At 35.4% G+C, this 144179-nt stretch overlaps 1 protein-coding gene across 18 annotated transcripts; it reads right to left on the reverse strand.

Moving 5' to 3' along the window:
* Positions 1-2844: 2844 nt before the first annotated feature.
* Positions 2845-8155, reverse strand: LOC107891240 (uncharacterized). 18 transcript variants are annotated; one of them, XM_041081530.1, is made up of 9 exons: positions 7714-8155; positions 6929-7142; positions 6516-6664; positions 6294-6420; positions 6076-6176; positions 4548-5970; positions 3878-3994; positions 3671-3751; positions 2845-3143 (listed from the first exon to the last, which is right to left on the reverse strand). In XM_041081530.1, exons 6-9 carry the CDS (start codon positions 4797-4799, stop codon positions 3087-3089), a joined length of 507 nt encoding a protein of 168 aa, XP_040937464.1. In that variant the 5' UTR covers positions 4800-5970; positions 6076-6176; positions 6294-6420; positions 6516-6664; positions 6929-7142; positions 7714-8155; the 3' UTR covers positions 2845-3086. The 18 variants fall into 18 exon arrangements, with proteins under 18 accessions (XP_040937464.1, XP_040937469.1, XP_040937471.1 ...); XM_041081535.1 differs by having other exon boundaries at positions 6294-6343; positions 6516-6608; positions 6929-7275; XM_041081537.1 differs by having other exon boundaries at positions 6516-6608; positions 6929-7275.
* Between the last annotated feature and the right edge of the window lie 136024 nt (positions 8156-144179).

The following is a 144179-nucleotide window of genomic DNA, read 5'->3' on the forward strand; positions in this document are numbered from 1 at the left end:
TCCTAAAGGGTACTCTTGAATAAGAATTGACGGGTTATTAAATTGTACACCTTGAGTGTACTACTTGAGTATCCATCAGAATTTCAATGATTCAATGGACAAAAATCTTGGCATGATGAGAGAATTATGAGATGAAATGATAATGTCTTGAAAAAAAATATATTACATGATGAGCTCATCTATGTTTACTTGATTGATATGAAGATTTTGTGACTAACATGTTTGATTGAATGCATATGTTTAGGCAATTTTGCCAAATGGATCATGATATTGTATGCTTAGATTTAATAAACGGGATTGGTAAGTTTAGTTTCCGTTATACGAACTTCCTAAGCCTGTAATACTTACTCCGTTATATTTTCCCCTATTTTATAGTGCTCAGAAGCTTGCGAAAGTTGGAGATCACTGGAGCATCATCACATTATCCACTAGCTTATTTTGGGTATATATAGTAAAATAATTTTGGTATAATGGCATGTATAGGCTAACTTGGCCATAGATGGCTTAAATATGTGGTTTGTAATCTAGCCATTGGAATGGCCAGTAATGGTTGTTTTTGACATACTTTTAATACGATACTATGGTAGCTATATATATATGTTAAATGGTTGATCAAATTATGCCTAACATATGGAATATATCAAGGTAAGATTATAAACATGTATGCATGTAATGATATGCCATGTTGAACGATAGAGTTTGCTTAATTTGAATGCTTGAAATGATTGGTATTTGGATGTGAGTTTAAGTGCAGGTCATTGGTGTGATTTTGGGTGAGAAATGAAGCTAGAAATGGATTTATTTTGTCCACACGGGCAGACACACGGGCATGTGTCTAGACCGTGTGTGACACATGGCCTTGTACATGGGCGTGTGTTTAGGTCGTGTGTCTCCTGCACCTTAAATTTGAGAAAATAGAATGCTTAGAATTGAGCACACAGGCAGAGACACGGGTGTGTGTCTCAATTGTGTGTGCTACACGGCCTAGAACACGGGCGTTTGTCTTGGCCATGTGAAACCTGCACCTAATTTTGAAAGAATTTAATTAACCACATGGACTAACACACAGACGTGTGGCATGGCCATGTGCACAAGTCAGAGAGTTACATGGGGTCGAACACGGCCTACAGCACGGGCGTGTCACACAGGCGTGTCCTTTGGACCACACAGGCGTGTGAGCTATGTAACTTAGAAAATTTTTGTAATTTCACAAAAAATCTTAGAGTTTTCGATTAAGTCTCGACTTGATTCTAATGCTCGTAATGGACCTCGAGGGTCCATTTAAGGACGATATGAATAATCTTGGTTAATGAATAGAAATTTATGGGAATTATCTGAAAGATGTTCTGAAAGTTCTGGTAATGCTCCGTAACCCTATTCCAACGACGGATACGGATTAAAGGGTGTTACACAATCGGTCCCTCATCTAGCTTGTTGAAATAAAAAATGAATAAAAATGATAAAGAAAGAGAAATAGATTACATTAGCAAAAACTGCATTTTCTTATTAAATACATAAATGAATTGAGCATTAATTTAAGGTTTTTTGAATTATTATTTAATTCAATATAATTAAATAAATGACTCCTCAATGTCGCGACTTTGGCTTCAGTTTAAGCTTCTCTTCTCACTTTTACATCAACTAAGTACCTAAAACAAAACTCAGAGATTAAATCCCTATTCACATACACTTGCCATTTTATTCAGAAAAGTATGAAAATATAATAAAAATTAAAACTAAAATTCATTTAATGTGAAAAATTAATAAAAGATTTTATGAATTACTTAAGAATAAACTCTTTTAAGTACTGAAAAAGTTTAATTTGTTGTATTGAAATGTGACACTTCAATAATATATCTTGATGCTCCACTTTTGGTATATGTATATTGCCTTAGACACATTGTCAAGCAATTGATCGGTTTCATCGGCATGCCTAAAACATCTTGCTTTGAAACATGTGAGATTTGAGAGCTTCATCAAAAAATCCTTCAAAGTGGTAAAAAAATTTAACAAAGCTCGATTCAACAAATCATCATGGCTTTTGATTTTCATCATGGTCTAAAAAATATAATGCAAAAGAAAAAAAAAGGCATGAAGAGTGCAAGGAGATTTTGAAAGTTGTGGTTATTATTAGTGCATAAACACGTAAAGGAGCAAACCAAAATTGATTAGAATTGCTATCCCACGATCACTTTCAATCTATGATTTGTTGTGGATGAAATATTTAGCTCTAAAAATTTGTTATTTCAAAGCTTTTGAACCTGAAAATCTGTAGCGGCTACAAATGGTGCAATCAACTTTAATCAAAGTTTCAAAACCAATAAAATCTACAACATCTGCAAGTGGAAGGTGAAGGTGAATATCGATCAGTGCTGATGAAAAAGTTAATGCTTGGGCATTGCTTTATGTTTTATGGGCAAAGAAGGATGAGTTCCACATGAATGAAGAATTTTTTTTATACAATTTTGAAAATTACCCATAACCCTTCTCCAACCCTTAAATAGGAGAAACTTGCTTCAAAACTACATCTTGTTGTACTGACAATAAGACCAGGGCTAATCGAGCGAGACTCAATCGGCTAAAAGTCATGGTGCCGTTAAAAACCATGACCTTTAGCGACTTTTTTCACAAACGCCGCTAAAGAATATAAACTTTAAAAAAATTTTAATTAAATAATATTTATTTTCTATGATAAATATTTTATGTTTTATTTTTGAAATTTGAACTTTAAACTATACACAATTTTTAAAAAATCATTTATATGTAACTCAACAGAAATTATGTTCAAAGATTCATTGTCACTAAACAAAGAAAAATGATTTACACAAATAAAAGACGAGAAAATGAAGTATCTAATGAGCAAACTATTTTATAAGCAATCAGAAAGAATAGTATAGGAAATTCTTAGTATCCTACTTGAAGTAAGTATCGAAAAATATAAAGAGGAAGAGAATGAGTACGAGGAAGCATCTTTAAGTTGAACCATTCTTGATGTCAGGTTCCTTGCCTGTCTCAGGGAGAAAACACCTGCACACAACAAGGACATGATGTCCCTTTCTCCATTTGACTTAATCACCCACATTCTCTCATACCCTTTCTGCCAACAACAATTGTTCAAGTTCTTCTCTTCTTCTCTCCAATTCCTGCATATAAATGTCCATGAGAGTATTGTATTTGATGAGAAAATTAGTTCACAGCTGTGATACTTTCACAATATTGGCCTGAAATACCCTACAAATCAATACCATATTGCAAAATCTCCTATATTCTTATCATGTTAAGGTGTTTATTGATAAATTTCTTAAGAGAAATGTTAACCAATACCGTGTAATTAATGCATCACTTTTTTCTTGAATTCAGTTAAAGTAAGCAATGTATTAAATGTTAGAAAATATCCTTAAAATGAACTGTTCAAGACTTCTGAAAGGTTGTGGGTTCAATATCTTAACAACAATCACTTGTAACGCACGACAAGAATGGGTTCTTACAGTTCATTTGTTAACTTAAGAACACTTGATTATAATGTGGTAGGAGAGGTTTGAATATAAAAACGAAGCATTCAGAGTATGACTAGACCTCCAATTTATCAAACAAAAGAATATATAAATAAGATATCATCAAGGCAAGATGTAGACCAAAAGGCCAGCTTTGAGCAACTCTCATAGCTTACCTCCAGATCTTGAATTGCTTGTTCCCTTGTAATTTCCTTTTGCTGGCGAGAACGTTTGAGAAAGCCAATGCATAAGATTCCCTGAGAAATTATTATCAGTACAATCAAGGAGTAAACATAAACTCAACTCAAAATCACAGTTCTGAAGCCTTTGCTCAATTCCACCCCAAACTATATTTTATCAAGACATGAAAGTGAATGACAAACCTCAAACATCTCACTCTTTATTTTTCTTGAAGTAATCATATCCAACATCACATTAGACACATTTTCATATTTTTCCCTGGCAAGTTCAAATTTTCCCTCTTTGAAGAGTCGGTTACCCTGCAGACAAATGGTTAAATATTCAAATTAATAGTCTTACAGCACAACAAAACAAAAGACTAAACAACTAATGTGCATCACCACAACAGCTTGCAAGCATACACATAGAGACTGGTCTAATAACTTTTTTCGGATTGATGTCTTAGTTAATTTTCAATCTAAACCGTTTCAAACAATATTAGCTAAAATAATTTTTTTATTATTGTATTAATGAAAAAATCTTACCATTTTTAAGATAAGTTGGATTTGAAATCATAATTTTTTATTTCTAAAAAATGTACACTCAACAGGATAAATGCAAACCGACAGGCATGGGTCATTCCAAGAAATGAAAATTTACATTTTATTCCTTTTAAAAATTAGGCCCTCCAATTGAAAAAATAATTACTCAATTTTTTAAAATAAAATAAAATCATAAATTAATACATGAAATTCTTTTTTATATCATCTGGAAATGAGAGTCAAATAGATTCCATCACCCATCTAGTTATAAAAACCTTTTAACATTTATAAACTCCACAAAAATGATTCTTTATTTAATTCCCTAAATTACCTGTCCTCGCCTGGGTTGATAACAGTATCGTCGATGAACCTTTGGATTACATTCATGAATTTTTTCACCATTTTCTCTCTGGCTTGTAAGCAATTCAAGAACCCGAAAAGGTAATTGGTTTTCCAACAAGAACTGATCCAAGTACACAAATGTTAGCAAATCATTTTTAATAAACATTTTACCATCATCATCATCATTACCGTAACGCATGTAAACTGCTTGTAAAATTGCGCAGCCGTCAAGTAAGAACATCCAAGCCAGTTCCTTGTTATCGTCGCTATACTTCTCTAATTCCTGTGTACCATCATTATCTAGATATCCATCCTCAAACTCTCCTTTTATTCATTGATTATCACAACACATTACATATACTCAAAAACATTTTCAAACCCCAGTTCATACCCAGATCAAGGAAAACTATAAACAGATCTAAAAACATTCAATCTATAAACACAACCAATCAGATCAAAGAAAAATCTCAATACAGCAACAATTTTTTTTCTCAATCCCATATTATATAAGCTAACAAAGATTACTCTTAACACCATAAATAGATCCAATCAGCAGGTTATTAGTAAATAATAATGAACACTATTAATAGCAAAAATAATGAAGAAAAATACTTTTACTTGTTAACGAAAATAATGTAACGTGAAACCCAAATCTGTTAACTACAAAATTGCAGGAAAAGAGAAAACAACCTAATATTTCGGTTAATTTGGTTGGTTTTCATTAACGAAACAAAATTAACCTTCAACATTTTTTCAATGGATAATTCTACATATCCAACCAAAATATCAGAACAAATCAAAATCTAGAAGCACAATACAATGAAGATATAAATCACCATCAGATGTTAAATTAACACATATAAAAGTTCAAAACAAATAAAATGAAGGTATAAAAACTTAACAGGACTAATCCTAACTAATAACCAAAATAACATTCAAATATCAAATTTTCTTAAAATCTCTTCTGTTAACCAAACTGAATTTTTTTATGGTTAACCAACAAACCGAATTTGGTCAGTTAATTTAGCTAAAAATAAAAGAATATTAGCAACAAATTATAAATTGAATTTCAGGACCATGTCAAATTTTCCTAGAAAACTTCTAGTCAATAAAAATTTTGAGAAAGCAGTCCAAAAACTCCAACATTCAAATAAACTACATATACGAGAACAATATACCACAACTTGATATTTGTAGTGTCACCTTTAATAATAGACTAGTATGAATATAAGAATAAGTTAAAATACACAAGATACTGCAAAATATACGAGATGAGCACACAAAGCTGATTACTACTGACCACATAAATTGCAGATAAACTTCCTTTCCTGATCAATGAACTTCATGAAAGGATTTATGTAACCTTTGCAACGGGAACATCGAACAGGACCAGTTTCCCCAAAATCCACAACCTATAGTAAGAAATATTAAAAATATGATAAGCAGATCAAATTACAAAATGACTTAATTCATGGAATTCACGAATGTTAAAATCAGACATGAGTTTAAAACTTTGCCTTCGGGAGGATGTTTAAAACCGGAATCCACAATAGATCGAAGCAGCTCCGGTTTAAGCAGAAAGTCTTTGAATCCCGAACTGTGAATTCCAACATACCCCCTACACCACATAAAAAAGAAATGAAACAAATTAAAATCAAATTGCTTTACACTAAAACTAGCAGATTATATTAGGACATTGTTTTCTTAAAAATATGTATAAATTAAAATGACTAACTTCATAGCAGAATCAGCAGCCTTAGTGAATAGTCTGACCATATTTGTGTGCTGAACACAACGAAATTGCAAACATCACTATCATAATCCTCATACATGCATTTGACTATCCACATTCTACACTTTCTCTATACAGAATCAAACACTTTAACCCAATCAATATTCGATAAAACAAAATAAAAAATTTGTGATACTGAGATTTACATGCTCATTACATTGGTACCTTTAAATGCTTCATTGGCTTGGTTTTTGATTTCTTCAGCTTGTGAGGGGTTAGAACCTTCATTTTACATACCGACCATAACCTTTTTATCAACTTGTTTAAATCAAGATAAAATGTTAGTGAAAAGCTTATTTTCTTCTCACAAACCTCTGCATCATCCACAACATTAAACAAACAACACATTAGCAAGACGACAATGCTTGATGCAGAAATTTCAAATCTAAAATATCATCAAAATTTTAATTAAAAAAATAACATGCACATACAACTGGAAAAAAAAAAGAAGCTAATACAACTTAAAGAAATTATTCATATCTTCTATACTAGGATATTCAAAATTTCATATTCAAAGACAGAAATTTCAAGCATAAGTGAACAATCAAAAGCAAAATAGAAATAAAAGTTGGGAATACCTTCAGGGATTGTGAGAAGAGGCTGAGAAGAGAAATCACAAAGGCAAGGTGGGCAAGTGTTGGAAGTGTAGCTGAAGGCTACTAACCCTTCCATGAAATGCCAATACAAAGGTGGACCCACTATGTAGCCGAATAAACAGAGGCCCAATAGACACAACCCCACCTTCAACGCCGCTGTCTGGTTCACTGCCATCTCTTCTATCCCAGAGTCTAACTGGAAACCAAATCAAGACTGAAGTAATTTGATGCAGTAGTCGGCAAAATGTCAAATCCTAACCATGCATTTTGATTCAATACAAAATGCTAATGTCAAGCGAGGGAAAGGAGAGCAAAGACGTGAATAGCATCTACAAAAGACGAACTAAACTATTAGTCGCCTTACTGAGACCATAGTGTTAACTAGGGTTGTAAATGAATAACGCGTTTGATTAACGGTTCACTTATGTTCGTTTATAACTTAAATCGCATAATTATCAAAACTTATAACATAAAAGAGATCAAACCTTAACTAAATCAAACAAACTAATCGAAGGAACAAGCAATTAAAACCGCCATTGAAATTAATAAGAACTGCAAATCAATTACTGAAACTAAAGCACCAAAGATAAAAAAAATTAAAAATAAAGAGAAATCCATAATAATTTTATATACTTACACGAAATTGAAGACGAAGATAAACAAGAAATTAAATAATTTATATTAGAATAAAAAGAATTAAAATTTGAATATAGATTTAAAAATTTATTTTTCAAAAGGAAATAAAATGAAGAAAGGGAAGAGCGTACAGATTTGCGGTGTAGAGAATCAGCGAGGGCGAAATCCCGAACAGCCACTCACCAGATCCTCATCATCTTTCTTCTTTTGGTCCTCAGCCGTACAGATCTTGGAAGAATCCGAAGCAGCTGCAGGACGGCTTCAGCATATGAGATCGAAAGACATGATTCCCTCCCCCCCTCCCGATAGAAGCAAAAGGAAGAGGCTAGGGTTTTAATTGAATGTTGAAAAGGAAATTGGAACAGTCAAATTGCACACCGCGTCTCTTCCGTTGGTTGAGATTAAAGGTGGGTAGGCATGAAATCTTCAAGAGAGAAAATTTATGAGAAGGGGATTTTGATCGATGAAACGAAAGGGAATAGAATCAGGGTTTTTAGCAGCACAAAACTGGGGATATAGGGGAGGGGGTGAAAATAAAACGACGCGATTTAGATGGAAAGTGTATCTCAACTTTTTGCGGCGTTTTCATAAAAAATGCCACTATAACTCAATTTTTTGTGGTGTTTTTTTCCAAAAAAGGCCACTATTGTTTAATTTTATTTTCTTCATTTTAATATTTTTTTCTATTTTTTTCTTTTAAAATTTTTATACTGAGATTATCATTTTTTAGAATTTTTATTTTTTTAAATTTTGAATATTGATCTTTTTAACTGAAATATGGACTAAAATATTAAATATTAAAATTTTAAGTTTTTAATTTTTAAATTTTTAATTTTTAAATTTTTAAATTTTTTGAAGATTTTATCATTTTTAAACTAACATATAAAATACAAAATGAAACTTTAATAGAAATAAAATGGAATCGATGAATTAAAAAAAATACAAAATGACAAAGCAATACAAGTATTATTCTTTTAAGTATAAATACATCAATATATTGAATATTGAATATATAAATATAAAATGATGTTATATCAATAATTGTGTTAATAATTTACAAGAACTGGATCAAATTAAAGTTCATGCATGTATACAATTGCACACTGAACCATTGTTCATGTATGCTTTTGGGATTTAACCCATTTTGATATATTTTTAAAAAAAATAATAATTTATATTTATCTTATTTAGATTTATATTATAAAAAAAATCCAAGATACACAAGTAGTTCACCATATTTACCCCTAAACACTAAAAATTAAATCCCAAATCCTAAACCATAAACCCTAAATCCTAGACCATGAACATATATATATACTTAATATCCATATGAAATTTATTTTTTAGATTTTAGGGTTTATGATTTAAGAGTTTATGATTTATGGTTTATAGTTTAGGGTTTGGGATTTATGATCTATAGTTTATGAGTTTATGATTTGAGATTTAGGGTCTAGTGTTTAAAGAGTTATTGATCAGTGTTTTTAGTTTTAGGGGTTTATGATTAGAGATTAGTTTTAAGGCTTGGGGTTTAGTGGTTGGAGTTTTAAGAGTTTATGATTTGAGATTTAGGGTCTAGTGTTTAAAGAGTTATTGATCAGTGTTTTTAGTTTTAGGGGTTTATGATTAGAGATTTAGGGTCTGAGGGCTAAAATGTTGTTGATTTAAGGGGTTAGGGGTTAGGGTTTAGAAAAAGCCATAACATTGATTTTAATAGCTTTGTAACTTAATTAAATGAAAACTTCTAATTAAATAGTTTGGTTATCAAAGTGTAACTTTTCATAATTAAGTAACTAAAATGAAATTAACTTTCCCATAGCTAAGTGAATGGTGTAGTTAATTTATATTGTTTATAAAGTCAGTTTTAGATATGATCAAAATAAAATTGAATTCAAAATAAAAATAAGACCTTATTTAATTTGTTATAATTTGGTCCTATCCAAATAGATAATTACCTATCCAATATAAATTTGTTACTTTTTTTTATTTATATTTCAATAAATAATTTGTTATAATTTTAAAATATGAAAATTAATATTATCTCTTTTATAATTATATAAGAGATTATTTAATATATAAATCAAAAAACACTAATTAATCTAAACCCTAAACCTCAATCTATAACGGCGTTTTTCTAAAAGCACCGCTAAAACCTCGATCTATAGCAGTGTTTTTCCAAAAGCGCCGCTAAAAACTAAGCAATAGCAGCGTTTTTCCAAAAGTACCGCTAAAACCTCGATATATAGCGGTTTCCAAAAGCGCTGCTAAAAACTGAGCAATAGCGGCATTTTTGGAAAAACGCCGCTAAAACCTCGAGCTATAACGGCGTTTTTCAAAAGCGTCGATATTGTTTAGTTTTTTCGCGGCGTTTGGATGAAAAACGCCGCTATTGCTTAGTTTTTAGCGGCGTTTGGACCAAAAATGCCGCTATTGCTCAGTTTTTGCGTGTTTTATTGAAAACGCCGCTAATGTATAATATTTGCGACGTTTTTTGTCCAAACGCCACTAAAAATGCTGCTAAAGCCCTATTTTCCTGTAGTGACTGCTTGTCTTATTCTCTTGTTTCAATTCATGTTCGAACAACAAATAAAACAACAATTTTGGTGAAGTCACAGATTTAGTTTAATATTGTTGAACAACAAATGATAAGGGAATTTCATGCTGAAATATAATACGATCAACATCATCTGTTCGTTTTACTTAGAGGAAAAAGGAGAAAAGTTTGAATTATTGAATAGTCTTATCTTTATCCTTTAAGAGTATTTGAAGCTGCATGAGAGTTTGATTATGAAGGAATTTATGAGATAATTATTGGAAATAATTCAAAAGAGAAATTTTTATTTTAAATGATAGTCTAAAGCTTATCAAAACACTACTAGAGGGACTCTTGAAACAACCTATAAATAGGCTACTAATCAACTTGCTTATATGCATCTTGGAGAGTGTCTTTTGGGTTTGTTGTTGAGTTATTTTTGCTTAGTATATTCAACACTCTTAGTAGGCTTTATTGGATGAATTAATTTGATTGTAAGTGAGGTTCTTAGAGAGAGTTATTGTAACAACTGAGTTCATTATTGGGGCTACAATTATCCATTGTGTAAGGGTAAATTAGGTTTAAGCCAACAAGTGATCCTCAACAATTATCCTTTGCTTATTGTTTTACCTTGTTATAAATTGGTCCATCCCAACAATTGTCCGAAAAATATTATGTTGAAACATCCAAAAAGCGAAAGGCTTTTTAAATTGGTAATAGAGCAGGATCTAAACACATGTGAAGTAGATCCTGGGTTCAGTTTTCATCATGCTATCCATGAAGGAATGCATTTCAATTACCCGAGCTTCATTCCTACTCGATTCAAAAAATCTATGCATATTGGAATGCTCGTATGAGGGCTTTTGTCATGTCTATTAATGAAGTATCTTGGGATGCTATTGAAGATGGGTGGACTTGATTCCCTATTATTTCCACTAATGTTGCCACTTGACCAAATGAGAGAAAAAAATATACTCCTAAGGATGTAGCACTTTTCACCCAGAATGAATTGGTATATCTCGAGCAAGGGATGCCACATTTGGATGCTAAGATTAGTTAACTCAAACATCAATTTCAAAGCATTGTTTTAACATAAACAGATTCATTTGAAGCTATTTAAGTCATTTCCAGGCTTCTTTTAAAGTTTGGTTATAAAGGAGGACCATTTGGGTCAAAACAATGTAAATATCGTGACAATGGAAAATGAGTGTCACGACACTAAGGACAATAGGCTCCGTTTTGCAACATTGAGGGCAGAATGAATCCAATGTCATCCAATTTTGCGACATTGATTTATGAATTCATGACACTGAGGGTAGAATGACTCCAATGTCACGACATTAAGGGCAGATTACCCTAAACATGTCTAAAAACATTTAAAACCAAGTCTAAACTATCATCAACCATTCCGCAACACTTCTAAACATTTTTTGGACTCAAAATATGTCAAATTATCATTTAAAAACTTCATATAACACATGTGTATATCCATCTAAGGAAGATTATCCCAAAGTACAAAATGATATTAAACATGCATGACATAGTTTTGGAACCACTTAGCTACTTTATAACAAATATTCAAATGGTTCTAATACTATGTAGATTCCATTCTATTACCAAATGAGAATGGCCACTTCAACAATAGACTTCTACCGAACTTTACCTACATGTTTTAAAACAACATACTTGTTAAGCTTGTAAAAGCTTAGTAAGTAATTAAGAGTTCAAATCTTACCATTTGATTTAATTAACTAATTTAATGAATAAATAAATAAACATATTTATCACAATTACAATAATTAAACCAAAGATAAAGTACACAACAACAACAAATTTAATTAACTTATTTTCACTTACCATAGTTTCATCATTCACTTATCATTCATGAACCATTCACTTTGTCCATTGTAGATTGATTGAACAAGAAGGAAATACGGAATGCAATCATGAAGTACTTGACCACGAAAGTGCTAGATTATCGCAAACACTAAAATTATTAAAATACGAGCACGCTATGGAATTCCTAATGGCATGCCTTCTATATCCTACAAGTTCAAAACTTGTCTAGAAGGGCTTTAACATTGTTATAAAATCAATATTCATCAAAAACACAATCAAGTTCCACAATTTCATAGTAACACATAACTTTTAAATATTTTACAAATTAGTCATTTTCTCTACACATTTAATCATATCAACAATAACCATAACCATTGGAACAACGGAAATGTGCAAGTGTACACAATTGCAACAAGTAATAAAGTGACAAGTAAATGTCGAGTTATCGTACCCACAGGGACTGTGAAAAGAATTATTTATGAATGCAATTTAAAACACTTTGGTAAAAAATATTTTGTTTTGAAAAGGGTGATTAAAAAAATAAGATTTTAAACTAAATAAAAATAAAAGTTCTAATGCACGATTTCAAAATATGATTTAATCAAGATGACATAATTGTGTTGGATTAATTACATTTCTTTAACTTAGAATTATTAAACTCATGTTTATGTTGTTATGAATAAATTCACGGCAACTCGGTAATTTGCTAACTTATGAACATACTCACCTACACAAATCCATTCATCTCTTAACATATCCGTATGTTAATTTAATCGATTAAACAGATTTTAATAAGCAAACATGTTTTTGTACATAAATACTCATTAAATTGAACTAATCTCTTTCATATTCCTATGTCAATTCAAACGATTAATTAAATCTAATAAGCACATAAAAGACTATGTGAGGTAACAAGGTATCCTTACCTTGAAATAGTTTAATCACAATAATCTTGCAAGTTATGCAAGACAAATGTATTGCCAGATACAATGCTAATTTAACCTTCAGCTACCTTAGAAGAATAAACATGCACTGATTAAGTATTGTGTCAATTAATTACAATTTCAATCCGTTTAAATAATTAATTCATTAGTTCCCTCACAATTATAATGCAAGATTAACTTTGGCATGATTTTACTTAATCAAGCATTTTACCGTGGCCTATAACAGCATAAACACAATTTTAATAATTTAAGAGGACAAAATGCAATCAACCCAACACGAATAATTGCTGAAGAAGAACCTTTCTCAAGGGGAGAAATCGGCAAAAGAGCAAGGAACTTTGAAAGGGAAAAATAAAAGAAAAAGTGAAAGAGGAGAGAAGAATTGTGAAAGAAGAGATGTGAATGAGGGATGTGTTGAATGATCAGCCAAGGGGGGTTTTTATAGATGAATGTGGCAGCAGAAATTCGCTAAAAATAGCAGCCAAAGAGCCACCCATTGGCCGGCCTCTTATGTGGCAAAGTTGATGGCTTCAACTTTGCTAAAAATGGCTTGGGGCAAATCTACAAAGCCACCAATTGTGGAGGGGTTTAATTGCAATTTGAACAAGTTTTCAAGGGCTTCTTTGCAGCTTAAATAATCAGCTAATGAGCTGAATTGGGTCAGCACTTGGACGGTTTTGGGCTGTCCTTTTCTTGGCAGGTTCGGTTTACTCGGTTCAATTCAATCGGACCACTTTTTCATAATTAATTAATCATAATTTATTAATCCAAATTAAATTGGATATAAATTAAAATTAATTATATTATGAATAAATACATATAATTTTGGACCATCTTAGGCTGAACTTTAGTTCGCCTCGATAATTCAAATTGCTTCTAGCAGTGTATGCCGATCCATTTTTCGTCCTTTGTGCAAATCTATCGAAAATAATCAAAATTTATCAAAAATAATTATGAAATTAACTAAAATTTAACATGTTCATATTTTAATTTCACTTTAATTATTTTATAAAAATTAATTATTTTTAGACAAGAATTTAACTGAATTCGCATGAATTTAAGTTAAAAAGGGTATGAAAAAGTGTGTAAATTTTTGTGTTTCCAACCATTTACTACTTTCTTGAATTATTCACACATTTATTAAGTTACAAGTACTTAAATTCATGAAAATGACATGTTCATTAATTTACTATTTTCAAAATTCTAATTAGACAATAAAGAATTCTAAAGTACTTACAATTTGGCTAAATTATACTTCCTTTAAGCTTTGTCTACTTGCTTTCCTTGGTTTAAATTCCTGGTAGCTTCTTCCTTGGCTTTCTCTTCATTTCATATTAATATCATAAAATATAAGATATCATTATTCTTGATTCACAAGACTTTAATGCTCAAATAATCAAAGTAGACACGATGCTATTACTAAATCATGAATATCTTACCTTAAAATCTTAATTTATCATATAATCTAGATTTTCTCTCTTAAAAAATGAACCCACGACTTCTATTCTAAAATCTAAGCTTGCTAGGTTGTAGGAAACTTGATATAACCAAGATTTTCTAGGGAAATTTGATGATTTTGAACTTGAAAAGGTCATTACTAAATATGGAGGACCAAATTGTAAAATGAATAAATTTTCTCTCTCTCCGATTGTTGTAACATGTATAAAGAAGAAGATGGAGAATTCTCTCTACCTTCTTTTATAATTTCTCTAATATTTAATAAAAATAATATAATATAATTCAATTTAATATAATGATAATAAAAAATAGTAATGAAGATAGAAATAAAATATTATTATAACTTAAAAAAATCTATCCACTATTATTATCCATTAGCTCCTGGTAAAAGTTATTCTACATGTCGTCATACACTTCACCTCTAATTCAATTTAATCCTTTTCTACTTTAAATTTCTCACTTGGACCCCAACAATTCGTAAAACCTTACAATTTAGTCTATACCCCAGATTAATATTTCTCAATACATCGATCTTTTAAATTTCCTATGGTCTCCTACTACCTTCTCCACTAACATTTACAAATTTCATTTTATTTATTCTGAAAAATTTGAGTCGTCATTGCTCAAAAAATATATTGTTAGAACTAAAGAGGTTTTTGAAGTGTTACAAAGGAAAAATGTCACACCCTCAATTGGCGAACTGGTATTGTTTAGGAGAATGTACTGGTGAGACCGCCTAAGTCATGAGGCTTAGTCTGGTTAAAGTTGGCAAATTTCCTGGCAAAGTTTTTTGCTAAGCTTCACCAAGGTTGCAGATTCTTATTAACAGTTGGCAAGTTTGTTGTTTTGGCGAGATATTTATTTGGAGGACTCTTCTTGTAACACCTTTAACTCGTCTTCATCGTCGAATTAGGGTTACAGAGCTTTACCGTACAATCAGAAACATTTAAACATTCAATAATTTAAATCATATCATAGATCATTCATACACATGCATATTTTTTGTAAATCGAGCCCTTGAGCCCTTAAAAATAGCTTAGAAGCAAATCGGGACTAATTTGAAACAATTTGGAAAGTTTAGGAAAAAGTTACAAAATTTGCGAAACTGTGGTCACATGGCTGTGTGGCTAGGCTATGTGCCTCACAGGGATGAGACACACGCCAATGTCTCAGGTCGTGTAACATTTGAAATAGGGAAACACGACTGTGTCCCAGCTTGTGTTCTCACCCGTGTAACTCTCTGAGTAGGGTCACACGGCCAAGTCACACGCCCGTGTACTAGGCCGTGTAATACTCAAAATAGCCCCACACGCCCATGTACTAGGTCATGTGCTAGACTATGTAACAGCTTGACTTGCCTGCAATGGAACCTACAGAGGACACACGGTCGTGTTTGACACACTGCTGAGTCACACGCTCATGTCTCAGGTCGTGTTGACATGAATTTGCCCAAAATCAAGCCATTTCCAACACCATACCATGAAATCACCTAAAGGCATTTTGGGCACACAATCAAGACATAAAAACCTTACGAAAACATGCATATAATGACCAATTCAATAGCCTTAAATCAATAAACCAATATGCCATTTTAAAGCACCTCACAAGCAACATTAAAGCTTACCTACACATGCATATTTGTTCACATTTCCATCATCAAACATAATTCAACTTCAACAAAACATGCCACAGTTATGACCATTAACACTTCCATCACAAAACATGCCATTTGAGCCATTCTAAACATGTAACATGATATAGTCACAATGATACAAATTAGAAAGGCATCAAATGTACCAATATAGTTAACTTACATAATATATACAAACCAAATCACCTTCAAACCATTTTCAAACATAATATCCTAGGTCAAATATGAACTAAAACATGTCACAAGTAACCATTTTCTAACTATCATCAACATGCCAAGTAAATCATATCAACAAGCACTTTAAAGTAATCAACATCACATAACTTGGTAAGGTATCAAAGTGTACCAAACCAATATAGCTTTCCAAAGCTTACACATACCAAAACATCATCAACACATGCACTTTAATATCATTACAAATCATCCTATACATGTCATTATAAACCTTAGCCAAAGTACTCATCAACTATTGAATTGTCCATTAGATAGTGTGATAGATCTCTGACGAACTTCCAATCGATCGAGCTTCAGATAAACTGTAAAGTAAAGCAAAATAACTACGGAAGCAATAAATGCTTAGTAAGCTCGTATAAACTTTAAAGATAATATTCCATTTCAATGATGAACTTTAAAGGATAATTATAAACCTATACCAATGCCATAAGATTTATAAACTATATAACCTTCAACTCACAAATGAATAAGTCCATTAACATCACATATATTTTTCGTTCATAACACAATAGGATTTTATAAGACATAATACATAATTATTAACCTTTTCATAAATTTATGAACCATTCCATTTACTTACTTACCATTCCATTCCAAATGCTTAGTAGAAGCCTAAACAACATCATCAACTCACAAGTTAGTATACTTATACATGGTTCAAATGAATTCATCCATAACAAGTAATTTATACATGCTTCTACATCATTTGGATCACCATTCCTTTTCAGAAGTTCATAATACATTCCATTTGAATACTTACCATTTCAATTAAATAACATTAAGTATAAGCATAATGTAATCCAACTTCAAACTTGACACAAGCCTAAGTATCATCATCAATACAAGTTAGTGCATCTATACATAATTCATTTGAATTAAACATATGATGATTCATTTCCATGTGAACATATATCACTTGTATCATTTAACCTTTCCATGAATATATGCATTTTACCTCATGAAAACTTACCTTTTCAATCCTTTTCATTTCCTGTTGAACCATTTAGAATATTATCGGATACTCAAGAAAGCTCACATGAAGTATGCTTAAACATATAACCGCAACCTTTTTTTTACATGAATGCTCACACGAGCTGTGAAATGGGCTTTCTCACACGAGCTGTAGGTCAAAATGTAAGCTACACGATACTGCTCACACGAGTTATGGAGTATCCGTAACAAATGTAAGACCTTAGCCATTGGTAGGACATTCAAGACCAGCACTCAAAACATGAAATCCCTAATGGCATGTCATTTGTATCCTATGAATTCCTAAGGTTCAATTGGGACTCGACATCCGTCAATTCATCATTTCCTCATTACATCGGTATATTAATTGATTTACATTAAAAAAACACCATAAGCACTCAATTTAAACAACATTATACCAAATACAGTTCATACGAACTTACCTGGCTAAATTGCAGCAATGACTAAGTACAATGGCTATTTGGTAATTTTCTCTTCTCCTAGATTTTCTACTAATTCTTGATCTAAATTAATAATTTCATTCAATTCATTAATTAAGACACTAAAACCAATTAATTTTATGCAATTTAGTCCTTTTTGACATTTTTACAAAATTACCCTTAACTTTTTATTTTTATTCAATTTAGTCCCTATGTCCTAATCATGCAAATAAACCATTTTTTATTGAAACCCCATACCACCCGAACGTTAATAGCTTTAATTACAACCCATATTTTTAAAATTTCACATCAAGTCCTTGAATTATTATTACTTTAGCAATTTAATCCTTAAACATTTAAATCATTAAAAATTAATTAACAAAATACTTATAAATAACAACTAATACTTCAAATTCATCACTTAACATCTAGAATCACAAAGATTCATCATTGGAAACATTCAAAATCTTTAACAGTTTCAAAAATGAAGGTACAAGTTAGTTGGACCTAGTTGTGACGATCTCAAAAACATAAAAATTACGAGAAACGGGTTCAAAACGAACTTGCATACATACATTGAAGCTTGGCCGAAGCTTCAAGGTCTTTAACAATGGCTTTCGGCCAATGTAAAAGAAAATAATTAGGAATATAACTTTTGTTTCATATTTTTAACATTTTTCTTTATTTTACTAATAAAATAACATATAAAACATATAAAATTAAAATAAATTAAAGCTCAAACCGTCCCCCCATCTTAATAATGGGCAATTTATCCATTAAGGCCATCCAATTATGTTTCTTTAATAAATTAACACCTTTAAACTAATAGCGATTGACTTTTTCAACTATTACGATTTAGTCCTTTTTGTTTAATTAACCATTTAAACATTAAAATTTCTTAATGAAACTCTAATACAAACTTAATAACACTCCATAAATATTTAATAGAATACATTATGTCTCATTTTATAGAAATGAGGTCCCGATACCTTATTTTCTAAAACTACTTAACTTTAAGGTCTTACCACTTGAACTTAATTGTTCTTCCATTTAACAAAAACATTAGATCAATTTTTTATTATTACACCATATATTATTAAAGTTCTTCTATTAATTTTAAATATTCTATCCTTTCATTTTTATCAGTACTTTTAGTAAATCTAATTTTCCAATGTTCTATTAATTCTTTATAAGATTGAAAATCATATTTTTGTTGAGTAAAACATTTTCTTTTCTGTTTTTCAGATTTTTTATTTCTATTAATAGTAGAAGATGATTCATCTGAAGAAGTTTCTTCTTCATCAGATAAAGTTAAAATTATATTACTATTACCATAATACAGAGGACCTAAATCTATATCTGACTCTATATTATTATTATTATTATTATTATACCTTGTTCTAATTTATTATTTACTTCTAATAATATTTCTTTAGATTTGTTGTTCAAATCTAATTCCTTGATATCTCCTATATGATTTACCTTTTCTTCTATATTACTAACTTTATTATAATATATAGAGGTTATATATATATTAAACTATTAAATCCTTTACTAAGGGCCGAAAGATTATTTTCTTGCTTGGAATCTTTATGCATAATATGATTGCAGATTTTATCTTTATATAAACAATCGGTTTCTTCCATGTTATTTATCTTTGGTACCTAAAACCATCTGTTATATTATTTTGTCTTATCACACAAAGGGCTAACGTTTCTCCCTTAGACTTAAAAAGGCAAAAGTAAGACAAAATAATAGATATATGGGTTTTAAGATAAATAACCACAGAATTAACTGAATTGTAAATTAAAGATAAGAACTTACAATGGATATTATGATATCAATTCTTCCAAGAATCATTACTCCAGGGGCCTCTGATACTAATTTCTTAAGACGTTGGGAAGAATCAGAAGTAGGAAAAGTCCAAAAAGGACAACTAATTAATCAAATAGGTACTCCTAAATATCTTTTAAAAGGATTAACAAATATTCTAAAAACAGAATTTTTTATTATTTTGATAAAAAAGATTATGATAGTATAGCCAGTTATACTTTGTCAAAAATTAAATTATATAATATTAGATATCTAGAAGAATTTTCTAAAAAATTTCTTCATGAAAATCAAAAGTTAAAAAATGAAAATATAGAATTTTGGATAAACATAGTAAAGAAATATACACCCTATTTAGATAAACATAGTAAAGAAGCAGGTATAGCAAAAGAAAATATAGATTCTATAGGAAATATGATCAATTTTGCGAAAGAAAGAATAACTTTACATTGTTTACAGACTAAAGCTGCTAAATAAGTAAAAAATAAATTAAGTTATAGTCACTGTACAAAAATTCTAGAAAATGAATGGGAATTTGGATGTAAAATAATACGTCCTAATACTTATAAAAAACATAGAAAGAAAAATAGAAAATATAAATTTATTAGATGGAAACCATGAAATAAAAGATATACCGGTAATAATAAGAAAAAGAAAAAAATTGTTAGAAGAAAAACTTCTAAAACATCTAAAAAACAAATATGTAAATGTTTTATATGTGATGAAGAAGGTCATATAGCACCAAACTGTCCTAATAAAGGAAAAAGGGCTAAAAAATGATTAAAAGTCTTGAAGAACAAGATTTAGAATCTGTTATGAAGAGGAAATAAATCCTAAAGAAATATTATATGAGTTAATATCATAAACAGATTCTGATTCAGATGAAGAGGAATATATATTTACCTAAAGAAATATTATATGAGTTAATATCAGAAACAGATTCTGATTCAGATGAAGAGGAATATATATTTAAGTTTTCTGTAGGTAGTAGTTCTAAAAATCAATTAGAAGAAATCCCTAAGTCTGAACAACAAGATATAAAATTAGGAAATTTGATTGGAGAAGAAAAAGACTTTTCTGATGAAATGATAGAAAAAATAAATAAAAATTATATTTCTAAAGAAGAAGTATATAATGTCGAAACCCTTTTTAAAATCGAGTTTTGGAAAATGGGAATCGACTTTAAGAAAAACGAAAACGGGAGTCGCCACCAATCTTTTTAGGTGTGATTGGATCACCTTATAAAATGTTTTGTTTTAAAACATTAATTTTGGTCTACGAAAGTCGAGAAAACGGATTCGGGAGTCGGTTACGTACGAGGAAGGGTTAGCACCCTCGTAACGCCCAAAAATTGGTACCTAATTGATTATCAAGTGTCTTTAATGTCAGAAATTTGAAAGTTTTAAGATGCAAACTTCTTTTAATTAAAATGTCTCAATTTTGAAAATTAAGGCTCACTTATTTCAAACGAATCAAAACATCACATCCAGTAAGTTAGGATGCAACATTTTAAAACCTTCAAAACTAAGCTCGTCTTTCGAAAATTTCTATCTCGAAACAACAAAACGCCATATCCAGTAAGTTAGGACACTATGTTTTGAAATCCCAATATAGTTGCTCGTATTTTGAAAACCTTAAAACTTAGAAGGGTGCTTGACTATTCGAACTCAACGAGAAAAGTTGCAACCCAGTAAGTTAGGGCACTACTTTTCTCGAAGCTTCCAAACATCAAAACATTGCCTCACTTTTAAAATTCTTTTTGAATTAAGTGAAATATATCTTTTGGTTTTTAAAAATAATGATGTGTTTTGTATATCACAAGGAATTAAATAAATCTAATTACAGTATACATATTTTATCATTTCATGCAAATATAGTATAGAAAATAATAATAATGGCATAAATTACAAAATATACATTGTAACACCCCGTACTCGAGACCGTTGCCGGAGTCGAACACGAGGTGCTAACGGACTTAATTCATTTACTTACACAGTTCATTTTAAAATTTCCAGACAAGCTGGTTAACTGCATCACTGTCACCTTAAAAATCATATCTCGAGTTCCAAAACTCGAAAACTGATTCTGTAAATTTTCCCTGAAACTAGACTTATATGTCCATCTACAAATTTTTTTCTAGAATTTTTGGTCAAGCAAATTAGTACAGTTTATTAGTTAAAGTCTCTCCTGTTTTAGGGTTTGACTACTCTGACCTTCATGCATTACGACTTAGATATCTCCCTGTACAGAGCTTCAATACTTATGCCGTTTGTTTCTAATGAAACTAGACTCAAAAAGAAATCTATACATATGAAGCATGACTTCTAATTGTCTCTGGTTAATTTATGGTAAATTTTCAAAGTCAGAACAGGGGATCCAGTAATCGTTCTGGCCCTGTTTCATAAAAACTTAAACATCTCATAAAATATGGCTCATATGGTCGTTTCTCTTCTTCCATATGAAAATAGACTCATCAAGGTTCGTTTACATAATTTATTCATTATTTAATTACATTTCTACTATTTTTAGTGATTTTTCAAACTCACATCACTGCTGCTGTCAGCATCTATTTTAAGGCAGATTTCACCTATTTCATAGTTTTCCATGAATCAACTAGCAAATTAACATACATTATTATCAAGGGTAATCCCGATTAGCCATGACGTACGTAGCACCAATAGGACCATGATTGGCCATTCCAATGGCTAGTCATTACCAAACATTTCCACACCACTTAATAACCATATCACAAGACCATAATGTTATACTTCGAAATATACGAGCCATTTTCGCATGGCTATACGAATACACATTACAAAAGGGTACTTAATTAACAACAAGGGTCAGCCCTATACATGCCGTTTTCAAAATTGAACTAAAAGAGTACCAAAAAGTGGCTTAGATAGTGTGGACGACTTCGACTTTGACAATCCCGAGTCCGATAGCTGACGAGCAAAATCTATAAAACAGAGAATTAAAGCAGAGAATAAGCATTTCGATGCTTAGTAAGTTTTAAGCAATGAAATCATTTAAAGGGATGGCATAATAATATCAAGTTTATTTGTTCATCCCTTGGCCGAATAGAAACGTAACCGAGATATCACTTTTATCCTTAATATCACAAAGGTGAAACCAATTTATCCGGCCAACTCCAATCCACAACCGAATGCTCTCATCTCAAATGTCCCTGTCCATTTCATGCATATGCACACACATTCATAACTATGACATTGAACTCTCATATTCGGAACTCATACATTATAATCAGATCATAAACGTTTGGATGATTTAAATAATGTGCTAAGCATTCCATCGAATTTCAAAGTCATAATTGAAGTATATTCACATTCTCAACAAGGGTAAATTACTTACCTGGTTGTCTTACAGTAAGTAGCGCATGTGATTAAAATTATTCCAGCATGTATTATATGATTTCTCGTAAGAACACTTACGGGTTTTCACCCTCAAATATTATGCTGGTGCAACATCCTTCGGAATAAAGTCCGACTCTTAGCACCGGCTCAAAAGCCCTTCGAGACCAAGCTCGGATTAGACTACTGGCTCGAAGGCCCTTCGGAACTAAGTCCGGTTATGACACTGGCTCTAAAAAGCCCTTCGAAACTAAGTTTGGTTATTAGCACTGGCTCAAAAGCCCTTCGAGACCAAGCTCGGATTTAGACCCCGATTAGCATTCACACATATATGCATATATATATCATATCACATCTGGATATCATTCCTAATACTCGAATATAATTACAGCATGTTTACTAACCATACATCGAACGATTCATTAATCCCACACAAATAACATAATCCCTTTTCGTTAATCCACAAGATTCCTATAACCATTCGGCTACAAGTAAATACCTTACTTATTTATTTTACCATGTAATTCAAGTAGAATCGTAAAGTCACGAGTTAATTATTATGCTCATAGACAAATAATTGCCTTATTAAATCGTGAGCTAAATTTCATTACTCAAAGACTTACCTCGGATGTTGTCGAACGATTTCAACGGCTATTCGATCACTTTTTCCTTTCCCTTATCCAACTTTGATCTTCTAAGCTCTTGAGCTTAATCTAAAGAACCACCTTGGCTGAACTTCCCCTCTTCTTCTTCCTTCAATTCACGGCAATGGAGGAGCAACCTAGCTAATTTTTTTGTTTCTCCCCTACTAACCACTATTATTTTATTACCCATGTTCTTTATTTTATTATTTCTAACATAAAACACTAACATAAAATGTTTATAATACATTTTAACCCATAGCATGGCCGGCCACTACTTGTCATAGGTGGAAATTTGACATGCAAACCCTTTATTTTCATAACATGCACTAATAGATCCTTATAGATTAACCCATCACATTTCAAAAGTGTCACACATAAGTCCTATTAACTAAATTCACATGCAATTGACCAAATCTAAGCTCAAAACTTTCACACACTCATATTCACATATTTTAGACAATAAATATTATACTCAAATACTTCGGTGACTCGGTTTAGCGGTCCTGAAACCACTTTTCGACTAGGGTCAATTTAGGGCTGTCACAACTCTCCCCCACTTAAGAAATTTTCGTCCCCAAAAATCTTACCGGTAAATAGGTTTGGGTATCGTTCTTTCATAGAGTTCTCGGTTTCCCAAGTAGCTTCTTCGATTCCGTGTTTGAGCCACAACACATTTACTAATGGAACCCTTTTGTTTCGCAACTCTTTCACTTCACTAGCTAGGATACGAATCGGTTCTTCTTCATAACTCATATCGGATTGAATTTCAACCTCTGATGGATTAATTATGTGCGATGGATCAGGTCTATAACGTCGAAGCATCGAAACATGAAAGACATCGTGAATCTTTTCAAGTTCAGGGGGTAAAATCAATCTATACGCAACTGGACCAACTCGTTCGGATATTTCATATGGCCCAATAAACCTCGGACTCAGTTTGCCCTTACGGCAAAATCTGAGTATCTTTTTCCAAGGTGAAACCTTAAGAAACACTTTGTCTCCCACCTGATACTCAATATCTCTTCGTTTTAAATCCGCGTACGACTTCTGACGATCTGATGCTGCCTTCAGACTCTCACGAATTATTTTTACTTTCTGCTCAGCATCTTTAATCAAATCAACTCCGAAAATTTTACTCTCACCGAGTTCGGTCCAAAACAACGGTGTACGACATTTACGACCGTACAAAGCCTCGTAAGGTGCCATCTTAATGCTTGATTGAAAACTATTGTTGTAAGCGAATTCAATCAAAGGTAAATACCGCTCCCATGAACCACTAAACTCAAGGATGCAACATCTCAACATATCCTCGAGTATCTGAATTATCCGCTCGGATTGACCATCAGTCTGTGGATGAAAAGCGGTGCTAAAATGCAACTTGGTACCCAAGGCTTCTTGCAATTTCTTCCAAAATCGCGAGGTGAACCTCGGATCTCTATCTGACACAATAGAAATAGGTACCCCGTGTAATCTCACAATCTGAGAAACATACAATTCAGCTAGTTTATCCAATGAAAAATCCGTACGTACGGGGATAAAGTGAGCCGACTTAGTCAGTCTATCAGAAACAACCCAAATCGCATCTTTCTTACTTGCCGACACTGGCAACCCAGATACAAAATCCATCGTGACTCGATCCCATTTCCATTCAGGTATCATGATCGGCTGAAGTAAACCTGTAGGCACTTGATGTTCCGCTTTCACTTGTTGACATATTAAACACTTCGAAACAAATTCGGAAATGTCTCGTTTCATACCATGCCACCAAAACTGACGTCTCAGATCGTTGTACATTTTCGTACTCCCCGGGTGAATTGACATTCGGCTACAATGAGCTTCGTTCAGAATCATCGAAATAAGTTCTGAATTTCTTGGAACACACAAACGACTTCTGAACCTCAAACAATCGTCATCATCAATTTGAAACTCTGATTCCATATTCGAAACACATTCAGCCCGTTTTGCAACCAATTCATCATCGACTTTCTGAGCTTCACGAATTTGACGAATCAACAATGGTTTGGCCTTTAATTCAGCTACTAACACATTGTCGGATAGAACAGACAAGTGTACATTCATCGCTCGTAAAGCAAACAGTGATTTACGACTTAAAGCATCTGCAGCCACATTAGCCTTTCCCGGGTGATAGTCAATGACAAGCTCATAATCTTTTAACAACTCAAGCCAACGTCTTTGTCGCAGATTCAAGTCTCTTTGAGTCATAAAATATTTGAGACTTTTGTGATCCAAAAATACATGGAACTTCTCGCCAAATAGGTAATGTCGCCATATTTTCAAAGCGAATACGATGGCAGCTAATTCGAGATCATGGGTTGGATAATTTTTCTCATGTGGCTTCAATTGCCTCGACGCATAGGCCACAACTCAACCTTCTTGCATCAATACACAACCCAACCCAAGTAAGGATGCATCACTGTAAATGACAAACTCCTTGCCTGATTCGGGCTGCACTAGTACTGGAGCTTCAGTCAAATAAGTTTTCAGTTGATCGAAACTTTTCTGACACTTTTCTGTCCATTCGAACTTAACATCTTTCTGAAGTAGTTTCGTTATTGGTGTGGCTATCATCGAGAAACCCTTTACAAACCGTCTGTAGTAACCGGCAAGTCCCAAAAAGCTCCGAGCTTCAGTAATATTTCTTGGAGGCTTCCAGTTAAGTATGGCTGAAATTTTGCTCGGATCAACTCGAATACCCGATGCAGATACCACATGTCCCAAGAAGCTAACCTCTCTTAACCAGAACTCACACTTACTGAACTTAGCATATAACTGCTTATCCCGTAAAATTTGCAACACTAATCCCATGTATTCAGCATGATCGGTTTCATTTCTCGAATAGACCAAAATATCATCGATAAACACAACTACAAACCGATCCAAAAACGGTCTGAAGATCCAATTCATCAAATCCATAAATATCGTGGGGGCATTAGTGAGCCCAAACGGCATCACTAAGAACTCGTAGTGACCGTATCTCGTTCTGAAAGCAGTTTTGGGTATATCCGAATCTCGAATTCGCAACTGATAATAACCCAATCTCAAATCTATCTTTGAAAACACTGAGGCTCCTTTTAGTTGATCAAACAGATCATCAATGTGTGGTAACAGATATTTATTATTTATAGTCACTTTAGTCAGCTGACGATAATCGATGCACAACCTCATGGTTCCGTCCTTCTTTTTCACAAACAATACTGGTGCACCCTAAGGTGAGAAACTTGGTCGAGCGAAACCTCTATCCGTCAACTCTTGCAACTGAGCTTTCAATTCCTTTAATTCCGTTGGTGCCATACGATACGGAGCTATCGAAATCGGTGTAGTCCCAGGTACAAGCTCAATACCAAACTCTACCTCCCGAACAGGTGGTAAACCCGGTAATTCTTCGGGAAAAACATCCAGATATTCACAAACCACCGGCACAGATTCAGGCTTCTTTTCTAACTCTTTGTCATCAAGTCCATACGCAAGGTATGCTTCACACCCCTTTCTTACATATTTCTGAGCCAACATCGATGATATTACAGCTGGCAACCCATTCAAGTCAGTAGACTCAACTCGGATTATCTCGTTATTTACACACCTCAAATCAATGGTTTTTCTTTTGCAATTTACAATTGCATCATGTACGATTAACCAATCCATACCGAGGATAACATCAAATTCATCAAATGGTAAAAGCATCAAATCAGCCGGAAAACAGGAACCTCGGATTACTAGGAGACATTTCTTACACACTTTATCAACAAGCACACAATGACCCAAGGGATTTGACACTCTAATAACAAACTCAGTAGACTCAACAGGTAAAGTCTTACTGGATGCTAAAGTCTCACATATATAAGAATGAGTAGAACCAGGGTCAATCAATGCAATCACATTGGTATCAAAGAGAGTGAATGTACCGGTAATAACATCAGGCGAAGAAGCATCCTCACGTGCACGTATAGCATAAGCTCTGGCAGGAGCACGAGCCTCAGATCTGGTTGTAGCGTCTCTAGATCCTCTCTGACCGCCACTAGGATTTCCCGCATTCTTAGATGGTCTACCTCGAGCAGTAGTAGCACCCGGTTTCCCACTCTGATTTACATTCTGTTCAGACAGTCTCGGGCAATCCTTGATAAAGTGGTCAGCTGATCCGCACTTATAACAGGAGCGGTCATGGAATCTACAACTTCCCGAATGCTATTTACCACAATACTGGCACTCCGTCCTGTCTCGACGATCATTTCCAACACTGGCCACCGAAGTGACTCGTGTACCCACAGGGGGTCGATCACGATCTCGTCTAGAAAAGCCCGAAGTGTCTCTAGATCGGCCTAAACCATCGCTAAATTTCTTCGATAACTGTTGAAAGGGCTTTCCCGAAGATCTCTTACGAAACTCCTTTGCTCCCATATCAGCTTTTCCTTTCTCCTTACTGAGCTCTTCGGCTTTGCAAGCTCGTTCGACAAGTACCACAAATTCTCAGATTTCTAAAATGCCAACATACAGCTTTATATCATTGTTCAGTCCATCCTCGAAACGTTTACACATCACAGCTTCTGAAGAAATGCATTCTCGAGCATACCGGCTAAGCCTTACAAACTTTCGTTCATAATCAGTAACCGACATGGAACCTTGTTTAAGTTCAAGAAATTCCTTCTGTTTTTGATCAATGAATCTCTGACTGATATACTTTTTTTGAAACTCGATTTGGAAAAACTCCCAAGTTACTTGCTCTCTGGGCACAACAGAAATCAACGTATTCCACCAATAGTAGGCAGAATCACGTAGCAAGGAGATAGTACACTTTAGGCATTCATCGGGTGTGCAAGATAATTCATCGAGTACCCGAATAGTGTTGTCCAACCAAAATTCAGCTTGCTCGGCATCATCGCTGTCCGTAGCTTTAAATTCAGTAGCCCCGTGTTTTCAGATTCTGTCAACTGGGGGCTTATTTGACCTTATTTAGTCAGTTACCGGAGGTATTGTAGGTGCGGGGGTTGTATTAGTTGGGAATGGAGGTTGTGGAACAACCGTATTAGTTCGAATGTATTGGTTGAACCAATCATTCATCACGCTATAAAAAGCCTGTCTAGCTTCGTCATTCTGATTACTAGCAATAGGTTGAGAGTCCACCGGAGCTGTCCCTTGCACTCTCAAGATCATCAGCTACCGCTCGGTTGGGATCGGGATCCATTACTATAAATAAACACATTTTTAACTGTCAGAAATCGCCACACTATCAAATAAACACACAATGGCATTTATAGCTAGATCCGAACGTAGTACGGTAGTCCTAGAATCGACTAAACCGTAGCTCTGATGCAAATAATATTGTAACAATCCGTACTCGAGACCGTTTCCGGAGTCGAACACGAGGTGCTAATGGACTTAATTCATTTACTTACACAGTTCATTTTAAAATTTCCAGACAAGCTGGTTAACTGCGTCACTGTCACCTTAAAAATCATATCTCGAGTTCCAAAACTCGAAAACTGATTCCGTAAATTTTTCCTGAAATTAGACTTATATGTCCATCTACAAATTTTTTTCTAGAATTTTTGGTCAAACAAATTAGTACAGTTTATTAGTTAAATTCTCTCCTGTTTCAGGGTTCGACTACTCTGACCTTCATGCATTACAACTTAGATATCTCCCTGCATAGAGCTTCAATACTTATACCGTTTGTTTCTAATGAAACTAGACTCAAAAAGGAATCTATACATATGAAGCATGCCTTCTAATTGTCTCTGGTTAATTTATGGTAAATTTTCAAAGTCAGAACAGGGGATCCAGTAATAGTTCTGGCCCTGTTTCACAAAAACTTAAACATCTCATAAAATACGGCTCATATGGTAATTTCGCTTCTTCCATATGAAAATAGACTCATCAAGGTTCGTTTACATAATTTATTCATTATTTAATTTCATTTCTACTATTTTTAATGATTTTTTAGACTCACATCACTGCTGCTGTCAGCATCTATTTTAAGGCAGATTTCACCTATTTCATAGTTTTCCATGAATCAACTAGCAAATTGACATACATTATTATCAAGGGTAATCCCGATTAGCCATGACGTACGTAGCACCAATAGGACCATGATTGGCCATTCCAATGGCTAGTCATTACCAAACATTTCCACACCACTTAATGACCATATCACAAGACCATAATGTTATACTTCGAAATATACGAGCCATTTTCGCATGGCTATACGAATACACATTATAAAAGGGTACTTAATTAACAAAAAGGGTCAGCCCTATACATGCCATTTTCAAAATTGAACTAAAAGAGTACCAAAAAGTGGCTTAGATAGTGTGGACGACTTCGACTTTGACAATCCCGAGTCCGATAGCTGACGAGCAAAATCTATAAAACAGAGAATTAAAGCAGAGAATAAGCATTTCGATGCTTAGTAAGTTTTAAGCAATGAAATCATTTAAAGGGATGGCATAATAATATCAAGTTTATTTGTTCATCCCTTGGCCGAATAGAAACGTAACCGAGATATCACTTTTATCCTTAATATCACAAAGGTGAAACCAATTTATCCGGCCAACTCCAATCCACAACCGAATGCTCTCATATCAAATGTCCCTGACCATTTCATGCATATGCACACACATTCATAACTATGACATTGAACTCTCATATTCGGAACTCATACATCATAATCAGATCATAAACGTTCGGATGATTTAAATAATGTGCTAAGCATTCCCATCGAATTTCAAAGTCATAATTGAAGTATATTCACATTCTCAACAAGGGTAAATTACTTACCTGGTTGTCTTACAGTCAGTAGCGCATGTGATTAAAATTATCCCAGCATGTGTTATATGATTTCTCTTAAGAACACTTACGAGTTTTCACCCTCAAATATTATGCTGGCGCAACATCATTCGGAATAAAGTCCGACTCTTAGCACCGACTCAAAAGCCCTTCGAGACCAAGCTCGGATTAGACTACTGGCTCGAAGGCCCTTCGGAACTAAGTCCGGTTATGACACTGGCTCTAAAAAGCCCTTCGAAACTAAGTTCGGTTATTAGCACTGGCTCAAAAGCCCTTCGAGACCAAGCTCGGATTTAGACCCCGATTAGCATTCACACGTATATGCATATATATATATCATATCACATCTGGATATCATTCCTGATACTCGAATACAATTACAGCATGTTTACTAACCATACATCGATCGATTCATTAATCCTACACAAATAACATAATCCCTTTTCGTTAATCCACAAGATTCCTATAACCATTCGGCTACAAGTAAATACCTTACTTATTTATTTTACCATGTAATTCAAGTAGAATCGTAAAGTCACGAGTTAATTATTATGCTCATAGACAAATAATTGCCTTATTAAATCGTGAGCTAAATTTCATTACTCAAAGACTTACCTCGGATGTTGTCGAACGATTTCAACGGCTATTTGATCACTTTTTCCTTTCCCTTATCCAACTTTGATCCTCTAAGCTCTTGAGCTTAATCTAAAGAACCACCTTGGCCGAACTTCCCCTCTTCTTCTTCCTTCAATTCACGGCAATGGAGGAGCAACCTAGCTAATTTTTTTGTTTCTCCCCTACTAACCACTATTATTTTATTACCCATGTTCTTTATTTTATTATTTCTAACATAAAACACTAAAATAAAATGTTTATAATACATTTTAACCCATAGCATGGCCGGCCACTACTTGTCATAGGTGGAAATTTGACATGCAAACCCATTATTTTCATAACATGCACTAATAGATCCTTATAGATTAACCCATCACATTTCAAAAGTGTCACACATAAGTCCTATTAACTAAATTCACATGCAATTGACCAAATTGAAGCTCAAAACTTTCACACACTCATATTCACATATTTTAGACAATAAATATTATACTCAAATACTTCGGTGACTCGGTTTAGCGGTCTCGAAACCACTTTCTGACTAGGGTCAATTTAGGGCTGTCACATACATTATTACTTTCTGCATATATCATCATAAACAACATAAATGTTCATGCATTATTATTCCATGCTAAACACCATATAATGCATAATAAATATAACAAATATAAATTGCAATATACATATATGATAATGTCTTATGCAAATCACCATAAATAATTAATTTCATACAAATATACGAAAACAAATGATATGTAAAAATTTAACCTACTATATCAAAATAAGAGAAAACTAAAAATAAATAGATAAATTAAAATGTATAAAATATAAATCCAATAAAAAAAAGATATTTAGAAATATATTGAATAATATAAGAGCGATAAAAGAGAACCCCCTCCTTTTTTTTTAAATGATACATACATATAAGTTATATTATAGGGTATAATAACTATATATATAAAAATGTACTAAGTATTAATATTACATTTATTTATAAATTTTTTTAAAAAATGTATATAATTAATAAATAATAAAATAATGTATACTTTATGATAAAATAAAGGTAATGTAAGGAAATATAGTATAATATATAGTGTATAACATAATTTACAAATAAAAATATATAATAATGTAAATTATAATATAAAAATATAATATAATATAAAAAATATTATGATATATAGTAAAATATAATATGTAATAAATATATACAAATAGAATATAATGAAATATGATATGATAAGGGATGTATAAAATAATAGTAATAACATAATAAGTATTTTACATATAAAAATGTAGTAACATAAATAGTATATAATATAAAACATAAAAAAATAGAATAAATATATATATATGTAATAAAATATATAATAAAAGAAATTTTAAAAAATGCATAATAATAATATAATGAATAATATATACTATTTTATATAACTATTTTTTCTTAAAATAATATAAAATAAAAAGGATTAAAATTGAATTTAATTAAGAAATTTGGGGGTTAATTTGCAAAATAATAAAAATTCTGGGCCTGATTGAAATGCGAGTTAAATTTAGAGGACTCACTGGGCAATTTAGCCCTAATCCCAAAACGACACTGTTTCCCAAATACCGTTTTAAAATCACTGTGAGACTAAATTGAAACAAAATTAAAACGTTAGAGCTAAATTAAAAAATAAATAAAATGAAATTATAAATATTAAAATTGCGAGAGGACCAATTGGGAAATCAACCCATTTTACAAAAACACGTGGATCCTCCCCGGGTAATCGGGTCAACACGCGGATCCTAATGCTTCGAAACGACGTCATTTTTTAGGCTTATTGAATTAAGCTAAGACGGCGTCGTTTTACCAATGTTATAAAAGTAAAAAAAAAAAACTTAAAATTCTCATTTTAAACACTTATAAAAAAGCACAGAGAGAGAACTCTAAAATTCTCTCAGAGCCGGCCAGTGGCCATCCTGGCTCGTCTCGGAGCACCATCGCCTTGGCCACACGCACTTCACGCGCCACCGTCTGAGCCACCGTGCCTGGCGGTTAGGGCTTTCAAAGCCCCATTTTTTTTGCAGCGAATAAAAAAGGTAACCCTTTTTTACTATTTTTATGATGTATTTACTATATGCTGTATCAGAAAGAAAATAAATAATGAAAAGAAAATTGAAAGTATCACCTCTGTTCTTCAGTAAACTTTTAATCTCTTTTTATATATTTTGTGTCAAAAAAAAACCTGTCCCCTCTTACAAGTTACAAAGAAGACTTTTATAGCCACTGTTTCTATTACATTTTGGGAAGAAATCATTTTATTTCTTTCCATATTTGTTTTGTTTGTTTGTTGCTGTTTCTTTCCTTCTTTTGCAGGTAATGCCAAAAAATCCAGCGGTGATGGAGGCTTGACGATGGTGACGACGGACCAGGCACTGACTGCACACTGGCTTGCGGCACTAATGGAGGGTAGCTGGATCGACGCGAGATGAAACGACGTGACTCGGGGCCAGAGTTATGGGGAAAGTGGAGAGGTGTGTCTGCTTGCGGCGCCTAGGGTTTCTGAAACCCTAGGCCTTCCTGCTTTCCATTAACAATTTGGGCCTCTTGGGCTTTGTATGCTTTGGGTCTGGGTGTAACGGGTCTGCTGGGTAGTTTTAAGTATCTGATTTTGGGCCTACGGGTTAGTGGGCCGTGTATTGTAAATGGACTGTAATAAACATTCCTTTGTTTATTTATTTTTTTGTTTCTGGTTTTATTTAATTATGGGCTCAGGCAGAAATGGGTTATTACAGCTTCCCATCTTTGCTCATTGTTGTGTAATGATAATAGGGCAAAGACTATAAAAGGACCCGTTTTGCCCGGTCTGGCCCACTCTTTGAGATATTTTCTTCAAATGGTCTTCGACCTATCTGCAACTTCAGAAGTATTGGACCATAAATACGATAGCTTCAATTTGCTTCACTTGTAACTTCAGGAAGGCAATATCTACTATCTTCAACCTGCTCCCTGCAACCTCAGGAATGCCATGTTGATATCTTTGATTTGCTCCCTGACAATACAAGGATGTCAAATCAGCTATCTTTGATCTTCTCTCTGATAATACAAAGATGCCAAAATTTACTTCTTCGATTTGTTCCCTGACAATACAGAGATGCCAAATCATCTTAGATTTGCTTCAGCGTAAACATGTGAAAGCCAAATCTGCTATGTCTTTGATTTGTTCCTTGTAAACACAAGGATACCAAATCATCTTGGATCTACTTCAGTATAAACATCTGAAGGTTAGATCTGCTATGTGTCTGCTCTCCGTCGAATATGGAGACGCCAGATTTGTTATCTTGGATCTGCTTTGATGTGAAAACATCTAAAAGTCAGATCTGCTATGTCTTTGATTTACTTCTTGTAAACACAAGAACGCCAAATCATCTTGGATATGCTTCAGTAAAAATATATGAAGGTTAGATCTGCTATGTATCTGCTCTCCATTTGAATATGGAGATGCCAGATCTGTTATCTTGGATCTACTTTGATGTGAGAACATCCGAAAGTCAGATCTGCTATGTTTTCGATTTGCTCCTTGTAGACACAAGAATGCCAAATCATCTTGGATCTGCTTCAGTAAAAACATCTGAAGGTTAGATCTGCTATGTGTCTGCTCTCCGTCGAATATGGAGACGCCAGATCTGTTATCTTGGATCTGTTTTGATGTGAAAACATCTGAAAGTCAGATCTGCTATGTCTTCGATTTGCTCTCCGTCGAAGATAGAGAAGCCAAATCTTGTTATCTTGGATCTGCTTCAGTGTAAACATGTGAAGGCCAGATCTGCTATGCTTTGGTCTGTTACCCTACTGCTTAGGGGGTTAAGGTGCATCATCTTTGATCTACATAACCTGTAAAATGCATATGTGCTCATGCCTGATGATTAGGATGCTATAATCGAAGTGAGTTAAATGCTCCTAATTAGACATGTTGCGACGCAAAATGTTATGAATATGACTTCTATTCCAGACGTCACCACTCATTCCTTCATTTATCTTTACTTCTCTCAAAGTATTATTCCTGCTCAGCCTGTATCATTCTTCACATGCTACGACCCACTGGGAATATCTGTAAGATGATCTTTTCTTAGAATCGAATCGTTTGATTTGTCCAATCATCATTTCGGACTGGAAGAAAGAAATTCCTCAAGTTCTTTCAACCCTCACTTACGTGAATTTCTCGAACAATTGTCCTGTTTTAGTTTCTTGTATCATCTAGAAATTTCTAGAGTAATGCGCAAAACTTCATTTGTGAAACTATCACTATTTCAATGCAACACACTTTAAGAATAATGGAAGATGAATTAATCTTGAGAATAATTAGATTTGAATGAATTTGTCAAAACACAAGGGAAATTAATCTGAAAGCCTATCCTTGAGAAGAAATAGAATCTAAAGATAGCAAATAGGATAAAAGTTAGATGCCCTAGATATCGCCGCTTGAACGTCTATACACCAGCTCTATGAAGTCTTTCTTGAATTCAACATGTGTCTAAAAGATCCAAAGTACTTTGTTGATGCCTCGATATGCAACGCGCTTCACTCTTCGTTGAATTAGATATAGCAAGATTACCGTGTGCTCTTTAAAATTTGAGCTGCCCTTTCGGGTTTTCAACTCAAAACCCCTTTGGTCACAAGGTGCCTTTTGCGGGTTTTCACCTTAGCTTCTCTATTTTTTTTTGAAAAATCAAGGTTCTCTTTGCGAGTTTTCACCCTGAATTCTTCTCTCCTTTAGAAAAAGTACTTTTTGACTGAGTCTGAATTCACTGGATTGGACAAACTCTTCCCATCCATTTCCGCTAAGATCAATACACCCCCAGAGAAAGCCTTTTTCATGACATACGGCCCTTCCCAATTCGGCATCCATTTTCCTCTAACGTCCTTCTGAATGGGAAGGATCTTTTTCAACACAAGATCCCCCTTACGGAATTCTTTTGGTCGCACTTTCTTATTGTAAGCCCGCATCATTCGCTTTTGATACATCTGACCATGACGAATGGCCTTTAACCTCTTTTCTTCAATCAAGTTCAACTGATCATATCACAGATTGTATCCATTCAGCCTCATCCAACTTTATTTCTGACAAGACTCGGAGAGATGGTATCTCTACTTCAATGGGTAACACTGTTTCCATCCTATAAACCAATGAGAAAGGAGTTGCCTTTGTAGAAGTTCTGACGGATGTTCGATAAGCTAAGAGTGCAAATGGTAGTTTCTCATGCCAATCTCTATAAGTCTCAGTCATCTTCCCCACTATCCTCTTGATGTTCTTGTTGGCTGCTTCTACTGCCTCATTCATTTTTGGGCGATACGGAGAAGAGTTATGATGCTTAATTTTGAACTGACTACAAACTTCTGCTATCCTTTTGTTGTTCAAGTTCAATGCATTGTCTGATATGATTCTCTCAGGCATCCCATATCGACAAATGATCTCTTTCTTCAAGAATCGACTTATAGCTGACTTAGTAACATTTGCATAAGAAGCAGCCTCTACCCACTTTGTAAAGCAATCAATGACCACGAAAATAAAGTGATGTCCATTTAAAGCTTTTGGTGATATTGGCCCAATAACATCCATGCCCCACATAGAAAAAGGTCATGGAGAAGTCATAACATGTAGAGGTGAAGGTGGTACGTGAATCCTGTCTCCATAGATTTGGCATTTATGGTATTTTTTGGCATAGTTGATACAATCCCCTTCCATGGTAGACCAATAATATCCAAACCTCATGATTTGTCTAGCCATCGTAAAACCATTAGCGTGTGTCCCACAAACACCCTCGTGAACTTCTTCCAAGATTAACTTAGCTTCCATGGCGTCAACACATATCAACAGTACTTGGCCCTTTCTTCTTTTGTACAAGATGTCTCCATCCAAAACATAATCACATGCTAATCTCCTTAAAGTTCGTTTATTATTCTCAGTTGACTGTTCTGGGTATTTACGATCTCTCACATATCGCAATATATCCTGATACCAAGGGTTATCATCCTTTTCTTCTTCCTCAATGTTACAACAGCTAGCTGGAGCCTCAAAGATACTCATCTGAATGGGTCTCATCTCTTCCTCTTTATTCACTCTAGTCATTGAAGCCAAGGTTGCTAGAGCATCTGCCATTTGGTTTTCGTCTCGCAGGATATAATTGAAAGTGATGTCATCAAACTCCTCAAATAACCCCAAGACTACCTTTCGTTAATTGATCAATTTAGGATCCCTTGTCTCCCATTCACCTCTAAGCTAGTAAATTACCAATGCAGAGTCTCCATATACTTCCATGGTTCTTATTCCTCGCTCTATAGCCGCTCGGAGTCCCATGATGCATGCTTCATACTCGGCCATATTGTTTGTGCAATCAAAATCCAACTTGCATGTGAATGGATAATAATCGCCATTTGGGGATACCAGGACTGCCCCAATTCCATTTCCTACCGCATTGGACGCCCCATCAAAGCTCAACTTCCAAGGACAATCCTCTGTAGTTACTACATACATCAACTCCTCATTTGGGAAATCGAAATTCAGCGGCTCATAGTCCTCTAGAGCTCTACTAGCTAGAAATTCCACTATCGCGCTTCTTTTTATAGCCTTCTGGCTCACATAGACTATGTCAAACTCTGAAAGCAAAATTTGTCACCTTGCCATTCTCCCATTCAAAGCTGTTGACTCCATCATATACTTCAAAGGGTCAAGTTTTGAAATAAGCCAAGTAGTATGAGATAGCATGTATTGTCTTAACCTTCGAGTCTTCCAGATTAAAGCACAACACAATTTCTCAATTGGAGAATATCTCATCTCACACTCTGTAAATTTCTTACTGAGGTAGTGTATCGCCTTCTCCTTTCTTCCTGACTCGTCATGTTGACCAAGTACACATCCTATGGAATTATTAAACACTGAAAAGTACAGAATTAACGGTTTAATTAGGCTAGGTGGAGATAGTACTGGAGCGTTTAACAAATATTGCTTGACTTTATCAAAGGCGTTCTGGCATTCCTCATCCCAAGTACCTTGGTTGTGTTTTCTAAGGAGGCAAAATATAGGGTCACATTTCTTAGTTAATTGTGAAATAAACCGAGCAATATAATTCAACCTTCCAAGAAAACCTCGAACTTCTTTCTGAGTACGTGGCGGAGGCAAATCTCGTATGGCTCTAACTTTGTCTGAGTCAATTTCTATTCCTTTTTCACTAACCACAAAGCCTAGTAATTTCCCCAACCTAGCTCCAAATGTGCATTTTGCCGGATTAAGTTTTAATTGAAACTTCATTAATCTTAAGAACAGTTTCTTTAAAACTTAAATATGTCCCTCCTCCGTTCGAGACTTGGTAATCATGTCATTGACATATACTTCCATTTCCTTGTGCATCATATCGTGAAATAAGGTCACTATAACCCTCTGATATGTTGTCCCTGCATTCTTCAACCCAAAAGGCATTACCTTGTAACAAAAGGTACCCCACAATGTTATGAAGGTGGTTTTGTCCATGTCCTCGGGATGCATCTTTATCTGATTGTACCCTGAGAAACCATCCATGAAGGAGAACAACGAATATCCCGCTGTATTGTCTACCAAAGTGTCTATGTGTGGTAGAGGGAAATTATCTTTTGGGCTAGCTTTGTTCAGATCTCTGTAATCAACACACATTCGTACCTTCCCATCCTGCTTAGGAACTGGTGCAATATTAGCCACCCATTCAGAGTACTTCACCTCTTGTAAGAAACCTGCATCGAACTGTTTCTTGACTTCATCCTTTATTTTCAATACTATATCTGGCCTCATTCTTCGCAACTTTTGTTGGACTGGCTTACAATCCTGTATTATTGGGAGACGATGCACCACAATATCGGTATTTAACCCTGGCATGTCTTGATAGGACCATGCAAAGATATCTTTGAACTCACGTAGCAACTCAATCAGCCCTTGCCTTGTGTCTTTGGCAATATGTGTGCCAATTTTCACCTCCTTCCCTTCCTTTAGGGCTACATTCTCTTCTGCCTCTTTCTCATGGGGCATGATTTGTTTCTCTTCCTGTTTACCATCCTCAAAAGATCTAAAGACACATTACAGTCCTAGACATCTTCAAAATCTTGAGATTCCTCTAAACACATGTCTTGCTCACGAGAGAAAACAGGATTTGTAATATCAGTGCTCATGTCATTGATATCTAGAGATTTGTGAAGTATAAAGAATATACAAAGAATGAATGAATTTAAGAATGATTATTTATGTGCTATGAATGAAAAAATAAGAATTGTCAAAATTTTAACGGAATATTGGTTGATAAAAATGAAACAATACTCGTTGAATTGATAAAAGTTATGTTTTATTAAAAAGATAATAGATGATCATAAGCCTATTTCACAAATGTAATTCTATTACTCCTAGGCTCTAGAGTAATAAGAATGTTTCGAGAATTACTCTAAAGAATTCCTAAAGACTACAGGAAGTTCCTCCGCAGTCCAATTGTTCAGAGAGCTTCCCGATTCGTAAGGGTGAATGCTTTCAAGGTTTCTTTGCTTCGATCCTTCGTCTTGTATGGCATTAACCTGATGAATTCCTTCTACGAGTAACCCTCTCGATATGAAGGTTTGGGATATTGGAAGGAATGTCATCGGCTCCCACTCCACTTCTCTTCTATTAAGGCGTGCACTTCTTCCCTCTTGACGCTTCTCAATTTCCTTCCTCCTTTGCTTATAATCTGGTTTAAAACCTAGACCAAAGCGATCTCTCTTCTCTTTAAGTTCTGGGATTTGAGTCCCTCCTTGTAGGTATTTCCCTAATCCTTTTCCTGGTAAGGCTCCCTTTCCCGCCATCATTTGTAGAGCCATCCTCGTAGCTCTTGCTATTCTTGGCACCGGTAGCTCGCTCCCCCCGAAATGAAAGTCACATTCACAAATTCTAAAGAGCGGAAGAAGCACTCAATAGACTCTTCGTTCCTCTCGACATAAGGGGCCTTGCTAGTGACTGCGGCTATAATGTCCTTCTCCACATTGATGGTTATTAACCGTCCATCGGTCACTAATTTCAATTTCTGGTGCAACGACGAGGGCACTGCCCCCGCTGAGTGTATCCATGGCCTGCCTAATAAGCAATTGTAGGAAGGCTTGATATCCATTACCAAGAAGTCTACTTCATACATGTTTGGCCCAATTTCCAAGGGAATGTCAATTCTTCCCATCACCTTCCTTTCTGTACTGTCGAAGGCTCTTACCACATTTTGACATGTCTTCATGTGAGAATCGTTAATGGGTAATCTATTTAATGTAGACAACGGTAGAACATTCAAAGCCGATCCATTATCAACGAGCACTCTTGAGAGTGTGTACCCCTTGCATCGAGTGGTAATGTGCAAGGCCTTAGTTGACCCTATGCCCCCCGGTGGGATTTCATCATCATTAAAGTAGATGAAATTATCCGCGCTAATGTTGTTCACCAATCGGTCCAGCTTATTAATGGATATGTCATGGGTGACATATGTTCCATTAAGCACCTTCATCAATGCCTCCCTATGTGCCTCAGAACTCAAAAGTAGAGCCAGTACTGATATGCGAGCCGACTGCTTACGCAACTGCTCAACCACGCTATACTCACTATGCTTAAGGAACTTTAGAAATTCCTTAGCCTCCTCCTCCTTTACTGGCTCATTGATGGGTACTTCAGTCTCTTTCTCCTTCTCAACCTCTACACCTTTCATTTTTGTGGGCTCCACTCTGACCCCCCATATCATAACGCTTCCCACTCCGCATGTGGGAACCTTCAACCTGCACGTCTTTAGATGCACTGGCTATATTTTCTTTCTCCAGCACTGTCATACTACAGTCATAACTCTATGGTACTCTCTTGCTATCCTTGTAAGGGAAAGGAGTAGGCTTATGAATAATGACCTTGGGCACTACTGGTGTCTCCACTTCGTTATTCCCTGGTAGGGAGATAATAATCCTTGGCCGGCTGGTTCCTTTTTTTTCATCTTTCAGCACACTTATTTCTCTTTTATAAGAGCTACCTTCAAAAATTAGTAGCTCTTTATTATCTATAAAGCCTTGCACCTAGGCTCTAAATTCTTCACAATTTTAGGCCTCATGGAACTCACAGTAGTTCCCCATTTGTTCTCTTTCTCTCCTAGAGGTTGTCATCCCTCTCTTCATCATCTTCTCCCAAATCACCTTCATAGGCATCCTCACCTCAGCAACATTTTCCTTTATCCTTCTCTCACTAGCTTCGCCAATGGCGTTCACTCCTTGATCATCATGATTTGGCAAAGGGTTTTCAGTATTTGGGGTACTATCAAATTTCACAACCCCTATCTTGATCAACCTCTCCACGGCCTTCTTGAATCTGGTACAATTTTCAATTGAGTGCCACAATATTCCAGCGTGGTACTCGCATCTGGCGTTTGCATCATACCATTTAGGATATGGAGGCTGTAATGGTTTCAAGTGGAAAGGAGCAATAGCATGTGCATCATATAAGCTTTGATAAAGCTCACGATACGTCACAAGGATAGGTGTGAATTGCATCCTCTCGTGCCTCGTGCCCGATTCCTGCCTTTGAGAACCCTGTTGCCCAACTGTAGCTACTTTGGGTTGACCAATTGTGACTACCTTCGAGTTGAAGCTACTTGTGCTGTTTACCTCATTGTCTTTTCTCCTTAGGTCTGATCTTTTGGCCGCTTCCCCCTCAATTTTCCCACCCCTTATGGCGTTCTCAATCATCTCTCTCGCCATGACTATGTCCGCAAAACTTTTGGTAGTGCTTCCAATCATGTGAGTAATGAATGGAGCCTTCAGAGTGTTGTTGAACAACATGGTGATCTCATTCTCCAACAATGGTAGCTGAACTTGCATGGCAACCTCTCTCCATCTTTGAGCATATTGCCTAAAATTCTCATTAGGCTTTTTCTCTATGTTTTGTAGCGTGATCCTATTCGGCGTCATGTTAGTCACATGACTGTACTGTTGCATGAAGGCTTGTGCAAGATCCCTCCATGAATTTATTCTGGCCTGGCTCAACTGATTATACCACCTGGCTGCTGCTTCCACTAAGCTATCTTGGAAACAATGAATCAACAGTTGATCATTGTTCACATATCCGGTTATCCTCTTACAGAACATCGTAATGTGGGCCTCTGGGCAAGTAGTCCCATTGTACTTTTCAAACTCCGGCATTTTGAATTTATGGGGAAGCACCAAGTCTGGGACCAAACGCAAGTCTTTGGCATCAACTCCATGATGCCCATCAGCACTCTCTAGAGCCTTATATTTCTTGTCCAACCATCTACAACGTTCCTCCAACTATTTTGCAGCTTCGGCTCTCAAATCTTCCTTTTCAGCTACGTCTAAGTCAGGAACGAGAGGATTGGCAGAGTTGTTACCCAAATTGAATCCCGAACCAATTGGGTTATTCATGTGGATCCCAGTATCAACCGATCCATGTGGAGGCCTTATAGTGACAGACGGCCTCCTAGGAAGTGCCTCGATTTGTGTAGGCCCGTGGGGTGGAGTAAAGCCTGGAGGATGATCCTCTTCCTCCTCACCAGTAATTGCCATAGGGGTTTTCCTTTATTAGCTGCCCTTAGTAACTGAGCCATCCCAGTCATCATATTCCTCTGAGCCTCTAGCATTTGCTCCATCATGTCATTTTACATCTTGGCCAATTGCTCTTGCAATTGGTCCTGCATGTCCTTTTGTAGCTGTTCAAACCTTTGATCCATATTCCTAGATTTTGCACGACTTCTGTACTGATGTGTGGTTTCTAGATTTTCTTTTCTACTTCTGTGGTAATTTTAACTAATTAGGGTCTTTCTATAACTTTGAATGCAAATGATGCGATGAAATGCTATGAGATGTAAATGCATGAATGCCAAAAGGACATCGATTCTGATTCAATCTCATTTAGAAAACTTTATTTAGAAAAAGAATATCTTTACATATAAGAGGATTACAAATACACTTTGGCCCTAATGACCAAAGTTTTAACCCTATCTAATAAAAGGGCTAACTCTCGTCCTATATCCTACAATGACTCATACATCAAACTTAATACATCAGCTCGTATTGCCAAGTCTTGCACGTGTTCAGCGACCTCTCGAATCTGGGCTACAGCTTCTCCAATGACGTGATCCCTTTCTCTGAACTGTCCTCTAGACTGATGAAGCTCTCCCTTCAAATAATCTTCTCGTACCCCAAGCTGCTCGATTAGGAGCTTACTATCTTGCAATGCTGATTCCAACTCCTCAACTTTGCCTTTTAATTTCCTTACCTCAACCGTAGAATCACGACTTCGATGCAAATGAAGGGATCGCCTGAGCTCAGTTACTTGAGTCTTTAAACCTTGATTTTCTTTTTCTAAGGTCAAATTCCGCGATTGCATCTCTTGGAACTTCTTCTCCCAATATTCAGCTTTAGCTTTTTCCTCTTGGACCTCTTTCTGCCCCTGATCTGAAAACCTTCCTAGTCCTACTCTCTTCAAAGCTACTTGTACCCTTTTGTAGTGTTCCTTTAAATCGTCTCGCTCCTCCAAGATCTTCCTTTTTTCTTTCCTCTCTTTCTCGATCTCCATCTTTTGAACTTCGACGTCTAGGTTCAAGTACATCTTCTCTTCTTCGAGCTTTGCTATCCTTTTCTCGAACTCCAAGCTCTTTCTCTCAAACTCTTGCTTCATAATTTCTAACTCCGAGGGCGTCACTTGCAAATATTCCTCTATCGGTCGAGCTCCTTCCATGCTTGACTTAGGGATGTTATCATTAATCCTTCTACCTCTCTACTCGACGTACTCCGGAGTCGTAGCAGGGCTAATAACTACTCCTTTTAATCGACAAGTCTTGTTCCAAGCACTAGAGATCTCACTGACCTTCCTCTTGTAGTCAGCTCCTCTATACATGAACTCACTCTGAACCAAACCGTAAGTTGCCGGTATGAACTATCTCAATCCATGCTGCCTCAGCACAAGCAAAGGGGCATAACCAATGGCACCCCAAATTCCCAACAGAGGGACCCAATCAAAACTGCCGCATCGGTAAAGAATCTCACCAGGAATCATCCATGGAGCCCTCCACTCTACGTCCTTTGACTGCAGATTCTGAAGTAACGCTATCTAATTTTTTTTACGAGCATCAACTTTCCTAGTTGAAGTTGCTATGTCCTTCAACGGGGAGTAATCCTCGAAGAAGACCTGACAAACCACCCTATCTATCAATCAGAAGTAACTATAGAACCAAGCTAAAAGTAACTGAGCACAACCAACAAATCTGCCCGCACTGGCCCCCTACATGCATTCAATGTAATATCCCGAATTAGGGCCTAATCGGAATAGTTGTTTTGTGACCACAAATCTGAGATAGAAATAATTATTTTATAATTATTTTGATGTTTATGATATGATTGCATGATTGTGTGAAAATTTCGTGATGAAATCCTATGCCTAAAGTGCTTAAATTGAAATTAGGGACTAAATCGAATAATTTGCAAAACTTGCATTCTAGGAGTTTTTAGTATGAAATTGTTTTGGAATATTAATGAGGAGGTCTTAAATAGCAATTTTACCAATTTCTAGGTCTATGGACAAAAACTGGACATGGATGGAATTTTTGGAAAGTTTAGTAGTAAGGGCATTTTGGTCATTTAGTTATTAAAATGAATTAAAAACAAAATTAAAAGCCAATTTTTGTCCATCTTCTTCACTAGGCCAAAATTTCAAGGGTTCTCCATGGTTAGGGTTTGTTTCAACCTTTCAAGCTCCATAGTAAGTGATTCTAAGCCCCGTTTTTAATGTTCTTTACGTTTTTAGAATCCAGTAGCTCGATTAAGCTTATGCTAGCAATAATTCAACCTAGGGTTCATATTTGGAAAAATACCCATTGGTGAAATTTGTGTATTTTGGTGTTTTATGATAGAATATGAGGTTTTAAATTATGTTAGACAACTTGTACTACTCGGTTTTAAGCGAAAACGAGTAAAAGGGCTTAATTAGTAAAAATACCTAATAGTCATAAGTACATGTTAGAGTGTGAATTTGATGTTGCCATAGAAGGGAAAAATGATCAGCATGTCATAAAACATAAGAATAAGGGATGAAGTTTAATTCCCGAGCCTAGGGTCAAAAGTGTAATTATGCAAAAGTTTAAGGGCAAAAATGTAATTTTGCCAAATTTCGTATTAAATGCTGTTTTGATGAATGTGTGTATTAAATAAGATTAATTTGACATTATAGATCAAGAGAAACGAGATTCAAGTCGCGATCGAGGGAAAAATAAAGTTTACGAAGAATAGGCTCGATTGCTAATAATTTTGTACCGAGGTAAGTTCATGTCTAAATGTAGTAACATAATTGTCATTTTAAGCAATTTAATGTTGTTTGTATGATATGATGCTGATTATTATCATGAAATATTATGCTTTGTGGTTATTGTTGAATAATATGTAATTATGTGAATTACTTGATGAGTATGAACTATCACCGAAGTATCGATTTTGATATTCCGTGGAAGACGTCAAAGATGTGTGATCGAGGAAAACGGCCGTTTGAACCTTGGGAATAGATTAGAATACAAGTGACATGTCACTAGGATGGTTGAGTTTTGAACTCGTTGAGTTGAGTCCGAGTTCGTGAGATGTAACTAGGCATCCGAGCTCGTTGAGTTGAGTCCGAGTTCACTTATGGATGCGAACGCCCGAGCTCGTTGAGTTGAGTCCGAGTTCACTTATGGGCGGGTTACATGGTAGCTTGGCTACGTAAGTTTCGCAGGCTATTGAGTTTGTCTAGCTGCGAGTATGACACTTACGTTCATGAAATCCGTGTATTCGAATTATATTCCGATGTGTTCAACGGGTGAATCTTACGTGAATAAGAAGAAGGCCTAAAACAAAGGTGACATGTTGGTAAGTGTGGTAAATGAGAAAATTTGACAGGTATGTGCTTAAACCCTCGGGTTGAAAACTTGGTATGGTGAAATCGTAGAAAGATATTAAATGTAAATGAAACATGAATGTCTTGGTGTTGTTTATGCAAATGATGTTTTATGTGAGATTGTGTGATTATGTTGCTATTTGCATGTGAACTTACTAAGCATTTGTGCTTACTCCTTCCTTTTATTTCATTGTAGTTTTGATAAGCCGGCTTGAGAATCGGGATAGGTCGAAGACTCGTTCACACTATCTGAAGGCTTAAATTGGTAAAATGGCTTGTGTATTTTGAATGTGGCATGTAATGCAAAACACTCACTTTGTGTAATTGATCTTATGATATGGATATGGTTTGGTAAGGAAAGGGTTTGTAAATGATTAGCCATTAGAATGGCCAATCTAAGTCATATTTGATGTTATGTATGTTTAAAATGCTATTTAGTCCATAAAAATCCTTAGTAAAGTGAAATTTGCCATAAAACAGAATGTGAGAGCAGTAGTGATGTAAATTTGAAAAATCACTAAAAATAGTAGAAATGGAATTATATGATGATTAAGTTATTAAATTTAATCTTAATGAGTCTATTTTCATATGTATTGAACAAAACAGGTATATAAATTATATTTTATGAGATATTTTAATTTTTGTGAAACAGGTCCAGAGTGATTTCTAGATCCCCTGTTCTGAGTTTAAAAATTCATCATAACTTGTATAAAAATAATTATAAGTCATGCTTTATATGTAAAGATTCCTTATTGAGTCTAGTTTTAAGAGAAACAAACTTCATAGTCATTGAAATTCTGTAAAGAGAGATATCTGATTCGTAATATACAGAGGTTAGAGCAGTCGAACCCTGAAACAGAGGAGACTTTAACTAATAAACTGTACTAATTGGCTTGACAAAAAATTATAGAAAAAAATAAGTAAATAGATATATGAGTCTTGTTTCAGGGAAAATTTACAGAATTGGATTTTGAGTTTCGAAACTCGATATATGAATTTTTAAGCGACTGTGATGAAGATTGCTAGCTTGACTGGAAATTTTAAAAATAAATTGTTTGAGCTGTTTAAGTAATGAATTAAGTCTGTTAACACCTCGTGTTCGAAGCCGGCGACAGTCTCGGGTACGGGGCGTTACATTTGGTGGTATCAGAGCAAGTTTAGTCGGTTCTCGGACTAATGTGTTGTATGTACGGGTTTTGCTGTGCATGCCATATATATATTGTGATAGTGTGACGACTTCTGACCTTTTAAATGATTTTTTTATATAGTAAATGGATCCCGATCCAGTTGCGGCTGATGATGTAGGGAGTAATGCACCAGCTCCGGCTGAAGGGGCGGTGCCAACTGAAAATCCACCTTCTACTGTTGGTCAAGGAGGAGGAGAAGGGGCTCGGGAAGCCTTTCTCCAGATAATGAGTGCTTGGTATACTGATTTCGTTCGTACGAACCTGAATGCACAACCTCCCCACCTCCCCCGATTCCTCAACCTATACCTCCGATGCCACAAGATGTAGATCTAATGAAATTTCACAGAACTCCAGTTGACAGAATCCGTAAACAAGGGGCCGAAGAATTCAGGGCAAATATTGATGATGATGCCGAGAAAGCATAGTTTTGGCTCGAGAATTCTATTCGAGTATTTGATGAATTGTCTTGTACACCTGAGGAATGCTTGAAATGTGCTATATCATTATTGAGGGATTCAACTTATCATTGGTGGAGGACATTAACTTCAGTAGTACCGAAAGAGAAAGTAACTTGGGAATTCTTTCAAGAAGAATTTCGGAAGAAATATATCAGTGAAAGATTTATTCATCAAAAGATAAAGAGTTTCTTGAATTAAAGTAGGGGAACATGACAGTTACTGAATACGAAAGGGAGTTTGTCAGGTTGAGTAAGTATGCTAGAGAATATATTCCTACAGAAGCTAAAATGTGCAGATGATTTGAAGACGGACTCAATGAAGACATCAAAGTATTTGTTGGGATTCTTGAATTAAAAGAAATGGTAGTACTGGTTGATCAAGCTTGCAAGGCTGAAGAACTACTTAAAGAGAAGAAAAAGGTAGAGGCTGAGACTAGAAATTGGAAGAAAAGACCGACGAGCAGTTCATTCTCACAGCAATCCAGAAAATCTAGAAATATGAATCCTCGTTCACAGATTTCGGCTGGACAATCATATGGAAATTCTAAGAAGCAAAATGTGGGTCCTAAATCTCAGACTACTTCTGCGGCTAGTGTGGGAAATACAAGATTTGTTAAGCCTGAGTGCCAGCGGTGTCGCAGAAATCATTTTGGCCCATGTAGAGCGAATGAATGCTTTCGGTGTGGTTCTCCGGATCATTTTATTAGAGACTGCCCAGAGAGAGCTGAGAAAGAAAAATTTCAGAATGTAAAAGCTAGTGGTGCAGACTCGAGGGGAATATATTCGAGAAAAGTTGGAAATGAAGCAAGCAGCAAAAATGTAGCCAGAGATTCAGCAGCTAAATCTGAAGCAAGGGCTCCAGCTAGAACTTATGCTATAAAGGCACGTGAAGATGCTTCATCACCCGATGTGATTACTGGTATATTTTCTCTTTATGATGTTAATGTTATTGTTTTGATTGATCCCAGTTCTACTCATTCATATGTATGCATGAAACTGGTGTCTAGTATGAATATACCTGTTGAGAACACATAATTTATGATTAGAGTGTCAAATCCGTTAGGCAAATATGTGATAGTTGATAAAGTATGCAAGAAATGCCCTTTAATGATTCAGGGTCATTACTTTCCGGCCGACTTGATGTTGTTGTTGTTTGATGAATTTGATGTTATTTTGGTAATGGATTGGTTGACATTGCATGATGCTATAATAAATTGCAAAGAAAAGGTTATAGAATTAAAGTGTGAAAGTGGTGAAATTCTGCGGGTTGAACCAGACAAATCAGAGGCATTATCTAGTATGATTTCTTTGATGTCAGCTCAGAGATATTTGAGAAAGGGTTATGAAGCTTATTTGGCTTATGTAATTAATATAAAAGAAGTTGAAAAGAAAGTTGAATCAGTGTCGGTTGTGTGTGAATTTGTGGATGTATTTCCAGAAGAATTGCCGGGTTTGCCTCTAGTCAGGGAAGTAGAATTTGGTATTGATTTGATACCGGGAACAGCTCCAATCTCGATTGCTCCATATAGAATGGCACCAGCAGAGTTGAAAGAATTAAAGTCACAGTTGCAAGAGTTGACTGATAAAGGCTTTGTGACACCGAGTTTTTCACCTTGGGGTGCTCCCATGTTATTTGTGAAAAAGAAGGATGGTTCTATGAGATTGTGTGTTGACTATCAGCAGTTAAACAAGGTGACAATCAAAAACAAGTATCCGTTGCCAAGGATTGATGATTTGTTTGATCAGCTAAAAGGAGCGACATGGTTTTCAAAGATTAACTTGAGATCTGGGTATTACCAGTTGCGAGTAAAAGAGTCGGATGTGCCTCAAACTGCTTTTAGAACAAGGTACGGTCATTATGAATTTTTAGTTATGCTATTCGGGTTGACAAATGCTCCTATTGTGTTTATGGATTTAATGAATCGCATATTTCCGCCATACTTGGACAAATTTGTTGTGGTGTTTATAGATGATATTTTAATTTATTCAAAAGATGAGACAGAGCACGCTGAGCATTTGAGGATAGTTTTGCAAACTTTGAAAGATAAGTAGCTGTATGCTAGGTTTAGTAAAAGTGAATTTTGGCTCAGGAAGTTGGATTTTTGGGTCATATTGTTTCAGGTGATGGTATACGGGTTGATCCTAGTAAGATTTCAGCCATTGTTGATTGGAAACCACCGAAAAATGTAACCGAGGTTAGAAGTTTCTTGGGGCTAGCTGGGTATTATCGGCGTTTTGTAAATGGATTTTCTATAATTGCTGCTCCTATGACTAGGCTACTCCGAAAGAATGTTAAATTTGAATGGACGGAAGACTGCCAACAGAGTTTTGAAGAATTGAAAAAGTTATTAACTGAAGCACCAGTGTTGGTACAACCCGAATCAGGTAAAGAATTTGTGGTGTATAGTGATGCTTCTCGAAATGGCTTAGGATGTATACTTATGCAAGAAGGAAAAGTGGTGGCTTATGCTTCGAGGCAGTTAAAATCTCACGAAAGAAATTATCCGACTTGTGATTTGGAATTGGCTGCTATAGTGTTTGCTTTGAAGATTTGGCGACATTATTTGTATGGTGAAAAGTTTCAAGTATATACCGACCACAAAAGTCTTAAGTACTTGATGTCGCAAAAAGACTTGAATTTGAGACAGCGAAGATGGTTGGAGTTATTGAAAGATTACGAGCTTGTTATTGATTACCATCCGGGAAAAGCGAATGTGGTTGCCGATGCTTTAAATAGAAAATTGCTATTTGCTTTGAGAACTATGAACACTCGGTTAAAGATATCAAATGATGGTTTGATTCCAGTAGAGTTAAGAGCAATACTGATGTTTTTACAAGAGATTTCTGAAGCTCAGAAAAATGATCAAGATTTGCAAGCCAAGAGAAAGCAATGTGAAGCTGATACGGGATCAGATTTCAAAATCGGTTCTGATGGTTGCTTGATGTTTAAAAATCAGATTTGTGTACTGAAAAATGATGAGTTGATTCAAAAGATTTTGCATGAAGCGCATAATGGTAGTTTGGCGGTTCACCCGGGCAGTACGAAAATGTATAATGACTTGAAGAAAATGTACTGGTGGAGTGGAATGAAAAGAGATATTTCAGAGTTTGTATCAAAGTGCTTAGTTTGTCAACAAGTGAAAGCTGAACACCAAGTACCTTCGGGATTACTCTAGCCTATCATGGTTCCTGAATGGAAATGGGATCGGATTACTATGGATTTTATATCAGGGTTGCCGTTAACTCCGGGGAAGAAAATGCCATCTGGGTAATAGTTGACAGACTGACTAAATCGGCTCATTTTATTCCGGTACGTACGAATTATTCTCTTAATAAGTTGGATGAATTGTATATCCGTGAGATTGTTAGACTTCACAGAATACCTTTGTCAATCATTTCAGATAGAGATTAGAGATTTACTTCACGGATTTGGCAAAAGTTGCAAGAGGCATTAGGTACAAAGTTAAATTTCAGCACTGCCTTTCATCCAGAAACTGATGGACAATCAGAGAAAGTAATTCAGATTCTTGAAGACATGCTCAGATGTTGCGTATTGGAATTTCAAGGTACTTGGGAAAGGTACTTACCGTTGGTAGAATTTGCTTATAATAATAATTATCAGACGAGTTTGAAGATGGCACCTTATGAAGCATTGTATGGTCGTAAATGTCAGACGCCATTGTATTGGACTGAACTCAAGGAAAATCAGATTTATGGAGTTGATCTAATAAAAGAAACCGAAGAAAAGGTGAAAGTGATTCGAGATTGTTTGAAAGCTGCTTCAGATAGACAGAAATCTTATGCGGATTTGAAACGAAGGGAAATCGAATTTCAAGTTGGTGATAAGGTATTTTTGAAAGTGTCTCCATGGAAGAAAGTCCTTAGATTTGGACGGAAGGGCAAGTTAAGTCCGCATTTTATTGGACCATATGAAATAATTGAAAAAGTTGGACCGGTAGCATATCGGCTAGCATTACCACCTGAATTAGAGAAGATTCATGATGTGTTCCACGTATTTATGTTACGTCGGTATCGTTCGGATCCTTCACATATAATTTCACCGACAGAAATTGAACTACGACCGGATATGACTTATGAAGAAGAATCGATTAAGATTTTAGCTCGAGAAGTCAAACAATTAAGAAATAAAAGTGTCGCTCTAGTGAAAGTATTGTGGCAAAAGCAAAGGGTAGAAGAGACTACATGGGAACCTGAAGAAACTATGAGAAACCAATACCTACACCTGTTTATCGGTAAGATTTTCGAGGACGAAAATTCTTAAAGGGGGGGAGAGTTGTAATATCCCGAATTAGGGCCTAATCGGAATAATGGTTTCGTGACCACAAATATGAGATAGAAATAATTATTTTATAATTATTTTGATGTTTATGATATGATTTCATGATTGTGTGAAAATTTCGTGATGAAATCCTATACCTAAAGTGCTTAAATTGAAATTAGGGACTAAATCGAATAATTTGCAAAACTTGCATTCTAGGAGTTTTTAGTATGAAATTGTTTTGGAATATTAATGAGGAGGTCTTAAATAGCAATTTGACCAATTTCTAGGTCTATGGACAAAAATTGGACATGGATGGAATTTTTGGAAAGTTTAGTAGTAAGGGCATTTTGGTCATTTAGTTATTAAAATGAATTAAAAACAAAATTAAAAGCCAATTTTTGTCCATCTTCTTCATTAGGCCAAAATTTCAAGGGTTCTCCATGGTTAGGGTTTGTTTCAACCTTTCAAGCTCCATAGTAAGTGATTCTAAGCCCCGTTTTTAATGTTCTTTACGTTTTTGGAATCTAGTAGCTCGATTAAGCTTATGCTAGCAATAATTCAACCTAGGGTTCATATTTGGAAAAATACCCATTGGTGAAATTTGTGTATTTTGGTGTTTTATGATAGAATATGAGGTTTTAAATTATGTTAGACAACTTGTACTACTCGGTTTTAAGCGAAAACGAGTAAAAAGGGCTTAATTAGTAAAAATACCTAATAGTCATAAGTACATGTTAGAGTGTGAATTTGATGTTGCCATAGAAGGGAAAAATGATCAGCATGTCATAAAACATAAGAATAAGGGATGAAGTTTAATTCCCGAGCCTAGGGGCAAAAGTGTAATTATGCAAAAGTTTAGGGGCAAAAATGTAATTTTGCCAAATTTCGTATTAAATGCTATTTTGATGAATGTGTGTATTAAATAAGATTAATTTGGCATTATAGATCAAGAGAAACGAGATTCAAGTCGCGATCGAGGGAAAAATAAAGTTAACGAAGAATAGGCTCGATTGCTAATAATTTTGTACCGAGGTAAGTTCATGTCTAAATGTAGTAACATAATTGTCATTTTAAGCAATTTAATGTTGTTTGTATGATATGATGCTGATTATTATCATGAAATATTATGCTTTGTGGTTATTGTTGAATAATATGTAATTATGTGAATTACTTGATGAGTATGAACTATCACCGAAGTATCGATTTCGATATTCCGTGGAAGACGGCAAAGATGTGTGATCGAGGAAAACGGCCGTTTGAACCTTGGGAATAGATTAGAATACAAGTGACATGTCACTAGGATGGTTGAGTTTTGAACTCGTTGAGTTGAGTCCGAGTTCGTGAGATGTAACTAGGCATCCGAGCTCATTGAGTTGAGTCCGAGTTCACTTATGGATGCGAACGCCTGAGCTCGTTGAGTTGAGTCCGAGTTCACTTATGGGCGGGTTACATGGTAGCTTGGCTACATAAGTTTCGCAGGCTATTGAGTTTGTCTAGCTGCGGGTATGACACTTACGTTCATGAAATCCGTGTATTCGAATTATATTCCGATGTGTTCAACGAGTGAATCTTACGTGAATAAGAAGAAGGCCTAAAACGAAGGTGACATGTTGGTAAGTGTGGTAAATGAGAAAATTTGACAGGTATGTGCTTAAACCCTCGGGTTGAAAACTTGGTATGGTGAAATCGTAGAAAGATATTAAATGTAAATGAAACATGAATGTCTTGGTGTTGTTTATGCAAATGATGTTTTATGTGAGATTGTGTGATTATGTTACTTGCTATTTGCATGTGAACTTACTAAGCATTTGTGCTTACTCCCTCATTTTCTTTCATTGTAGTTTTGACAAGCCAGCTTGAGAATCGGGATAGGTCGAAGACTCGTTCACACTATCCGAAGGCTTAAATTGGTAAAATGGCTTGTGTATTTTGAATGTGGCATGTAATGCAAAACACTCACTTTGTGTAATTGATCTTATGATATGGATATGGTTTGGTAAGGAAAGGGTTTGTAAATGATTAGCCATTGGAATGGCCAATCTAAGTCATATTTGATGTTATGTATGTTTAAAATGCTATTTAGTCCATGAAAATCCTTAGTAAAGTGAAATTTGCCATAAAATAGAATCTGACAGCAGCAGTGATGTAAATTTGAAAAATCACTAAAAATAGTAAAAATGGAATTAAATGATGAGTAAGTTATTAAATTGAATCTTAATGAGTCCATTTTCATATGTATTGAACAAAACAGGTATATAAATTATATTTTATGAGATATTTTAATTTTTGTGAAACAGGTCCAGAGTGATTTCTAAATCCCCTATTATGACTTTAAAAATTCATCATAAATTATAAAAAAATAATTAGAAGTCATTATTTATATGTAAAGATTCCTTATTGAGTCTAGTTTTAAGAGAAACAAACTTCATAGTCATTGAAATTCTGTAAAGAGAGATATCTGATTCGTAATATACAGAGGTCAGAGCAGTGAAACCCTGAAACAGGGGAGACTTTAACTAATAAACTATACTAATTGGCTTGACCAAAAATTCTAGAAAAAAATAAGTAAATAGATATATGAGTCTTGTTTTAGGGAAAATTTACATAATTGGATTTCGAGTTTCGAAACTCGAGATATGAATTTTTAAGCCACTATGACGAAGATTGCTAGCTTGACTGGAAATTTTAAAAATAAATTGTTTGAGCTGTTTAAGTAATGAATTAAGTCTGTTAATACCTCGTGTTCGACTCCGGCGACAGTCTCGGGTACGGGGCATTACATTCAAGGACCTGAATGTCTCCGCCAAAATCGCAGGAATAGGAGTGACCCGTTTACTAAGTCGATGGAAGAGATCCGTGGTCGCCTCGTCCACATATCCCAAGGCCCTGGGGAAAATCATCAATCCGTATAAGCTTAAGGCAAAAATGTCTACCCTCTTCGCCTCGTTTGGATGTGTCTGGATCAGATCTTTCAAAACTCCCCACAGAATGCACTTACTCTCACCCTTTTCCTTAATTCTATCCATGATCCACTGCTCGCCCATCCCCGTAATGGTCATCAGCTTCTTACCAAAGGTTGGGACACAAGCAGCTCGAGAATAAATCCTATCACACTGAAATCTAGGACACCGAAGTAAGGCTGTGTACTCCTCCACAGTAGGCACTAAATCTACCTCCCCAAAGGTAAAACAACTGTATGCTGGGTTCCAAAACTGAGCGAGAGCTCGAAACAAATGCTCATCAACCAGAATATCAAACAAATAGGGAAAATCTCCATAATTACCGTAGAATGATTGCTTGGTCTCATTGCCCACTGATCCCAAACCGCCTTAAGCTCCTGCAGATTATTCTGTGTGACACTGATACAAGTGTAGTCTAACAACTCCGACATATATCCCACAGTTACGCTATCCCCTTTTCCTAGCTGAGTTTGCTCCGACCATCTATAGACGTTAGCGTTGCCCTCCACTCTATCAAGAAGTCCGTTTTCCATAATAAAATTTCCTAACTTAGAAACCGACCGTGAATCAATACCTTTTAGATGTAATATGACATGCAACAAAACAAAAAAAAACAAATTGTCAGTATCATAAATAACTTATAAGGGTAATAATCTAGAGTACCACTATCCAAATTGAGCTCTTACGGTTTTTCTATATGAGGTTTTAGTTCTAAAGTTTAAGGTACCCGAACCAGCAGATTCCTCGATCCTCACCCATTATAGGCTCATTTGAATCGAGTTCAATTCACGGGAATACATTTCCTTATGGCTACACAGAGATGAAAATCTCACGAAACCATAGGTACGGATGTATCCCGAAAGTGATCCACTATCCTGCACGGAGGCGAAAACCTCACGAAGGCGTAGTTTTTCACTCCCACTTAAGGGTGTGACCACAACGGTCATGCAAATGCAATGCGTATCAGAATATAGCAACATATGTAATAATACAAACACATGTAATGCAAAGAGCATTGAATTTAAAATTTTTCAAATTTTCAACATTAAGACAAAAGGTAATCAATTATACGGCTTGACTCTCTTATTATTCCCCAGTGGAGTCGCCAAGCTGTCGAAACCCTTTTTAAAATCGGGTTTTGGAAAATGGGAATCGACTTTAAGAAAAATGAAAACGGGAGTCGCCACCAATCTTTTTAGGTGTGATTGGATCACCTTATAAAATGTTTTGTTTTAAAACATTAATTTTGGTCTACGAAAGTCGAGAAAATAGATTCGGGAGTCGGTTACGTTATGAGGAAGGGTTAGCACCCTCGTAACGCCCAAAAATTGGTACCTAATTGATTATCAAGTGTCTTTAATGTCAGAAATTTGAAAGTTTTAAGATGCAAACCTCTTTTAATTAAAATGTCTCAATTTTGAAAATTAAGGCTCACTTATTTCAAACAAATCAAAATATCACATCTAGTAAGTTAGGACGCAACATTTTAAAACCTTCGAAACTAAGCTCGTCTTTCGAAAATTTTTATCTCAAAACAACAAAACGCCATATCCAGTAAGTTAGGACACTATGTTTTCAAATCCCAAGATAGTTTCTCGTATTTCGAAAACCTTAAAACTTAGAAGGGTGCTTGACTATTCGAACTCAACGAAAAAAGTTACAACCCAGTAAGTTAGGGCACTACTTTTCTCGAAGCTTCCAAACATCAAAACATTGCCTCACTTTTAAAATTCTTTTTGAATTAAGTGAAATATATCTTTTGGATTTTAAAAATAATGATGTGTTTTGTATATCAGAAGGAATTAAATAAATCTAATTACAATATACATGTTTTATCATTTCATGCAAATATAGTATAGAAAATAATAATAATGGCATAAATTACACAGTATACATTATTACTTTATGCATATGTCATCATAAACAACATAAATGTTCATGCATTATTATTCCATGCTAAACACCATATAATGCATAATAAATATAACAAATATAAATTGCAATATACATATATGATAATGTCTTATGCAAATCACCATAAATAATTAATTTCATGCAAATATACGAAAACAAATGATATGTAAAAATCTAACCTACTATATCAAAATAAGAGAAAACTAAAAATAAATAAATAAACTAAAATGTATAAAATATAAATCCAATAAAAAACAAGATATTTAGAAATATATTGAATAATATAAGAGCGATAAAAGAGAACCCCCTCCTTTTTTTTTAAAATGATACATACATATAAGTTATATTATAGGGTATAATAACTATATATATAAAAATGTACTAAGTATTAATATTACATTTATTTATAAATTTTTTTTAAAAATGTATATAATTAATAAATAATAAAATAATGTATACTTTATAATAAAATAAAGGCAATGTAAGGAAAAAGAGTATAATATATAGTATATAACATAATTTACAAATAAAAATATATAATAATGTAAATTATAATATAAAAATATAATATAATGTATATAATATAATATAAAAAATATTATGATATATAGTAAAATATAATATGCAATAAATATATACAAATAGAATATAATGAAATATGATATGATAAGGGATATATAAAATAATAGTAATAACATAATAAATATTTTACATATAAAAATGTAGTAACATAAATAGTATATAATATAAAACATAAAAAAAACAGAATAAATATATATATAATAAAATATATAATAAAAGAAATTTTAGAAAAATGTATAATAATAATCTAATGAATAATATATACTATTTTATATAACTAATATTTTTTTAAAATAATATAAAATAAAGAGGATTAAAATTGAATTTAATTAAGAAATTTAGGGGTTAATTTGCAAAATAATGAAAATTCTGGGCCTGATTGAAATTCGCGTTAAATTCAGAGGACTCACTGGGCAATTTAGCCCTAATCCCAAAACGACACCGTTTCCCAAATACCGTTTTAAAATCACTGTGAGGACTAAATTGAAACAAAATTAAAACGTTACAGCTAAATTAAAAAATAAATAAAATGAAATTATACATATTAAAATTGCGAGAGGACCAATTGGAAAATTAACCCATTTTACAAAAACACGCGGATCCTCCCCAGGTAATCGGGTCAACACGCGGATCCTAATGCTTCGAAACGACGTCGTTTTTTAGGCTTATTGAATTAAGCTAAAACGGCGTCGTTTTACCAATGTTATAAAAGTAAAAAAAAAAACTTAAAATTCTCATTTTAAACACTCATCAAAAAACACAAAGAGAGAACTTTAAAATTCTCTCAGAGCTCCGGCCAATGGCCATCCTGGCTGTAACACCCCGAATTTGGGCCTAGAAGTATTGGGCCATGAGTGCGGGTCTGTAAGGAGGTTGTATATAGGTATTTAATTGTGCAATGAAATAACACAATTAAATGTCTGCTTTGGTGGTTAATGGCCCTGAGAAGTGTTAGAGAAATCTTGGGTTCAAACTTGGGCTTTAGCAAAAATTTTGGTATTAAGTGAAAAAAAAACCTGGATGCTTGGATGAGGGTTTTTAAATTATTGTGTTAAATAAATGACACAAGGAAGTTTGTAGTCTAGTGGTTGTGGCGTCATTAAGGTTGTATGGAAGCCTGGGTTCAAACCTTGGCTCTTGCAATTTATTTTGTTTTTTTTAAGGGAACCTGGACTTTGGCTTTTAGACCTTATAATTAATTGGGGATAAAATATGACACAAAAAGCCTTGTGGCTTAGTGGCAATTAGTGTGTGGAGCATCTGAGGGGAGGCATGGGTTCGAATCCCATGGCAAGCAAGGAGCATTTATTTTGCTAACAGGGGGCGGCAAGAGTTGGTGTTGAATTTAAACTCTAATGTTGGAAGGATCCCACATCGGGAAGCTAACATAAGAGTGGATACGAAGCTGGCTTTAAATAGAGAGAACCATGAGGAGAGTAAATGTACCTTTCTTGGCTGATCCCTTTCGCTGTATGGCGTGCTCGTTTGGGTTGGGCGTCGGCTAAGAGTGCTCAGAGTGTAGATTAACTCCAGTCTCCTATCAGGTGTGTATTTCTCACTACTCTAGTTGTAGGATGGCTACTTCGGGCTGCGATGGGCCGAAAGAGGCCATGTGGGCCCAATGGGCCTACGAGCCCAATTGGATAAGTTGTTTGATTGTGTAGTAAATATTGGACTAGGCTAGGTGAATCTCATATTTGTGGCTAAATTTGGGCTAAAAGGGCCACAAGAGCGTGTGGGCACATTTGGGCTGAGAATGGGCTTTAGGGCTATTCGTATTGTTATCCCTATTTAGAATACTTTAGTTTACCAATTACAGAAATGCCCTCGACTTGTAAAATTACCAAAGTACCCTAGATTTATAGAATCACTGTTTTACCCTTGATTTACAGAATTACTGTTTTACCCTCAATTTACAAAATTACTGTTTTACCCTCGATTGTGAAATTACTGAAATACCCCTATAGGGTAGAATTACCAAAATACCCCTACTTTGTAAAATTACCAAAATACCATTGGTTTGTGAAATTATCGAAATACCCTCAATTTGTAAAATTACCAAAATACCCCTAATTTACAAAATTATAGAAATACCCTTGACTTTCTAAAAATTATAGAAATACCATTGGTTTACAAAATTACTGAAATACCCTTGGTTTGTAGATTTACCAAAACACCCTTGTAGGATGAAATGACTAAAATACCCCTAATAGGTAAAAAGACCGTAAAGCCCCTGTAGGGTAAAGTGACCGTAATACCCCTGTATGGTAAAATGATGAATATGCCCTTATGTTCCGTATGACTGATGTGCTTAGGATTTACATATATTGATATTGGATTAGTTAAGTTTGAGTGATAGGTGGTGGTTATCGTAGGTGATTGATTTTGGAAACGTTTCAACTTCAACCCATAACAGCTGTGTAATAACCCTCGCAGTAGCTTAGATTAATATTCACCGAAAAGCCGAAATGCTAAAATTTTGGCATTTCGGGAACTTGTGATTTTGCCTTTGCTTAAAGATACGATAGATACAATATGATCGGTGTTTGTGTCGATGGAGCAGGTAAGAGCGCAATTTTGTGCACGATGGTAAGTTGGGCCTCAATGGGCTAGAATCGGGCCCAATGGGCTTTCGGGCCCATTTGCGTAAAACTGATAGAAAATGGAATCTGGAAAAGTTGCATGTTAACACGGTTAGTACTATTGTAAAATTTGGGTTAAGCAGGCTTAGTGGGCTAAATCAACATTCGTAAGGCCCATTAGGGGTTTTGGGCCCAAAAGCCCGAATTTTATAAGTGGGTTAAAGATCATTGTTTAAACACTCAAAAATATTGACAATTGTAATGAACATGGAAAACCCTGATTTTTGGTAAAATTACGAAAATACCCTTATAATATGAAAAATGACTGTTTTGCCCTTGTGGGCAAGTGACTGACTTGGACTGTGTGGTTGACGGATTTGATTGTGAATATATGTTGGTGATATGAATAACTTGACTGTGATTGTTTGATTCAAATATGGGCATGACATTCTGCATACATGACATATTGCATGGGATATGGGTTATATTGATGGAGGAAGTGCTAAAAGGGCTCTGCCCTAGTTTATCAAAAAGGGCTTTGCCCCAGTTTATCAAAAAGGGCTTTGCCCCAGTTATTAAAAGAGGCTAGGCCTCCAGTTATATGATAAAGCAGCTATGCTGCCAGTGGAGAGTTTGGTTGGGTGGGTTGAGTTATTCCTCACATGGAGAACTTGGTTGGTACGGGTGGAGAGTAGCGGATGGTGGGTTGAGTAGTCTCCCCAAATGGGCTTGCATACATTCATTGACATTACATGTGATATTGAAATGGGCTTGCATACATTCATTGAAATTACATGTGATATTGAAATGGGCTTGCATACTTCCATTGACATTACATGTGATATTGAAATGGGCCTAAGGGCCATACCGTTTACAGTAAAGGCTTTGGCCCAGTGATATGATTTATGAAAAGGCTTCGGCCCAGTGATATGATTTATGAAAAGGCTTCGACCCAGTGATATGATTTATGGAAAGGCTTCGGCCCAGTATATGTCAAGACTAAATAGGGCTTTGGCCCAGATTGTACTAATACCGTGTTATTTACTGTTTGTTTGTTATTGGGGTTACACACTGAGTTTTCGTAAACTCACCCTGTTTCTAACTATGCAGGTAATCCCTAAGCTTAGATGGTTTGGAGCTACGAGAGACTCGGAGATGGCCACACTACTGTTTTTGTTTCTTTTAATTGCAATAAGTAACCGGTTTATTTTTTTATAAGTTTTATCTTAATTAATATTATTATTTGGTTTTGGGATGTAATAAGGCCATTTTAATTATTTTTCTGGGATTATTTTATCTTATACCCTATATTTTTCTAATAACAATATGAGTTAGATCTAGGGAGCGTTTCCAAAATGATAATTGTTTTCAAAATAATGCAACGATACAATTAATTGGTTTATCAAAAATATCTACTTAAATAAATTCCAATAGGTTTTTCTCAAAACCTAACCTAGCACCAAAGTGTGGCAATGGTTGTGGGCATGTCTAGGATTGGATCCAATCAAGAGCTTGGTACTTAAGCAGCCTTCTAGGCTCACCTTCTCTGCTTCAGATACCTACCTGGTGCACAGCTTCCATTCACTTTATTAACTTAGCAAAGACTATCTTTTAAAACACTAAGAAGGACGTTGAAAGAGGCATGGGTTTTCTTAAAAACTTCAATGTGACACGTCGGATTCGGCCACAACGTCTGGGCCGGGTTTGGGGTGTTACACTGGCTCATCCCGAAGCACCACCGCCTTCGGCTACACGCACTTCACCTCCACCGTCTGAGCCACCGTGCCCGGCATTAGGGCTTTCAAAGCCCCATTTTTTACAGCGAATCAAAAAGGTAACCCTTTATTACTATTTTTATGATGTATTTTACTATATGCTGTATCAGAAAGAAAATAAATAATAAAAAGAAAATTGAAAGTATCACCTCTGTTCTTCAGTAAACTTTTAATCTCATTTTTATATATTTAAAAAAACCCGTCCCCTCTTACAGGTTACAAAGGAGGCTTTTATAGCCACTGTTTCTATTACATTTTGGGAAGAAATCCTTTTATTTCTTTCCATATTTGTTTTGGTTGTTTGCTGCTATTTCTTTCCTTCTTTTACAGGTAACGCCGAAAAATTCAGCGGTGATGGAGGCTTGACGATGGTGACGACGGACCAGGCACTGACTGCGCACTGGCTTGCGGAGCTGATGGAGGGTAGCTGGATCGACGCGAGATGAAACGACGTGACTCGGGGCCAGAGTTACGGGGAAAGTGGAGAGGCGTGTCTGCTTGCGGCGCCTAGGGTTTCTAAAACCCTAGGCCTTCCTGCTTTCCATTAACAATTTGGGCCTCTTGGGCTTTGTATGCTTTGGGTCTGGGTGTAACGGGTCTGTTGGGTAGTTTTAGTTATCTGAATTTGGGCCTACGGGTTAGTGGGTCGTGTATTGTAAATGGACTATAATAAACATTCCTTTGTTTATTTTTTTTGCTTCTGGTTCTATTTAATTATGGGCCCGAGCAGAAACGGGTTATTACATATAAAATATCTAAGTTTAAAATATGGAGTCAAAGACACATAGAGAAAATTAGTGGCAACACAGTCGCTAAGGATACTAGAGGTGAATTAACAGAAATTCCATTATTTACTAAAGAAAAAATTAAGAGAATTAAAAAGAAATACCCTCAAGTTAGATATATACATTTAGGTATAATTATGATAACAATTAGAGCTTTATTTAGAAAAGGACATGATATACCTATAATAGCAGTTTTATTAGACAAGATTTGAAAACCCGATAAAAGCACTTATTGGTGGTATTCAGTCTAATTTACACACTGGTGTAATAGGATTTAAAGTTAAACCAAACTATTTTATATCCATTACAGATCCTCTAATAGAAGTGTTTATGTTTAAGAATTCAGACAAAAAACTCTGAAATTAGTGATTTAGTAGAAGATCTGCCAATAAGTTGGACTTCTATTAATGAATATACCAACACGACAGAAGTAGAAATTAAAGAAATTAATAATAAAATAATTGAGTTATTTGAACCTAATAAATTTACTACAGAAATACAACCAAAATTACTACATCTAAAAGATCTGTCAATACCAAAAGATTGGATGATTGATAGAATAAGTGGTGCTAGTACTTCAAAACCAGTAAGTACTATAGAATATATGTCATCTGAAGATAGACTATATTTTAAAAATATTGCTATAACAAATACAAATGATAATTTAGTTTTACCCTCTAATTCTCAGATAGAGGAAGAAGAAGATAATATTAGTACAAATTCGACAACACCAACAGGTATGAAAACAATTCAAATACCTATTTTCCCCACTGAACCTAGTAGAAATTCTAGAAATACTAAAATGGAAGAAATACAATCTGCTACTATTATTCAACAAATGAAAATGGGGAAAAAATGATATTATTACATTTTCAAATTTCCAACCTAGAAAATATTATACATATATAGAAATTACATTTCAAATTAGAGAATATAAAACATATTCTTTGCATGCCTTATTAGATACTGGAGCTACCACAAGTTGCTGTAGAGAAAATGCCATTCTTGTAGAAAAATGGGAATTAATGAAAAATCCAATTAGAGCTATAGGAATAGATGGTAAATAAACCATAATCCAATTTAAGGCTAGAAATATACCAATTTACATAAATAATGTAAGATTTGTAATTCCTAAAATATTGTGTTTTCCTGAAATGCATGGAGACATATTATTAGGAAATAATTTTATATATCATCATTTACCGTTTTCTACAGATAAAAATTTAGTAATATTGTCAACAGAAAAAACTTCTGTAGAAATACCTTTAATAGAAAATCATAAATTTGTATGTCATAAATGATTTAGACCAATAGAAAGGAACAAATTAAACAATTAGAAACAAATCATTGGTTGTTTAAAATTCTAGAAGATAATTTTAGTGCATAACCATTAAAATTATGGCAAAACAGTCCAAGATATTGTGAAATAAAATTAAAAAATCCTAATAAAATTATTAGAATTAAACCTATGATCTATACTAAACAAGATATAGATGAATTTGATATACAAATTAAGGAATTATTAGAAAAAGGATTAATAGAAAAAACTAATAGTCCACATTCAAGTCCAGCCTTTATGGTAAGAAACCATGCTGAAATAAAAAGAGGAAAAGCTAGGATGGTAATTAATTATAAAAGACTAAACCAAAATACTATTTTTGATGGATACTTTATACCAAGAAAAGATGTTTTGATTAATCAAGCTAAACAAGCAAAATATTTTAGTAAATTTGATTGTAAATCACGATTTTGGCAAATAATGCTAACTGATGAATCTAAACCATTAACAGCTTTTAGTGCACCTAATGGTCATTATCAATGGAGAGTAATGTCATTCGGATTATGTAATGCACCTCAAATCTTCCAAAGATGGATAGATTATGTATTTAATAAATATAAAAATTTTTGTGTAGTTTATATAGATGATATTTTAATATTTTCAGAAACACTAGAAAAACATAGAAAACATTTAAATATTATCTCTCAAGAATTCATAAAACATGGAATTATTCTAAGTCCTAAGAAAAGAGAATTAGAAAAAACAGAAATAGAATTCTTAGGATTAAATTTATCAGCTGATGGTCTTAAACTACAAGATTATATTATAGTAAAAATAAAAGAATTTCTTGAAGAAATTAAAGATCAGAAACAACTTCAACAATTGCTAGGAATAGTCAATTATGGAAGAAACTTCTTTCCTAAGTTATCTAAAAAAATAGGTGACTTATATGAAAAATTAAAAAAGTATAAACTTTTAATTGGTCTAAAAGAGACTCGGAAATGATTAAAAATATAAAATCAGAAATAAATTATATCCCGAAAGTTTATATACCAAAACAAGGTGATATATTAATTTTAGAAACAGATGCATCACAAAATTATTGGGGATGTATTTTAAAGGCTAAAACAGCAAAAAATGAAGAACTAATATGTGGATATAGTTCTGGAAAATTTAAACCAAATGAAATTAATTATGCTATATATGAAAAAGAATTATTAGCTATTAAAAAAGCGATAAAAACTTTCTCATATATCTAGCATCTGAAAATTTTATTATAAAAACTGACAATCAGGCAGTTAAACAATTTCTTACTAATAATAGTTTAGAAACCTTACCTAGAAGAATTAGATGGTACAATGAATTATGTAGTTTTAATTTTGAAGTTTTATATGTAAAAGGCACTGATAATATTATTGCTGATTATCTTAGCAGGCCTTATGGATAGAGGTAAAAAACCTCTAGAATAGGTTGGAGAATGGACCACAGTCCATAAAAAGCCCAACAAAGGAAAATAAATAACTCCTAATCAAGGATTTATTAAGCCATCTCTACAACCATCATTTTATTCTAACCAAGGATATTATATTCCCTATCCAATGGTAAGACCACCAGTTGGATCTTAACTATTTTCCACGCCAAGTACGGTAAGTCAATACCCTTTGTCCCAAGATCCAAATTCAGCATTTCAAGCCAGTTAAGCTGAAATGATTGAAGGAGCAGAAAATTTGTTGAAACAACAACAAATTCCGGAGATAAAAGATTTTTATAATCCAGGTTTACCAAGTGAAATTTATAAATTTATCAATGAAATATGGAAAACTCATATTTTAGAACAAAGAGCAAATTTTAGACGAGCTCTTACAAAGCTTTCGCAATTCTTAGTTGAAAAAACAACTAAAGAAGATGAAGCTCATGAATTATTATTAAAATCACTTTTATATAGAGATTGGGAAGAGCTTGAAATAGAATATATGAATATTGAGGAGATAAATAATCTTCTTGATATATTTTAATATTTTATTCATAAAGGAACAAATAGTCCTTTTATAAATAAAGTATTTAAAATATGTTTATTTAATAAAGCTAGAAAAATCTTACCAGCAGATTTTTTTTTCAAAAATAAATAAAGTTATTTGCAATCAGCAAACTCAATTTCAAAAAACTTTTTCTGAATACTTTTTACAAGCATATGTTTTTATAAATGAGTTAGGAGAAGAGACTCCTACTATAAAATTTAGACTTGATCACGAACCATTTGATATAACAAGTATTGAATGGGGTTTTGTAAAAGAAATAGTTGTTCAAAACTTTTCTTTTTATCTACTAAAAGATTTTCCTGCAATTATTAAGACTATATTATCAGAAATAGAAAAACAAGATGATTTTTACTATTATTTTTATATACAAATAAGTAGTCTTATTGGTATTGCTGGAAAAGAAAGATTTTATTAGCCATACCAAATATGGATTATTCAAAGAATGATTGGAAGCACCAAGTTATCTTCTATCAAAGAAAACAAAGAATACTTGACAAAAAATATTGACAAGTTTTATAATAATTTTAATTATTATCAGATCCAAACAGGGATTGATTTGGTAACAATAGCTCATCATATACTTCAACATCAGACATACAAACTCTGGACTGATGGAAGAAGGATAGTGGCTGATGACACTGGAAATATCCAGAAAAATAGAGATGAAGAATCTTTAAAGCTATTAAAAAAGATAGTTGATATGGAGATTGATGGTTATCCATCTCACATAATCAATGAAATCAGAAACACGTGGGAGACTTGGAATTCACGAAGACTGTCACCAGAATCTCTACACTTGGATGAGATAGAAACTTGGAACCTTGACAATATCAATGAAGGATAAAGACAAAATAACGACCATGTGGAGATTCAAGAAGATTTTCAAGAAGATTTTCAAGATTGGCAGTTGTCCCATCATATCTTTGTTTGTACATGGATGCCTTGATTTTCAATTTACTGCCAATCTTGAAAATCTTCTTGAATCTCCACGTGGCCGTTATTTTGTCTTTATTCTTCTTGGATATTGTCAAGGTTCCAAGTTTCTATCTCATCCAAGTGTAGAGATTCTGGTGACAGTCTTGGTGAATTCCAAGTCTCCCACATGTTTCTGATTTCATTGATTATGTGAGATGGATAATCATCAATCTCCATATCAGCTATATTTTTTAACAGCTTTAAAGATTCTTCATCTCTATTTTTCTGGATATTTCCAGTGTCATCAGCCACTATCCTTCTTCCATCAGTCCAGAGTTTGTAAGTCTGATGTTGAAGTATATGATGAGCTGTTGTCACCAAATCAATCCCTGTTTGGATCTGATAATAATTAAAATTATTATAACACTTGTCAATATTTTTTGTCAATTAATCTTTCTTTTCTTTGACAGATGATAACTTGGGATTTCCAATCATTCTTTGAATAATCCATATTTGGTATGGCTGATAAAATCTTTCTTTTTCAGCAATACCAATAAGACTACTTATTTGCATATAAAAATAATAGTAAAAAATCATCTTGTTTTACTATTTCTGATAATATAGTCTTAACAATTGCAAGAAAATCTTTTAGTAGATTAAAAGAAAAGTTTTGAACAACTATTTCTTTTACAAAACCCCATTCAATATTTGTTATATCAAATGGTTCATGATCAAGTCTAAATTTTATAGTAGGAGTCTCTTCTCCTAACTCATTTGTAAAAACATATGCTTGTAAAAAATATTCAGTAAAAGTTTTTTGAAATTGAGTTTGCTAATTGCAAATAAATCTATTTATTTTTGAAAAAATATCTGCTGGTAAGATTTTTCTAGCTTTATTAAAAAACATATTCTAAATACTTTATTTATTGAAATATATCAAGAAGTTTATTTATCTCATCAATATTCATATATTCTATTTCAAGCTCTTCCCAATCTCTATATAAAAGTGATTTTAATAATAATTCATGAGCTTCATCTTCTTTAATTGTTTTTTCAACTAAGAATTGTGAAAGCTTTGTAAGAGCTCGTCTAAAATTTGCTCTTTGTTCTAAAATATGGGTTTTCCATATTTCATTGATAAATTTATAAATTTCACTTGGTAAACCTGGATTATAAAAATCTTTTATCTCCGGAATTTGTTGTTGTTTCAACAAATTTTCTACTCCTTTAATCATTTCAGCATAACTGGCTTGAAATGCTGAATTTGGATCTTGGGACCAAGGGTATTGACTTACCGTACTTGGTGTGGAAAATAGTTGGGATCCAACTGGTGCTTTTACCATTGGATAGGGAATATAATATCCTTGGTTAGAATAAAATGATGGTTGTAGAGATGGCTTAATAAATCCTTGATTAGGAGTTATTGATTTTCCTTTGTTGGGCTTTTTATGGACTGTGGTCCATTCTCCAACCTGTTCTAGAGGTTTTTTACCTCTATCCATAAGGCCTGTTAAGATAATCAGTAATAATATTATCAGTGCCTTTTACATATAAAACTTCAAAAATTCAAACTACATAATTCATTGTACCATCTAATTCTTCTAGGTACAGTTTCTAAACTATTATTAATAAGAAATTGTTGAACTGTCTGATTGTCAGTTTTTATAATAAAATTTTCAGATGCTAGATATATGAGAAAGGTTTTTATCGCTTTTTAATAGCTAATAATTCTTTTTCATATATAGCATAATTAATTTTATTTGGTTTAAATTTTCCAGAACTATATCCACATATTAGTTCTTCATTTTTTGTTGTTTTAGCCTTTAAAATACATCCCCAATAATTTTGTGATGCATCTGTTTCTAAAATTAATAATCACCTTGTTTTGGTAAATAGACTTTTGGGGTATAATTTATTTCTGATTTTATATTTTTAATAATTTCCGAGACTCTTTTAGACCAATTAAAAGTTTTATCCTTTTTTAATTTTTCATATAAGTCACCTATTTTTTTAGATAACTTTGGAAAGAAGTTTCTTCCATAATTGACTATTCCTAAAAATTGTTGAAGTTGTTTTTGATCTTTAATTTCTTCAGGAAATTCTTTTATTTTACTATAATATGATCTTGTAGTTTAAGACCATCAGCTGATAAATTTAATCCTAAGAATTCTAGTTCTGTTTTTTCTAATTCTATTTTCTTAGGACTCAGCTTGAGAGATAATATTTAAATATTTTCTATATTTTTCTAGTGTTTCTGAAAATATTAAAATATCATCTATATAAACTACATAAAAAATTTTATATTTATTAAATACAAAATCTATCCATCTTTGGAAGATTTGAGGTGCATTACATAACCCGAATGGCATTACTCTCCATTGATAATGACCATTAGGTGCACTAAAAGCTGTTAATGATTTAGATTCATTAGTTAGCATTATTTGCCAAAATCCTGATTTACAATCAAATTTACTAAAATATTTTGCTTGTTTTGCTTGATTAATCAAAACATCTTTTCTTGGTATAAAGTATCCATCAAAAATAGTATTTTTGTTTAGTCTTTTATAATTAATTACCATTCTAGCTTTTCCTCTTTTTGTTTCAGTATGGTTTCTTACCATAGAGGCTGGACTTGAATGTGGACTATTAGTTTTTTCTATTAATCATTTTTCTAATAATTCCTTGATTTGTATATCAAATTCATCTACATCTTGTGTAGTATAGATCATAGGTTTAATTCTAATAATTTTATTAGGATTTTTTAATTTTATTTCACAATATCTTGGACTATTTTTCTATAATTTTAATGGTTCTTCACTAAAATTATCTTCTAGAATTTTAAACAACCAATGATTTGTTTCTAGTTGTTTAATTTGCTCCTTTCTTATTGGTCTAAATCCTTTATCACATACAAATTTATGATTTTCTATTAAAGGTATTTCTAAAGAAGTTTTTTCTGTTGACAATATTACTGAATTTTTATCTATAGAAAACGGTAAATAATGATATATAAAATTATTTCCTAATAATATGTCTCCATGCATTTCAGGAAAACACAATATTTTAGGAATTACAAATCTTACATTATTTATGTAAATTGGTATATTTCTAGCCTTAAATTGGATTATGGTTTCTTTACCATCTATTCCTATAGCTCTAATTGGAATTTTCATTAATTCCCATTTTTCTACAAGAATGACATTTTCTCTACAGCTACTTGTGGTAGCTCCAGTATCTAATAAGGCATGCAAAGAATATGTTTTATATTCTCTAATTTGAAATGTAATTTCTATATATGTATAATATTTTCTAGGTTGGAAATTTGAAAATGTAATAATATAATTTTTTTCCCATTTTCATTTGTTGAATAATAGTAGCAGATTGTATTTCTTCCATTCCAGTATTTCTAGAATTTCTACTAGGTTCAGTGGGAAAATAGGTATTTGAACTGTTTTCATACCTATTGGTGTTGTCGAATTTGTACTAATATTATCTTCTTCTTCCTCTATCAGAGAATTAGAGGGTAAAACTAAATTATCATTTGTATTTGTTATAGCATTATTTTTAAAATATAGTCTATCTCCAGATGACATATATTCTATAGTACTTACTGGTTTTGAAGTACTAGCACCACTTATTCTATCAATCATCCAATCTTTTGGTATTGACAGATCTTTTAGATGTAGTAATTTTGGTTGTATTTCTGTAGTAAATTTATTGGGTTCAAATAACTCAATTATTTTATTATTAATTTCTTTAATTTCTACTTCTGTCGTGTTAGTATATTCATTAATAGAAACTTGGAACCTGGACAATATCCAAGAAGGATAAAGACAAAATAACAACCACGTGGAGATTCAAGAAGATTTTCAAGAAGATTTTCAAGATTGGCAGTAAATTGAAAATCAAGGCATCCATGTACAAACAAAGATATGATGGGACAACTGACAAGATACGTGGAAGCAACAATAAATTCATCATTATCAAAAACATTGTTCGGTATTGAAGGAAAAATTAATTAGAGTTTAGAAATTCTACTATAAATAGAAATGTAAGAAGCCTAAACAGGGCATCGAAAAATAGTTTAGAAATCTTTTCTTTTACTTTGAGTATTCTCTCTTTGTAAACACTCTCTCCTTGTAAAAACCTTCCTTTTAATAATGCTATAACAAATACAAATGGGCTGTTACACTTATGCTAATAAGTTTGCCACCTGTGTTTTTGTTATTCTAATGAGATTTTGTATTGGAAATTGTAGCGAGTGGGAAACCTTTAAGTCATCTGGCATCCTAATTGAGGTAACATGTTAATAACCAGGACACTTGGAAAGCCTCGTAGGATGTGATTAATTAGTGGAAGTTTGTCTGCATAATTAATCATTAGAGATTAACCCTAAGTGGGATTTTGGCTAGAGTTACCTATAAATAAGATAACTGGGTAGTGGAGAGAAGATTTGCATTTCATCTTCTCTGCTTGCCTTTGTTATCATCAAAGAAGAACCTAGAGGTGTTCTTCGTCGTTAACGAAAGAGCTACTTGTTAAACTTGTAGAAGCTTCTTTCATTAAGTTGTTTGCTATTAAATTTATAAATATTTATTTAAGTTTTACCATATAGGAAGAACTAGTCGTAAGAGCTGTTTAATAGGGTTTCCATATGAATACCGGATAGGAAGAAGAGTTCCATATGAGAATTATTTGCATGTTTACTGATTCATGTTATTTTATTGAGTTTCAGCTGTTCTCATATTTGAAAAAGTTATTTGTAACATATAGGCATTTTGTTCAACTCATTAACAATCATGATTCTCAAAACATATATTCAATTCGTCATATATACAAATACGTACTTTTCTCAATACACACATTTAAATCCTTATAAACATTCATCAATTTAATTCAATTCGTTTCATCCCAATTTTAATAAAACTACTCACCTCATGTCTTACCATGCATAATAATTCGAAGTACAACAATTTACAAGAGTTCAGATTATAGAAACACAAATCGTGAATTTCGAGCTATTTGACATCGATTTTATCTTTCCCCTTTTTACTCGAGGATTCCGATACGATGTTAGCTACGGAATAAAACAATTAAAATACATTAATATTACACAATTCAATTTCACATTAACTTTTCAATTTTACACTGTATTTTGCTTAATACTCAATTTAGTCCCTAAACCGAGACTAAATTTAATATTCATATTTAATCTCAAATTTTATACTAATTTCACTCTAAGCTAAATTTTAGCTCCCTATTTTAAATTCTACCCCTTAATTTCAATTTTTTTAACAATTTAGTCCCTATTTCTCAAAATTAACTATTTATTATACAATTTAGTCCTTTTTCACTTCTAACTTAAAAATCTATCAATTTAACCCCTAGTACTTCAACTATTCAACAATGGAAACATCTAAAATATTAAACACTACTAAAAATTATGACATGGGTCGGGTAGCTCTAAGTACCGGGATTCGCAAAACATAAAATTTATAGGAAAAAGGACTAAATTGACACCAAATTGACTAACCATTTGAAGTTTGAATGCCTAAAACCCTATGGCCGTGCATTTCTTTCTTCTTTTCTTTCTTTCTTTTCTTCATTTCTTTTCTAGTTTTTGCATGCAATCCTCTCTTTCCACTTTCATTTCTTTTTCTTTTATTATGCTTTCATTTTTAATTATTATTATTATTAGTTAACTTAATATATAACACATATATGATATACACATTCATATTATTTAACCCATGACCGACCACCTACACACAACCATTTATTAAATGGTATAATTGCTACTTTAGCCTATTTAGTTTATTTCAATCTATAATTCAACTTTTAACTTTAACATGATTTAGTCCTTGTACCATAATAGCTCCTAATTCATGCAAATTACCTATCCAAAATTTAATTTGTCTCTAATATGACACTGTAAATATTTAACAAAATTATTTACTGGTCTGGTTTGAAGAAATAGAGTCTCATAATACACTTTCCGACACCCCTGACTATCTGGTCGTTACATTTTACATGATCGTGTCGTAGGCCATGTTACATTTAAAATACTCTCACACGGTCGTGTGTTAGACGGTGTTTGATTCAATGATGGGTCACACGGTCATGTCCCTGACCATGTGACACACTGACTTAGATCACACAACCGTGTAAAGAGGTTCTGTGCAGCAAACGGCCGTGTGGTAGCTCGTGTCCCAGGCCATGTGCACCAAAAATTACCTTTAATGTAAGTTAATTCAAACCCAATGGCTTGGGCACCAAACAAAACCAATTCAAGTTACTTTCATAAGGTTAAAACACATTCAAAGACATCAGAACATACCAAAAAATCAGTCAACCAAGGTGCCTAAACAATGTGCCCTCATTGAGACCAAAATTTATATGCTAAAATGAACCAAAACCAAACACCAAACACCAATCAAACATCAAACCAAATGGTATTTAGATCCATCATGAGCAAAATAATCACATAACCAATTTTACAATCAACCAAAATTAGAATTCCAACTCTCACCCTAATTGCACCTATTTAGAACTACTCAAACATTCCATTCACATCCAACAACTTATATATATACATCATCTAGAACATTAAGCACAAAACCTAAAATACTTACAAGTAATTCACTTGATCAAGCTACTAGACATATATATACATAACCACAAAATGTCATCAAGCTAAGTATCAAACAAAAACATGGACAAACCAACCAAAAGTCCTAATACATGCCCTTCATAACCAAGTTCCAAAACAACTTAAAATATCTACCAAATAAGAGATGAAGAGTGTGCATGCTCCGACTTGAACTTTCGATCTACTAGGCTTCACAAAATCTACAAGTAAAACACAAGATGTGAAACACCCCAAAACCAAGCCTAGAAGTTTTGACTAGATCTCGAAGGTCACATTGATCATCAAAGGTGATCTAAAAGTAGTTTACAAAACAATTTATCAAAATATCATTTCAAACGCAGTTTGCTTGGTTCGTACTAAATCATGTAACCATTTAGAATTTAAAATAGAAAATTTAAGTTACGTTAAAAACATTAAAAAACAAAGTTTTATCGTTCCTAAAACTCGGTCCAAAAGTAATTTACAGAAACAAAAAATAAAATTGTACCACAGTCTCTATAGATATTTATAGTCCAAAATAGTTCACAAATTTTTAAAAATATTTGAAGAAACATTTTATTAGCCTAACTTAAAACGTGTCACTTTGAGACCTCTGACATGCCGAGTCCAGCTTCAGAATGCAAGAGTACCTGAAAGATGAAAAACTAATAGGTTGAGCCACGCGAGCTCAGTGTGAGTCTAAGCCAAAACTAAAAAGGCAAGTGACGAAAAATCAAACCAATATACGGTTAAACTACAAAAATCTCGATCAAATCGTCAATCATAGAAAACGTTCAGTTGGTCAAACAAATAGCGTTTACCAAAATCCCAAATACTAATGGTACTAATCATGCAAGATTAAACTTATTAGTGGACACAATTCATTTCAGAACAGCCGACATCCAGACAAACAAACATGCAATCTAATGCAGAATGTATGCAACAAGTAAAGGATAATCCCACACAACTAGCCAAACACTTCCCGACTACCCTGCATACCACATATGAGCTAATCAAGCCCAACCAACCATGCACATCACATAAGACCTCGAAAGGCCCATCCACCCTACAAACCACATACGTGGAACTAAGCCACCCAAATGACTATATGCCGCTGAGCTGACATATGTATAGTATAGTGTAGTAAACTGCTATACAGATGTATTGTAGTTGAAACTGCCAAAATTAGATCAGACTTCTTTCTCTTCACACAAACCCAGAAATATTATGCAAATGCATGTATGAAAACAGATCACTAACAAACTTACGGAAACAGTGATTCATACCCAATCGATACAATTCAAGTTAATACAGAGTCCAAACACAACTACTAAACTTGAACCGAAGGTTGGTTTACCCAAAAATATTAATCGAGTCAAAATGTGACACAGAGCAAAAATTTGCAAAACTTGTAGAAGCCTACACGCCTATGTGTAAGGAGGCACACGGCTATGTGACTATGACATACGCTCGTGTGACCAAGTTACATGGCCGTGTGAACAGTCTGTGTAACTCTCTGCCAACAATTGATAAAATAAGGTGCAGAGCCGACACGGCCGTGTGGGAAACTCACACGCTCATATGTCCACGACCCACGTCCATGTAAAAATTGACACAAATCTCCAAATTCAGCCACACAACCATGTGGCTAGGCCGTTTGGCACTAACAATCACCCAAAAACCTAATTCTATACAAGGCCATGTGGACCACTCATGTGTAGAACATGCCCGTGTTGCCACCCGTGTGGTCATGAAACCACCCCAAAACAGGCCAAAAACGAGAATTTCCTTCAACAATACTCCCTAACCTCTTAATGATTTAGAAAACACACCTTAAAACAAAGCCCCAACCACCACAAACTGATCGATTCACCTCCCCAAAATCGATCAGAAACCTCAATTGCATACATAAACTATACTATAAGAATTTGATTAATTAGCACAAAAAAATTGAAGCAATTCCTCCATTAAAAATAAAGACACTTCTTACTCGATTTCAAAACCCAATCGAATGGAACACACGAAGACAATCAACCAACTCAGACAATGCTAAAATCGAGATTTAATTTGAAGAACACAAGTTCAGTCATTCCAAAAATCACCAAAATGAAAATGAGAAGAGGAAAGAATCAAAAGAGAAGGGAGAACGTAGAGGGAGAGGAAACAAAAAGAAAAGACTAAAAAAAATAATTGGAAAAAGAGCGTGCAGAGAAAGTGGTTAAAAAACGTGAAACTGTTGAGTTTTGAGATAAAAATAAAATAAAAACTAAAAATAAATAATTATTTTGAAAACTTAAAACAAATTTAAGACTTAAAGATAAGGGAGAACGTGGAGGGAGAGGAAACAAAATGAAAAGACTAAAAAAAATAATTGGAAAAAGAACGTGCAGGGAAAATGGGGGAAAAAAGGTGAAACTGTTGAGTTTTGAGATAAAAATAAAATAAAAACTAAAAATAAATAATTATTTTTAAAACTTAAAACAAATTTAAAACTTAAAAATAATTCCCCAAAACACACACATGAGGATTTGAACACACAACCCAGAGATAAACTATCGCACATTCAACCACCAAACCAATAAGCTTATCCTAATATTAATACGTGAAATCAATCATAATTGCTTAACTACTCGCTAACCCCTAAACACATACCTCAAACTTCTAACTTCAAAATCCAGAATGTTACAACATGTAACCACGATGTGCTTAGTAAGATTTAATTCATGGAAACATAATTTATTTAGTACATTGCTTTACATAAACATCCATGATCTCAAACCTCAACTATGCCTTCATAATTTCTTATTCGCATAACCTACCTAAGAACATTGATATAATAACCATTTCATTGATATCCTTTTCGACCTTTTCAATGGTATCCTATTCGACCTTTTCATTGTTTTAGGGATGCCATGGTATCTTTCAACCAAGGTCTTACTCAATTCTGAAACAGTGCCATAGTATCATTTAACTATGATATTTTCTTTTTTGATTATAATGGCATGATATCTTTCAATCGCGGTGTTTGTTTTTCTGTAATTCAAAAAATTCAAATACCATTTATAGACATATATAAATATCAATTCACTTCTAGAAATCAAATGAAATATTTTAATTTAAATACGAACTTACCTTGACTAACATAATTGTAAAAGTAGAGTCGATGACTAATCCGAAACCTTAGCTTTACCATGATTCAAGTCTTGTTGATTCGTATCTTGATCTAGACAATAACTTCATTCAATTATATAATTCAAATAGCTTAAAATAATTAATTCAAACTTATAGTCCATTTTAATGTAAATTTACAAAATCAACCCTAGCATTTTAACTTTTAGACAATTTAGTCCCTAAACCCGAAATTCAAAATTTAATAAAAATTAATGAAATACCAAGCTAGCTGATTTTTCATAGGGTCTAATACAGCCCATATTTTCCATTATTTCACAACATTTTCCTTAAATTTTACCATATTCTTAAATAAATCCCTAAATTTTAAAATCATAAAAAATAACTTAACAAAATATGTCTACTTTAACTACCAAACATAATAATTTATCAACTCAATTCACAAACACCTCAAAAAAATTCATGGAAAGTCCCTAGAATTTTAAAAATTTTACAAATTGACCCCCGGACTAGTTAAATAAGCTAATACGACAATAAAAACATAAAAATTATCAAAAATAGGCCTCAAAAACTCATACATGCATGGAAGAACCATAGTCGAACCTTCAAACATCTCCTCTCATGGTGAATTCAGTTTTTAGGAAGAAATAACAAAGAAGACGATGTTTCTTTCATATTTAGTTATTTAATTTTATGTTTATTTATTAATTCACCATTTTACCCTATTATTAATTAAAAATTTCAACTAAACCTTGTCCATAACTATCCATTAATATACTTTATGGTATATTTCCTTTTGAGTCCACTTATTCACCTTTTCATAGCTATTTGACATATTTAACTAATAGAAATTGACTTTTTCACCTTTTACGATTTAGTCCTTTTTACTAAATTAACCATCTAAAAATTAATATTTCTTAAGAAAATTTTAATATAAATCTAATAAATACTCGTAAATATTAAATAAATATTAAAATAAAAACTCACTCGTGGAATCATGGTCCCGAAACCACCGTTTCTGACACCATTGAAAACAGACTATCACAACAACTTTAAGATTTTGTTATTCTGTCGAAAAATAGAGACAATTTATTCTAATCTATTACATATATCTTTCCGGAATAACAACTCTATAGATTTCTATTAAGAAGAGAGAATTTTTTTTCACCCCCAAAAGGAGAGAAATTTTTTTCTAGTTCTGTCTTTCGATTCAATTGGGTCGAGCCCACACTTGAAGCAGTTTGTGGTACGAGAATAGCGGAGAATATCATTTGGTTGAAATTTAGGAACAACGAATGTTCTCTAAGTCGAAAACACAGGTACAAATTCAGTTAAGGTTTATTGTTATAAACATCACAAACCGGGACGATTTTCAAAATTTTAATTTTCCATTGTGCAAGAAAACCATTTTTAAACCGCGATTTTTCCATAAATTGGCATCAGAGAACCATGTTGTGCGATGTTTATGGTGTAAACCGAGACTAAAACTCTCTTTGCATCTTGCTTGATTAATATTTGATAAGATGTGATATTTTTATAATTATTCGCATGTTTAGGGGAATGTATGTGAATGAATGCAATATTATATATATTTGTTATATAATTATTTTTTTGCTAAGGTTGTGGTTCTTAGAGAATAGACCATGGACTATCATCTCCATGTAGGATTATTTTTTATTTATAAAATTCTTGTGAGCCAGAGACAGATATAGGACATAAATGTAATTTTTCTAAAAAGGTGCCCATGACGAGGAAAAGATAGAGTGATAGCAGTTGAAGACACATGGAATGCCTTGTGGTGAAAAACTATGTAAATTTTGGTTTTTCATTTATTTTCGAGAAATACAACCACGAAAACCTTAGTTGACAAATTTATTTTACTACCCCTCTCTTTATATATCTATTTAATAATTACTTATGATATTTTTGTGATATATATGTATTAGATGACCCACAATTGTTCTATTAAAGATAAGAAGTATTGTAATGAGAAAATACATGTGTTATATTGTTCTATTTACTTTTTTAGGTTATTCGATTACAGTGAGAAGTATGGTAATGAGAAGGTACATGTCTAGGATTGGGTCTGGCAAAGAAAGACTTGGTTTTTAAGTAGTCAAAAATGACTCACCTTTCTTTCTTGGGAACCTACTTGGCACACAGTTCACATTCACTTCTTCGATTTTTCCCTTAAAAGAAAAATAGTAGAGAATCAAAATTGTTTGATTGACTATTGTGAATAATTGAATGTGAATTTTAGAAAATTGTCATAGCATGTCATGCATATATGAGATTAGCATGCCATATAGTTTAGAAAAGAATGTCACATGTACTTGTGATGCATATAATGATCATACGTGATTGAAACCAAAAATTATAAAAACCTTGCATGTTTTTTAAAATATTGAGTGGGAGAAGGTCCCTAAACAAGACTTACGAACTCCATCAATGGTTTCTTGTGATGGCATGGAAAATGCACTACCCCACGGTAGGATTGCTACTTGGATTTCACAAAGGAGATTTCCTGAAAGTAAGAAGAATTCTCTTGTGGTCAAATGATAATCAAATTGGCCATTTAGTCTGTTGCAATTCATTATAGTAGATTAAACCATTTTCTATACTTGAGGAGATCATATAAAAGCAAATTAGTTATGTTTTTTACTTAGTTTTAATTTTAGTTCAAAAATAATAATGTGTGATTTGAGCCATTTATATGACATTAGAGGGCTAAAATGAGCCTAAAGGAAGGCAAGCGTATTCAATGAGTGTGCAGGACATTATTCGGAGGCATAAGAAGCTGAGATTGGTCATGATGTTGCAACACGGAGCATTGATGTTGCAATATAGTAAGCAGAGAATTAAAAAGGAGCAAATTGCCTTCAATGTCGTAACACAAACTAGAGGTTGTCGTGACACCACTTTGACAAGGGGAATGGATGAGCCAATGGTGTTTTGGTCCACACAACAATTTTTAATGGAAAAAACGTAAATCGAACTAGGTCAATGGACAACGACCAACCTTAAGCCTATAAATAGACCACTCTAAATGCTTCATAAATAGTTTTTTATTCAAGTTTCAATAGATGGCTTTCCATTAGTTTTATTTTCAGTTTCTTTCTAGTTTATTTTGTACTTAGGTTTCTTTTATCATTGTAATTTTACTTTCGTTTCTATTTTTCTCTTCAGAGAATCTAATTTGTGGAGACAATCGACTCTTTGTGGATTACCATTCATGCTATATCAATATATCAGGATTCTTCTTAAATTCTTGACTTAATTTGTTCTTTATGTTTATTTTTTCAATTAAGTTTGTGATGTTTATTATATCCATGAAGAACTAATCCCTTATGGGGGATTAACGAGTGGACGTGGGAATAATTAACTCTTATGTAGGGTTTCTTAGCGGATTAACTAGTTGGGATAGGAAAAACTTAAAACCCTAGGCTTGACAACCCTAGGAAGTCATCTAGGTGGAAATGAACCCAAAATTGGTATTCTCTATCCGTGAACACCTTACCCCAATTTGGTCTGGACAGTGAGCTTGGGAGATAAGTAGTTCTTGCCAACTCATTAGTTTAGTGGAAGATCGAGAGATCCTGCTAGGTTAATGACTAGTTGATTGAATAGAACCCAAAATAGGAGTTAGTTATGACCATCGAAACAAGTTAGTCTTCCGTCCTTAGAAATGGTAAAATCTACAAATTATTTTCTCTTTTTTGTTTTTATACATTTTAATTATTTTTATAAAATATGTTTTTTCATCACTTTAGGATTCATCATAATATAGTTTAATTAAATTACTAACTATATCTGTTAATGTAGAAGTTAGAATTAGTTTAGTTTTGCCTTCATTGGGTACAATCCTTAGAGTACTCCAATACTTTGATGTATAAATCTATATTACAACCTGACCTATATATTTGTGGAAACCACCCAATGATTACATTTCGTTGCAGGATTTACTCTTGAGATTAGTACGTCCGAATGCAGTCAAGTTGTTGGTGTGACACCTCTAACCCGAATCTGTCGCCGGAATATAGTTACGGAGTATTACTGGAGTTTACAAATCAAACGGACAGAAATTTTAAACATTTTAAACAAATCATACATATTGTCCCTTATACGAGCCCTCGAGGCCCTAAATACGCATTAGAAACAAGTTGGGACTAAATCGAGAACTCAAAGAATTTTTCAAAAAATATTGAAAATTTTCAACATTCCAGGGATCACACGGCTATGTGGTCAGGCTGTGTAACTCACACGACCAAGAGACATGCCCGTGTCTTAGGCCGTGTACTGGGCATTCGAAATAGGGACACATGGTTGTGTCTCAGCCCGTGTATCTCACTGACTTGGGCCACACGGCCAAGCTCCACGCCCGTGTGCTAGGCCGTGTACCCTTCGAAGTAACCTCACACACCCGTGTGCTAGGCCATGTAACATCCTAACTTGCAACCCTTTGAAAGCTACAGGGGGCACACGGTTGTGTCACCTGGCTGTGTGTCACACACACTGAGAAATATGCCCATGTGGACAAAAATAGGCCATTTTACAAGCCATATTTCTCACCCAATTTGGCATAAACTTACACCCAACATTATGCATATAAGCAAGGCATAATAAGGTACCAAAACCATGCTTTTTCTAGCCTTATACAAATGGTATATTTACATACAACCAATATGCCCTTAGGCACCTTAAATGACAATTTATAAACATAACCAACCATATGTTCAATTTAACCAAATAACTAAATAACATGTGTGCATACTTGCATCAATACATACCATGTATCTTATTTACCAAATACAACCATTTGACACCAAAATGCCATTCTTTAACAAGCATTAATTTACCGTATGGATCATAACACCTGGCACATATACCATATGCACACTTAACTATCATTTTACCATTCATAATTTACCAATCAAGCCAAACATCAACCATATTAAAGCTACTTATACACATACCAAAAGGTGCCAAAACATAAGCTCAAACAAGCTTCCAACCCGAATGAGCTTCTGATTCACTATAAAACAAGAAAAAAATACATAGAGTAAGCATTTAAGCTTAGTAAGTTCGTATAACATAGAACTTAACTTACCATTTAGTCACAATTTAGGTAAGTACACATAGTATATTCCAACTCAATTTGGCCATAAGCCTAAGCACATATTGTAACAACCCGAAATAGGGCCTAGTCAGAATAGTGGTGTTGGGACCACAAATTCGACATAAAAATATTTATTTTATGGTTATTATGAGGCCTAGAATATGATTAGATGTATTTGTTAAAGTTTCATGAAGAAATTCTAAGTATAAGATGTCCAATTGGAAATTAGGGACTAAATTGAATAAATTGAAAAACTTAGTTTCTAGAAGCAATTTGTATGAAATTGCTTTAGATTATGAATTAGAAGGTCTTGGAGAGCAATTTGCCCAAATTCTAAATTTTTGGACAAAAATGGGCTTGCATGGATGAAATTTTAAAGAAAGGGCACAAGGGCATTTCAGTCGTTAAGCATTTTAATGAAATAAAAAGAGAAAAATGGAGCAAAAATATGCTCATCTTCTTCCCATATCTGTCGAAATTTGGAGGACACCATACCTAGGGTTTCTTCAATTTTCAATCTTAATAGTAAGTGCTCCCGAGCCCCATTTTTCAAGTTCTTTGTATTTTTGAAATCCCAGTAGCTTGATCTCTCCATTTCTACCCATAATTCATGCTAGGGTTCATGTTTAAAAATTTACCCATGCATGAGTTGATTGTGTTTTGATGGACTATGGAGGAATATGAAAGATTAATGTGTTTTGAACATCTTTTTCTAGTTGATTTTCATGAGAAACCCTTATAAGGACCATTTTACACAAGATGTAAATGTGTGGTAGAAATGAGAAAATAATGGATAATGTGGGCTACCATAAGAAGGAAAAGTGTTCGGCTAGGCTTGGGTAAGATAGAAAGTGCACGTGTTTCATTATCCGAACCTACGGACTAAATCGTAAAAATGTGAAAGGTTAGGGGCAAAACGGTCATTTGGACCAGGGGTAGATATTAAACTTGAAATGCATAACGTAGTGTATTAATGAGTTAATTTTGCTGTTATAGACCCCGAGGAAAAAATTTCAGAAGTCAATCCTGGTAAACACAAGGTTTCGGAATAACCGAAACACAATCCCGAAAAGAATACCAGGTAAGTTCGGATAACTTAAAATAAACCCCTAATATACATAATTGTATGGTTTATGACTGCATGATATTTTCATTTATTGATGGTATGAAAATGCATGAAATGCACCTTTGGTAATGACTTGTTGATAACTGTCTCGGTTGAGGTTTAAAAGGGAATTCGATGGAAAAACCATGTTTTACATGTGAACTGAGAACCTGCATGTGTTGCAGTAATGATTTAGCCCGGACGGGTAATCCGTGTTCTCAAATATGGAAAGGAATCTAGCCTAGACGGGTGTTCCTTGAATGATCAAGCCTCCCGAAGAATATGTGTGCAATATGGATTTAGCCCGGATGGGTAATCCGATTAGGGTCTGAATTTAGCGTGGACTGGTAATTCAGGTTCGAACTCATTAAGGGTGTTTATCGCTATAAGGGATTTAGCCTGGACTGGAAACCCCGACATCACCTTACAAGTTCATGATATGGAGGATTTAGCCTGGACTAGTAATCCTGCCATGGGATGTGAGGTTCATGGGAGTGCATATACGTGAAATGATCATTCATAAGAATTGACGGATAATGGGTACTCCATCGAGATTTCCTAGAAACTCAACGGGATAATATGATGTATGTTAACAAGATGATGAATAATGAGTATATAAATTACATGATGCTTTGTTATGCAACTAACTCATTGATTGACTGCATGTGATAGGAAATCATTTCATAATGGATGATTTCATGATTTAGATATGGATGTATGCTAATTACTTGGTAAGTTTACTTTCCGATTATTCGAGCTTACAAAGCATGTAAAAGCTTACCCGTCTCTTTTTCCTTATCTCACAGAGCTCGAGGACTCGAAAGGATTTGAGGATAATTGGAGAGTCAACACACTATTAACTAAACAAGCTTTGGTATAAAGACTCTGTTTATTTTGTTAAATGGCATGTATAGTACTTTTGAGTATTTTATTATATGTGTCATTTGATTTGCCAAGTAAAGGCATGTAGAAATATGCATGTAGAAATATGTTTATCTCTTTGTATATGGCCATGAAAATTGGCTTAATTTAAGTAGGCTATGACCTATGATTTTATACATGGTTTTAATTACTAATGATGGGTTGCTATCAATTGGCAATGAGTCACATGAATGAGCCGATTTCGGATGGATTAATGTAACACGGGCACCAATGATACTAAAGAGGAAATAACCATTTATGTATGAAACCAATGATATGAGGTTTCCAACAACTATTTTCATTAAGGTTATTTACAAGCATAAAATTATGTTTTCTCTCAAACTTGGTAACCACTAAACACAAGTAGTAGAAAGAGGTGACTAAAGGCTTGAAAAATAGCCTGATAAAGTCCACATGGTTGGATACACAGGCGTGTGTCTAGGCTGTGTGTGACACACGATTCCCTCCCATGGGCGTGTGCTATGGCCGTGTGTCCCCTACACTTAAAATTTTAGCTCAAAGTTGTACACGGGTAGGCCACACAGGCGTACATCATGGCCGTGTTAAAATGACAGTTTTGTCCACTGGTAGGCAGCACAGGCGTGTTTCCATGGCCGTGTTGATAAGTCAGTGTTGTCCACGAATGAAGGGCATGGGCGTGCCTCAAGATACACGGACATGTGAGTCTACATGGCCCAATATACACGAGCGTATGTCCCTTTATGATAAGAAAAATTTTCTGAGAAGCTTAAGGTTAATCGAACGTGCCCGTATTTGTCCCGCATTACTTTCTGATATGTTGTAGGTCTCGAAGTCCTATACAAGACACGAGATGTTCTTAATTGAAAAGTTTTAAATTTAAATGAAATTTCGTGACCTGAGTTAGTATACTGAAGGTGTAAAGTTCCGGTAATGCCTCGAGCCCTGTCCCGGTGTTGGATATGGGTTAGGGGTGTTACATTTATTGGTATCAGAGCTACGATTTAGTCGGTTCTAGGACTACCGTAGGGGATGTTAAAGTTCGCTATACATGCCACTATTCGAGTGTTGATAGTGTGACGTCTCCTAATTGTTTAAATTGTTTTGAATATAGTAAATGTCTTCCAATCAAGCACAACATGAGTCTGAGGGAGCTGAGAGCCATGCTCCAGCTTCCGTACAATGAGCTGTATCTAGTAGTAGTATAAGGCTGATGTAAGAAGGCAGAAAAGAGGCTCGAGCTACCTTCTTTGATATGATGGATGAATGGTTTGAGGATTATCTAAGAAATCGCCCCAATATACTGAGACCTCCCCTTCCCCTAACCAAACTGATGAGGATATGCCACGAGGTATGGCACTGGTGAGAATCGGTAAAGCCCCGGTAGATAAACCTAGGAAGTATGGGGCTAAGGAATTCAAAATGAAAGTTGATGATGACGCTGAAAGAGCTGAGTTTTGGCTCGAGAACACTACGCGGGTGCTAGATGATTTGTCATGCACACCCGAGGAGTATTTGAAGTGTGCTGTGTCTCTTTTGAAGGACACTGCATACAATTGGTGGAAAATCGTATCGTCGGTAATGCCGAAGAAAAATGTTACTTGGGATTTCTTCCAATTAGAGTTTAGGAAAAAATATGTTAGCCAACAGTTTTTGGACTCGCAGCGAAAGGAGTTCCTGGAACTCAAACAAGGTAACAAGACTGTAGCGGAATACGAGAAAGAGTTTGTACAAATAAGTCAATACGCAACTGAATGGGTCCAAATTGAATCGAAAATGTGTAAACGCTTTGAGGAAGGTCTGAATGAGGACATCAAGTTATTGATTTGGATCTTGGAAATATAGGAGTTTGCCACATTGGCCGATCGAGCCAAGAAGGCCGAAGAACTTAATAATGAAAGAAAACAAGCTAAGAGAGAGGCTCGAGTTTCGAGTAAGAGGTCTAGCAGTCAAATACTCTCGTTCTCCACGAAGAAAGCCAGGAGCCTGCATGAACGCTCCACTTCGTCAGTGGGATACTCGGGTAGATTAAGAAGCTCTAAGCGACGAGGTCAAAAGTCTTCCTCCCCGATGGTGACTAGTGTGGGGAGTGTAGATGATAAAAAACCGAAGTGTAAGAGCTGCAACAAATTTCATTTCGGAGAGTGCCGAATAAAAAGCAGCGCATGTTTCAGATGTAGTTCTCTTGATCATTTTCTTAGAGACTGCCCAGAATGAGCTGAAAAAGATGAGGAATTAGCTCTGAAGTCGAATGCTCCCGTTCCACGAGGTAGGCCTCCGAGATACCTTGGGAGTGCTAGTGGAAGTTGAGTCGTGACTAAAGACACTGCAAAATTAGAAGTTCGAGCCCCGGTAAGAACGTATGTGATACGTGCTCGAGAGGAAGCCTCTACTCCTGATGTTATTACGGGTACTTTCTCTCTTTTTAATACAAGTGTTGTTGCTTTAATTGACCCGGGGTCAACGCATTCATATATCTGCATGAGATTGGCGTCCATTATGAACATATCCGTTGAACCTATAGAATTCATCATTAGAGTGTCAAGCCCACTAGGCAGATCAGTCCTAGTTGATAAAGTCTGTAAGAATTGTCCTTTGACAATTCAAGGTCATTATTTTCCGGCTAACCTTATGTTGTTACCATTTGATGAATTTGATGTAATACTTGGTATGGATTGGTTAGCCCTTCATGATGTAATTTAGAATTGTGGTAGTAAGTATATTAAGTTGAAATGTTCGGATGGTAAGATTCTACGGGTCGAATTAGGAGAATTGGGTTTGCCGCCGGTTGCACGACAATGGTTGCCCAGAGATATATGAGAAAAGGATATGAAGCCTACCTTACATTTGTACTGAAAACTAAGGAAATAGAGCTGAAGATTGAGTCCGTACCGATAATATGTGAGTACCCAGATGTGTTTCCGTAGGAGTTACCTGGATTACCTCCTGAAAAAGAGATAGAGTTTGGTATGGAATTGGTGCCAGGGACGACTCTCATTTCCATTGCCCCGTACAGAATGACACCTACTGAGCTGAAGGAGTTAAAAGCACAGTTACAAGAGCTGACGGACAAAGGATTCGCTAGGCCAAGTTTTTCACCTTGGGGTGCCCTCATGTTGTTTGTAAAGAAGAGAAATGGTTCGATGAGGTTATGTATTGATTATCGACAACTGAACAAGGTGACTATTAAGAATAAGTATCCTTTGCCAAGGATCCATGATTTGTTTGACCAGTTGAGAGGAGCCATTGTATTCTCCAAGATAGACTTGAGGTATGGTTATTATCAGCTGCGAGTTAAAGACTCGGATGTACCCAAGACAGCTTTTAGAATGAGGTCTGGTCATTATGAATTTCTTATTATGCCGTTTGGGCTAATGAATGCACCGGCGGTGTTTATGGATCTAATGAATAGGATCTTTTGGCCATATTTGGATAAGTTTGTCGTTGTGTTTATTGACGACATTTTGATCTACTCTAAAGATGAGATAGAGCATGCGAAGCATTTGAGAATTGTGTTGCAGACCTTACGGGAAAAGCAACTGTATGCTAAGTTTAGGAAGAGTGACTTTTGGCTCCGGGAAGTTGGATTTTTGGGTCATATAGTTTCGGGTGAAGGCATCCGAGTTGATCCAAGTAAGATTTCTGCAATTGTTGAATGGAAATCGCCTAAGAATGTAACCGAGGTTAGAACCTTCTTGGGCTTAGCCGGTTACTATCGAAGGTTTGTAAAAGGATTTTCCATAATAGCGACTCCGATGACGAAGTTGTTACAGAAAGACGTTAAGTTTGAATGGACAGAGAAGTGTTAGCAAAGTTTTAAGAAGTTAAAGACATTGCTGACCGAAGCTTCTATTTTAGTGTTACCTGAACCAGGAAAAGAATTTGTGGTCTATAGTGATGCATCCTTAAATGGATTGGGGTGTGTGCTTATGCAAGATGGCAAGGTGATAGCCTATGCTTCACGACAATTGAAGCCTTACGAGAAGAATTATCCAACCTACGACCTAGAGCTTGCGCTATTGTTTTCGCCTTAAAAATTTGGAGGCATTATTTGTATGGCGAGACTTGCTGTATATTCATAGACCACAAGAGTTTGAAATACTTGATGACTCAGAAAGAATTAAATTTGAGACAACGGAGATAGTTAGAATTAATTAAGGATTATGATCTGGTTATCGACTATAACCCGGGAAAGGCGAATGTGGTCGCCCATGCACTGAGTAGAAAATCCTTGTATGTCTTGAGAGCTATGGATGCTCGTCTGACCTTGCTCGATGATGGTTTAGTTTTGGTCGAGCTGGAGGCTAGGATGACATTTCTGCAGGAAATTCATGATGCTCAGTTAAATGATGATGACTTGCAAGCAAAAAGGGCTCAATGTAAGTCTGGGATTGAGTCCGATATTCGAATTAGTCCTGACGGATGTTTGATGTTCAAAGATAGGGTTTGTGTACCCAAAGACAATGAACTTATTCAAAAGATTTTGCAAGAAGCACATAACAGTCATTTGTCTGTTCACCAGGGAAGTACCAAGATGTACAATGATTTAAAGAAGACGTACTAGTGGAACGGCATGAAAGGAGATGTTTCTGAATTTGTATCGAAATGCCTAGTATGTCAGCAAGTTAAAGCTAAACATCAAGTGCCTTCAAGAATGTTATAGCCTGTAATGGTCCCCAAATGGAAATGGGATAGAATTACCATGGACTTCGTGACAGGACTACCTAAGACTATGAAAAAGAAAGATGCCATATGGGTCATAGTGGACAAATTGACAAAGTTGGCTCATTTCATCCCGGTAAGAATGGATTATTCCCTTGATAGATTGGCGGATTTGTACATTTCTGAGATAATAAGATTGCATGGAGTACCACTTTCGATTATTTCAGACAGAGACCCGAGGTTCACTTTGAGATTCTAGAAGAAGTTACAAGAAGCCTTGGGTACAAATTTGTGCTTTAGTACAGCTTTTCTCCCTCAGACCGATATTCAGTCTGAGCGGATGATTCAGATTCTTGAGGACATGTTGCGATGTTGCATCCTTGAATTTCAAGGTAGTTGGGAAAAATACCTGCCATTGGTAGAATTTGTCTACAATAATAGTTTCCAAACAAGTTTAAGGATGTCACCTTATGAAGCCTTGTATGGTAGGAAGTGCCAAACTCCATTGTACTGGACGAAACTCAAGGAAAATCGGATTCATGGAGTTGATCTGATTAAAGAAACCGAAGAAAAGGTTAAATTGATACGGGATTGTCTAAAAGCGGCATCAGATAGGCAAAAGTCTTATGCTGATCTTAAAAGAAAGGAAATTAAATTCCAAGTTGGGGATAGAGTATTTTTGAAAGTATCTCCATGGAAAAAGGTATTGAGATTTGGTTGAAAAGGTAAACTGAGTCCACGATTTATCAGACCATACGAGATTACCGAAAGAATTGGACCGTTATCCTATCGTTTGGCGTTGCCACCCGAACTGGAAAAGATTCATGATGTGTTCCATATATCAATGTTAAGGAGATACCGATCAGACTCCTCTCATGTAATTTCATCGACTGAGATTGAAATTCGAACGGACATGACCTATGGAGAGGAACCGGTTAAGATATTGGCTCGTGAAGTTGAATAGTTGATAAATAAAGATGTGGCTCTTGTAAAAGTTTTATGGCATCGACATGGTGTTGAAGAAGCTACATGGGAGCCGGAAGAAACCATGAGAAAACAAATATTCAAATTTGTTTTCTGGTAAGACTTTCGAGGACGAAAGTCCCTAAGGGGGGAGAAATGTAACATCCCAAAATAGGGCCTAGTCAGAATAGTGGTTTCGGGACCATAAATCTGACATCAAAATATTTATTTTATGGTTATTATGAGGCCTAGAATATGAGTATATGCATTTTTTATAGTTTCATGAAGAAATTCTAAGTATAAGATGTCCAATTGGAAATTAGGGACTAAATTGAATAAATTGCAATACTTAGTTTCTAGAAGAAATTTGTATGAAATTGCTTTAGATTATGAATTAGAAGGTCTTGTAGAGCAATTTGCCCAAATTCTAAATTTTTGGACAAAAATGGGCTTGCATTGATGAAATTTTAAAGAAAGGGCATAAGGGTATTTTGGTCATTAAGCATTTTAATGAAATAAAAAGAGAAAAATGGAGCAAAAATATGCTCATCTTCTTTCCATAGCTGCCGAAATTTGGAGGACACCATACCTAGTGTTTCTTCAATTTTCAAGCTCAATAGTAAGTGCTCCCAAGCCCCGTTTTTCATGTTCTTTGTATTTTTGAAATCCCGGTAGCTTGATCCCTCCATTTCTACCCATAATTCATGCTAGAGTTCATGTTTAAAAATTTACCCATGCATGAGTTGATTGTGTTTTGATGGACTATGGAGGAATATGAAAGATTAATGTATGTTGAACATCTTTTTCTAGTTGATTTTCATGAGAAACCCTTATAAAGACCATTTTACAAAAGATGTAAATGTGTGGTAGAAATGAGAAAATAATGGATAATGTGGGCTACCATAAGAAGGAAAAGTGTTCGGCTAGGCTTGGGTAAGATAGAAGGTGCATGTATTTCATTATCCGAGCCTAGGGACTAAATTGTAAATATATGAAAAGTTAGGGGCAAAATGGTCATTTGGACCAGGGGTGGATATTAAACTTGAAATGCATAATGTAGTGTATTAATGAGTTAATTTTGCTGTTATAGACCCCAAGGAACAAATTCCGGAGGTCAATCGTGGTAAACTCAAGGTTTCAAAATAACCGAAACACAATCCCGAAAATAATACCAGGTAAGTTCGGATAACTTAAAGTAAACCCCTAATATTCATAATTGTATATTTTATGAATGCATGATATTTTCATTTATTGATGGTATGAAAATGCATGAAACGCACCTTTGGTAATGAGTTGTTGATAACTGTCTCGGTTGAGGTTAAAAAGGGAATTCGATGGGTAAACCATGTTTTACATGTGAACTGAGAACCTGCATGTGTTGCAGTAATGATTTAGCTCGACGGGTAATCCGTGATCTCAAATATGGAAAGCAATCTAGCCCGGACGGGTGTTCTTGAATGATCAAGCCTCCCGAAGAATATGTGCGCAATATGGATTTAGCCCGGACGGGTAATCTGATTAGGGTCTGAATTTAGCCTGGACTGGTAATTCAGATCCGAACTCATTAAGGGTGTTTGTCGCTATAAAGGATTTAGCCTGGACTGGTAACCCCGACATCACCTTATGAGTTCATGATATGGAGGATTTAGCTTGGACTGGTAATCCTACCATGGGATGTGAGGTTCGCGGGAGTGCATATATGTGAAATGATCATTCATAAGAATTGATGGATAATGGGCACTCCATCGAGATTTCCTAGAAACTCAACGGGATAATATGATGTATGTTAACAAGATGATGAATGATGAGCTCATTTATATAAATTACATGATGATTTGCTATGTAACTAACTCATTGATTGAGTGCATGTGATAGGAAATCATTTCATAATGGATGATTTCATGATTTAGATATGGATGTGTGGTAATTATTGAGTAAGTTTACTTTCCGGTTATTTGAGCTTACTAAGCATGTAAGTGCTTACCCCTTTTTTTTCCCTGTCTCACAGAGCTCGAGGACTCGAAAAGATTGGAGGACAATGGGAGAGTCAACACACTATCAACTAAACAAGCTTTGGTATAAAGATTGTTTATTTTGTTAAATGGCGTGTATACAGTACTTTTGAGTATTTTATTATATGTGTCATTTGATTTGCAAAGTACAGGCATGTAGAAATATGTTTATCTCTTTGTATATGGCCATGAAAATTGGCTTAATTTAAGTAGGCTATGACTTACGATTTTATGCATGGTTTTAATTACTAATGATGGGTTGCTATCAATTAGCAATGAGTCACATGAATGAGCCAATTTCGGATGGATTAATGTAACACGGGAACCCATGATACTAAAGAGGAAATAACCATTTATGTATGAAACCAATGATATGAGGTTTCCATACAACTATTTTCATTAAGGTTATTTACAAGAGTAAAATTATGTTTTCTCTCAAACTTGGTAACCACTAAACACAAGTAGTAGAAAAAGGTGACTAAAGGCTTGGAAAATAGCCTAATAAAATCCACATGGTTGGACACACGGGCGTGAGTCTAGGCCGTGTGTGACACACGATTCCCTCCCATGGGCGTGTGTTATGGCCATGTGTCCCTGCACTTAAAGTTTTAGCTCAAATTTGTACACGGGTAGGCCACACGGGCATTCATCATGGCCGTGTTAAAATGACAGTTTCGTCCACGGGCAGGCAGCACGGGCGTGTTTCCATGGCCGTGTTGATAAGTCAGTGTTGTCCACGGTTGAAGGGCATGGGCGTGCCTCAAGATACACGGGCGTGTGAGTCCACACGGCCCAATTTACACGGGCGTTTGTCCCTTTATGCTAAGAAAAATTTTCTGAGAAGCCCAAGGTTAATCGAACATGCCCGTATTTGTCCTGCATTACTTTCTGATATGTTGTAGGTCTCGAAGTCCTTTACAAGAGGCGAGATGTTCATGATTGAAAAGTTTTAAATTTAAATGAAATTTCGTGACCTAAGTTAGTATACTGAAAGTGTAAAGTTTTGGTAATGCCTCGAGTCCTGTCCCGGTGTTGGATACGGGTTAGGGGTGTTACACATATTCACCAACATGTTAGCCATGTAAAACACATATAATAGCCAATAAACATGGATGAACATAATAATTAAGCAAGTTTTATATACATGTATCATCCATTTCATGTTTCAATATATCATATATTATCAATTTCCATATAATTCTTGTATATACCTGTGATAATTCGTATAGAACTCATATTATCTTGTAATAGAAAATTTCCCGTTGAACCATTTAGAATATCGTTGGATACTCGGGATAGCTCACACATTGTGCGCTAAACTATAATCCGTCAATTTCTATACATGTATGCTCATACGAGCTATGAATCGGTATGCTCTCACGAGATGTAAATAGGTAAGCTCATACGAGCTAAGAATTGGTAAGCTCACATGAGTTGAGAACCGGTAAGCTCTCAAGAGCTACAAATCCGTAAGCTCATACGAGTTGAGAATCGGTAACCCTAATGACATGTCATTTGTATCCTAGAAATTCCTAAGGTTTAAGTGGGACTCAGTAATCGTCGTACGTCGTCGGGTATGTGATCGATATTTATACATGGTAATTATTCAATCACATACATATAATTTAATTAAAATATATAAATACTCAATTTAATTACACGAATTTACCTCGACGGGTATACGTAGATATGGAGACGATTAATCATAGATTTTCTCTTTGCCACGATCTAACTCTGTACGAGGTCTGACCGGATCTATATAGATAAATTTAACCCAATTCAATATATTTCATATTCAATTTAGACCAACACATTTTTTGGGAAAATTACCATTTTGCACCTATACTTTTAATTTCTTTGCAATTTAGTCCCTAGGCTCGAAAAATGAAATTCATGCAATTTTTCCCTTCCCAAGCCTAGCTAATTTTTATAAATGCTTGTAAAAGCCTACATATTTCACAAATTTTACCATGAATTTATCACATTTTTCAATTTAGCCCTTAATTGATAATTTCATCAAAAAATTCCTTTGCAAAAGTTGTTTATCTAACAAAAACCATTGATTTTCTAACATCAGACTTCAAAACTCAAGCATGTTCATTAATGGTAAAACCCTAACAGTTTAACAGTTTCACAAATTAATTCTCGGGATAGCTAGATTAAGCTACAACGATCCCGAAAGTATAAAAATCATTAAAAACAGATTAAAAATACATACCTAATTGAAGGAATTAGGGTTGCCGAATGTTAAACACCAAAAATGGATTCCTTCTCGTTAAGTTTCGGTTGTGAAAGTGATAATGGAAGATAATAGTTTGGTTTTATTTTAATTAACCTTTTACTTACAAATTTCCAAAATTAATCTTAAAAACTAACTAAAATTTCAATAATGACAAACCATGCTAATCCATTATCAACATTAATAGGCTAATTACCATATAAGGACCTCCACTTTAAAGTCCTATAGCTATTTAATACCATTAGCTATTAGAACTCAACTTTTGCACTCAACACGATTTAGTCCTTTTTGTCAAATTAAACATGTAAATGGTAAAATTTCTAAACAAATTTTTTATACGGTAATACTATCATGCTGTAGACCATAAAAATATAAAAAAATAAATTTTTTGACTTCAGATTTGTGGTCCCAAAACCACTGTTCTGATTTCACTGAAAACGGGCTATTACAACTTTCCCCCTAAAAGGATTTTTGTCCCCAAAAATCATAACAAAAAAGAGGTTTGGGTATTGATTTCTCATAGCTTCCTCAGGTTCCTAGGTGGCTTATTCTGTTCTGTGTCATTGCTAAAGAACTTTTACTAAAGCTATGTTCTTGTTTCTCTATTCTTTCACCTCTCGTGCCAGAATTCTTATCTGTTCTTCACTACACGACATATCTGACTAAATCTTAATATCCGTCAAGGAGATTACATGTGAAGGACCATATTGGTACTGTCATAACATAGACATGTGAAAGACATTACGAATATTTTTGACGGTAGAGCTAATCGATACGTAATAGGTCTGATTCTTTCAGCAATCTCTTACGGCCCGATAAATCGAGGACTCAACTTTCCTTTGCAACCAAACAGAAGGACTTTCTTCCAAGGCGATACTTTCAGAAACACGCTATCACCGACTTGAAATTCAATGTCTTTACATTTAAGATCCGTATATGATTTCTGACGATTCGAAGCTACTTTCAAACTATCTTGAATAACTTTTACTTTATCTTCGGTCTTGCGAATCAAATCAACCCTGTGTTTCTTTTTCTCACTGAGCTTAGTCTAGTATAGCAGAGTTCGACATTTACGGCCATACAGAGCCTCATATGGTGCCATATTTATGCTCGATTGAAAATTTTTCTTATACGCGAATTCAACCAACGATAAATATTTTTCCTAGTTACCTTCAAACTCTAATACACAGAAATGAAATATATCATCAAGAATCTAAATCACACGCTCGGATTGACCATCGATTTAAGGGTGAAATGTAGTGCTAAAATACAACTGCGTACCAAGAGCTTTCTGTAACTTTCTCTAAAATCATGATGTAAACTGCAGATCTCTATCCGAAATAATGGAAACTGGCACTCCGTGTAATCTGACAATCTCTAAAACGTATAACTCAACTAATCTGTCAAGGGAGTAGTCTGTATGTATCGGAATAAAATATGCAGACTTTGTCAAACGATCTATGATAACCCAAATGGAATTTTTCTTTCTCGGTGACAAAGGTAAAGCCGATACGAAATCCATAGTAACTCTATCCTATTTCCACTTCGGTATCATCACTGGCTGTAACAGTCTTGAAGGTACCTGATGTTCAGCTTTAACTTGCTGACATACCAAACATCTAGATACAAAATCAGATATCTTGCATTTCATTCCCGACCACCAGTACATCTGTCCCAGATCACTGTACATTTTATTGCTTCCTGGATGAATAGACAAGCTACCACTATGAGCTTCGTGCAAAATTTTTTCGATAAGCTCTGGAATCTATGATACACAAACTCTACCTCTGAACAATAAACAATCAATGGGTTTTATCTAAAATTCTGCATCAGAAGTCGACTTACACTATGCTCATTGAGCTAGCAAATCATCATCACATTTCTGAGCTTCATAGATTTGCTATAAAAACACCGGTCTAGCTTTCAACTCAGCTAAGATTGAACCATCATCAAATAATGGCAATCACGTTTTCATTGCTCGTAGAGCAAATAAAGATTTTCAACTCAAAGCATTAACAATTACATTCACTTTTCCCTGATGATAATCAATGATCAATCCATAATCTTTTAGCAACTTGAGCCATCTATGTTGTCTTAGATTCAAATATTTATACGACATCAGATACTTCAAACTCTTGTGATCGATAAATATATTGTGACACCCCTAAAGTGACCCTAGTCGGAAAGTGGTTTCGGGACCACGAAACCGAGTCACAAAAATAATTAGATGTTATATTCTGTGCTTATTGTATGTGGAATTTGTATGTGTGAATATTTCGTGCCTTGATTTTTATCAAGGCGGTGTTAATTTATAAGAAAGGACCCATGTGATAAGACTTGATAATGTGATAGGTGAAATTTAAAGTGGCCAAATAATGCATGAGTTATTGACATGAGGGACTTGCATGTCAAATGGACCACTTTTAATTAGTGGCCGGCCATAATGATAGTTGATAGATATTATATGCATTTCATTTTAGCATGATAATAGTTAGTGGCTTTATATTATGGAAGAAAGAATAATTAAAAGAAGAAATGGGTGATAAAAACAAAGGTGGTTCATCCTCACTCTACCATTGCCGTAACTTGAGATTAGAAAGAAAAAAAAAAGAGAACATGCATGTAGTTCATCTTGGAGGCCGAACAAAGGAGAAAGAAAATAAAATTTGTGGCTTTGAAGTTTCGGCCATTTGGAAGCAACAATTCAAGGTGAAATTCAAGTTGTTTTGTTAATTTTTAGTATCATTGAATCCCTTACTTAATTTTCTCTAAAACCCATGAGTTAAATTTTGTTTTGGTGAATAATTGATGTTCGGCCATGAGTTGATGAGCTAAGAAATTTGAGTTTGATGTTAGAATTTAAAAATCAAGTGTTAGATGAATGCCTTTTGTGTTACGATTTTATGTGATTTTTCCTAAATTGTCTATAAATTTTTGGTTGTTGATTTCATGGTAATGGTATATTGAATCCATGATTTGAATTCATGAAAATTTAGTAAGGTTGCATTCGACAACTTGCTTGGAATTAAGAAATGATGTCTAAGCTTAGGTGATTTCGATGATGATATATATATTCACAAGTATATTTAGCTGATTCGGCTTTGGTATTTGCATAGATAAAATATGTGTGAAGTTAGTTGTTGTGTTTGGTTAAGGTACTATAAATAGCTTATGATTAATTCATCTTTGGTAAGTTTCATGTATGATATGCTATGGCTTTGAGAATGCATTTTATAAATTAGTTCGAAAAGGAGTGAAATAACAATTATATGTTTGACTATGTATTGGATATTTTGGTTTGGTTTGTCAATGCAATGTATGCGCTTAGGTTATGCTTAAATGGTTAGTGGAAGTAAATGATGTAATGTCAACCATAATTTTATATGTTAACAAATATTATGCTATTTGTTATGATTGGTATGAGTTAAAATGCGGATGTGTATAGATAAGCAAAAGGATATGTTTAGTATTTAGTTAAAGTAACGAAATTGTACTAAAGAGAGTATTAATGCATGTTTGGTACTTGAGATGATTGAGGTGGTGATCTCGAAGCTAAATGTTATAAGGAATAAGTGTATTTCTTGCTAACCGAATTATAATATAATCGAATGTGGTTTTACACAATAGTGATGTGATAAGTTTAAATTTGGTTCATTAGCTCAAGAACTCAAGGAAACAAAGTCGGATCGTGGAAAAAGGGAAATTGGTCGAATAGTCGGAATTGACGTACATTAGCGATCGAGGTAAGTTTTAAGTATTAAAGCCTATAATGTGATTGAGTATGATATGTTGAGCACATATTAAAAGAATCATAACTCTATTGTAAATCTTTATGCATATAGCCTAATGGATATTATGAAGTATAGGCAAGTTATTGATATGATATGTTGCCAAATGGATATGATATTATGAAGTGCTGAAAGGATATGTCAGAAGAGTAAAATTGTGATAAACCTGCTCAGGACAGCAGCAGTAACATGAATTTAGAAAATCACCATAAATTCATGGATTTGAATTAGAGGCTGAATGAGACATGAAATTAAAGCTTAATGAGTCTAGTTTCTTATAAAAGAAACCGTGTAAGCAAAGGAATTTCTGATAATGAGAAATTTGATTCGTAGTGAAGAGTGGTCAGATTAGTCAAGCAGTGAAATAGGGGAAACTTTAAGAAAAATCTGGTATTGATTGGCCAAACCTAAAATTCTGGAAATTTTATGGATGGAAGACATACGAGTCTATATTCAGGAAAAATTTACGGAAAGTGATTTGGAGTTTTGTAGCTCCAGTTATAAATAATTTAGTGACTATTGCTCAGGAAAAACAGCTTGTGCTGAATTTGAGATTGTGTTGTAAACCTTGATAAACTTGTTTTAGTTGCTTATAAGCTATTGATTAAACCCATATGTGAATTCTAAATTGTGATAAGGCCTAATGGCCGATGTGATGAATGTGAAAGTGTATATATGTGATAAGGCCTAATGGCCGATGTGATGAATGTGAAAGTGTATATATGTGAATAAGGCCTAATGGCCGATGTGATGAATGTGAAAGTGTATATATGTGATAAGGCCTAATGGCCGATGTGATGAATGTGAAAGTGTATATATGTGATAAGGCCTAATGGCCGAGGTGATGAATGTGAAAGTGTATATATGTGAATAGGGCCTAATGGCCGATGTGATGAATGTGAAAGTGTATATATGTGATAAGGCCTAATGGCCGATGTGATGAATGTGAAAGTGTATATATGTGATAAGGCCTAATGGCCGATGTGATGAATGTGAAAGTGTATATATGTGATAAGGCCTAATGGCCGATGTGATGAATGTGAAAGTGTATATATATGTGATAAGGCCTAATGGCCGATGTGATGAATGTGAAAGTGTATATATGTGACGGGGCCGAGTGGCCAACGTGATGGATGTGAAAATGCATAAATGTGATAAGTCCCGAAGGGCATTTGTGTCAGTACTATATCCGGGTTAAAACCCCGCAGGCTTTATGCGAGAATATTATCACTGATTTATGTCCGTAAGCTTCGTGCTCGTACTATATCTGAGCTCTAAAGACCCGATGACTACGTGTGGGAATTTTTGTCCGGGTAAGACCCGATAACTTCGTGTGGAGATTATGTCCGGGTAAGATTTCGTAATAAGAATTGCTTATAAATATATTCAATGCGAAAGGTTAAACAGCTATGTACTCCAAGTTTATATGTGAGCTTGATTTGCACTAAATCATAAGGTAGTTATGTGATGCATACGAGAGCAATCTATGAGACTATTCTTATGATTATGTGACATCGGATCAGTGTGAGGGGTGATGTGAAATCATACGATATATCTATGTCACATGAGCTCACTTTTATGTGAAAGTTTATCTGCCTATTGTATATGATGAGATGTGCGTATTCGGAAAAGGGATGGTATGCCCGAAGGAAGAGTGAAATAAAAATACGAACAACTATGTTATAATTTGATTGTTATCTATTGCCACTGCTTAAAACTTACTAAGCATTGTAATGCTTACTCCGTTTACTCTGTTTCCTCTGTCTTATAGATCTCATTGCGAAGCTATAGGCTCGGGGATCGTCAGCAACTAGTCACACTATCACTATCCACTGTTGGTACTGCTATGTTTTGGATTATCTTATGGCATGTATAAAATAGACTAGTGGCGGAGGAATATTTTGGTTAATGTATATAGCCATGCGAAAATGGCTTATATATGTTTGAGCATAATGTTATAATCATTTGGTATGGAATGGTTAATCACCATCATAATTTGTGCTATTTATGCTGAAAGGGCTAGTTGAATCATGGAAACTATGAAGTAGGTAAAGTCTACCTTAAAGGCAGATGCTGGCAGCAGCAGTGAAGTAGATTTGGAAAATCACTAAAAATAGTAGGATTGGAATTAAATAATTAATAAATTATGTAAACGAACCTTAATGAATCTATTTTTATAGGAAAGTAACGAAACGATCATATGGACAGTATGTTAAGAGTTATTGAGGTTCTCGTGAGACGGGGCCAGAACGGTTTCTGGACTCCCTGTTCCGACTTTGAAAATTCATTACAAATTAACTAGATATAATTAGGAGTCATGCCATATATGTATAGATTCCTCTCTGAGTCTAGTTTCCATAGAAACAAACGGCATCAGTATTGAAGCTCAGTGTAGTCGATCCCTGTAACATGGGAGACTTTGACTAATAAACTGTACTAATTAGCCCGACCAAAACTTCTAGAAAAAAATACGTAGATGGGCATATGAGTCTAGTTTCAGGGAAAAATCACAAAACTGATTTTTGAGTTGTGAAACTCAAGATATGATTTTTAAAGCGACTAGTACGCAGATTGGGCAGTGTCTGGAAAATTATTTTTATAAGGGGTTTAAAGTCTGTGAACCCCTCGTGTCCGACTCCGGCAACGGTCTCGGGTACGGGGTGTTACATATATGACATTTTTTGCCGAACAAAAGGTGTCGCCAAATTTTCAACGCAAACATAATTGCTGCCAACTCTAGGTGATGTGTCAGATAGTTCTTTTCGTGCGACTTTAACTGTCTGGAAGCATAAGCGATTACTTTGCCTTCCTGCATCAAAACACAACCTAAACCATTTAAAGATGCATAACTGAAAATCACGAATTCTTTACCCGATTCAGGTTGAAGCAAAATTGGTGCCTCAGTCGACAGTGCTTTCAACTGATTGAAACTTTGCTGACATTTCTCAGACCATTCAAATTCCACATCCTTCTGTAAGCGTTGCGTCATTGATGTAGCTATCATCGAGAACCCTGTAATGAACCTTCGGTAGTAACCAACTAATCTCAAAAATTTTTTGACTTCGGATACATTTCATATTCAATTTAGTCCAACATATTTTTTAGAAAATTACCATTTTACCCCTATACTTTTAATTTTTTGCAATTTAGTCCCTAATCTTGGAAAATGAAATTCGTGCAGTTTTTCCCCTACCCAAGCCTAACCGATTTTTTTACATGCTTGTAGCAGCCCACATATTTCACAAATTTTACCATGAATTTATCACATTTTTTAATTTAGCACCTAAATGATAATTTCATCAAAAATTCTTTTACAAAAATTGCTTATCTAACAACAACCATTCATTTTCTAACATTAGACTTCAAAACTCAAGCATGTTCATCAATGGCAAAACCCTAACAGTTTAACAATTTTATAAATTAGTTCCCGGGCTAGCTAGATTAAGCTACAACGATCCCGAAAACATAAAAATCATTAAAAACGGATTAAAAATACATACCTAATTGAAGGAATTAGGGTTGCTGAATGCTAAACACTAAAAATGGTTTCTTTCTCTCTAAGTTTCAGTTGTGAAAATGATAATGGAAGATGATGATAATTTGGTTTTATTTTTGTTAACCTTTTATTTACAAATTTCCAAAAGTAACCTTAAAAACTAACCAAAATTTCAATAATGCCAAACCATGCTCATCCACTATCAACATTAATGGGCTAACTACCATATAAGGACCTCCACTTTAAAGTCCTATAGCTATTTAATACCATTAGCTATTAGAACTCAACTTTTGCACTCAACGTGATTTAGTCCTTTTTATCAAATTAAGCATGTAAACAGTAAAATTTCTAAACGAATTTTTTATACGGTAATACTATCATACTATAGACTATAACATAATAATAAAATAATTTTTTTGACTTCATATTTGTGGTCTCAAAACCACTGTTTTGATTTCACTGAAAACAGTCTGTTATAGTTGGCGTTGTTGCTGGGAAGGTAACACCACTAGATTAGTTTTAATTTTTACATTTAGTAGGATAGTTAGAAAATTTTTAAATTATAGATACGATTTTTAATTCTTATTTTTATTCACTTTTATTTTCACCTGCTAACATTTTTCTCTTCTTTGAATATCTCAATGCACATCCCATAGGAGAAAGATACATACTCAGGTAATAACTGTGAGTAATTTGGAAATATGATTTAGTTATGGATGAATTCGATTATATGTGGTCTGATGATTAAATGAACTACAATGACAAAATATACAAAGTGGGAGTATGAAGAATGGGAGATTATGGAAAATCAAAGATGGTTAATGATAGAGTTGAGCCAACGAAGAAACGAAACCCCCAAAACCCAATGGAATAGTGATCGGAGCGTCGATATCATCGAACACCCCCGTAAGTTTACCAGCATTTTGAGCAATGTCGAATATAACCCTCAAAAAAATGAGAAGGTGCAATCAATGACAATAGCATTCCAAATAGGTAAAGTTTTAAGAAGCCTGGTTGACTGGACTTTAGATGACGATACAAAAGCTGCCAATGACTCTCAAGAAAAGATTACTCTAAAAGATGATGCTAAAGTAGAGTCAGAACTAGGCTGAGTTGGCAACTGAACCTAAAAATATGCCAAACACTAAGCTTGTCCCCACAAAGATATAGTTCCCCTAAAGGTTAGAGAACAAACAACAAAGGAATGAAGCAGAATGTTTAAGTTTACTAAACTTATTCGAATCACTTAATGTTGAACTACCCCTCATCGAATCAAAGAAACAAATTCCAATATATGCATAGCCTGATACCCACAAAATGGAAAGGGAAACCAAATTAACATCAACATATATTGTGGAGAGATAATCACTAATCAGATACCCACAAAATTGAAAGACCCAAGAAGTTTTACGATTCTAATAAAAATAGGGGACATACACTTGAGTAAGATTTTATGTGACCTAGGAGCTAGTATTAATCTAATGCCCTTATCAATATATAAGAAACTCAGGCTAGGGGAACTTGAAAACACCCAATTCATATTGCAGCTAGCCAACAAATCTTTGGTTCAACCAAAAGGGATGTTTGAACATGTGTTGGTTAAGGTGCGTAGAGTTACCGTTCCAGTGGACTTTGTAATCTTAGATTTTGAAGCAGACTATTAGATCCCCATCTTGCTAGGGAAACCCTTCTTAGCCACCTTGAGGTCCACCGTTGACTTAGACAGAAATGAACTAAAAAAAATAAATGGTGAAATCGAAACATTTAAATGGGTGACTTACAAAATAAAGGGTATAAGGAAAATTTAGGGAAAGCAAGCTATACAGTATCTATAAATTTCCCTAACAACCTTGATCTGGGAATGGTATTTTTGTGATTGATGCAGGACGAAAAGGCAAGTTTCGAGAGCGGGAAAAACGGCAGATAAAGTTTGAACAAACAAGATAAAGATAAAATGTCCCAGTATAGATTAACAAAGTTGACAGATAAATCTGGCAGTAGCACCTAAACTTCTTTAGACTGGTTTAATTTTTGCAAGTTATTGTATTTTAATAGATTAACATAGTAGTATAAGTAGATTAAGACATAATTTTTTAAAATTTATTGAGAATTAGGTTATGTACGTATCGAGCACCTTGGAATTCAAGAAGAAGAACTAAAATAGGGCAGGTGTTGCGACATGACACCTCTGTGTCGCAACACCGAGGTTAGACTCAATAACTCTCAAAAACCAAATCTATGTTGTAACACGGGTATCTCTGTGTTGCAACATTAAAGACAATAGCCCTCAACTCCCAAAATTCCAAGGTGTGTCGCGATGTCGAAATACTACCAAGGGTGTCACAACATGGAAACCCTGTGTCACGACATCACTATAAAGTTTTGCAGGGTCAGCCCGATCTGCTGTGTAACCCGCCAACCTAAGCACTATTTTACTCGATTTCTAACCTTAAATATTACTTTTTTTAAAACTAAAACCTTCCTAATACTAATCCTAATCCCTCTTCTGACTCTAAAACATCCAAAACCTCTCAACTTCTCTTAAACCTTTATTTTTTACACTTTCACTTATTCCTTCTTCACCTTTCAACTTCTTGGCTACAATATTTCTTTTTCCTTTTCTTTTGTTCTTAATTTGTACAGGTAAGAGGTGCTACATTCTCAAGAAATTTGCAGCAAAGCTAATCCATGAAACAACAAGTACTCGGTGTAACAAGGTTAAGGGTTCCTTTATTCAATTTCTACTATACTAGTATTGATTAGTTGATAAATAAATTGCTTGATTAATTTGTTATCTAATTAAGAATATTAGAAAATGCCTCTTAAGAAGTCTAAAAGAACCAATGAATAAGAGGCACCCATAGTTGCAAACCCTTCTAAATTTCAAAACCTGAATTTTGAAAAATATTTTCTAAAACTACAAGGGAAAACATCCATCCAAGAGAGGAGTTTCGAGCCATTAATGATCCTCTATAAAGAAATTTGGGCACTAGTTTGGTATCATAGATGAAAACGCTATTGCATAACCCCGAAAGAACACGATGTTATTTCAATAGTCTAAGAGTTGTATGCATCTTTCAGGGATCAAAAGTTGTGGAGCCTGTACGATGCCATTTGGTAAACTATAACGATAAGGGGTAAAGAGGTGTATGTCACCCTTCGAGAAATTTGTGAGTCATACAATGTTCCATATTATTAAATTGAGTTTCGTGATAATATTGATTTAACTAATTTAAGGATACAGATATAGATAACATTGTGAACTACTTAACCAAAAGGAGGGATGAATGGAACCACTGACCAGATACCGGATTACCAACCAATTTCAACCAAGCAATCATGTTTCCTTTAGTTAAGATGTGGATGCAAAAGCTTTCCACTATAATTACACTTGCCATGAATATTTCTGATGTAAATACTTTTCGAGCTATTTTGTTGTATGGAATTTGTAGAAAAAACATATATGCTTTGGTCGATGAATCTATCATAGCATGAACCACTGTATAAGGGGCCAAAAGGTAGGGGTTTGCTTCCCTCAACTAATGACGACACTATGTAAAAAGGCTAGGGTTCCAAAGGAAACAAACAAGCAATTTATGATGCTAACAAAGAGCTTAATAGGTGACTCCATGTATACCTGGAAAGAAATATGCAAGTGTACACAATCGCAACAAGTAATAAAGTGACAAGTAAATGTCGAGCTATCGTATCCATAGGAATTATGAAAAGAATTATTTATGAATGCTATTTAAAACACTTTGGTGAAAAAATATTTTGTTTGAAGAAGGTGATTAAAAACTAATATTTTAAACTAAGTAAACTACAGAAATAAATCTCAAATACACGATTTCAAAATATGATTTAATCAAGATGACATAATTGTGTTAGATTAATTACATTTCTTTAACTTAGAATTATTAAACTCATGTTTATGTTGTTACGAATAAATTCACGGCAACTCGGTAATTTGCTAACTTATGAACATATACTCACCTACACAATTCCATTCATCTCTTAACATATCCCTATGTTAATTCAAACGATTAAACAGATTTTAATAAGCAAACATGTTATGGCACATACATACTTATTAAATTGAACTAATCTCTTACATATCCTTATGTCAATTCAAAGGATTAATTAAATCTAATAATCACATAAAAGACTATGTGAGGTAACAAGGTATCCTTACCTTGAAACAGTTTAATCACAATAATCTTGCAGGTTATGCAAGGCAAGTGTATCGCCAGATACATTGCTAATTTAACCTTCAGCTAGCTTAGAAGAATAAGCATGCATTGATTAAGTATTGTGTCCATTAATTAAAATTTCAATCCATTTAAATAACTAATTCATTAGTTACCTCACAATTATAATGCAAGAATAACTTAGGCATGGTTTTACTTAATCAAGCATTTTACCGAGGCCTATAACAGCACAAACACAATTTTAATAATTTAAGCAGATAAAATGCAATCAAACCAACATGAATTAAATTCAAGCTAAGATGATTAAATTAACCATTCCAACAACATAAATATTCATAGAAATGTTCATCACAAAAATAAAAAAATTTAAAGAGATAGGGAACAAGAATCAAATCTGGTGTTTTTCCGTGGCTTTAACTAAATTGCTCTGTCTTCGTTCCCTGTTGTCCTTGCCAATCAAGGCTGCTATGAACACTTCATTGTTGCTCCAAAATGGCTGATGATTGCCCCTTTTCCAAGAGGAGAAATCGGCAAGAAAGCAAGGGACTTGGAATAGGAAAATGAGAGGAGAAAGTGAGAGAGGAGAGGAGAGGTGTGAATGAATGAGGGATGCTTTGAATGATCAGCCAAGGGGGGTTTTTATAGCTGAATTTGGTAGCTAAAATTTTCTAAAATAGCAACCAAAGAGCCACCCCTTGGCCGGCCACCTATGTGGCAAAGTTGGTGGCTTCAACTTTGCTAAATATGGCTTGGGGCAAATCTATAAAGCCAGCAATTGTGGAGGGGCTGAATTGCAATTTGAACAAGTCTTCAAGGGCTTCTTTGTAGCTTAAAAAAATCAGCTAATGAGCTGAATTCGGTCAGCACTTGGACGATTTTGGGCTGTCCTTTTCTTGGCCGGTTCGGTTCAATCGGACCATTTTTTCATAATTAATTAATAATAATCTATTAATCCAAATTAACTTGGATATAAATTAAAATTAATTAAATGATGAATTAATACATATAATTTTGGACCGTCTCAGGCTGGAAATTAATTTTCCTCGGTACTTCAAATTGCTTCTCGGTTTTGTGCTTTGAGCAGTGTCTGCTGAGCCATTTTTCGCCCTCTGTGTAATTCTGTCGAAAATAACCAAAATTAATCAAAATTAATTATAAAATTAATTAAAATTCAACATGTTTATAATTTAAGTAAAATTTAGTTATTTTATAATAATTAATTATTTTTCAACAAGAATTTAATCAAATTCGCATGAATTTAAGTTAAAAAGGGTATGAAAAAGTGTGTAAATTTTTGTGTTTCCAATACCCAATATGTCAAGCTTAACCAAAAATAAATCAAGGACTGGAACCAATGAAGAAAGCAAAATATGGATGTTTCGACATCTTTGAAAAGGAAAAAGACATCAAAAGCTTAGAAAGGGACTACGAGAAGTGAAATCTCGAACATAGAGTGGATGACAAGATGGATGCAGGAGATAGGCCCAGTAGGACAAGAGTTTGCATGGAAAAATGGTATGCGAATACCAAATTTGCCATTGAACAAATATGGCCCATGCACTCCTATCAAAGATCCAAGGAGCAGGCTAGGGAAAAGGACGATGGGAGTGAGGAAGATAAGAAAGACGAGGAGGGGGAAGAGGCTATGGAGAAAGATTCCTAAGAGGAGGATGAAAATTATGAGGTGACATTTAAGTAGCAACAATCCACGTAAAAATGGCCTACCATCCGCAACCGGACCCACCATGCACATTCATCAAGAAAGAGGAAAGCTCCAATGGAGGGGGCCAACTGCACCATTTTGATGATTAGAACCAATTTTAAATTTTTAGGATTGTAAAAAAATTAATTAGGATGATTTTTATTTATTGTTCTAGATTTTTAGTAGGAGTAACAGTAGTTTATATATATATGTTTGGTTCTAAATTTTCTATGTTGGAACCTTATACGAGGAAACCACTACAATTACAAGCATAAACAAACTAGGAAGAAAACACCCACCATAAGACTACAATAATATCGTGATCAATCGGGTAATTTTGTTCTTTATCTACTTAAGGGTTACATATTAGGGACATGTGCTACCTAAAGTGTGGGGGGTAACATAGGAAATTTCATTTTATATTTTTATGCTTCTTCTTTTATTTTTCTTGTCAAAATTGTGCTTGAGCTTGTAGAAATGCTAGTGATTGGTTAGGAGCATGTATATAGGTTGATTATTTTACTATAAGTTTGGCATGATAGTGAATGATTTTAAATTTTAAATTATTAGATTATTAAGTTCTATATATTACACTGTATGTAACACCCTAAACCCAGCCTGGATGTCCAGCCCAAGTTTAGAGAGTTACCTCATCAATTATCAATTGTCACACAACAACACAATAAAGTTAAACCATGCTTCATAATATATTCATCATAAAACTAATTATGTATATAATCTCCCGAATTCAAACTATGGTAGTTTTCTGAAATCCTAATATACTATTTAAAGGAAGATAAATGCTTGACCGAGCATCCGCTGCGCTGACCCGCTCAAGATTGGGGATCACCTAAAATCCAATCAAAAACAAAATTAGTTGTGAACTCAATGCGTAAAAGAAGGCTAAGTTTATTCAATTAGTGTTCATTTAAAAGGTAGTTTCAAATTCAGAGATTTGGTTCGGTACGGAAATATTTACAATTCAGATTCAGAACAGATCAGTTATATACATATATTTATATATATGCAAATTCATATATATATATTGCAGATCAGATTCAGATGCAGGTATTCCTAAACCCCATCCGCTACACACCATCTTCGACCATCCCAACACACCATTAAGGACATTTAATGCCCTGCAACCCTACACACCACAAGTGTCTGTTTGACATGTTTATAATAACACAGCTTAGCTGCTGGATCATAATGTGTCAAGCACTAGAATCAAAACTATTCACATAGTGGCTTAATGCCTGATTCAAAGTAAATTACTTCCTTCTTCACAACATCCCAACCCATGCAAATGGAGAGTACAATTATCCACAATGCACTTACAATTATAATATTCATATGTCTATTAAAGAGTATCAAAGAGTTCTCATTCAATCAGATTAGATCATAAATACAATAGGGAAATCATTATCGGTCATAAACAACATTTACAACCTCAAAAATGGGTTTCGGGCCTCTTTTATAATGCCACATGGCCTAGACACATGGCCATGTCCTTGCCCGTGTGGCTCACACGGCCTTGGCACACGCCCATGCCCTCTCTTCATGTAGTTCTAACATGTAAATAGAGAGTTACACGGCTTGGAAACACTGCTGTGTCCTTGCACGTGTAACTCACACGGCCTGGGCAGATGCCCGTGTGCTAACCTGTGTGGTCCTAAGTCACAAACAGTGAGTAACACGACCTGGACACATGCCCGTGTCCCATGCTCGTGTGAACCATGCACTAACATGGCCACACACGACCTGGACACAAGCCCATGTGCCTTGCCCGTGTGGCTTTAAATCAATGAAGAGTGAGTTACACGGCCACCCACATGGTCTTACACATGACCGTGTGGCGTTCAAAGCCACCATTTTTGGCGAATGAAACTTGCAAAAATTAAGGGTTTCGATATGCACATGAAGAAACTCTGAAGCAACAACAATAAGAAGGATCTCCAAAGTCTAAAACTAGTATTCAATTAAACAATTAAGTCATTTTATCAATAGTCAATCCCAATTCCACTTCTAAAACCCCAGTCGAAAGTTTCAACACGAAACTTTCAACTAACTCAATACCTACCAAAAATCAATAGCAATCATTGGAATTGGTATTTTGCTGTTCACCCCTTCTGATACTTCTGCCTAAATAGAAAAATTAACAGTCCTCTATCAGTGATTCACATGGAACTCATAATACTTAACTTAGAGTAACTTACGAAAAACAAAAGGAAATCCGTGCAGACAACTGACTGGCTGAGACTTACTCGATAGCCTTTCAATCGATGTGATTTACATTGTATGATCTCTACTAAACTGTATCCACTAACGACTACAATCAAAAAGAAGAAAAAAAAGAACAGTCAAAGTATTACAAATAAAAAGGAAGGAAGATGAAAGAAACACAAAAAGAAATAATGAAGAAGAAGAATGATATTTTAAAATTCTATTAACTACCAATCAACTTCCCATACTTAGCAAAAATATTTTCTCTCGCATATTACAAGATTCAAACTCAAATCCAGACAAAATATAAATAGATGCTTAACCAGTGAACCAGCAGGCTCATTCTTGTCACAATTTCACACAGAATTGAACTTAATCGGGTAACGTGTGCTTATGGGTTGATTTCAAAACAACAAAACTTTTAATGGGGGGACTCAAACTCTAGACCTTAAACTCAATCGCAGAACATAGAACCACAGATACATAAATTAATTACTGTAGATTCTCACAATTAAATTCTTAAAATTTTAGGGCGTTACAACTCTCACCCCCTAAAGGAAATTTCGGCTTTGAAATGTTACCTGAGTCGAGCAGATATGGATATAACCGTCAAATTGATTCTTCCAATTCCCACGTGGCTTCTTTAGTACCATTTTTTTGCCAAAGAACTTTCACTGAAGGAATTGTTTTCTTCCTCAGCATCTTAACGTGCCATTCCAAGATCTAGACAGGCTCCTCTTTGAAGGTTAAGTCCAGTCGCAATTCAATCTCATCGACAGTAACAGCATGTGATGGATCCGACCGATACCGTCTTAGCATCGAGACATGAAATACATCATGAATTCGTTCTAATTCTGATGGTAACTCCAATTGATATGCAACAGGTCTAACACGCTTTAAAATACAGTAAGGCTCAATAAATCTCGGGCTTAGCTTGCCCTTTCGTCCAAATCGGAGGACCTTTTTCCAAGGTGATACCTTTAGAAACACTTGATCACCTACCAAAAATTCAATATCTTTTCTTTTTAAATCTGTATAAGACTTTTGTCGATCAGATGCAACTTTCAGTCGATCCCGAATTACTTTTACAGTGTTCTCAGTTTCAGAAACCAACTCATGACCCAATATCCGGCGTTCACTTAACTCCGTCTAACATAACAGAGTACGGAACTTATGACAATATAAAGCCTCATAGGGTTCCATCTGAATACTAGACTGAAAGCTATTATTGTATGCGAACTCTGCGAATGGTAGGTACTCCTCCCATCTACCCCTGAAGTCTATCACACAACCCCGAAGCATATCTTCTAAAATCTAAATAACTCACTCCAAGAGTCCGTCAGTCTGAGGCGTAAATCGTGGATCTTTATCAGAGATAATCGTGACCTAAATTCCATGTAGCTTTACAATTTCGGTGATGTACAGTTTAGCTAACTTCTATAAAGTGTAATCTATTCGGATAGGAATTAAACGAGCCGATTTGGTCAACCGATCAACTATCACCCAAACTGAGTCCTTTTTAGTAGGAGTTAAGGGCAACCTCATAACAAAATCCATTGTTACCCGCTCCCATTTCCATTGTGGAATCTTGACAGGCTGAAGCAGTCCAGAGGGCAACTGATGTTCAACCTTAAATTTTTAACAGGTCAAAAAATGGGATACAAAAGTGACTACCTCTCATTTCAATCCGGACCACCAGTAAAGCTTTCGAAGATCCCGGTACATCTTGTTCCCACCAGGATGCATGGCATAGGGGCTATCATGTGCCTCTTGCAGGATCGAATGCCTTAATTCCTTGTTATTAGGTACACAAATTTTACCTTTGAAGCACAACACATTATTGATGTTTAAGCAAAAATCGGGATTCTCAATCAAGTCAACATGCTGCATTCACTGGACTAAGGACTTGCCGCTCAATTGCTTAGCTCAAATCTATTCTACCTAAATCAATTTTACCTGTAATTCAGCCAACAACCCTCCATCCTCAACCAAACTCAGACGAGGTAACATTGCTCTCAGATTCACCACTGCTCTACGGCTAAGGGCATCAACTACCACATTAGCCTTCCTTGGATAGTATTCTATGGCACAATCATAATCTTTAAGTAACTCAACCCATTGGCGCTGATAAAGATTTAACTCTTTTTGGGTTAACAAGTATTTGAGACTCTTGTGATCGGTGTAAATAATACACCTTTCACCATACAGATAGTGTCTCCAGATTTTCAAAGCAAACATAACCGCAACTAGCGTAAGATCGTGTGTAGGGTAGTTACCCTCATGTGTCTTAAGCTATCGCGATGCGCAAGTGACCACCTTACCGTCTTGCATAAGCACACATCCTAACCCGTCATGTGAAGTATCACTGTATACCATAAACTCTCGACCCGATTCTGGTTGAATTAAGCCAGGAGCTTGTGTTAGAACGGACTTGAGTTCAGCAAAACTAAACTATTGTGCCTCAGACCACACGAATTGAGCATTCTTATGCAACAGCTTTGTCAGAGGTGATGCAATCATGAAAAACCCTTCAACAAACCTTTGGTAGTAATCAGTTAAACCTAAGAAGATACGAAGCTCAGATACATTTTTTGGTTGTTTCCACTCAACAACAGCTTCAATCTTCTTGGGATCGACTCGAAGCCCCTCTACTGTCACTACATGACCCAGAAAAGCAACTTCCTGCAACCAAAATTCGTACTTACTGAACTTGGCATATAACTGTTTCTCACGGAGTATCTGAAGTACGATGCAAAGATGATCATCATGCTCAAGTTCAGTTTTAGAGTAGATCAAGATATCATCGATAAAAACAACTACAAATTGATCCAAGTACGGTTGGAACACTCGATTTATTAAATCCATAAATGCCACCGGGGTATTCGTTAAACCGAAAGGCATTACTAGGAACTATTAATGTCTGTAACGAGTCCTGAAGGCAGTTTTATACATGTCAACCTCTTTGACTTTGAGCTGATGGTAACCAGAGCATAGATCGATTGCAGAAAAGACGAACGCTCCTCAAAACTAGTCGACCAAGTCGTCAATACTTGGTAACGAGTACTTGTTCTTGTCTTTCAACTTGTTCAGTCTATAATCAAGCACATTCTCATCGACCCATCTTTCATCTTAACAAATAATACCGGTGCCCCCCAAGAGACACACTCGGTCGGATAAATCCTCTCTCAAGGAGTTCCTGAAGTTGTACTTTTAATTCGGTCAGCTCTTTTGATGCCATGCGATAGGTCGCAATGGACACTGGAGCAGTATCTGGTAATAGATTAATTGCAAACTCCACCTCTCAATCCAAAGGTACACCGGGTAATTCCTCGAGAAAGACATCTGAGAATTCTCTCACGGTGCGGATATTTCCCACTGAAAGCTTCTCGGGAGCAGAATCGAATACATAAGCAAGGTATGCATCGCACCCCTTTCTAACAAACGTATCTACTACAACAATGGAGATTACATTAGAGAGGTAATCTCGACGCTAACCAATCATGACCATCTCGTCATACTCAGTTAGTCTCAAAGTAACCCTTTTGGTTGTATAGTATAGACTGACCCGATACCTAAAATTTAAATCAAACACATTAAAGGGTAATTCTATTAGGTCAGCTGAAAATACCATACCTTAGAGCTCTAGGGGTACTCGCCTGTATACTCTATCAACCTGAATTGATTGACCTAAAGGACTAATCATGAAAAACTCTCTAGTAGTATCTTGAGCGGTTAAACCCAGATTTGTGGAAACAACACTAGCTATGTACGAGTGAGTAGAGCCAATATCAATGAGAGCATAATATAGAACATAATGAATAAAGAAGGTACCTGCAATGACATCAGCAACACTGCCCTCATCGCTGTGTCTTGCTGTATAAACCAGTGCCGCTGACGAGCCCCAGCTTGACCAATACCTCTCTCGGAGGCTAAACAAAATTTGGAGCTGGAGTATGTACTGTCGCTGGCACCGAATCTGGTCGACGGGGGCAATCTCTTACTCGATGCTCTATTGACCAACAATGGAAACACACTCTTAACTTCCTCCAGTACTCACCAGGATAGCGGTTCCCACACTCACCACACAACTGAATCTCAGTCACTATAAGTGGTACCTCAGCCCTCGGGGGCCTATCAAACCTCGCCTGCTTCTTAGGGGGTTGACTAGAACCAGAGGGACCCGAATCCCTCTTAATCTTATTCTGATCCTTCTCACGATCACGTCGCTCGCTCTCAGTGCGCTTTACTTCTTCCACTATTTTTTTCTTTATGAATTAAAACTATGAAAACCCGCTCCCTTGAGGAGCTATTAGAACCCACAAATCATATCTTAGCCTTTCTTCGAACCTCATGCATTTGTTGTAATCAGACGGTACTAGTGTTCGTGCATACCTATTCAGAAGTAGAAACTCGGCCTAAGACTCAGCCACAGACTGATCGCCCTGAACTAGGATCATATCTTCGAGTTGGCGAGCCTTAACATAACTCACCCCCACATATTTACCCTGGAAGGCATTCTTAAAATAGTCCCAGTTCACTTGTTCCAGCTGAGCACCTTGCTCAATGGTTAACCACCACTAATAAGCTTCGTCCCGGAGTAGGGACACAACACCCCTCAATTTCTGAGTAGGAGTACAGTCAAGGTCTATCATAATACACTAGGTAGCCTCGAGCCAATATTCAGCAACAATAGGAGCAACTCCTATCAAACCTTTGAACAGTTCAATGCCATTCGACCGGATTCATTCAGTAACTAACCCATGACCTCCTGACCTCAAATGGGTCCCACTGACCCTCTCCGATGCCCATATCATGAACTGGGATAGTGCGCCGTCCCCAACGGTCAGAGTGTGGGACTCCGTCTCAGCAGTGGGAGTAATAACAGTCTCACTGGTCTCCAAATTCGGCATACTACACATAGAATATGACTTTACTCGAGCTCTTCCTCGGCGTCCTCGATGCGTCCGCATACCATGTCCATGACTATTGCACGAACTCATTATGGCAATCTAGCTACAACGTCAGAGTACACAGATCAGTTTAGGCATCCAACAATAGGATTTCACCAGTTCACATCCAAAATATTTTTACCAATAACAATTTAGGTATGACAATCTTTATAACATAACAGAAATACTTATAGGGCCAGTGTCGAAGGCTCGGTTTTTGCTAAAGTTTAAGTTTTCCCTTATTAATTCAAATACTAAATTGTCACTAACTACCTTTCTCACATATTATGAGCCCAAACACAGTCCGAGTATAATCAAACCTGGCTCTAATACCATTAAATGTAACACCCTAAATTCGGCCTGAACATCTAGCCCAAGTTTAGAGAGTTGCCTCATCAATTATCAATTGTCACACAACAACACAATAAAGTTAAACTATGCTTCATAATACATTCATCATAAAACTAATTATGTATATAATCTCCCAAATTCATACTATGGTAGTTTTCCAAAATCCTAATATACTATTTAAAAAAAAATAAATGCTTGACTGAGCATCCACTGCTCTAACCCACTCAAGATTAAGGATCACCTGAAATCTAATAAAAAACAGAATAACTTGTGAACTCAGTGCTTAAAAGAAGGTTAAGTTTATTCAATTAGTGTTCATTTATAAGGTAGTTTCAAATTTAGAGATTCGGTTCGGTATGGAACTATTTACAGTTCAGATTCAGAATAGATTAGTTATATACATATATTTATATATATGCAAATTCATATATATATATTGCAAATCAGATTTAGATGCAAGTATTCCTAAACCTCACCCGCTATACACCATCTTCGATCATCCCAACACACTATTAAGGACATTTAATGCCCATCCAGCCGTACACACCACAAGTGTCTGTTTGACACATTTACAGTAACACAGCTTAGCTTCTAGATCATAATGCGTCAAGGACCAGAATCGGAACTATACACGTAGTGGCTTAATGCCTGATTCAAAGTAGATTACTTCCTTCTTCACAACATCCCAACCTATGCAAATGTAGAGTACAATTATCCATAATACACTTACAATTATAATATTCATACGTCTGTTAAAGAGTATCAAAGTCATTCAATCAGATTCAGATCATTCATACAATGGAGAAATCATTATCAGCCATAAACACCATTTACGACCTCAAAAATGAGTTTTGGGACTCTTTTATAATGCCATACGGCCTGGACACACAGCCATGTCCTTGCCTGTGTGGCTCACATTGCCTAGGCACATGTCCATGCCCTCTGTCTGTGTGGTTCTAACATGTAAACAAGGAGTTACACAGCTTGGACACACGACTGTTTCCTTGCCCGTGTGACTCACACGGCCTAGGCAGACACCCGTGTGCTTACCAGTGTGGTCCTAAGTCACAAACAATGAGTTACACGGCCTAGAAACATGCCCGTATGGCCCTTGCACTAACATGGCCACAGACAGCCTAGACACACACCCGTGTGCCTTGCCCATGTGGCTCTAAATATATGAAGAGTGAGTTACATAGCCACTAACACGACCTTATGCATGGCTGTGTAGGTCACATGGCTTAGACACATGCCTGTATGCCTGGCCATGTCGCACCGACAGCCACCATTTTCGGCGATCAAAATTTGCAAAAATTAAGGGTTTCAATACACACCTGAAGAAATTATGAAGCAACAACAACAAGAAGGATCTCCAAATTCTAAAACAAGCATTACATTAAACAATTAAGTCATTTTATCGACAGTCAATCCCAATTTCACCCCTAAAACCCAAGTCGAAAAGTTTCGACACGATACTTTCAATTAATTGCAATCATTGGAATTGGCATGTCATTGTTCAGCCCTTCCAATACTTCTACCTTAATAGAAAAATTAACAATCCTCTATCAATGATCCGCATGGAACCCATAATACTTAACTTAGAGCAACTTACGAAAAATAAAAGGAAAATCTTGCAGACAACTGACTGGCTGAGACTTACTCGATAGCCTTTCGATCGATGTGATTTACAGTGTATGATCTCGAGTAGACCGTATCCACTGACGACCACAATCAAAATGAAGAAAAAAAAGAAAAGTAAAAGTATTGGAAATAAAAAGGAAGAAAGATGAAAGAAACACAAAAATAAATTATGAAGAAGAAAAATCATACTTTAAAATTCTATTAACTTCCAATCAACTTCCCACACTTAGCAAAAATATTTGCTCTCACATATTATGGGATTCAAACTCAGAACTAGATAGAATATAGACAGGTGCTTAACTAATGAACCAATAGGCTCATTCTTGTCACAATTTCACATAGAATTAAAATTAATCGGGTAACACGTGCTTATGGGTTGATTTCAAAACAAAAAAACTTTTAATGGGGCGACTCGAACTCCAGACCTTAAACTCAATCGCAGAACATAGAACCACAGATATAGAAATTAATTACTACAAATTCTCACAATTAAATTCTTAAAATTTTGGGGCATTACACTGTAAATAAGCATTAAGTAATTGAATATACCGAATAATAGAGAGAATATAGGGAAACGAGCATGCTAGTATGAATGATAAATGGTTACAATTGTGATGGCTTAATTGATTAAATTTGTGAATATTGAGATACCTAGAGATAACCTAAGGCATTGTTTGGTACAACCTAGAGAAAAAATCCAACCTTATTCATCAATATTTAGTACCCATGTTTGAGCAAAAAAAAACCCTTCTTGGTAAACCTTTATGCAAAACCCAAGCCAAAACAAAACTTGTACTCACCGTTTTTCTTTGGTCCATAAATTGAACGAATTTAGACATTTGGTCATACGTATTGAGGGATAGGTAGAGACATAATAATGGTTTTGTAAAATCAGAGTGAAATAGGAAAAAGTAATGTGATATAGTGATTATAGGTCTAGGGAAAATGTGCAAAACAAAAGAAATTTTTTTTAAAAATTCAATACAAGTATAAAAGTACTTGAATAATGAAAAAACGTTGTGAGTGAGACATGTTGAAAAACTCCAAAGTGACCAAAAAGCAAAGTCATAAAATTAGAAAACTCAATCATTGGTGCACAAAAACTTGTAAGCTGACCATAGTTACTTTATCATATTGTGACTTTCTACATGGAGACATAAAGAATGTGAGAGAAGGAGAAATAAGGTGGTGAGTAGGAAAAGGTCATTAAAGAGGGCAAATAGGGGACAATACATGTGCCAAACTAATTTCGTGCTTGAAACTGTTTTGATACTCCTTGTTATTGAATTCCATATCAATCTTAAGCCTAAGAATGTTACAAACTGAGAAGTCCTATGTGACTTAGGTAAATCTATTTTTGAACGAACATTGTATTGAGTGATTATGTAACACCCCTAGCCCGTATCCGTCACCGAATTAAGGCTACTAAGTAGTACTAGATATATCAAAAATAATTAACATCATTAAACCTTTCATTTATTAATTTAAAAAACAACAAACAAATTTAAATTTCATTCATAGCATGAATACAATTATGGACCTTAAAATGAGCTTACGGGGCCTTAAAAATAGTTTGGGAACAACCAAGGACTAATTTAAATCAAAATAGAAAAATATGTAAAAAACTTAAAAATTTTAGAAACAAAATCACACGGCTGTATAGCTAGGCCGTCTGACAGAGCCCTAACCATGTGGCTCAGAAACATTATCGTGTGGCCAAACCATGTACAATTTGAAGTATGGGTCACACAACCGTGTCTTAGCCCATGTACCCGCCCGTATGCCAATTGAAATAAGGTCACACGGCCGTTTCGTAGACCATGTGGGTATTCAAAATAGGGTAACACGGTTGTGTCTCTAGGCCGTGTAACTACCTGATGCCATGTGGAAAATCTTGCACATAAAATCAAAGTGACACAAGGTCGTGTGGTGTGACCGTGTGTGGCACATGGTCGTGTGAGAGCCCCTGTCCCAAGCCATGTGCACCTAAAATAGTTTCTAAAACAAGACAAAACAACACTAATTCCTTAGGTACCAAGCCAAAACCAAATCAGCCATAAACATGCTTTCAAACACAAATAATCAAGCTTAAAACATCCCAACCTAAGTGCCTAACTAATATGCACTAATTGGCACCACATTTAAAAAACATTTATCAACCAAAACAATTCATCCATTCAAACTTTCGAACTATCAATAAACATACCAAACTTGATACCAAATAGTTATCCACAAATACCACTAAACATACCCTAACTACACATTACCAAGATGTCAAACATGCGATATATATGTACTAACTTTGCACAAAAGTATATTTACAACCAAAGTACTAAAACAAGCCCAAACATTTACAAAATGAGCATCATTTATACATGCCACAAATAATCACATTTCAAGACTTTAAAAATCTATCGATGTTAGAAGATGATAGGTGTGAGCTCCATTGATCCGACCGATGCACTCCACATTATTCAAAATCTACAAAAAATAATAACATAAGTATATAAAATACTTAATAGGTTCGTACATTTCAATTCATTAACTAACCATACACATTAAATGGATATTTTCTTATAGCTATTCAAGAAATAACCTTATCACAACATAAATCAACAACTCCAAGTTAGTAACCAATAAAAAAACGGATACTCAGAATTCAGATTATGTTCACTTTTATAAAAGCATTTAACACAGAACATTAAGTAATTTTTCCGATGAAACATCATAAAAGAATTCAATATACAAGTCCAGAAAATAGATAAAACTCATATAAGCTAATTTGGTACAGAGATATATGTGTCAGGTTACCCGTTCGGGCTAAACCAATGACAACATAGAATAAATATAGTCTGGCCAGGGCTATGTATACATGTAAAGTTTCCAATCCAAGCTAAACCTTTAAAACGACAATAGATTACCAATTCAGTCTAAATCTGTGTCACATGTATATTTGAGTTCGTAAAAAATGCTGGAGCTTGGTCCAACTTTTAGTTGTATATAATACTTTTAGTTGTTATATCAAAAATATCTCAGAAATTTAATTTATTACTATAAGTCCTATTTCCATTTTAAAAACATATATAAATAATTATCAATATTTAATAACAAATTATAACCCGAAAAGGTAGTATGAACATACTTGTTAAGTGATTCGACTATTAGGGACTAAACGACAAATTTCTCTTTTCCTTGTACATCCTCCACTTGTTGATATTCTTGATCTAAAGTATAGTTTAGTTTAATTAAATCAGCTCAAACCAAATAAACAATCAATTTATGCATTTAAGTCTTTTTTTCATATTTACAAATTTACCCCTAAACTTTACCCTTTATACAATTTAGTCCCTAAACTCAATACTATCAAACTGAACATAATTAAATTTAAATCAAGCTAGCTGATTTTCCTATTTCTCATGGACAGCCCATATATTTCTCTATTTCACTATATTTTCATGAGATTTTAAAACTTTAGCAATTTAGCCCTTAAACATCAAAATCACTAAAAATTACTTTACAAAATAGTCCTATTTAACAATTAAGCTTAATAATCTATCATCAAACTTGAAAATTTTCATAAATTTAACAATGACACATTTCAAAACATTTAACAGTTTAACAAATTAACACCCTAGTTAATTGGATTAAGCTAATACGATCTCAAAAGCATAAAAAATTATTAAAAATAGAAGTCAAATACATACCATGCATGCACAACTAAGCTTTGCCAAAAGTTTCCTTAGCTCTTCAATGGTGTTTCCGGTTAGAAAGGCGAAAGAAAGATGAAGATGATGGATTTTCCATCTTGTTTTGTTTAATTATCTTTTATTTACTAATTTACCCTTTTTTAGTAACATCAAAAGGTAACAAATTCCAACCCATAATCGTCCATAACAATTTGTGGTGGTCTAATTACCATTTAAGGCCACAAAAATCAAATTCTAAAGCTATTAAACCCATTACACTCATTTTACTAAAGCAATTAACTTTTCAACTTTTACAATTTTAACCTTTTTACTTAATTAACTATTTAAATGTTAAAATTTCTTAATCAAATTTTAATATGACATTATTGAGAGTCTATACATAATAAAACATTGACTTACTAGTCGAACTTCTGGTCGCAAAACCACTATTCCCGACAGTACTAAAAACAGGTTGTTACAGATTACAATAATAATTGTTTATATTATGCTAGGATAATCAAATTACCTGTATGATTTCTCGATGGATCAATGTATTTGAGGACGTTGTTGCTTATATATTGAACTTAGATGTTTGAAGTTGAGAGTGGTAATTCATTTACATATCATGATAGAATTACAAGTATTTATAATTATCTCTAGTTATGTTGTTCCGAAACTTATCTTTGTCTTATACTTGTTGAAGGGTCGTCTTTCATATTTTTTGTTTTTTCTTGCTTGAGGACAAGCAATGACTTAAGTCTTGGGGATGTTGATCTACCGCAATTTATTATAGAAGAATAAACAATTTTCTGTACTTGAGGAGCTCGTATAAAAACAATTTAGTTATGTTTTTACTTAGTTTTAAATTTTGGTTCATAAATAATAAAAAGTGTGATTTGAGCCATTTATATGACATTAGGTGGAAAAATGGGCCTAAAGGAAGTCTAATGTATTCGATGAGTGTGTAGAACATCATTCGGAGGCATAAGAACACGAAACTGGCCATGATGTTGCAACACAGAGCGTCGATGTCGCAACATAGTGAGTAGAGTACTCAGAAGAAGAAAACTGCCTTCAGTGTCATGACATAGATAGAGTGTGTGGCAACATAATCCTGCAATCCAGCTTGAGCTTGTAAACTATAATCAGTGTCACGACACAGACTAAAAGGTGTCAAGACACTACCTTGATGAGGGAAATTAATGAGAAAAAGGCGTTATGGTCTGCACAACAAACTTTAATACAAAAACGTCAGCCAAACTAGGTCAATGGATGACGACCAACCCTAAGCAAATAAATAGACAACTCTAAACACTTCATAAATGTAACACCCCTAACTCGTAACCGTCGCCAGAATAGGTTAAGAGGCATTACCAGACTTATAACTCAGTTTAGAACAATCATTTATCCAATAACATTAAATCTCAGTCAATATCATTCTTTCACATTCAACATGTACTTAAAACAAGCATAGGGACTAGATTGTAACATATTAAAAATTTCAGAAACTTAGAAAATTTTCAACATTTCAAATATCACACGCCCGTGTGAACAGGCCATGTGAGTGTGCTTCACACGGATAGTAGACACGCCCGTGTCTTAGACCATGTGGAAACAAGGCATACATACTGACTTGTGTCACAAAGCCAAGAACACGGCCGTGTGCCAGGCCGTGTGAAAATTGGAGAGTATACTGACTTGGGTTACACGGCTGACCACACGCTCGTGTACCCTTCAAAATGGCAACACACACCCATGTGCCAAGGTTGTGTGCCTTACACTGCCAGTAGACACGCTCGTTTGTCTAGGCCGTGCTCAAGACTGACTTGAATCTTTAATTATTTCCCCAAAGGACACACGTCTGTGTAACATAATCGTGTGTCACACACAGTTGAGACACACGCCCGTGTCTCTACCTATGTGGACAAAAATAGGCTATTTGCAAAGCCATTTTGCCACCCTATAAACACAAATTTATAAGCATAATTGACCACATTTATACAACCCAATTGACAACCATAATAACCATTTCAATATTATATATACCAATTCAACTTGATATTCAATGTAACACCCCAAAAATTGGGCCTAGAAGAGTTGGACTTTGAGTCTGGGATTCGGATAGAAGAAAACCTGAATGTTGAGAAGTTTTAAATATTACTAGTGTTTAAAATATATATATATTGATAAAATATTTATGTTATTGCTAATATTTTAATTTTTATGAAAATTATTATCATTATAATTATTAGATACAAATATATTTATAAAATTATTGTTGTTAATTTAGTGTTTAAATTAAATTATTATTAGAAAATTTTACTGTATCTATTTTTATTGATTTATGGAAATTATAATTATTATTATTAGGAAAATATATATATTATCGTATTTGAAATTTTCATTATTATGGTTATTATTATTATTTTAGTTTTTAAATAAATTTAGAAGTATTTAAAGTGTGGGAAAAATTTGGTCCAAGACTCTAGCAAAAATTATTATTTTTGTATCTTTAAGGGATCTAGGCATTAAGGTTTATTAATAAGTTGGTCTAAAATTGGACATGAGGAGGAGTCTGGCCTAGTGGTTAGGCGTGTTAAGCAGTAGGAAGGGAGCAGGGGTTTGATTCCCTGCGTGCGCAAATGTGGGTTTTTATTTTAGAAAAACCAAGGGCTGTCGCAGGTAGGCCTTATTAATTGTTCAAGCTAATTCATGTCAGAAGCAAGTATGCTAGGAGGGCGGAAGAGGTGCCTGGGTTCAAGGCACGACATGCGTAATTTGGGTGTTTTTTTTAATATGCATATCACGGCTAGAATAAGGGTTAAGAGGAGTTGCGAGTATAATTTAACATAAAAAGAGCTTATGGCGCAGTGGCAGTAGGGTGCTAGGAGTTTCACAAGGGTATGGGTTCGAGTCCAAGCGAAGGTATGTTTTAATATTATATTTTTAAAATGAACGGGACTTCAGCAGGTAACCTTTAAGATAAAATGTGACGGTATATTATTGAAAACAAATGCGCGTCCCAGTGGCCAGCAGCGTGCTGGGCAACCTAGAGGTCCCAGGTTCGAACAATATTATGTGCAAAAAGGTGCTTATTTTTGCTATACGCGCGTGCGAGGGACCATATGGTATTGAAACGCTACCAGCACCAGGAGGAGTCGGCTGAGCGGTGGACTGCTGCTCAGTAGTGAGGAGTTTGAATTAAATTCAAAATTTGAATTTGGCCATGAATTAAGGAGATAAGGAAGGAATTAAAATTGGAAAAGAATTTTATTTTATTCTAATCTTATCTTATTTCTTTTGCTCATATTCTTTTCTATTTTTCCCAAAATTTGAACAATTCTCTCCTTTTCTATTTTCTTTCCTTCTCCCATCTCTTCCCCTCTTCTCTTTTCTTTCTCCTCTTGCCGATTTTCATCCTATCTTTTTGCCGAACCTAAATCCTTCATATTCTTCTTCTTCTTTTATCTATAAATACTCAACAAAACTGGTTAGCCGAATTTCCATTGAAGCCAAACCTCGTATCTTTTCTTCCAGCACCGAAATCTTACTATTTTGAGGTACTGCAAAGGCCGAACCCTTGGTTGAGTATTTTCCCTTCTTGTGCGGTGGTTGGATCTATAATCGATTGGGAGTAGTTTCATAACGATATAGGTAAACACTTGAATCTTTCTTTCGTTATTCATGAATTAAGGTAAAAGCTGAAAAACTCCTATATGCAAAGGGTGCCTGTTGATTGTACTCAAAGGGTTTAGTGGTGATATTTGATTTGCTTTCCTATAGTGTGGATTAAAGGCAACTGATCGAAGGCTTGGATAATTGGAACGATTGAATCTGGATCTAGTTCGTATTTCGGCAAAGGTAAGAACACTAGTGCCTAAAGTGTTAATGGTCGATTTTTGGTAAGGAGTTTTGCAGATAAGTTGCTATGGATTCATAGTTAACGTATTAGTAATTGATTGTAGGCAGTTCGTGTGTCGAACTCGTAGCGTTTCGTCGCAAACAGGTGTGTAACTGTCACCCTTTCTTAGCCTAGATCGACAAAAGCCGAAAAGCCGAAATGCCGAAAAACCGGTATTTTGTGGATTTGCGAGTGTGCGAATGCTCGTGAGGTAAATTGATTAATGTTTTTGGTAAGCTGCAATGTTTGGACTGCAAAGTGCATGATTTCTGTGCCCTCGATATTTTTGGGCTTAATGGGCCAAAATTGGAATAATGGGCCAACGGGCCCAATTCGGTAAAAACCCTCGGTAAGTGATTCTGTTAGTACGTGAAAGGTAGGAATATGCATGAAAAACCCTAAAATAGATAAATTACTGAAATACCTTTAAAAGTGGAAAATTTACAGTTTTACCCCTAGGTGCAAAATGACCGTTATACCCCTAGGGTTAATATTAACTGAAATGCATGATATTCTGATTATGTTTGTTGTATGCCATGACATGTATATTTGTTGCATGGGGTTGGGTTTTGTTATAGAGGAAGAACCCGTTCTGTTGGCTGTGCCACATATTCTGATATAAGTAGCTTTGCTGCGGATTATAGTTAGTGCTGCAACCGGTGCTAACACTGTAAGTGTAAGGATGGCGTGGGTGATTTATTCCCCACAGGAAGTGTAGGGATGGACGGAGGCAAGTGCAGCGTTGGATGGGTATATCATGCATTAATCATATGAGACTGTATTGAAATGGGCCCAACTGTGTTAATATGGGCAATGCCCAATATATCTCGACTTGTAAATGGATTTTAAATTTCAATGTGGCACGTCAAATTCGGCCATAATGTCTGGGTCGAGTTTGGGGTGTTACATTTAATGGTATCAGAGCCCGATTGTAACAACTTGGCTGTGGATCGGGTCTAAAAGTTTTTATAATTTTGAAATCTAGTTCTATGGAAAAACACTAAAATCGATTTTGTGGAAATGTTAGAAAATTCTTTTAAATTTTATTTTCAAAATGCACAAAGAATAAGTTTGAATTGTTGATTTCTGAAGAAGTGGCACACTGAATCCCCGGCACCAAGTCTGTAAGTACCTTTTCTGAACTTTACTAAGTATCTGTTATATTACTGAGACTCTGCTATGACATTGTAGTTAAAGCTATATTGAGACTATAAGATTGAGACTGTAGCTAGGCTGAGATTTGCGAAAGCGAACTCTGAAACTCTATCTGTGCATAAAAATCTTAATACAGACAATTCGATAGATACAATGAGCACACGTGGTACTCGTGAACGGGGTACTAGGGGCCGTGGTAGAGGCCGTAGAGGGGCTCGAGCTGAGACCCTTGCCTCTGATACTATACCCGTGGTGGACGCTAGTGAGACACCTGCATCGCCTACAACAAATAGTGAGACAAGACCGTATGATCGTATGGCTAGGGATGATGCATTGTCCCAAGCCATGCTTCGTATTCTGGAGAGGGTCGCTAGACCCAACACTGGTACCGGAAGCCGTGGGTCAGTTTCGGAACGTCTCCGATCGAATGGAGCAGAAGTTTTTAAGGGCGTTTCTGGAGTAGCCCCGAATGTGGCTGAGTACTGGTTGGAAGCCACGGAGAGAATAATGGACGACCTGGATTGCACGGTTGAACAAAATCTGAAAGGGGCGATATCACTACTTAGGGAGGAAGCTTACCAGTGGTGGTTGACTGTGAAAGAGGGTACCCAACTAGAGCGGATTACCTGGGAATTCTTTAAATCTGCATTTCAAGGGAAGTATGTTGGGGCAAGCTATGTAGATGCCCGGAGGAAGGAATTCTTAAACTTAACTCAAGGGGATCGGTCGGTGGCTGAGTATGAGGCAGAGTTTTTGTGACTTAGCCGATATTGCCATGGAATAGTAGCAACAGAGTACGAACGTTGTGTTCGGTTTGAGGATGGCCTCTGGGATAGTCTATGGGTATTAATAGCTCCACAGAGGGAGCGAGATTTTGTGGCATTAGTAGAGAAAGCTAAAATAGCTGAGGATGTGAAGCGCGCTGGGCGCCAGAGTTGGGAAAAGAAAAGGAGTAGAAACAAAATAGATTTAAAGCCCTACAATTCTGATCAAAGGCACAGGAAAAGTCCCAGGGCAGATGGACCGGTCCGAGCTGAAGCCCCTGTTGCTGCTGTTAGATTACAACCTTGTGTTGATTGCGGGAAAAGCCATTATGGCGAATGCTGGAAAAAGATTAGAGCTTGTTTAAGATGCAGATCGATGGAGGAAAAACTACTGGTACGGGTAATATACAGCCGCCGAGGGGTGGTCAGCAGCCAGCAAGAGGCCATAGCAATGGAATGGGTCATGGTCGTGGAGCACCAGATAAGGGTATGGGACATGCTGAGGCGAGACAGCCAGCTTTGGTCTATGCAGCATGTCACCGTGAAAATGGAGACGCTCCGGAAGTAGATGCTGGTACGTACTTCTCTCATGGTGTATTAATTACTTAATTTACAATTAGAGCTAGAGTGCGCAGCAGAAGCATAGTGGTTTGACTTGAGTAATACAGTTAGTTGATAGTTGGAAATTTCGAGAAAGAAATTTTTTTTAGGGGGGTAGAGTTGTAACGCCCCAAAAATTGGGCCTAGAAGAGTTGGACTTTGAGTCTGGGATTCGGATAGAAGAAAACCTGAATATTGAGAAGTTTTAAATATTACTAGTGTTTAAAATATATATATATTGATAAAATATTTATGTTATTGCTAATATTTTAATTTTTATGAAAATTATTATCATTATAATTATTAGATACAAATATATTTATAAAATTATTGTTGTTAATTTAGTGTTTAAATTAAATTATTATTAGAAAATTTTACTGTATCTATTTTTATTGATTTATGGAAATTATAATTATTATTAGGAAAAAATATATATATTATCGTATTTCAAATTTTCATTATTATGGTTATTATTATTATTATTTTAGTTTTTAAATAAATTTAGAAGTATTTAAAGTGTGGGAAAAATTCGGTCCAAGACTCTAGCAAAAATTATTATTTTTGTTTCTTTAGGGGATCTGGGCATTAAGGTTTATTAATAAGTTGGGCTAAAATTGGACATAAGGAGGAGTCTGGCCTAGTGGTTAGGCGTGTTAAGCAGTAAGAAGGGAGTAGGGGTTCGATTGCGTGCGTAAATGTGGGTTTTTATTTTAGAAAAACCAAGGGCTGTCACATGTAGGCCTTATTAATTGTTCAGGCTAATTCATGTCAGAAGCAAGCATCTGGCCTAGTGGCCAAGTATGCTAGGAGGGCGGAAGAGGTGCCTGGGTTCAAGGCACGGCGTGCGCAATTTGGGTGTTTTTTTTAATATGCAGATCGCGGCTACTGTAACACCCCAAACCCAGCCTAGACATTATGACCGGATCTGGTGCGCCACATTGATGCGTACAAAACATTCCGTATTACTTAGTTTGGAAAACCTTATTGGTGATGTAAAAGATACTTTTAATATAGGTTAAAGTGAATGGGAGCTGTGCACCAGGTAGGAAACCAGAAAAAGAGGAGGTGAGTCCGTCGGACTGCTTAAGTACCAAGCTCCCTTCAGATCCAATCCTAGACATGCACACCGCCATTGCCACACTCTAACATCTCGTATAATTGTGAGAAAACCATTTGGTTAAGTCCATCTTAATAAAGTGATTAAGTTTGAAAACGTTTGCTTGGCGGAAATCTTACTTGTAATCGTGTTATTTTGAAATTACTTAATGTTTTTGGAAACGCGTCCTAAAGCTAACCCATTTTCCTTAGTTATCATAGTTTTTTTCATCACAATAAAATAAAATAATAAAAGTAAAACAAAACCATAAAAATAGTTAAGCGGCCTTATTACACTTAAAACCCAAAACCATAAATGAAATTAAAAGGACGTCCAGTTCACCAGAAAGAAACCAGGTTCGTAGAAACATGTGGCCAGTCCGAATCCCTCACAGCTCAAAGCCCACTATGGTTGAGGATTACCTGCAAGGATGAAAATAAGGGGTGAGTTTTGGGAAATTCAGTGTGTAATTCAACCCAACCATAGCCTAAATCAGTTCTAACCACAGAGACAGAATAAGTTGGCCTCAGCCCAGAACAGTTATCAGAATAAAGCCCATAGGCCCAGAACAGACCAGAACAGATATATCATGCTTATGCAGAAACCCAACCATATCCAACCACATACACCCCCATACCATCCTTTCACCATGTGGGGAGACTACTCGACCCACCCAACCGCTACACGCAACAGAAATATGCAGCATGGCTGCCAGATACAGAAAATGTGACAGAGTCACCAGATACAGATATTTTGTGGCAGTGCCACCAGAACAGATATATGTGGCAGGGCCACCAGAACAGATAATTTGTAGCATAGCCACCAGGACGCTTCCTCCATAATATAACCCATGAACCCATGCAACAGATATACATTCATGGCATACGTCATACAGATTTAATTCATCATGCTTTTCAGACAAAATTAACCCTAGGGGTATAACGGTAATTTTGCATACATAGGGGTATAATGGTAATTTTGCATACATAGGGGTATTCTAGTACATCTAACTATTTCTAAGGTTTCCATGCATATCGTAGCCATTACGTTTAGCCAGAAACACTTACCGAGTGTTCTTACCGAATTGGGCCCGTTGGCCCATTAACCCAGTTTTGGCCCATTAGCCCCAAAATATCAAAACGCACGAAATCGTGCGTACTGCAGTTTTATCACTTTCGATTACCAGTAATAATTACCCATACGTCTTACGAGCATTCGCACACTCGCAAGTGCCCAAAATACAGGCTTTTCGGTATTTCGGCTTTTTGGCTTTTGCCGATCTAGCCTATGAGAGGGTGTCAGTTACACACCTGTTTTGGGATTTCCTCGACGATATCCACACGAACTGCCTACAATTGAATCACTTAATATTACTCCAAATATCAAAATAAGATTGAGCATATAGTCCCCTACCACATTCGGCCAAACATGCCTAAAACCCTTATTGCTCTTACCTTACTGCCGAAAGATGGTTAACTCCAAAGATCCAATCATTCCACCTATCCAAGCCCTTGATCAAACGCCTCTAAATCACGCTATTACCAAAACAAAATAGTTATTACGACCCCTCAGGGTTACAAGTCCAAATCGACAACCTCCCTAACTTTTAGGGATTTCGGCTTTTCCTAAAATATGTAAGAAGACTAAGTTTTGGAGAAGACTTACCACCAATTCCTTAGTGAATGATTCCAATGAGTTTCCCACTCAATCCCGATGTAGATCTAAGCCCTCATATGATAACAAAAGTCGAGCTTTCAGTGACTCCAGTATTCGGCCAAGTCCCTTTTAATGTAGGGTTTTTCGGCTTTTTGCAACTTGTGTTTAGAAAGGTAAAACGAGAACGAGAGGGTTCTTGCTATGGTCTTGTCGTCAAAACTTGAGGTTTTAGAGGGCTGGTGAATCGGCCACAAATGATGAAGAGAAGAGATGTGGTTTTGGTTAAAAGAAATCGGCACAAAAAGAATCAAGCTTTCGGCATTTCGGCTTTTGTATATAAAGCTTAAGAACAATGATAAGAACGTGGAGATGAATAGAATAATGGAAGGATTCGGCTATGGGGAAAGAAGAAGGAAGATAGATGGAGAGAAAAAAGAAAAGAAAAGAAAGGAAGAGAAGGAAGAATGGTCAGAAAAGAAAAAAACGGCACAACACTCCCAAATGCCGAATTTATACCTAGCTTTTGACCTAGCCGAAATTTTCCCCCTAAAGAAACCCTTGGCCAGCCAACTCTTGCTCCTCAAGAGTCCACTCTTCGGCCAACACCATCCTCCTTGATCAGCTCCTAAATCCTCTCCCTTATCCCCTCCTTACTCAATCTCCTAAGCAACTCAAACTCCTCCTGACAGACTTTTACTTCAATTCCATTACTTACCTTTCCTGTTCATAAAAATTAATCCCTTGATTTGCTGTCATTGTGACTTGAACCTGGGTCCTCCCTAGCTTCCACACGCCACTTATAGCCTTCCCTGTGGCGTCACATGCCACTTCACCACTTGCTTCCTTGTGACCTATTTACACAATTAATTCCTCAAAGCCCAATTTACCAGAACCCCTTTCTCTTATGGAATTAAAATTAATTAAAACTATCGGGTTATATCCTAAGCTTGGGCCTTCTAGAGGCCCACTATCACAATTAACCCTACACTTAACAAGCAGAACACAGAATTTTTAATTTTACAAACTTTTTTCAAAATTCCCAAAAATTTGGGGCGTTACAACTCTATCCTCCTTAAAGAAATTTCGTCCTCGAAATTTACCTGATCCGAACAAATGAAGGTATTGTTGTTGCATTGCCTCCTCTGGCTCCCAAGTAGTTTCTTCTCTGCCATGGTTACGCCAAAGCACTTTCACTAATGGTACAGATTTCCTCCTCAGAATCTTAACGTCTCGATCCAATATTTGTATAGGCTCTTCCTCAAAGGTCAAATCAGTTCGCACCTCAATTTCTTCAACCGGCACGACATGAGTAGGGTCAGAACGATAGCGCCTTAACATGGAGACGTGAAAAACATCGTGAATCCTGTCTAACTCTGAAGGTAATTCCAACTGATAAGCCACTGGGCCTACTCGCTTCAAAATCCGATAAGGCCCAATGAACCGTGGACTCAACTTGCCCTTCTTACCAAACCTTAGTATCTTCTTCCAAGGTGAAACCTTCAAGAAGACCATATCGCCCACTGAGTATTCAATCTCCTTATGCTTCAGATCTGCATACGACTTTTGCCTATCAGACGCTTCCTTTAACTGATCTCTAATTAACTTGACCTTATCCTCAGTATCTGCCACCAACTCAGGTCCAAGAACTTGTCGCTCCCTCAGTTCAGTCCAACAACTAGGTGTTCGACACCTTCGCCCATATAGTGCTTCATAAGGTGCCATTCGAATACTCGACTGATAACTATTGTTGTATGCAAACTCTGCCAAAGGCAAGTAATCCTCCCAACTACCTCGAAAATCAATAACACATCCCCTCAACATGTCTTCCAGAATCTGAATAACTCTTTCTGACTGACCATCAATTTGGGGATGGAAAGCCGTACTCAAGTTCAATCGCGTTCCCAACGCCTCATGCAGCTTTTGCCAAAACCGAGATATGAATCTAGGATCCTGATCAGAGATAATCGAAACCGGAACTCCATGCAGTCGCACAATCTCCGCCACATACAACTTGGCTAACTTCTGAAGAGAAAAGTCTGTGCGAACAGGTATAAAATGAGCCGACTTGGTCAACCTATCCACAATCACCCATATCGAGTCTTTCTTCGATGGTGTCAAGGGAAGCCCACTCACAAAGTCCATGGTTACCCTCTCCCACTTCCAAAGTGGTATTTTTACTGGCTACAATAATCCAGAAGGTAACTGATGCTCAGCTTTCACTTGCTGGCATGTCAGACATTTCCCCACAAATTCCGTTACCTTTCGCTTAAGTCCAGGCCACCAATACAGTTCTCGCAAGTCATGGTACAACTTATGCCCTCCAGGATGCATGGCACAAAGTCCCCCATGAGCTTATTTCAAAATTGACTGTCTCAAGTCAGAGTCCTTCGGAACAAAAATTCTACCTCGAAAACACAGAACCCCACCATCATTTAACCCAAACTCAGAAGTTTCCCATTCCTTAACTTGTTGAAAACGAGGGACCAAAGACTCATCTTTCAACTGCTTTTCCTTAATCTGATCCACCCAGGTTGGCTTTACTTGCAATTCAGCCAACAGACTTCCATCATCATACAGACTTAGACGAGCAAACATTGCTCTCAGATCAGATACAGCTCTACGACTTAGAGCATCGGCTACCACATTAGCCTTGCCTGGGTGATATTCGATTGAACAATCATAATCCTTAAGCAACTCGATCCATCTCCTTTGCCTAAGGTTCAGTTCCTTCTGAGTCAGCAAATACTTGAGACTCTTATGATCTGTGTATATAACACACCTTTCTCTATACAAGTAATGTATCCAGATTTTAAGCGCAAAGATCACTGTTGCTAACTCCAAATCATGAGTAGGATAGTTCCCTTCGTGAGGCTTAAGTTGTCGAGACGCATAAGCAACCACCTTACCCTCTTGCATCAACACACAACCCAAACCTACGTGTGATGCATCACTGTACACAGTAAAATCTTTCCTAGACTCTGGTTGAATTAACACAGGTGCTTCAGTCAGAACTTTCTTCAACCTCTCAAAAGCTTCTTGTTGCTTCTCCGTCCATACAAACGGTACTCCTTTCCTTATGAGTTTTGTGAGAGGTGCTGCCATCACAGAAAAACCTTCCACAAACCTTCTGTAGTATCCTGCCAACCCTAGGAAACTTCGAATTTCTGAAACCGACCTAGGTGGCTTCCATTCCAAAATTGCTTCAATCTTTCGAGGATCCACTCTAATCCCCTCTGCAGAGACCACATGCCCCAAAAAGGTTACCTCCCTCAACCAGAACTCACACTTGCTGAACTTCGCATAAAGTTCCTTCTCCCTTAACACTTGTAACACAGTGCGGAGATGCTCATCATGTTTTGCTTCGGTCTCAGAATATACCAGAATATCATCAATAAAGACGACCACGAACTGATCCAAAAATGGTTGGAACACACGATTCATCAGATCCATAAACGCTGCAGGAGCGTTTGTTAGTCCAAATGGCATAACCAGAAACTCATAATGACCATAACGAGTCCTGAATGCTGTCTTATGAATATCTGCCTCCTTGACCCTTAATTGATGATATCCAGATCGAAGATCGATCTTGGAAAATATAGAAGCTCCTTTAAGCAGGTCGAACAGATCGTCAATCCTTGGCAGAGGGTACTTATTCTTAATCGTCAGTTTGTTCAACTGGCGATAATCAATACACATGCGCATCGTCCCATCCTTCTTCTTCACGAATAGCACCGGTGCTCCCCATGGAGACACACTTGGTCTAATAAAGCCCCTATCCAACAATTCTTGAATTTGCGCCTTTAACTCCACTAACTCCTTCGGTGCCATCCTATATGGTGCAATGGACACTGGTGCTGTCCCAGGCAACAGGTCGATTCCAAATTCGACTTCTCGGTTTGGAGGCAATCCCGGAAGCTCCTCCGGAAAGACATCTTGGAACTCTTTTACAGTTCTAACCTTATCCACTGTCAGCCCCTCTACATCTGTTTGACTTACAAATGCCAAATAGGCCTCACAACCTTTCTGAATCCACTTTTCAGCCCTCAATGCTGATATCACATTAGACAAATAGTCCCTTCGTTCACCTATCACCATAACCTCATCCCCTTCCGTGGTTCTTAGCACCATTCGCTTAGCAACACAATCCAGAGTCGCCTTATGCTTAACAAGCTAGTCCATTTCCAGAATGAGATCAAACTCTCCAAACGGCAACTCCATTAGATCGCCAGGAAAGATCCTACCTTGAGTTTCTAAGGGTCCATCCTTATACAGCTTGTCTACCCTAACCGAGTGACCCAAGGGACTTAGCACAGATACCCCACTCACTATCTTCTCAGAATGCACTCCCAAAGACCCAGATATGGCACACGTAACATAAGAATGAGTAGATCCAATATCCACCAAGGCAGTATACGGCATATTAGAAACTAAAAACGTACCGGTTATGACATCAGGTGCGTCACCCTCCTCTCGACTACGAGCTACATACACCAACGCTGGCTGTCGAGCCTCAGCATTTTTGGCTCCCCTGCCAGGCGCCCCTCGACCTCGACCATTTCCATTCCCATTTCCGCCCCTACCTTGTCCACGTCCTCTCGGTGGTTGTGGTCCACCTCCCATGGGTTGAACAACCCTCTGTACAGCAACCTGAGCCTGATCAGCTCTCTTTGGACAGTCCTTAACTCTGTGCTCCACAGATCCGCATCGGAAACAAGTACCAGAACGTTTCCTACAATCACCCAGGTGTACCTTACCACAGTCCCCACAGATTGGCGGTCTAACCACATTCATTGGAACGGCTCGAACTGGCTCCTCCATTCTCGCCCTTTTGGCATTCTTGTTTGCTCCACCCGAAGGTCCAGAATCCCTTCGGAAGCGGTTTCGATCTTTCTCACGGTTCTGCCTCTCAGTACGCTTTACCTCCTCAGCGATCTTAGCTTTTTCCACCAGAACCGCGAAGTCACGCTCCCTCTGCGGAGCAATCAGCACCTTAAGGACATCTCTGAGTCCATCCTCAAAGCAAACGCTATGCTCATACTCCGTAGCAACTATTCCCACAGCATACCTACTCAACCTCAGAAATTCAGCCTCGTACTCAGCAACAGTTTTGCCTCCTTAGACCAGATTCAGGAATTCTTTCCTACGGGCGTCCACATAACTTGCCCCGACATACTTTCCTTTAAAAGCTGTCTTAAACAGCTCCCAAGTAACCCTATCAGCTGGGTTTCCATCCCTCACGGTGAGCCACCACTGATAAGCCTCATCTCGCAGCAACGATACGGCCCCCTTCAGCTTATGCTCCACAGAACAGTCCAAGTCATCCATAATTCGTTCCGTGGCCTCCAACCAATATTCTGCCACATTCGGGGCTGCACCAGATACACCCCTAAAGATCTCCGCTCCGTTAGCCCGGAGTCGTTCAGAAATTGATCCTCGAATTCCGTTGCTCGAACTTGTCCCGGCAACCCTTTTCAGAACTCGAAGCATAGCCTGCGATAGGGCGTCATCCCCGACACCATGATCATGTGATTCCACTTCCGTTGCCGATGGTACCGGTGCTTCTGCAGTTGGCATATGTCCTGAAGACGAAGATCCCGCTCGAGCTCTTCCTCGGCCTCGTCCACGGCCTCTACCTCGAGCTGCTCGCGTACTCATATCGTATTATCTGTTTACAAATTTTATGCATTAATATCATTCCAATGTTTATTAGAGATATTTTATGATTCAGACAGTAATTCGGAATTGGTTTTCGCAGAATCGATGTCTAGCTACAGTCTTAGTCTTTTAGCAAGCTTTTCTAGGGTTTCAGTAGCATCCTATCTAGAGTATTCTAGTAAAGTTTCAGTACAGACAGATAATATATATTCAGAAGAGAAAAAAAAAGTTCAAAATACTTATAGACTTGGGCCGGAGATTCTGAATGCCACTCACTGTTCCAGATTTTGAAAATAGAGTTTTACAATCTCCAAAAAAAACCTTTTTTTTAAAAAACTTTGTTATTGTAAACCCAATCCACAGCCGAGTTGTTGCAACCTAGGCTCTGATACCATTAAATGTAACACCCCAAACCCGGCCTAGACATTATGACCGGATCCAGTACGCCACATTGATGCGTACAAAACATTCCGTATTATTTAGTTTGGAAAACCTTATTGGTGATGTAAAAGATACTTTTAATATAGGTTAAAGTGAATGGGAGCTGTGCACCAGGTAGGAAACCAGAAAAAGAGGAGGTGAGTCTGTCGGACTACTTAAGTACCAAGCTCCCTTCGGATCCAATCCTAGACAAGCACACTGCCATTGCCACACTCTAACATCTTGTATAATTGTGAGAAAACCATTTGGTTAAGTCCATTTTAATAAAGTGATTAAGTTTGAAAACGTTTGCTTGGTGGAAATCTTACTTGTAATCGTGTTATTTTGAAATCACTTAATGTTTTTGGAAACGCGTCCTAAAGCTAACCCATTTTCCTTAGTTATCATAGTTTTTTTCATCACAATAAAATAAAATAATAAAAGTAAAACAAAACCATAAAAATAGTTAAGCGGCCTTATTACACTTAAAACCCAAAACCATAAATGAAATTAAAAGGACGTCCAGTTCACCAGAAAGAAACCAGGTTCGTAGAAACATGTGGCCAGTCCGAATCCCTCACAGCTCCAAGCCCACTATGGTTGAGGATTACCTGCAAGGATGAAAATAAGGGGTGAGTTTTGGGAAACTCAGTGTGTAATTCAACCCAACCATAGCCTAAATCAGTTCTAACCACAGAGACAGAATAAGTTGGCCTCAGCCCAGAACAGATATCAGAATAAAGCCCATAGGCCCAGAACAGACCAGAACAGATATATCATGCTTATGCAGAAACCCAACCATATCCAACCACATACACCCCCATACCATCCTTTCACCATGTGTGGAGACTACTCGACCCACCCAACCGCTACACGCAACAGAAATATGCAGCATGGCTGCCAGATACAGAAAATGTGACAGAGTCACCAGATACAGATATTTTGTGGCAGTGCCACCAGAACAGATATATGTGGCAGGACCACCAGAATAGATAATTTGTGGCATAGCCACCAGGACGCTTCCTCCTTAATATAACCCATGTCCCCATGCAATAGATATATTCATGGCATACATCATACAGATTTAATTCATCATGCTTTTCAGACAAAATTAACCCTAGGGGTATAACGGTAATTTTGCATACATAGGGGTATAATGGTAATTTTGCATACATAGGGGTATACTAGTACATCTAACTATTTCTAAGGTTTTCATGTATATCGTAGCCATTACGTTTAGCCAGAAACACTTACCGAGTGTTCTTACCGAATTGGGCCCGTTGGCCCATTAACCTAGTTTTGGCCCATTAAGCCCCAAAATATCAAAACGCACGAAATCCCGCGTACTGTAGTTTTATCACTTTCGATTACCAGTAATAATTACCCATACGTCTTACGAGCATTCACACACTCGCAAGTGCCCAAAATACCGGCTTTTCACCATTTCGGCTTTTCGACTTTTGCCGATCTAGCCTATGAGAGGGTGTCAGTTACACACCTGTTTTGGGATTTCCTCGACGAGATCCACACGAACTGCCTACAATTGAATCACTTAATATTACTCCAAATATCGAAATAAGATTGAGTATATAGTCCCCTACCACATTCGGCCAAACATGCCTAAAACCCTTATTGCTCTTACCTTACTGCCGAAAGATGGTTAACTCCAAAGATCTGATCGTTCCACCTGTCCAAGCCCTTGATCAATCGCCTCTAAATCACACTATTACCAAAACAAAATAGTTATTACGACCCCTCAGGGTTACAAGTCTAAATCGACAACCTCCCTAACTTTTAGGGATTTCGGCTTTTCCTAAAATATGTAAGAAGACTAAGTTTTGGAGAAGACTTACCACCGATTCCTTAGTGAATGATTCCAATGAGTTTCCCACTCGATCCCGATATAGATCTAAGCCCTCAGATGATAACAAAAGTCGAGCTTTCAGTGACTCCAGTATTCGGCCAAGTCCCTTTTAATGTGGGGTTTTTCGGCTTTTTGCAACTTGTGTTTAGAAAGGTAAAACGAGAGGGTTCTTGCTATGGTCTTGTTGCCAAAACTTGAGCTTTTAGAGGGCTGGTGAATCGGCCACAAATGATGAAGAGAAGAGATGTGGTTTTGGTTAAAAGAAATCGGCACAAAAAGAATCAAGCTTTCGGGATTTTGGCTTTTGTATATAAGGCTTAAGAACAATGATAAGAACGTGGAGATGAATAGAATAATGGAAGGATTCGGCTATGGGGAAAGAAGAAGGAAAAAAATGAGAGAAAAAAGAAAAGAAAAGAAAAGAAGAGAAGGAAGATTGGTCAGAAAAGAAAAAAATGGCACAACACTCCCAAATGCCGAATTTATACCTAGCTTTTGACCTAGCCAAAATTTTCCCCTAAAGAAACCCTTGGCCGGCCAACTCTTGCTCCTCAAGAGTCCACTATTCGGCCAACACCATCCTCCTTGATCAGCTCCTAAATCCTCTCCCTTATCCCCTCCTTACTCAATCTCCTGAGCAACTCAGACTCCTCCTGACAGACTTTTACTTCAGTTCCATTACTTACCTTTCCTGTTCATAAAAATTAATCCCTTGATTTGCTGTCATTGTGACTTGAGCCTGGGTCCTCCCTAGCTTCCACACGCCACTTATAGCCTTCCCTATGGCGTCACATGCCACTTCACCACTTGCTTCCTTGTGATCTATTTACACAATTAATTCCTCAGCCCAATTTACCAGAACCCCTTTCTCTTATGGAATTAAAATTAATTAAAACTATCGGGTTATATCCTAAGCTTGGGCCTTCTAGAGGCCCACTATCACAATTAACCCTACACTTAACAAACTTTTTTCAGAATTCCCAAAAATTTAGGGCGTTACAGCTAGAATAAGGGTTAAGAGGAGTTGCGAGTATAATTTAACATAAAAAGAGCTTACGGCGCAGTGGCAGTAGGGTGCTAGGAGTTTCACAAGGGTACGGGTTCGAGTTCAAGCGAAGGTATGTTTTAATATTATATTTTTAAAATGAACGGGACTTCAGCAGGTAACCTTTAAGATAAAATGTGACGGTATATTATTGAAAACAAATGCGCATCCTAGTGGCCAGCAGCGTGCTGGGCAACCTGGAGGTCCCAGGTTCGAACAGCGTTATGCGCAAAAAGGTGCTTCTTTTTGCTGTACGCGCTTGCGAGGGACCGTACGGTATTGAAACGCTACCAGCACCAGGAGGAGTCAGCTGAGCGGTGGACTGCTGCTCAGCAGTGGGGAGTTTGAATTAAATTTAAACTTTGAATTTGGCCATGAATTAAGGAGATAAGGAAGGAATTAAAATTGGAAAAGGATTTTATTTTATTCTAATCTTATCTTCTTTCTTTTGCTCATATTCTTTTCTATTTTTTCCAAAAGCTGAACAATTCTCTACTTTTCTATTTTATTTCCTTCTCTCATCTCTTCCCCTCTTCTCTTTTCTTTCTCCTCTTACCGATTTTCATCCTTTCTTTTTGCCAAACCTAAATCCTTCATATTCTTCTTCTTCTTTTCTCTCATAAATCCTCAACAAAACTAGTTAGCCGAATTTCCATTGAAGCCAAACCTCGTATCTTTTCTTCCAAAACTAAAATCTTACTATTTTGAGGTACTGCAAAGGCCGAACCCTTGGTTGAGTATTTTCCCTTCTTGTGCGGTGGTTGGATCTACAATCGATTGGTAGTAGTGTCATAACGATATAGGTAAACGCTCGAATCTTTCTTTCATTATTCATGAATTAAGGTAAAAACCGAAAAACCCCTATATGCAAAGGGTGCCTGTTGATTGTACTCAAAGGGTTTAGTGGTGATATTTGATTTGTTTTCCTATAGTGTGGATTAAAGGCAACTGATCGAAGGCTTGGATAATTGGAACGATTGAATCTGGATCTAGTTCATATTTCAGCAAAGGTAAGAACACTAGTGCCTAAAGTGTTAATGGTCGATTTTTGGTAAGGAGTTTTGCAGATAAGTTGCTATGGATTCATAGTTAACGTATTAGTAATTGATTGAAGACAGTTCGTGTTTGGAACTCGTCAGCCTTTCGTCGCAAACAGGTGTGTAACTGTCACCCTTTCTTAGCCTAGATCAACGAAAGCCGAAAAGCCGAATTGCCGAAAAACTGGTATTTTGTAGATTTGCGAGTGTACGAATGCTCGTGAGGTAAATCGATTAATGTTTTTGGTAAGCTGCAATGTTTGGACTGCAAAGTGCATGATTTCTGTGCCCTCGATATTTTTGGGCTTAATGGGCCAAAATTGGAATAATGGGCCAACGGGCCCAATTCGGTAAAAACCCTCGATAAGTGATTCTATTAGTACGTGAAAGGTAGGAATATGCATGAAAAACCCTAAAATACATAAATTACTGAAATACCTTTAAAAGCGAAAAGTTTACAATTTTACCCCTAGGTGCAAAATGACCGTTATACCCCTAGGGTTAATTTTGACTGAAATGCATGATATTCTGTTTATGTTTGTTGTATGCCATGACATGTATATCTGTTGCATAGGGTTGGGTTTTGTTATAGAGGAAGAACCCGTTCTGGTGGCTGTGCCACATATTCTGATATAAGCAGCTTTGCTGCGGATTATAGTTAGTGCCGTAACCGGTGCTAACACTGTAAGTGTAGGGATGGCGTGGGTGATTTATTCCCCACAGGAAGTGTAGGGATGGACAGAGGCAAGTGCAGGGTTGGATGGGTATATCATGCACTAATCATATGAGATTGTATTGAAATGGGCCCAACTGTGTTAATATGGGCAAGGCCCAATATATCTCGACTTGTAATAGGGCTACGGCCCAGATTGATACCGATAGGGGCTAGGCCCAGTATACTCTGTTACTGTAAGGGGATATGGCCCAGATTAATATTGATATGGGCTAAGACCCAGTTAACACTAAATTCTGAATAGGGCTTAGGCCCAGTAAAGCTTGGACTGATTTGGGCTCTGGTTGGGATACTTTACACACTGAGTTTCCAAATTCACCCCCTTTCTTAACCTTGCAGGTGAGCCTTGATGTGGGGGCTTGGAGCCGAAGGGGATTCAGAGTGGCCACGGTGATCACTTTTGGGCTTTTGAAATAAGTGATTGGTTTTCTTAAGTTTACCTTATTTATTATTTATTTTTGGGTTGTAATAAGGCCATTTTAACTTTATTTTCTTCTCTTTTCTGGGATTATTTTATTTTAGTAACTTTAAACTAGTTGATAATAATTCAAATGGGCTAAACTTAGGACGCGTTTTCAAAACGATACTCATTTTCAAATAACACAACATCACGATTAATTGGTTTATCAAAGATATCCACTCAAATAAATTTCAACTCGTTATAACCAAGTGTGGCAATGGTTGTAGGCATGTCTAGGATTGGATCCAATCGAAGAGCTTGGTATTTAAGCAGCCTTCACGGCTCACCTCCTCTGTTATGGATACCTACCTGGTTCCCAGCTTCCATTCACTTTGTTAGCTTAACAAAAGTCGGTTTTTAAAACACTAAAAATGAAACATGGATTTTAAATTTCAATGTGGCACATCGAATTCGGCCATAACGTCTGGGCCGGGTTTGGGGTGTTACATTCAATTTCCTATTTAATATGATGCATAATTCATTCAAACATTACCATACCAAAACATACTATATTTAAGCACATATATGCAACCAAAACATGATACCAAAATAAGCCAAATCACATGGCTTAACTTATATACAAAATCATTCCCAAATCATGATACCAAAACATAACTACTTCTTTCAAACTAGCCTATACATGCCATATTTACATGTCCACAAGTTCAAAAGTACCAATCAGGAATTGGACAGTGCGATGTGCAACTCCGACTTGTTTGAAATGAGTGAGCTATCGAACCTCTATAAAACATAGAAAAAGAAATAGATAAGCTTTATAGCTTAGTAAGCCCGTATAATTCAGAATTAAACTGACCATTTATACATAATCAAATCAATAATAAAAATGCCAACAACTCAATTTAACCATCACCTATTCACAAGTATTCGTCACATACTAGTCATTTAACAAATACATAAACCATCCGTAATACAATACTTTGTAACATTCCAAAATTTACATATCATACATATAACATTAATAACACTTATAACCCGTAACTTATCCATATAAAAAAGTATTTAGGCCCATTGAACCTATTAGAACTTCAAAGGATACTCGAGTGATCAATATCAATAATCCGTTAATTCTTTATCATATATGATCTTTCGAGCTATGTTCGGTAAGCTCCTCCTAAGCTGATGGACAGTAAACTCTATTGAGCTGAATCGGTAAGCTCCAACGAGCTAAAACAGTAAGCTCCATCAAACTGAATCGGTAAGCTCCAATGAGATGAAATAGTAACCTCTATCTAGCTGAATCGGCAAGCTCTAATGAGCTGAAATAGTAAGCTCTTACGAGCTAAATCGGTAATCTCATACGAGCTATGGTGAGTCCGCAACAAATGCATGAGCTCGACCAATACGGTAATCCCAGTAACATGTCATTCGTATCCAATGAATTCAAATAGTTCAAACGGGGCTCGGTCACACATGCAACCTAACAATAAGACATACTTCAAATATCTCAATTATACACGTTCTTTTCAATAATCACAAGTATAGAAAAGTTTGATTTTAATTATACGAACTTACCTCGTATTTACTCATATAACCGTCGTCTACTCGTCTACCTTTCCTTTCCTCTATCTAATTCTGATAATTGTTTATCTTGATCTATATATTATCAAATTCAATATTTTCAGTAACCGTTTAATTCAATTCACATATATTTGGCAAATTACACATTTGCCCTTATACTTTTGACTACTTTGCAATTTAGTCCATTTTACACAAAATGGAAAATTATGCAATTTACCCTTAACCCAAGTATAGCTGAATTTCACATAACCTCCTTGCAGCCCATATTTTCAATTTATTCATATTTTCAACCACAACATTTCTATCTTTCACAATTTAATCCCTAATTCTCATTTGTGTCAAAAATCATTTTATAAAACTTGTATATCTATTAACAACCATCAATAATCTATCATTTAACAACAAAGAACTCAAGTATTCAACAATAGAACTTTTCAAATTCATGAACACATTCAAAAATTAAGGTATGGGCTAGCTAAAATACGAAGCAACGATTTCAAAAACGTAAAAATCATCAAAAATTGAGTTCAAACCGTACCTTAATCAAGCCAAATAGGTGTCGAACCCTAATATCTCTTCTTGACTTCTTTTTCTTTCAATATTCGATTATGAAGAATAAAATATGATGATATTATGGCTTTTGTTTTATTTATTCTTTACTTAATATATAATTTACTAATTTAACCTTATAATAAACCTTAATATATCATGTAATTCATGGACATAATTGTCCACTAACCTTAATCATGGTCAAATAAAATTATAAAGACTTCCATATTAATAAACCATAGCTATTTAATACATTTAAACAATAGAACTCAACTTTTATGCATTACGTGATTTAGTCCTTTTTATCGAATTGACCATTTAAACGGTAAAATTTCTTTACGAAACTTTCACATAATAATTCTATCATGTTGAAGACCTTATTAAAATAATAAAATAAATATTTTGACTGCAGATTTGTGATCCTGAAACCACTGTTTTGATTTGATCTAAAAATGGGTTGTTACAATAAACAACTTTTTATTCAAGTTTCAATTTATGGTTTTACTTTAGTTTTATTTTCATTTTCTTTCTAGTTTATTTTGTGCTTAGGTTGATTTTATCATTCTAATTTTAGTTTCGTTTCTATTTTGTTCTTCGGAGAATATGATTTGTGGAGATAATCGACTCTTTGTGGATTATTGTTCGTGCTATATCAATATATCAAGATTCTTCTTAAACTCTTTACTTAATTTTTTCTTTATGTTTATCTTTTCAATGAAGTTTATGATGTTTATTAGATCCATGAAGAGGTAATCCTCTTATAGGGGATTAATGAGTGGAAATGGGAGTAGTTAACTCTTATGTGGGGTTTCTTAGTGGATCAGCTGGTTGGGATAGGAAAAACTTAAAACACTAGGCCTAACAACCCTAGGAAGTCATCTAGGTGAGAATGAACCAAAAATTGGCATTATCGATCCATGAACACCTTACCCCAATTCTGTTTGGACCGTGAGGTTGGGAGATAAGTAGTTGAGGTTGAAATATAAGTAGTTCTTGTTGAATCTTTAGTTTAGTGGAAGATCAAGAAATCCTGCTAAGTTAGTGACTAGTTGATTGAACAAAACTCATAAGAGGAGTTAATTATAAACACCGAAACAAGTTAGTTTTCTGTTCTTAGAATTGGTAAAATCTAGAAATTATTTTCTCTTCTTTGTTTTTATGCATTTTAATTATTTTTATAAAATATGATTTTTTTATCACTTTAGGATTCACCATAATATAGTTTAATTAAATTACTAATTAGATCTGTTAATGTAGAAGTTAGAATTAGCTTAGTCTCGCCTCTCTTGGGTATGATCCTCGGAGTACTCTAATACTTTTTTGTATAAATCTATATTACAACCTTACCCGTATACTTGCGGAAATCGCCCAACTATTATATTTGGTTGTAGGATTTACACTCTTAACGTTAGTACGTCCAGAGGTGGTCACCCTTGTTGTAAGCATAATCATGCGATAAGTCAAGAAACTCAATCTTTAAAAAGATAAGTAGTCAAAGCATGCTACTCGATGAGATTGTCCCATGATAACATAGGTGTTGAGTTGATGGTTATACACTCAACATTTTCTAGTTACGTAACTCGCCATGGAAATTTCCTTAAGTTAGAATGATGACCTAACGTTACACAATTATTAATACATGTGAATCCTAAAGAATTAGGTTCCTGTACTACTTGGATAGAATTCCATGTTCGTACTAGTTGATCATGATCACCCTACGGTGGTTTGGTTCAATGGGTGTGGGAATTATCGTTGCAATGGTTTACAAATGTTTTCAAGGATTAATGTAAGACGCATGCATCATCTTAATTCATATCGTATTGTTGCAACAAAATTTCAAACATTTTTTTAATACATAGATATTAACATATGAATGTTTTTATTTTCAGTTCAAAAATGACAACAACTCTCTTATTGAACATACTCACTGAAAACAAACTGAATGGAAACAACTATAAGGAATGGAAAAGGAAATGATAATTGTCCTAAGTTGTGAGAAACTTAAAACAGTTCTTGATACTAAGTGCCCTCCGGCCACTCAAGCTGAGGCTAGAAAATGCTGGGAAGAATCTGATGAGATAGTTCATTGCTATGTGCTGGCAAGCATGACCAGTACTCTATATAAGCAACGTGAGAGATATAAGACTGTTAAAGTGATTCTAGATAAGCTAGAAGGTGTGACAGCCCTATTCTGACCCTAGTCGGGAAGTGGTTTCGGGACCGCTAAATCGAGTCGCAGAAATAATTGAATATAATATTTTATGTCTAAAATATGTGATCATGCATGTGTGAAATTTGAATGCTTTGATTTT

Source organism: Gossypium hirsutum, chromosome A11, assembly GCF_007990345.1.
Source record: "Gossypium hirsutum isolate 1008001.06 chromosome A11, Gossypium_hirsutum_v2.1, whole genome shotgun sequence".
Classification (NCBI taxonomy): Eukaryota; Viridiplantae; Streptophyta; class Magnoliopsida; order Malvales; family Malvaceae; genus Gossypium; species Gossypium hirsutum.

Bases quoted from the DNA above. Each gene is read 5' to 3' on its own strand.
- LOC107891240 (XM_041081530.1), bottom strand. From the start codon at position 4,799: ATGTTCTTACTTGACGGCTGCGCAATTTTACAAGCAGTTTACATGCGT. The intron at 3,995-4,547 runs GTAATTTAGGGA...ATTTGTCTGCAG, and splicing joins ATCAACCCAGGCGAGGACAG to GGTAACCGACTCTTCAAAGA. The intron at 3,752-3,877 runs GTTTGTCATTCA...ATAATTTCTCAG, and splicing joins TAAAGAGTGAGATGTTTGAG to GGAATCTTATGCATTGGCTT.